Below are 144,179 nucleotides of genomic sequence, written 5' to 3' on the forward strand. Positions count from 1 at the left end.
GCGCTACCCTGTACCAAGATGGCGGCGCTATTGACGCATTCCGTCCAATAGACAACAATAGGCCAGGCGACATCTAATTTATATATCTATGATAAACAGCCGTTAAAGTGTTTCCAGGTTCAAAAGGTGCTACCAGATAAATTATTGTCTTGTACTCAGAAATAATAAGTCAAAATTAAATACGTTTTTCCTTTAAACAAGTCACCTAATCTGCCAATGGGGTTAGCAGAATTATGTATATGAATATAACTTTGACTAACTCAAACAAAACAATATTTTCTGCTTGTCTAGAAGAGGCTTCTTGATTTAAGAATTGATAGATATTTGGACTAGAAACAAGACAAAACTCTAAGTAAGAAAAGCATTTTTGGAGTGTAAATGTGGTTCTAACTGAAACTACCATGCTTAACAGTGAACGTGTGTATGATTCTTTCTGTAATACACCCCTCTGGGTCCAGTGATTTTATTTAACATTTACAGTATTTTGAAGAACTAAACTGCAGTCCTGATGCCAAACATTAGATCAGCAGCCTACATACACTGCTCTTCCTCGTGTTCGTCATTATCTTCACTCTCATTTCCAGCAGCATCTCAGATTTTTCTCTTTCCCTGTGAGTGTGAAACAGCTCCCAAAGCTCCTCAGCAGGTACAGAAATCTCTGTAAAATGATGAAATGAGATCATTTACGCCTGTAGCACATGTACAGCAGTGAGAATGGAGTAAAATAGAGTGTGTACATGTCTTGCTCATCTGTCAGGGCGGATTTTGACAAATCTGGATGTGTGAGCTGCCCGAGTGGACTGGTCAACATCTGCACGTCAACGCATCTGAAAGAAATGCTTACTTACATTTTTGTCTTGTTTCTAGTCCAAAATATCTCATATTCCTGCTCTAAATTACTGAGAGCCCCGCCCTAAATATCTGATTTTCCCACCCTAAATTAATGATGGCCCCGCCCTAAATATATGATATTCCCACCCTAAATTAATGATGGCCCCGCCCTAAATATCTGATTTTCCCACCCTAAATTAATGATGGCCCCGCCCTAAATATATGATATTCCCACCCTAAATTAATGATGGCCCCGCCCTAAATATTTGATATTCCCACCCTAAATTAATGATGGCCCCGCCCTAAATATCTGATTTTCCCACCCTAAATTAATGATGGCCCCGCCCTAAATATTTGATATTCCCACCCTAAATTAATGATGGCCCCGCCCTAAATATCTGATTTTCCCACCCTAAATTAATGATGGCCCTGCCCTAAATATTTGATATTCCCACCCTAAATTAATGATGGCCCCGCCCTAAATATCTGATTTTCCCACCCTAAATTAATGATGACCCCGCCCTAAATATCTGATTTTCCCACCCTAAATTAATGATGGCCCCGCCCTAAATATCTGATTTTCCCACCCTAAATTAATGATGGCCCCGCCCTAAATCTATGATATCCCCACCCTAAATTAATGATGGCCCGCCCTAAATCTATGATATCCCCACCCTAAATTAATGATGGCCCCGCCCTAAATATCTGATTTTCCCACCCTAAATTAATGATGGCCCCGCCCTAAATATCTGATTTTCCCACCCTAAATTAATGATGGCCCCGCCCTAAATCTATGATATCCCCACCCTAAATTAATGATGGCCCCGTCCTAAATATCTGATTTTCCCACCCTAAATTAATGATGGCCCCGCCCTAAATCTATGATATCCCCACCCTAAATTAATGATGGCCCGCCCTAAATCTATGATATCCCCACCCTAAATTAATGATGGCCCCGCCCTAAATATCTGATTTTCCCACCCTAAATTAATGATGGCCCCGCCCTAAATATCTGATTTTCCCACCCTAAATTAATGATGGCCCCGCCCTAAATCTATGATATCCCCACCCTAAATTAATGATGGCCCCGCCCTAAATATCTGATTTTCCCACCCTAAATTAATGATGGCCCCGCCCTAAATCTATGATATCCCCACCCTAAATTAATGATGGCCCGCCCTAAATCTATGATATCCCCACCCTAAATTAATGATGGCCCCGCCCTAAATATCTGATTTTCCCACCCTAAATTAATGATGGCCCCGCCCTAAATATCTGATTTTCCCACCCTAACTTAATGATGGCCCCGCCCTAAATCTATGATATCCCCACCCTAAATTAATGATGGCCCCGCCCTAAATATCTGATTTTCCCACCCTAAATTAATGATGGCCCCGCCCTAAATATAAGATATTCCCATTCTAAATTAATGATGGCCACGCCCTAAATATATGATATTCCCACCCTAAATAACTGATAGCCCCGCCCTAAATGTCTGATATTTCCTCCCTAAATCACTAATATTCCCACCCTAAATTACTGATAGTCCCACCGTAAATGTCTGATATTCCCGCTCTAAATCACTGATAGCCCCGCCCTTAATGTCTGATATTCCCGCCCTAAATCACTAATATTCCCACCCTAAACCATACACTGTTCCCTTTGAAGATTTACCCGTGTCCTCGGTATGTTTTCCATATGAAACTGAGGAGGGGGAGACTGCAGCCTTGATCAAACTTGCGAAGTCTGAACTTACAAGAAGAGGATGCAGAACTGAAATGTGTGTAACGTTAGGCTACTAAATATTGAGGAAAAGCCCCAATCAGAGAGGCGAATGTCGGCAGCCCCGCCTCGGTTTTCAGATGTCTGCGTTTTCCCCATCCACACTGAGAAAGAGCAGCAGCTTTTTAGAATGAAAATAGCCTCTTTGGCGATTTCGAAACGCTCCGTTTTCGGCACTCGAAAACTTCGGCGTAGTGTGGATGGATGGCGTAACCGTAGCAAAACTTATGCGTCTTGAAACGAAAACGCATTAGTGTAAACTGGGCCAAACTCAAAGGAGAAGAACCGCCAAAATGTCTATAATGCAACAAAAACCAAACTGTAAAGCATATCCTATTTTTAATGTTATCAGAAAACAAATTTTATCTGGAGAGACTTTTGGTGAAATTTTTTTTAAATGCGAATCCTTTTAAGATTGTAGATTTTTTTTATCAAAAGGAAACCTTAAAAAATTAAGCGAAATTGGCGAAAATTTTTGATTTTCATCTTATATATTATCATTATTATTATTTATGTATTTTACCCTGTGTATTATTTATTGCTGTTAATGACTTTTAATTATTAGGACATTTTAATAACTATAGAAAAGTGGTATTTATAAGATGTGGTAAACTTTTCTTTTTGCCATGACATTACCATAGAAGCTGAAATGGCAATAAAATTAAAACTCTCTCTCTCTCTCTACATTACACATTATTTCATTTTCTGATGAAATCTGCTCAGATGACCATGAAAAGAAAACCTCTTCACGCTGTCTGATTCAGGCCTTTGATTATTTGTCAGTATTTATACATACATGCACACTTATCATGAAAATGTGATCATTAGAGTTAGAACTGCTTGCATATTCATTAACTCACATGGCTCTCTTAATCCATTAGTGCCTTTACTACACTACACTGATGCTTGTACTTAATAAATAGCGCAATCAAGCCCAGCATTGAAGTGATACTGTGTGAGGTTAATTTGTATGTGTGTGTAAAAGCAAATAACACATTATCATAGATGCTGCTAACCTTATATAATCAGAGGTCAGGGTCAAACAGAAGCGTTCATGCAGCTTCCATCCCATAACGGTAAATCCACAAGAGCCTCCAGGCACAAAAGCACCAAGGTCTCCTTTTATACAGGAATACGTGAACACAGAGGTCAAAGCTCAGAAGCAGAGGAACTCGGGAGACCTCGATGCTTGAATTAATGCAAGCCTACCGAATCAAAACCACAGACAACTACACAAACATTATGCCCAAGGTAAAAAAAAGCACTTTATTTAAGTATACTTAGTACACTTTTCAGTAATGTACTAAAAGTGCTCTATTTTCGCACACTAATTTTGTACTTAATGTACTAAAAGATAGTATTAAGTATATGTTAAGATAAACTTAATACCATCTAAGTGCACTCAACTGTGCTCTTTTGAGACACCCTGAAATTGAACTAAAATGTGCTTTTAACATAATATATCTGTATTTTGAAATATATTTAGTTACAACTAGAAATACACTTGAACCCAAATTTTAAACATTCATATATATTTATGACTAATTTAAAGTATAATAGTAATATATTAAAATAATATTCAAATTGTAAAAAAGTGTGCTAAATACTGTATAAAAAGTATTTTGGGAAAATGTACTTCTACTACAATACATTACTAATAGATTTTTAATAAAGTCAATTTAATGTAAACTTAAAATTACCACACTCAAAATCTATTTAAGTGTTAGTGATAATAGTGCATTCACATTAAGTGTACTTAAGTAAAACTATTGGGAAAGTGTACTTCTACTACAATACATTACTAAAAGATTTTTTATATATTAACTTATTTTAAACTTAGGATTAGTATGTAAACAGTGTACTAAAAATCAACTAATGTTTAAAGCACACTTTTGAAAAACACACTAATACAACTGTTTTGGATGTTTTTTTCTGTTGTGTACTTTATTGTAGTTCACAAAAAATTTAATTAAGTATTTCTGGTATTTAGTATAGTTTAGTCAAGTGTACTAAAGTCCTACTGAAGTATAAACATACTTTTAATGAGTATATTTATAGTGTAAAACCATCAAACTTTTATTTAACACAAAAAAAATAACAATGTACTAAAAATGTATTTGCGGGTATTTAAGTGTATTTTAATTGCATCTAATTATATATTTTTTTCACCTGGGGCATATGATGATGTGGACGTATTTACAAATGCGCACGTCATTTGGTCAGCGGCGAGATTGCTCCGTAGCTTTGTTTGCTTCGCTTTTTACAGATAACGCAAAAGCAATATTAGCAACACAAATCATAACATATTTCGATGAGACCAGAAATCAACAGGAGAGAGCATTGCTACTTATCATGAACTTGTCAAGGAGAATGTTTCAACAATATAACCCTTGTGTATTGCTCAGATTGACTCCCCTTTTGTTATGTTGGGGACTGTTTTTGCCCCATTGACTTCCATTATAATCACATTTATTGATTGCAAATATATGACGTAATCATGCTTTCTTTATTGTTGCTGGTTTTCCCTGTTGGGGAGAGTTCTTATAGTTAAGCACTGATCTGGAATGGCAAAGAAAGCATTCATGCAGGACTCCCAGAGTTCAACAAGACTCTCTGTGTTCATCTTCAATGCCTCCACCTTCATCTTACCCCAGACAATAATGCTCAATAATGTTCATGTCTGGTGACTGGGCTGGCCAATCCTGGAGCACCTTGACCTTCTCTGCTTTCAGGAGCTTTAATGTGGAGGCTGAAGTATGAGCAGGAGCGCGATTCTGCTGGAGAATTGTCCCTCTGCTGTGGTTTGTAATGTAATGGGCAGCACAGATGTCTTGATACCTCAGGCTGTTGATGTTGATCATCACCTATGCAGGTCTCTCGCACGCCCCCATACTAAACCATGATTTTTCCTTCACCAAACTTGACTGATTTCTGTGAGAATCTTGCCTCCATGCTGGTTCCAGTAGGTTTTCTGCAGTATTTGTGATGATTGGGATGCAGATCAACCGATGATTCAGCACAAGTCAAGTTATTATTTGTTGCTCTTACAACTGGAATCCACGACAAGTGTTTTGTCGGGTAGTGTATTGTTGAGTTTTTGAAAACTTTCAAATCATTTTCCCAAAATATATCATTTCATTTGCTGAAACACAGGGAAAGCCCAAATTTATTCTCAAAATCCCCTTAAAGTGGATCAAAACAACTAATTTTTAGTAAAAATCTAAAAGTTTTTGGTCCTTATATATTCTAATCACACGAGTCGGGCCAGTGCATACTTTAAAACATTTCATTTCATGTTAAAAAAGGAAGCGCAGTACGGCAATGACATGAGGGTGAATAAATCACAGAATCTTTTATGACATCTGCCTAATTAAAAGTCAAGATGCGCGTCTCTCGTCTCCAGAAGAGGTACTAGCAAAATCACAGAATCAGTGTAGGTGTCTTGACTCATTGGCGTTTTCTGACACCAGTCTGTCTCTCTTCAGCTTAGTTTGCTCCCAGCAGCCCTGCGGTAATGAGATAAACAAAACATGCCGCTTCTGTAGACTGCAGCTTACTAATAACTGCTAGACATTATACGTGTCTCCGGACGCTGGGCAGAAAGCTAACACTATACTCCAGGCATCTGATTACTTTTTTTCGGGAACTCCAAGCTTTGTCAATCACCACAGGACTTATAACACCAAAAATAAAGCAGATTCATCCTTGCGTTAAGATGTGGCTGTTATCCCCACAGTGCTGAGGTGATTAAAGATCATTTAAACACAGTGCCAAATACCCAAATCTGCTATTAGAATAACAAAAGTTAGCATATATCTCAGCTGAGCTGTTATTAGTTTCTTGATAACGACAATGGATCCATTGAATTTGCTAATTTTTTAAGGTAAGTGGTTGCAAATAATTTATACAGGCCCTACTGAAAAAACAGCTCAAACCAGCCTTGGTTGGTTTTAGCTGGTCGACCAGCCTGGTTTTAGAGGGGTTTTGGCCATTTCAGGCTGGTTTCCAGCCATTTCCAGCCTGGTCTTAGCTGGTCAGGCTGGGAAATGACCAGCTAAAACCAGCTTGACCAGCCTAGCCAGGCTGGGAGCGCAGCCAAAACTATGTCCAGCTTAAACCAGGCTGGTCAAGCTGGTTTTACCTGGATATTTTCCAGCCTGACCAGCTAAGACAAGGCTGGAAATGATTGGAAAGCAGCCTGAAATGGCCAAAACCCCTCTAAAACCAGCCTGGTCGACCAGCTCAAGCCAGCCAACCAGCCTAGGCTGGTTTAAGCTGGGTTTTTCAGCCGGGGGTTGAATTTAAACCAACTTTAACACTTTATTTTGATGGTCCACTTAAGTTGTAGTAGACTGTCTGCTTAATATCTGCTGAAACAGACATTTAATAGACATTTAACTGACTAGAAGACACTTTGCAAGTACATGTCAGCTTACAATCTTATAATCTAATGAGAATTAGTTGCAATGTAACTTAAATTCAAGAAACAGACCATCGAAATAAAGTGTGACCAAACAAACAAGTTAATTGTAGTAGTGTTCAACTTAATTTGTCTGCTTAAATCCAGCTCATATAAATAGTTTGCCACCACTTACCTTAAAAACAATTAGTAAATCCAATGAATCATTTCAGCGTGCTGACTCTTGTCCATTTATCACATAATTATGCTGTTTGCTAACAGCTATCCACTGTAAAACACCTACGCACTAGCATTCCAGCATTTCCAAATTATAAATAAAAATAGTCATTCGTTTTCTATCATCTGAAACCTGATCTGCTCATCACGTTCAGCTGTTACCCACATTATGAAATGCATCAATAAAACATTTTATTAATGTGTTTCTTATGCTCACACCTGGACATCCAATTTACCCGCACAGCTGCCGGATCTCACTTCAGACAGGGGATTGAATTACTGCGCAACCCTTGTGTGCGTCATGAGCATTAGCTCTTTCTGCTGGGTGCTAGCATATACAGCTGAAGACAAAATTATTCGCCATCCTGTGAATTTTTCACAGTTATTCCCTAAATGATGTTTAGGAAATTTCTCACAGTATTTCCTCTAATATTTGTTCTTCTGGAGAAGGTCTTGTTTTATTTGGGCTAGATTGATAGCAGATTAAATTATTTTACAGCCATTTTAAGGTCAATATTATTAGCCCCCTTCAGCAATATTAGTTTCGGATTGTCCTCAGAATTAACCACTGATCAACAATGACTTGCCTAATTACCCTAACTATACCCTAATTACCCTAGTATTACATGTCACTTTACGCTGAATACTAGTGTCTTGAAGAATATCTAGTCTATGTGCTGTCATCATGACAAAGATAACCCTGCTGAAAAATCCAGCTTAAACCAGCCTAGGCTGGTTTTAGCTGGTCGACCAGACTGGTTTAAGAGGGGTTTGGGCCATTTCCAGCCTGGTCTTAGCTGGTCAGGCCAGACAAATCCAGCTAAAACCAGCTCGACCAGTCTGGTTTAAGCTGGATATAGCTGGTTTTGGCTGGATTCCCAGCTTGCCTAGGCTAGTTTAAGCTGGATTTTTCAGCAGGAAAAAGAAATCAGTTATTAGAGATGAGTTATTAAAACTATTCTGATTAGAAATGTTGAAAATAATCTTTGTGTTAAACAGAAATTGGGGGAAAATATATATAATTCTGACTTTATCTCAACAGCAGCAGCTCATTAATAGTGTTCAATGATTAAAAAATTAATCTTTAACATGATATCAGTCAGAAATATTGCTTAATGAAATCAAAAAAGAAATATTCTCCTAGAATATTTCTCCTAACTAACCAGCCTCATCTTGACCGCCTGCTGCTATCAGACACAGACGGTGCATTGCTGCTAATCTGATCTCTCTTATTCATGCAATCAATATTTTCTCATTTTCCGTCCTCCGACTATGTTATATTTGCGTTAATATTGCACACATACTGTCTGTGTGCTCATCAAAGCTCAGATCTCATCCACTGACTCCAGAGGGGGTCAAAAACAAACCTTGGATACATTAGAAAAAGGGAAAAACTCCAAGGAAATCAAATCTAAGCTTTGCACTACAGCATGTGCAGTTTATTTCTCTGGGCTGCATCATCACTGGTGAACGATGTATCATAATCAAGGTTTCATGTGCCTGGAAGCCTGAAGCTTGGCTCCAATAATAAAACTCACCTGGAGCTGAGCATTGATGATTAGGGCTTCAGGAGGGCTTCGGGGATGATTAGACACTGCAGGACACAGATGCTGCATACTTTCCGTCCTAAATAGTGTTCAAAAATAGTATTAGTATGTCCCTAAATGTAAGTATGTTGAAAAGTGTATGCTAAAGTTCCTGGATGCTTTACTATTAAGACATGCGAAGCGTCTGTACTCGAACTGCTAATTTGATTAGAACTACAAAATAGGCGGCAAAAGTGTAAACAAACTACAAATATGGCGGACACGCGAGACCAACGTCAACTACAGAGGCTTCGGTAAATATGTTTGGATGACTATTAATGATCATCTAGCCAACTGGAAAATATATAAACCACCCCTGCTGAAAAATCCAGCTTAAACCAGCCTAGGCTGGTTGGCTGGTTTTAGCTGGTTAACCAGGCTGGTTTTAGAGGGGTTTTGGCCACTTCCAGGCTAGTTTCCAGCCATTTCCAGCCTGGTCTTAGCTGGATATAGCTGGTTTTGGCTAGGCTGGTCAAGCTGGTTTTAGCTGGTCATCTCCCAGCCTGACCAGCTAAGACCAGGCTGGAAATCAGTCTGGAAATGGCCAAAACCCTTGTAAAACCAGCCTGGTTGACCAGCTAAAACCAGCCAACCAGCCTAGGCTGGTTTAAACTGTTTTTTTCAGCAGGGCTGATATTAATATTTACTACTCGGCTTCAAGAAATACATGGTTCTTATTGGTCAAACTCTGCAATCAATCTTTTCCCTTAGAGTAGTCATCCATTTGTGTTTCAGACAGAATGTTTGGTCCTGGGCTTAACTTGCCATCAATTCACCAGACACTGTAGATCAGGGCTGTCCAAACTCGGTCCTGGAGGGCCGGTGTCCTGCTGAGTTTAGTTCCAACTTGCTTCAACACACCTGCCAGGAAGCTTTAATATATCTAGTCAGCTTGATTAGCTGGTTCAGGTGTGTTTGATTAGGGTTGGAGCTAAACTCTCCAGGACACCGGCCCTCCAGGACCGAGTTTAGACACCCCTGCTGTAAATCAATTCCCAGTAGCAAAATACAAATTAGGGCCTGAAACTCGATTGTCTTTTAGTTTCATGTTGTAAAGTGGAGCTGATCTGCTGTTGATTCTGAATGGCCTAGTTAATGAGTCCTTATAGTCTGAGGCTCGTCAATATAATCAGAGAGCATTAATGGTTCCTGTTTTCACCTTGCTCGTGTAAATTCTCCCATTGGGCTCATTTAACTGGTGCCAAAAGACTCAATTATACAACAATCACCTATTGTGTCCAGTGCATCCCCTAAAATACCCCCACCCTGTTATTAGAGGTAAAAGTATCTCAAGCAGGAACTAAACCTTCCCCCAACTTTCCCATATGGTTCTCATTGGTTATTTCTTTGGGAACCCAATAAGAACATTCTGGCATTTGGTCTTTGAGTGAAATCTGCAAAGACAGAACATGAGTGATCCAGAACCGTGAAGGCCATGAGAATTGGACAGGAACAAAGCCACAGAGACCTAACAGTACAGCCTTCTTCGGAAAGGCTCATCCTTCCACTTACAGAAACATCCAAACTTCAAGGGGCACTCCAGGGAGGGCAGAGCACCAGGGAGGTGATGCGCAGGCATGTCTAGTGATGTCCAAAACCATAGTGGACAATATGAAGTGCACTCAATAACCAGTGTAGAAACCCCTGCACCCTCGACAGCTAGTAAATATCCCTAATGTACAGTGAGAGTTTGTGTGCCAAATGAAAATCTGCGTCTGACCACAAGAGGACATCTACAGTTGAATCCTATCATTTTAAGTACTAAAATAAAACATTATTTAATTAAAATAGCATTTGTATACATGACAGAAGCCACAATATTGTTTCATTGCTAACAGACAACTTGCTGTGTTTAATAGTGATCAAAGGGTCTGTCCAAGAAGTTATACAGTCATTCATGTAATCTAAAATTGTATCATTCTGAGGGATTTATCAACCAGCAAAAGACAAACAAAACCATATCTCTTCCAGTGCATCGATTGCTCTTACACACTTATTTACATTCACTCCTTCAAGTGGAAGATACTAGTGGACCTATTTAGGGAATAGTGAATAAAGATATAGTAAATACAGCACAAGAGACTCTTGGGTATCTTCAATCAGGATTCTTTATTGAGAACTTGCCATTGGGTTTAATCATCAAGAAGTCTGACTAAAGGACTGGTCAGTGTAGCTGTAGTCTATATACATTATAAAGGGGCAGTGCTTAGAAGTAGAGACAAAGCACTGGCCTGACAACTTTAACAAAGGTTGATAGTAGAAAGTTGTGTAAGGGTCTTACATAAAGAAAGTTTGTTTTAGCCACTGTATGAACAAATCCTGGAAGCTGGTTGCAGAACCATCAGCCTAAACAATCTACAAGTTACAAAGATTTCAGGAGATATTGGAGTTAAACTAACCAATTCAGAAATGTAAAACATCAATTACCCACAGAATCATTTAAGAGTTAGAGATTAATACCTGACTGTGTAGATGTACGTTGCAGCATACTCACACTATGCTATCCGAACCGTGCCCAGGCCTGTTTTCCGGATCGTTTGAGAGGTGTAAGAGCACTGAATTGAGCTCAGGCATGGTCCACTTGGCCGGCCCTGGTGCGGTTGGAAGAGGTATGCCGAAGCGCGGTTCACTTGGGCTTTGGTGCGGGCCGTCGGGGGGGGACGAGAGGGGGGACAAGCCTGCTTTGGTATGATTTAAGGCAACTGTACATAATGTGTCACCACATATCAAAGGACATAACCAAAGAAATCTCCACTGTGCTGAGCGAGAGCGCTTCCGACCAGCGTATCATCGATGACGTAAGCGTGCCCAGGCCCGAATGTAATGTGAGTGCGGGCCGTCAGGAGACACGGAAGGGGGGACCAGCGTGCTTTGGCCCAGTTCAAGGTAGCTGTACAAAACGTGAGTACGCCCTAAGTCTTTCCACACTGCAACTGGGCACAGAATCCCACAGACACTTCTGCACCTTTCCTTTAAATACTCAAATCACTATAAATTCAACACAATAAAAGCTTTACAAAGACCCTTGCCTGGGCACGAGTTGATGTGAAGACCATTTTCCCTGGAATGGAGCATCTGGCAAAGATCTTAATCAGTCAAAACCCAAATTAGGCCACTTTACCAAACACACAGAGACATTTAAAATGACACCAAACAGGAATATAGAGTCACATGATGCACCGTATTAAAAATGTGGACATTCTGTGTGGAGCTGCTCTAGTGGAGAAGGTAAAGTCCAGGGAAAAGAGGGGGGTTCAGGATGCATGATCGAGCCAACCTGAACAACTGGTTTCCTAGCGGATCTACTTCTCAGATTAGAAAGTACGGAAGCGTAGAGCTGCCACCCAGGTAAAAAAAAATCTGAGCTTTATCACGTTTGTACAATATACTTTTCACGTTCTTACAATATAATATCACGTTCTTACAATATAATATCACGTTCTTACAATATAATATCACGTTTGTACAATATACTTTTCACGTTCTTACAATATAATATCACGTTCTTACAATATAATATCACGTTCTTACAATATAATATCACGTTCTTACAATATAATATCACGTTTGTACAATATACTTTTCACGTTCTTACAATATAATATCACGTTCTTACAATATAATATCACGTTCTTACAATATAATATCACGTTTGTACAATATACTTTTCACGTTCTTACAATATATCACGTTTGTACAATATAATTATCACGTTATTTACGTGCGCACAGATGATGATGTGCGCTTGGGACTTTTATTCTCGCGCTGGAAGATCCCCTGTGCACTCGCGAGCTGTAGTTTTCTCACGTGTAGACCTGTAATCTGCTCACGGTTCACTTCTCCTTGCGTGCAAACATCACCGCTGCGCTCGATTAATATTGGCATTGATTGCCGCCATACCACGTCGACTCCTACGACAAACTGAAGCCCTTTGGAATCTGTATAAATAGAGCCATTGATGGGTTTTCGAGAGCTATGATTTGGCTTCATGCCTTTTCAACAAACAGTGATCCCAAAATCATTGCTGGTTATTTCATAGCAGAAGTTGAAAAGAGGCTTGGGACACCTTTCCGGATTCTCTCAAGATCTGGGAACAGAAAATGTCACAATGGCAGACATGCAAAGATTCTTGCGATGGAGTATGGATCATAACGTCACTAACTGTTTTATTACTGGGTCTAGTAATCACAATCAGTAGCTGCAAAATTTCCCCATGTCTCAATCCAAGCATAAAATAGAACTTAATTAATTCTGTAAAACGAGACATTTTCTCACGCTCTGATCGCACCAGGTAAACGTAGCCTAAGCAATAAAGTTTTCACGTAATAACGTGATAATTATATTGTACAAACATGATATTATATTGTAAGAACGTGATATTATATTGTAAGAACGTGAAAAGTATATTGTACAAACGTGATAAAGCTCAGATTTTTTTTTAACCTGGGTGGCAGCTCTACGCTTCCGTAAGAAAGCTTATTGGTTTAGTGCTGGATAATTCTCGTGGTCGTTTCTCATGTGTAATTTCTAAACAGTTCTCAGGGTTTATTATTATGGAGAGACCTACAGTCACTTACAGGAGAATCCTTACAGTTGAAAGGTCTTGTCCAAACTGTGAAGTTTCACCCACCCTGATCTCACCCAATTAACAAAACAATCAGTGCAATCAGCCTGACAGTGTCGGCCAGACTTTCATTGAGACAAAAGGCACAGCTTAGCATTTGCATTACTTTGGGAGCCTGTCCGATGGTCAGGATTTGCATATAGACAATAGGCTGATGTCTCGTACTCTTGGCCTTTCAGACTTGATCTTTCTTGGAATGTCATGAGGTAAAACACATTGAATATAACTTTTCAGCTACATACTTTATTAAGTTGGTAATTTAACTTCATACGTTTGTAATTCCACAACAGCACAATTAACACACAGTTTAGCATTAGGCTGGGTGCAATAGAAGGCCAGGCTAAAATGTGCAGCTTTATCAGACTGCACAATGCCACATTAGTTGCAAGCTTTGAGGGAGCGTGCAATTGACAGGCTGACCAGAGCTGTTGCCCACGAATTTAATGTTACCATAAGCCATCTCCATAGGCGTTTTAGAGTATTTGAAAGAACGTCCAACCAGCCTCGCAACCTCCACATCTGGCATCTTCATCTCCAAGATCTTCTGTGACCAGCCTATGGGACAGCTGCTCAGTTGCTCACAGCCAAATAATTTCTGCACAAAGTTGTCAGAATCCACCTCAGGGAAGCTTATCCGCATTATTGTCCTCCTCATTTGAGGTCTCCATCTGACTGTAGTTTGTCATTGTACCTGACTTGAGCGGACAAATGCTCACATTTAATGGCATCTGGCATTTTGGAGAGGTGGCCAGCATACTCACTGGACAGGTCACTGATCGAGCATGCTTGGGATACTTTAGATCATGCATAGGCAAACTCTGTCCTCCTGTGCCTGCAGAGTTCCCCTCCAACACTAACCAAACAGACCTGAACATGCTAATCAGAGTCTTCGGGATCACTTGAAATCTATAGGCAGGTGTATTTGATTAGGGTTGAAGCTAAACTCTGCTGGACACAAGTCCTCCAGGACTGAGCTTGTCCTTCCATGCTCAATATGTATATGGCATTCCAGTTCCTGCCTACATCCAGCAACTTGCAAAGCCATTGAAGAGTTGTGGACCAACATTCCATAGGCTACAATCAACATCCTGATCGACTCGATGCAAATGTGTTGCACTGTGTGAGGTCACAGCAGATACAGAGTTTCTGAAGCTCCTCCTCCTTCAGTTCAGCTCCTCCTCCTACAATGAAGCTCCTCCTCCTTCAGGTGTAAATACTGGAATATCCCCATCAGCCCAGCAGTGTAGACGAGCATCAGACCTTCAGCGAGGAGTGAAATCCTCAGAGACTGAACATGAGTGATCCAGAACCCTGCAGATTTACACATGAAGATCCTGAAGAGCAAACAGGTTGGTGATTATTCCTAATCCTTCAATAATAAGCCTGATGAACAGTAATGATAACAGCTCATTTGATTTATTGTACTAGGACAAATAATGTATTATATAAAGACATTGAAAAATACACCTTATATTCCCATGGTAAAAATAAGAACTGAAGCTCAGTTTAATAAACATTTAATATGACCAAACTAAATACGATCAGATTTATAGTTCAAGCATGTGCATAAACAATTAAAGTTTGTGTAGCCAGTGTTTTCTAAGGCTTTTCACTTTTAACACTTTTTTTCCCTCTTTATTTCAGACCTAATTGATGAAAACGAGGAGAGTAAAAAGGAAAAACACAATGTCAAAGCTGGGAATATAGCTATGAAAGGAAGAGACCAGAATCGTTTTACCTGCACCCAGTGTGGAAGGAGTTTGGGAAGCAAAAAGAGTCTTAAGACTCACATGATGATCCACACCGGAGAGAAACCGCACACATGTACTCAGTGTGGGAAGAGTTTCAGGTACTTATCATACATTATTCAACACATGAAGATCCACACCGGAGAGAAACCACACAAATGTGAACACTGCAGCAAAACATTTGTGAGTGCTTCACAGCTGAAGGTCCATCTTGCAGTTCATAGAAGCGAGAAGCCTTATTCATGTCCTGTGTGTGAAAAGAGGTTTAATTGGCAGTCAAATTTAAAACATCATCAGAAGATCCACACTGGTGTGAGAGAGTATCTGTGCTTTGAGTGTGAGAAGACTTTTATTTCAGCTGCAGAACTGAAACAGCACGAGAGGATTCACTCTGGAGAGAAACCGTACAAGTGTTCACACTGCGACAAGAGATTCACTAAGTTTGCACATCTGAAATCACATGAAATTATTCACACTGGAGAGAAACCGTATAAGTGTTCACACTGCGACAAGAGATTCAGTCGATCAGAACATCTGAAAAGACATGAGAGGATTCACACTGGAGAGAAGCCGTACACATGTGATCAGTGTCTACAGAGTTTCAGACACTTGTTGCAGCTTAAGAATCACTCAAACATCCACACTGGAGAAAAGCCAACACAATCTCACGGCAATTCGTAACTTTTTCATTTAGTGGCTAATTCGTACGAACTAATTCGTACGTTTTAGTACGATTTGCTCATCCCCCAATGACGGTTGGGTTCAGGGGTGGGGTTAGGTGCCACGCCTCCTTTTTAAAATCATACATTTTCTTACGACTGAACTCGTACAAATTAGCCACTAAACTGCCAAAACGTAAAATACTTGCGTTTTCTCGTGAGATCAGGCTGGAAAAGCTGCACACATGACATCAATGCAGCCACGTGGTCTCTTATGTGTTAGGACAGTTTCATGTTGTCTTGAGAATTTGCTTCTTTTACCAAATAAAGTTTCTTTACTTTGAGCTTCAAGATTCTTTCCAGTTTACTACATTTGCATTGTCAAGTAGAAAACAAACTTGATGTGTATTTGAATGATTTTAGCCAATCGAAGGTAATTAAACAAATAAGTATCAGCACTTGCGTTGCCATTGCCAGAGGGATGAAGCTAGAGAAGTGGAGTCCTGAGATGAAGTTTAGTCAAAAACAGCCCAAAGTGGAGCCAGAGGGATGGAGGAGCCATCACTTTTACAGTGATCTATGAAAATGATGAACACATTTATAAATCAGAAATGTAACTTTTTTTAAATAAAAGCTGAAAAAAGACGGCTTTGGTCACTAAACATACCTGCAACATTAAAATCACCCATATAGTTGGAGAGCAGGGTCAGCAATCTTGGGCTGTTTCTCAATATGCGTTCTTCAGCGGTCTTGCGTCCTCGTGTTCTTGTGCAACGTCATCATCAGCTGCCTAAGTTCAGTTCCAATTCTCAAGACCGCAAGTACGGAGAACGCGTGAAACTTCCCGGATGTGTTCTTGATATCGATGACGCACTGATGCAGACTTGAGCACCGAACTCAACTCACTCTGGAAGTCCCAGAAGTCATTGCGACTGGAGGTGGGAAGCGCAGCATTTTATTTAGATTTGTTTTTAAAGTTCAGAGATATTATTTATTTACCTCAGGAGTTTCTCTAAATGAAACGGTGAAAGTAAACATCACCATGAACATCTTAATAAAGGAATAAACACATTAAGGGTGTTTGTTTGCTGAAATTCGTATTAAAATCTGTTTTATTCATATTGTGCAACATAGATTTATAATGTTTTTATGCAAAATACATATTTTGAAAAGGGGAAAAACAATAAATTGCTGTATGAATGCTATAATGTTTAAATAATTTACCATTTAAAAGACGTGAAGGTCACGTGAGCATCAGGAAGAACGCAGCATCTCAATTCTCAAAGGACGCGTTCTCTGCCCTCGCGGTCTCCTGAGTTCGTTCTTCCGAGGACACCTGGCAAGACCGCTCTCCAGAATAACGCAAGTCCGTTCTCTGCGTACTTGGAATTGAGAAACAGCCTTGGTCCTGGAGGGTCGGTGTCCCTGCAGGGTTTAGCTCCAAATTCCCTCAACACACCTGCCTGGATATTTCAAGTATACCTTGATTAGCTTGTTCAGGTGTGTTTGATTAGCGTTGGAGCTAAAATCTGCAGGAGAGCCACAAGTTTTTTTCTGGAGGTTTCTTGCAAAACTTGGCAAACGCCCCTGTTTTACACACATACTCAAGCAAGCAAACACTATAAATATAGCCCGCAGTACAAATAATAGTTATTCAATAAAAGTTAGTTTGCTTTTATTAAAACGACAGAGATAATTTAAAAAGATAAAATACATCACTTTTAAAATGATATCAATTATTTTATTAGCTTTGAAATAATTGTTGTCCTATATAAAGTAGTTATAAAATAATTTATAGCATTTTAAAAGTGATGTATTTAAATTATTTGCCCCCTTGTTTATTCATTTCCCTAATTTCTGTAATAGTTTTAATTGCTCAATACCAATATAGTAGTTAATATATTAGTAACTAATATAGTAGTTTTAATAACTGATCTCCAATAACTGATTTATTTTCTCTTTGTCATGATGACAGTAAATAATATTAGACTAGATATTCTTCAAGACACTTTTATACAGCTTAAAGTGAAATTTAGAAACTGGACTAGGTTAATTAGGTTAACTAGTAAGGTTAGGGTAAATAGGCAAGTTATTGTATGACGATGGTTTGTTCTGGAGACAATCGGAAACAAAAATAGCCTAAAGGGGCAAATAATTTTGTCCTTAAAAAGGTGTTTAAAAATGTAAAACCTGCTTTTATTCTAGTCGAAATAAAACACTTTCCCCAGAGGAAAAAAAAATATCAGACATACTGTGAACATGTCCTTGATCTGTTGAACATAATTTGGGAACTATTTAAAAAAGCTAAAAATTCTGACTTCAACCGTATATTTATTTATTTATTTATTTATTTATTTGCCCACCTAAAATGTCACTTGGCCCACTCTAAAGTTCCAAGCTGGAGCTGGGATTCAGGACTTGTTTGACAAACATGTCATTTACAGCCAGTGGCGCAACAACACGTTTACTGAGGGGTATGCGAGTTCTGACAAAATGTTATGGGCAAACTTTTTTTGTAACTAAATTGAAATAGTTTTGAGCAAAAAACGTTACCAAAAGACCTGATGTATCATTATGATACATAATAAATGTATAAAAAAATCTATATTGGGAAAAAATAGATATTGATATAAAGATAAATAAACATCTCAGTTCCAAAAAATTTAATATTCTGACTCTTTATTTATGTGTCAGTTTAAACAGAGTTAAGAATCATTATAATCAAGTATATAAAATGTATAAAGGGGAATTTCTAATCTAAATATTATTTTCTATGCTATCTGAAATATTTTGAGGTCTGTACTTGCATAAACATAATTTTTGATCTCTCTTTTGGCAAATTAATTAATCAATAATAAATAATAATAAATAAAGAACAAGTTTATTTGGAAAAAAATAAAAAATCTAAACATTTACATCTACTGTACATGAACACTTTACACTTGGCTGAGTGACTGCATGTTATTGTGTTAAATGATTTTGAATTAAAACGTGTGCGCCAACTAACGCAACTCATAGTAGAAATAAATTAATAAAGTACAATATTATAGTACAAAATGCAAAATAATTTTTTAAACACATTTTTATTAATTGAAACTTTTGATAAGGATAATTTCAAAAATAGTTTTGGCACAATGGCGCCCCCCATGTGTGGCGCCCCTATGCGCTGCATATACTGCACACCCCCTTTTTGCGCCACTGCTTACAGCAACAAACAAGCAAGCAAGCATGACGTAGACCGTAGAACAGTGCAGTGGATTTACCTTATATTTAAAGAAAAGAAAGCTATTTGCCTTTTCAAGTTGTTATAAAATCTGTCATCTTGAAACTAAAGAATTCAGTGAATTATTTAAATAGTTTTGCCTGATATGTTCAAAATAAAAAAGCCCAATTATTTAAAATGTTTCTTAAAATAAAACATGTTGTGTTCAATGGGGAAAAGGTATATATATCCAGACATTTTAAAATAACACATTTTTGAGCAGTAATCACAATACTATGAAAACTTTAAATCATTATATATTTTATCCACCGTCAGAGTTTAAAACCAGCACATGCTTAGTTGACACACAGCATAAAGTGAGCATTCCCATGTTGTGAATGTAGTGCGCTGGCCCTTTAAGGCCCATGGGTGAACTGAGCAAAGTCACGCGAGAGCTCTAAAGGAGCAGCGCGAGGTTTCTCTATGCGGTGTAAACATCTGTTGTGAGACTGAGAAATGCCAGCAAAGTCCGGTAACTTGTGAATTATTGCACAACACAAGCATGCAGTGACTTAAAAAGCCCTTTTTGAGGTGCTTAATGTTCGCATGGCAGTAGATTTGGTTGTTTTTGCCGCGATTTCTAACACTAGCATCGTGAAGGGAAGCTAAGCTAAAGCTAAAGACTCTTTAATTTTGTAATATTAAGTGCGATATTGGTGTTTATCCTAATTTAAAACATGTAATTGAAACGGGATTGTTTTGTTTTATAGTGAGAAGAGAGATGTAAAGGTCCAGTGTGTGACGGGAGGAAAACAGTGTTGTTCAACTTTATTGAATGTAAGTGTTCATGAGAATGTATTTACATATTTCCTTGAAAAGGTAACCTGTTTACAGAGATTTTACTGTATTTGGTTCCTTTATGATTCGTTTTTCTGGAGTTTTCTTGCAAAATACATCCCTCTCTTACACACATACTGAAGCAAAGACAGATAAATATAGCCTGCAGTACAAATAATAGTTCTACAATAAAAGTTAGTTTGCTTTTATTAAAATGACAGAGAACATTTAAAAAGATAAAATACATCACTTTTAAAATCATATAAATTATTTTATTATCTTTTAAAGTAATGATATATATATATATATATATATATATATATATATATATATATATATATATATATATATATATATATATATATGCGCAAATGTCAACCTTGCCATGAAAAAACTAAGCTTCAACCAAAAAAAAGCAAAACTGTTTCTACATTTTTGGTGTAAGCAAGTATTTTGCAGTACAAAAAACTACTCAAGAATGTCTCCTTCAGTGTTTTCTAACTATTATATTTCATTTAGCAAAGTCACACAAGTTCAATATTACATTGGTCACATCTATAATGGAGAGGTGTCACATCCATAACAAAACTTTTACCTCATAAATGCAAAAATATTAAATAAAAGCAATCATGTTTGTTCTACAGAGAGCCGACTCTAAACCTTTTTATTAGCGTTGTTTCTTTTGGCTTGTGCAGTTTAATTCACAGAATTTCTACAAAGTATGTTGTATCCTGTAAACTCGTAGACTTTCTGTCACGTCCATAACACTTGTTTACTTTCCTCATTTAAAATATAAAATAATTTAACGCATTTAAAAAGTGATGATATATAATTTACTTATTTATTTAATTTTTGGCCCACTTGTTTTATTGATTTTATTCTATTTTGTTTCTTTATGATTTTCAGAGGAAAAAAAAGAGTCATTTGCAGTTGTTCACATTGTTAATAGCCTCGTTTACACATACAGACGTTTTGTTCCGGTCTGTATTTGTGAACAGGCCCTTTTAGAAAATACTGGTAAATTAAATCAAGCAATTTTCCAGAAGGAGATGTTGTAACATTACCGGTAATCAGTGTTGGGGAGGTTACTTTAGAAATGTAATAGATTACAGATTACAAATGACCCTATTTAAAATGTAATAATTAGTGTACCTTCTCGATCACTTCATAAAATAATGTAACTGATCACTTTTAAGTTTCTAATGGATATTTTCAACTAAATAATTTTCAAGCATTTATACTAAGCAGGAGTGACCGTACAGTAGGTTTGGAAAAGTCAAGGTTTTAAAACCACCACAGTCTTCTGTAACAGCGTTTCTAAGGCATGTGTACGATTTTTTATTGACTTTTTTATGTAATATGTCCAAAGATGCCGTTTTAAATTGTAAAGAAATGTTTTTGAAACTAATAAAGACAGCCGAAGTCAGTGATTCATTTTCATTATTCAGCCTGACATGTTTAGTGCTCCAAAATATTATCAATCTTTTAAAGGGGAAAAAAGTTTTCGTTTTCATAATCAATCAATCAAGCCTTTATTTGTCACTACACTTTCGTATAGCGAAATTGGACCCCCCTGACTATACACAAAACATCACTCTTTTCAGGGGAGACAGATCATAGGAGGTAGCATTTAGAAACGAAGAAAGATGCATTTGGATAAAAAAACACCCCCTCAGCTCGCCCTTGATTGGGACAAAGGGAGAAAAACAGCCCTATATTAGCATAAGCACACCGGTAAGACACAACTGGGGTGGGAACAGGGGTAATGGAAAACAGTCCGTTGAGTGCGGGCAGCCAACCGGTCCAGCAGCCATTTCAAGGTGCAAGTCACAGCCCCGCCCACGCCCCACGTTGGTAAAAGCACACGAAGGCGTTTGGATGGGGATCGGTGGTGAATGTTTATCTGTAGATATGTTTGTGTGTGTGTGAGCCTGCATAGTCCAGAGTCCTGCAGGTGTCCTTGACAGGGGCACGAATTTCAGAGCGTTCACTTATCTTGCTTATCCCAGGGAGTTGTTTACTTCCAGCCGAGGCCGTCTGGCAGGAGTAAGAGGAGAGCCCAGACTTCCCACACTGGAGGGTTTTTAACCCAGACATTTAATAAGAATATATTTTAGAGCAGTGATTACAATACCGTGATGTTTTTAGTCAATTTTATTATATCATCAGAGTCAGTAGGTTCTGCATTTGAATTTAAATGTACTCGGCCGTTAGAAAAGTGCGTTCTATACAGTATGAACGTGAAAATTATGATTGAAATTTGGACGTACTACATCCGCCGTTTTGTCATGGTCAGGGGATCTACCTGCGTCAGTTGCGTCACTTCACTCCCATTCATGAATTCGCTGGTGGGGCATCATGGGATAGCGCAGCATGCATGGGATACTCACTCCAGAATCTCGCCGGAAGTAGTAAGTCATCCAGGTACTACTTGCCCACTGATTTTCGACTTCTATGAATTCGGATGTACTACTCGGCTCGCATACTGATTTTAGTGTACTATATAGTATGGAAGTATGCAGTTTCGGACGCAGCCAATGTCTTCAAGATCACTAGAAATCTCTAGGCAGGTGTATTTGATTAGGGTTGAAGCTAAACTCTGCTGGACTCCAGCCCTTCAGGACTGAGCTTGTCCATCCATGCTCAATATGTATATGGCATTGTGTTCCAGTTCCTGCCTACATCCAGCAACTTTGCAAAGCCATTGAAGAGTTGTGGACCAACATTCCACAGGCTACAATCAACATCCTGATCAGCTCGATGCAAGCTCCTCCTCTTACAATGAGGCTCCTCCTCCTGCTTCAGGTATAAATACTGCAATATTCCCATCAGCCCACCAGTGAAGATGAGCATCAGACCGTCAGCAAGAAGACAGAACATGAGTGATCCAGAACCCTGCAGATTTACACATAAAGACACTGAACAACAAATGGGTTGGTGTTTATTCCTGATTCTTCAATAATAAGCCCGTAGAACAATAATGATAACAGTTAACTGAAGCCCAGTTTAATACATATTTATTAAGACAAGGCCAAACTAAATATGATTAGATGTCCTTAAAATTAAAGTTTGTAAAGGCAGTGTTTTGACTTACTAAAACTTGCAGACTTTATTTTTTTCCAGACCCAATTGATGGAGATGAGGAGACTGAAGAGGGTAATTATGTTAAAGCTGGGAAAATACCTAATTTGAAGACATGTGGTGTTTTTACTGTGAAAAACAGAGACAAAAATCGTGTCATTTGGACAAGGCGTGGACAGAGTTTGGGAAACAAAAAGAGGATCCACACCGGAGAGAAACCGTTCACATGTACTCAGTGTGGGAAGAGTATCAAATACTCATCATCCTTTAATGAACACATCAGGATACACACCAGAGAGAAACCACACACGTGTACTCAGTGTGGTAAGAGTTTCAGACAATCATCATGCCTTAACACACACATGAGGATCCACACCAGAGAGAAACCGTTCACATGTACTCAGTGTGGGAAGAGTTTCAGCCAATCATCATGCCTTAATCGACACATGAAGATCCACACTGGAGAGAAACCGTTCACATGTACAAAGTGTGGGAAGAGTTTCAGCCGATCATCACACCTTAATAGACACATGAAGATCCACACTAGAGAGAAACTGTTCACATGTACAAAGTGTGGGAAGAGTTTCAGTCACTCATCACACTTTAATAAACACATGAGGATCCACACCAGGGAGAAACCATTCACTTGCACTCAGTGTGGGAAGAATTTCAGCCGATCATCAAACCTTAATCAACACATGAGGATCCACACTGGAGAGAAACCGTTCACATGTACTCAGTGTGGGAAGAGTTTCAGCCAATTATCACACCTTAATAGACACATGAAGATCCACACTGGAGAGAAACCATTCATGTGTACTCAGTGTGGGAAGAGTTTCAGTCGATCATCATCCCTTAATGAACACATGAGGATCCACACTGGAGAGAAACCGTTCACTTGCACTCAGTGTGGGACGAGTTTCAGCCAATTATCACACCTTAATACACACATGAGGATCCACACTGGAGAGAAACCGTTCACATGCACTCAGTGTGGGACGAGTTTCAGCCAATTATCACACCTTAATACACACATGATGATCCACACTGGAGAAAGACCATTCACATGCACTCAGTGTGGGACGAGTTTCAGAGACTCATCATCTCTTAGTAGACACATGTTGATCCACACCGGAAAGAAAACGCACAAATGTGATCAATGCAGCAAGACATTTTTGATGGCTTCACAGCTGAAGGTTCATCTTTCAGTTCATAGAAGCGAGAAGCCTTATTCATGTCCTGTGTGTGAAAAGAGTTTTACATTGGAGTGGATATTAAAAAGGCATCAGAAGATCCACACTGGTGTGAGAGAGCATCTGTGCTTTAAGTGTGTGAAGACCTTCATGTCAGCTGCACAACTGAAACAGCATGAGAGGATTCACACTGGAGAGAAACCGTACAAGTGTTCACACTGCGACAAGAGATTTAGACTGTCAGGAGCCCTGAAATCACATGAGATGATTCACACTGGAGAGAAACCGTTTAGGTGTTCACACTGTAATAAGAATTTCCGTCAATCTAGAAGCCTGAAAACACATGAGATGATTCACTCTGGAGAGAAATCGTAGATGTGATCGGCGTCTACAGAGTTTCAGACAGTCAGAGCAGCTTAAGAAACACATGAACATCCACACTGGAGAAAAGCTGCACACATGACGTCAATGCAGCAAAGTGGTCTCTTGTGTTAAGAGAGTCTCACTCTGAACATCAGAAAATGCTGCTGTGAGAGATTGAGTGTAGAAAGTCTGTCCTTTTGTCTTGAATATTTGCTTATTTTAGGGCGCAGTGGGTAGCACAGTCGCCTCACAGCAAGAAGGTCGCTGGTTCGAGAAAAGATTTTCGTTATTCTTGTAGCCTATAGGCCTACTCAAGTTTTTTTAATCGGCGTAAGTAATAACTATAAATATGTTTTGCATCAATAAAGCATTTTATATCTGTAAAGGTGTCTGCAACTTTTGCCAAGCATCAAATCACCGGCATATTCACTGTCAAAACATGTGCATGACTGCACCATTTTTTGTTGTGGAATATTGTGCATGGACGCGTATGTATCTAAAAAGGTCAAATCAATAAGTTTTCACTTTGAACCAGCAGGTGGCAGTCTTTTATTTCAGAGTGCAGATTGCATAAGTTGAACAATATATATTTTTAAACTTTATATATAGTTAAAATATATATATTTAATATTTTCCCAAGTGTATATAACAGGGCCTGAGTGGGACTCCTTTTCAGCCCTGGTGTTTCAAGGCTCAGACCGGGCCACCTCAGTTCACGACTGACTATATTACAATAAAATCATTTCCAATTCAGTTTCTAATTACAATATCACGTCTTTTTTTTAGAAAACAGCTGCTTTAGAACTTCAAATGTTTAACAACACTAACACTATGATATGCCTTGACAATAAATATTGAAGAAAAAAAAAACATACTAAGACAAGGATCAAACCCAGGTTGGCGACGTCGTAATCTAATGTGCTAACCACTGGACCACAGCAGTTGTATAGTGAGAAGTGACTCATCTGAGTTATATCATCAATAACCTACAGGCTGGTTATATATATAAGCAGAGCTGCGGTAAAATAATGAATAAGAAGACTGTGGTCAAACAAATACATTAATTTAAAAAGTGTGACTGCTGAGAGCAACAGATTCTGGAGCTAGGGACACCGGCCCTCGCGGCCAAAAAACGGACCGGCCCACCAGGAATTCTCCCGGTCCTCCCGATTAGCCAATCCGGGCCTGGTATATAACTACTGTAAGAAAATATCAGCATTCGGTATGTACTTTCAGCATTTGCGTGAATTGACCCGATCTAATCCTGTTTATATAAAATGAACCTGCTCTTACGCAGGTTTGAGCTACCAGAACTGTTGCTATGACAACAATTCTCGAATGAGTTGAGAACGAAACGATCCTGGATCGTGTCAACATCCAAATCCAGCTGATTGAGTAATTCATGTGCGAAGAACGGACCACAGGCCTGCAACGAGGGGTATTGTTTTGTTTATTTACATTTTTTTTTTTATTGTTTTACACACATATCAAGTCTGGGCCCAGTGAAAAGTATTTCTCTTGAATGAACACTGTGTGGTATCCTCCTAGGGCAGGGGTCACCAATCTCGGTCCTGGAGGGCCGGTGTCCCTTCAGGGTTTAGCCCCAACTTGCCTCAACACAGCTGCCTGGGTGTTTAAAGTATACTTAGTAAAGCTGCGGTCACATTAGAGGTTGAGCATGCGATATTCTGTCGTGCGGCGCTACGAAAAGGGGCGTGTTTAAACAAGCTTATTAGACATTTTAAAAAGCGAGCGATTGCTCCATGTTTTAAATTTCTGTCCAGAGAGATCGTGTTTTGATCCTTGATTGGTCTCACGCAGTCAAGTGATGCGATTTCGCAGGTCAGAGTTTACCAAGCTTGAACTTTGCACTGCAGCAACCTGCGAAATTTGACGCATGACTCTGCGTTTCCAGTGTGACGCATTCGCGTGCGTATGAACGGTAGTGTATGGGGAGAAAAGTCAAGTGTGACCGCAGCATTAGACCTTGATTAGCTTGTGGACACCGGCCCTCCAAGAACTAGTTTGGTGACCCCTGTCCTAGGGCTTGAGTGTCCACATATGTGGACAACACATTTTAGCTGTTAAGTGGCTATTTTAAATACTTTGAATGTTTTACATTTTGATCGAGACATACAGTATCATCCTGTAACTGTTTCGCAGCATATAAAATGTCCCAAACACGATTTTGAACTGTCCAAAATGGGGGAAATGTTTGTTTTTACTCCCTGATAGTCAAAGCAAGTAAAAAAAAAAAAGAAGGGATGCACGATATATCGGCGCCCATAACGTTATCGGCCGATAAATGCTATTTTTAAGATTATCGTTATCGATCCGATGTCATAATTAGGCTGATATATTTAAGCCGATAAATTACGTAATTGTACAGACCTGCCTGCCTCGCGCACGCGTGGGCGGAACTTGTTCAGACTTGTCCAGTGCACTATAATGGATCTCTCCTCACACTGATTATTCCCTCAAAGTCCGTCCTTTCTTCGCATGGCTTGCTGTGCGTTAATAACTCAGTAAGTAACCACGTTCTTTATCATTGTAGATGTGTTTGATTGAGTGTCATTGTGTATTTTGCTTTAAATCGCCTTAGAAAAAATATTACATGTGTAAACCTTTCCTGCTCTGTCTCTTTGTTGTGTTAGAGAAAGCAGGGGAGATTCACTTATTACTGCAGGGCCGAATAATGTTAATTTCGGGGTGAACTCTTTTCGTTGCAGCTGGTGAATGAAAGAGGACACATGTAACTTGGTCCAAAATATTTATTACTTTCCATGTGGTACAACAAATTAGTGTCCAAAGAGGGAACATCACAGAAAATGATCTCAATGCTCCCTCTTCCTCTCCCTACGCTTCACTCACACCCCAAACCGCAGCCCAGTCCCGTTAAAATAATAATCTTATTATTTGTTATTGTCAACGCGTTGCTTGTCATGTGTTGTTGATGTAAGATAGTATTCAGTTCGATGGGAATATTCATATTGACTATAACGAGCTCGTGTGAGAGCTGTCACCGCACACACACACACACACACACACACTGTAGCATGGGGGAGAGGTGAGTCAAGTCAAAGGGGCTCTTAACTAGCCGCTCATTCTGTCTTTATATTCTGCTCTGTGTTTGCCATAAAGTCAGCTCAATGCAGGTTTTGAATCAAAATCTGATTCTGATGGCGACTCTGCCTCTACAGTTGAGTAAAACTCTCAGCGGTTTATCATAAACTTTTCATCGATCATTTTCCCGCGATTGACTGCAAGAACGAGCGCAGAAGCGTTGTCTGATTGACAAGCAGCACCTACATGTGACATGTCAAAACGCCAAATAGGATGAATGTGTGCCGCATTTTCTAAACGTACTATCTGTATTTAGCTGTTGGCTTTTACGGTGGCTCTAAACTGTCAAAACACCTCTAAAAAGACTTTTTCGGACATGACATATTTGTACATGTGTACATCCCTGTAACACGTTTTATTTAAGACCATTTGAGCTGGTTTCAGTCCTTAGCTCTTTAATTTTTATCCTATTTAAATATATTTAACTTGCTTGTTAATTAAATATCATTTTGTTATTTAAACGATTATTTTTATGCAACAATCAATGTGCATGTTTGTGACGAGTCTCTTAGACCAACCCACTGATCAGCTGAAGCGGGAAGTACAGAGACTCATCTGCGCAATTGGGAACACCTGATTTCGCCTCTATAAAAAGCCAGCAGTGTTTGCTTGGAGAAGGAGCCGTGCTTTTGCTCCTGTTTGTTTTGTTTTGTTTCTTTTCAGCTTTGGTTAATCTTTGATTTGGCTTACCTAAAATGAGCACTTGATTATTCTTTAATGTTTAAATAAATACTTTTGGTACCAAACCATCTGGTGTATGTACTCCCTTTAATTTTGTCATTGCCTTTGAGCCAGGTCGTGACATGTTAATTTGGTATAAAGAAAAGGAAGTAATTTTTTTACATGCAGATTTATGTGAAATGGTGAATATAGGTCTATAATCACCTTGCAATTTTGAAATCGTAGCTTTTTTGCTTTGAGTATAGACTCTTCAGTTCATAAGAGTAGTTCAATCTTTTATGAAGTTTGCTGTATAAAAATAACAATTTAAAATATTTATAATGATCGGCCTATACATATCGGCCTCCAAGTCTGGAGAATTATCGGTTATCGGTATCGGCCAAACAATCCATATCGGTGCATCCCTTAAAAAAAAGTACATTTGGACTACAAGTCTACATATATGGACATCATTTTTTTCTAAAAGTACATCATATTAAATGATGATACTTAGATTTTTATTCCAATTAGGTTCCAATAAGCCCAAATAGCAAAGAAATAAAAAATGCATGTAAAGAAACACCTTGGGCCTTAAGAGGTTAATGAGTAGAGCAGGGGTGGCCAACCCTGTTCCTGGAGAGTCGCCTTCCTGCAGATTTCAGTTGCAACGCATATCAAACACACCTGCCTGTAATTATCACGTGGTGTTCAGGTCCTAATTCTTATCCAAAACTGAGTGTACTCTTAGCCGTCATTATCAAAACCGGTTAAAAACCGCTATAATCTACATTCAGGCCGTTATAATATCCTTACTTCACAAAAGAAAGAACAGCAAAAAAAAAAAAAAAACTTTGCATTTTTGCAAATCAACAGCAAAACTCGAGAGCCTGCAAATTTAAATGTGAGCACTTGTGATGATAACATTTGTATGTGCAGGTTGAAATGTACACTCACAGCTCTGATATATATATATATATATATATATATATATATATATATATATATATATATATATATATATATATATATTAAAGTTCATGATAGTTAATACTACAGGTTTTAGCTACTGATTTTCTTTCATAGCTGACACAGCATAAAGTGAGCACAATTTTCCCATGTTGTGACTGTAGTGCGCTGGCCCTTTAAGGCCCATGGGTGAACTGAGCAAAGTCACGCGAGAGCTCTAAAGGAGCAGCGCGAGGTTTCTCTATGCGGTGTAAACATCTGTTGTGAGACTGAGAAATGCCAGCAAAGTCCGGTAACTTGTGAATTATTGCACAACGCAAGCATGCAGTTTCTTAAAAAGCCCTTTTTATGGTGATTAATGCTCAAATGTTTGTAGATTTGGTTGTTTTTGCCGCGATTTCCAACACTAGCATCGTGAAGGGAAGCTAAGCTAAAGCTAAAGACTCTTTAATTTTGTAATATTAAGTGCGATATTGGTGTTTATCCTAATTTAAACCATTTAATTGAAACGGGATTGTTTTGTTTTATAGTGAGAAGAGAGATGTAAAGGTCCAGTGTGTGACGGGAGGAAAACACAGTGTTGTTCAACTTTATTGAATGTAAGTGTTCATGAGAATGTATTTACATATTTCCTTGAAAAGGTAACCTGTTTACAGAGATTTTATTGTATTTTATTTCTTTATGATTTGTTTTTCTGGAGTTTTCTTGCAAAATACATCCCTCTCTTACACACATACTGAAGCAAACACAGATAAATGTAGCCTGCAGTACAAATAATAGTTCTACAATAAAAGTTAGTTTGCTTTTATTAACATGACAGAGAACATTTAAAAAGATAAAATACATCACTTTTAAAATGATAAATGATAAATTATTTTATTATCTTTTAAAGTAATGATTATTAATGCAAATGTCAACCTTGCCATGAAAAAAACTAAGCTTCAACCAAAAAAGCAAAACTGTTTCTACATTTTGGTGTAAGCAAGTATTTTACAGTACATAAAAACTACTCAAGAATGTCTCCTTCAGTGTTTTCTAACTATTATATTTCATTTAGCAAAGTCACACAAGTTCAATTTTACATCGGTCACATCTATAATGGAGAGGTGTCACGTCCATAACAAAACTTTTACCTCATAAATGCAAAAATATTAAATAAAATAAAAGCAATCATGTTTGTTCTACAGAGAGCCGACTCTAAACTTTTTAAGGCAAGGTTTTCTGTCACGTCCACACATGTTTAATTTCCTCATTCAAAATATAAAACATGTTTAGATATATATATATATATATATATATATATATATATATATATATATATATATATATATATGTATATATATATATATGTATATGTATATGTATATATATATATATATGTATATATATATATATATATATATATATATATATATATATATATATATATATATATATATATATATATGTGTGTGTGTGTGTATATATATATATGTATATATATATATATATATATGTATGTATTCATTTATAGCATTTAAAAAGTGATGATAAATAATTAACTTTTTTTTTTTTTGGCCCACTTGTTTTGATTTCATTATATTTTGTTTCTTTATGATTTTCAGAGGACAAAAAAAAAAAAAAAAGTCATTTGCAGTTGTTCACATTGTTAATAGCCTCGTTTACACATACAGACGTTTTGTTTTGGTCTGTATTTGTGAACAGGCCCTTTTAGAAAATACCTGTAAATTAAATCAAGCAATTTTCCAGAAGGAGATGTTGTAACATTACCGGTAATCAGTGTTGGGGAGGTTACTTTAGAAATGTAATAGATTACAGATTACAAATGACCCTATTTAAAATGTAATAATTAGTGTACCTTCTAGATCACTTCATAAAATAATGTAACTGATCACTTTTAAGTTTCTAATTGATATTTTCAATTAAATTATTTTCAAGCATTTATACTAAGCAGGAGTGACCGTACAGCAGGTTTGGAAAAGTCAAGGTTTTAAAACCACCACAGTCTTCTGTAACAGCGTTTCTAAGGCATGTGTACGATTTTTTTATTGAATTTTTTATGTAATATGTCCAAAGATGCCGTTTTAAATTGTAAAGAAATGTTTTTGAAATTAATAAAGACAGCGAAGTCAGTGATTCATTTTCATTATTCAGCCTGACATGTTTAGTGCTCCAAAATATTATCAATCTTTCAAAGGGGAAAAAAGTTTTAGTTTTTAACCCAGACATTTAATAAGAATATATTTTAGAGCAGTGATCACAATACCGTGATATCTTTAGTCAAGGTTATGATATCGTCAGAGTCAGTAGGTACTGCATTTTAATTTAAATGTACTACTCGGCCGTTAGACAGGTACGTTCTTTACAGTATGAACGTGAAAAGTATGAATGGAATTTCCATTTTGTCATGGTCAGGGGATCTACCTGCGTCAGTTGCGTCGCTTCACTCCCATTCATGAATTCGCTGGTGGGGCATCATGGGATAGCGCAGCATGCATGGGATACTCACTCCAGAATCTCGCCGGAAGTAGTAAGTCATCCGGGTACTACTTGCCCACTGATTTTCGACTTCTATGAATTCGGATGTACTACTCGGCTCGCGTACTGATTTTAGTGTACTATATAATATGGAAGTATGCAGTTTTGGACGCAGCCAATGTCTTCAAGATCACTAGAAATCTATAGGCAGGTGTATTTGATTAGGGTTGAATCTAAACTCTGCTGAACTCCAGCCCTCCAGGACTGAGCTTGTCCATCCATGCTCAATATGTATATGGCATTGTGTTCCAGTTCCTGCCTACATCCAGCAACTTTGCAAAGCCATTAAAGAGTTGTGGACCAACATTCCACAGGCTACAATCAACATCCTGATCAGCTCTATGCAAATGTGTTGCACCGTGTGAGGCCAATGGTGGTCATACCAGATACTGAATGGGTTTCTGAAGCTCCTCCTCCTTCAATGAGGCTCCTCCTCCTCCTCCTTCAGGTATAAATACTGTAATTTTCCCATCAGCCCACCAGTGAAGACGAGCATCAGACCGTCAGCAAGAAGTGAAATCTGCAAGGACAGAACATGAGTGATCCAGAACCCTGCAGAATTAAAGATGAAGATACTGAAGAGTCAGTAGGTTGGTGTTTATTCTTGATTCTTTAATAATAAGCCCATAGAACAAGGGTCACCAACATGGTAGCCAGGTAGCCCGTCAGGTTCACATGAGTTGCCTGCAGGCCTGTTCTAAAGATAGCTCACCATAGCACCACATATGAGTAAGCTGCATCTAATATTTTAATGGGTATTCTTTTTAAATCACTCTTGCATTGGTGTAAAATTGAAAATTACTTTAAATTATTAAAAAAAAAACTTTAAAAACTATTTCAGACAAATGTAGTGTTGCATTTTGATAGACTTCTTAAATCATTGTTGACAACTACTGTGAGAAATCATTAACATGATCAGTGTCTTCACTTAGATAAATTATTATTAATAACATATAATGAAAAGTAAATTAGGAAAAATGTGTTATTTAATAACTGGTAGCCCTTCACACTAATCGGTACCCAAGAAGTAGCTCTCAGTTTCCAAAAGGTTGGTGACCCCTGCCGTAGAACAATCCACTTGTTAAGTGGTGACGTGTTTGTGACGTATGTATACTGTTTCTGGGTCCAAGCCGCCATTCACTTGAGTGGAGAAATCATTAGTTTATGATCGCGTTTTATTCCTGTCACATATTAAAGTTAAGTTTATATAAAGTCATAGTGTACACAACAATCTCTGGGCTTGCTGCATAACAAATACCCAAAATTTTACAATTCATAAAAAATTAATCACTTTCTGGCCATCGGATATTAGGCATGGACATATATACTGCCATCGTGATTTTCGAAAGCCTTAAATCGCTTTGTAAACGTTTATTATTACCATTTCATGAGTCTCTCCATTCAGTTGAATAGAGCGCTTGGACCCGGAAGCCGCTTCGCTTGACGTCACACTTAACAAGCGGATAACGATAACAGCTCATCTGATTTATCATTTAAAAATCTTTAAAAATATCCACAGGGTAAAATTAGGGACTGAAGCTGAAGTGGATTTTATACTCTTTAAAGTGTGAAGTTAATCTACATATTCAAATTATACGTGTATAATCTGCTTGTAGACTTGCATACCATTAAAGCAATTAAAGTGTTTTGTAGCGTTAGAAAGGGGAAATGGCCTGAGGAAACAACTAAGGGTCATAAAAAAGGGATGAAAAGAGAGTGGTAAAAAGCCTGAGGTGTCTCAGGAAACAGATGTCAGAGGTAGAATTTGGGGTCAGGGGTTAAACTAGAAGGGATCTTGTGTAACATATGGAGTACAAAGGAAAACAACTGTTGAAAAAGACTATTTAAATAAGGCCAGAACATGAGTGAGACAGAATTTTTCAGACAGAGATGCTACTGGGGGTCTCCTGAAAGTTCTCCTTTATTGTCGACAATAAAGTATATTCGTCTGATATTCATAACCTCCTGACTGAGTTTGATTTAGTAAGAGGAAAACCAAGAAAACCACTACGAATCCCAGTTTATTACATATTTACTCAGACAAGACCAAACTAAATACGATTAGATGTGCATCCAAATTAAAGTTTGTAAAGCCAGTGTTTTAAATGACTTACCTTAAACTTTTGCTCAGAGACTTTCTAAAACTTGCAGACTTAACTTTATTATTATTTTTTTCAGACCCAATTGATGGAAATGGGGAGACTGAAGAGGGTAATGATGTTAAAGCTGGGAAAATAGCTCCTTTAAAGACATGTGGTGTTTTTACTGTGAAAAACGGAGACAAAAATCCTTTCACTTGCACAAGGTGTGCACAGATTTTGGGAAACAAAAAGAGTCTAGAGATTCACATGAGGATACACACTGGGGAGATACCGTTCACGTGTACTCGGTGTGGGAGGGGTTTCTACCAATTATCAAACCTTAACAAACACATGACGATCCACACTGGAGAGAAACCGTACACATGCACTCATTGTGGGAGGGGTTTCTACCAACCATCACTCCTTAATAGACACATGAGGGTCCACACCGGAGAGAAACCGTTCACATGTACTCAGTGTGGGAAGAGTTTCAACCAAGCCACACAGCTTAAACAACACATGATGAACCACACCGGAGAGAAACCGTTCACATGCACTCAGTGTGGGACGAGTTTCACCCAATCATCAGCCCTTAATAAACACATGAGGATCCACACTGGAGAGAAACCGTACACATGCACTCAGTGTGGGACTAGTTTCGGAGCCTCATCATCTCTTAGTAGACACATGTTGATCCACACCGGAGAGAAAACGCACAAATGTGATCACTGCAGCAAGACATTTCTGAGTGCTTCACATCTGAAGGTTCATCTTGCAGTTCATAGAAGCGAGAAGCCTTATTCATGTCCTGTGTGTGAAAAGAGTTTTACATTGAAGTGCATATTAAAAAGGCATCAGAAGATCCACACTGGTGTGAGAGAGCATCTGTGCTTTAAGTGTGTGAAGACCTTCATGTCAGCTGCAGAACTGAAACAGCACGAGAGGATTCACACTGGAGAGAAACCTTTCAAGTGTTCACACTGCGACAAGAGATTTAGGCAGTCAGGATCCCTGAAAACACATGAGAGGATTCACACTGGAGAGAAACCGTACAAGTGTTCACACTGCGACAAAAGATTCAGTCAATCTGAAAGTCTGAAAAGACATGAGCGGATTCACACTGGAGAGAAATCGTACACGTGATCGGTGTCTACAGAGTTTCAGACAGTCAGAGCAGCGTCCACACTGGAGAAACGCTGCACACATGACATCAATGCAGCAAAGTGGTCTCTTGTGTTAAGAGAGTCTCACTCTGAACATCAGAAAATGCTGCTGTGAGAGATTGAGTGTAGAAAGTGTCCATTGAGTCTTGAATATTTGCTTTTATTAGGGCGCACTGGGTAGCAAGGTTATAATAGTTTGGGATTTTTCATTAGTTTCAGTTTCTATTTTGTTTTGACTTTTTGTTTTCAAATTCGGTCAGTTTTAGAGGCAGATTTCTTAGTTTTTATTAGTTTCTATATTTTAAAATGTCTTGGTTTTAGTTTAGTTTTTATTAGTTTCAGTTTTCAGTTTCTAAATGAGGATATTTTTTAGGTACAACATCTAAAATCAACAGGATAAATATTGTATGATTAAAAACTCAGTCATACATTTTTTGAAACTTGTATTCAGAGGACACATGAACACTGTCATCTACCACAACCATCTACCCATCCTCAAACTCAAATACAGCAGCCCACAACAAAGCAGCCCTATATACAATATGACTGTAAGGCTGCTTGTGAGGTTAGACGTAGTGATGGGCAGGGACGGATTAATCAATGGGCACATATGCACGTATTCTCCATCACGAGGAAGACAAGTTGGAATAATTAATAAATGTGTGTATTATGGAGGATATATATATATATATATATATACACACACACACACAGTTATTTTCCACCCTGCAAAGGAAAGAGAAATAAATACAACAGAATAAAAATATAAAACAAACTGTGCTTTAAGCATCTTCACCCTAAGAAAAACACTTTAGCTTCAAAAATCCTTCAGTCAGGAGCAGTCAGGGATGTTCTCGTCGTTTGATTAATGATAAAACAGGCGGCAGCATTTCACACTGTCACTTTAATGGATTCTCTTTCACGCGTCTTTTGATTCTCAACTCATTTGTTTATTACGCAATTGAGGGTTAATATGAATAATCACTGATCACCGCAATTTGACACCTATTTGACCATTAAAGCGCTCACGTTAAGGTTACTTTAGATGTCTGCGCTCCTCTGCTTGTCTCAGTGTGCGAATGAGACCGAATGCCGACCGCGTGCTTATGGGTGTACGCGTGTTGCACACACACATAAGCACGCGGTCTTTCGCGCTTTTGGTATATGATGCAACAATCGTTTATCTCGATTAATGGTTTTTCATAATCGTTAGAAGCCATAATCGAAATCGGATTTTCGCTTAATTGCACAGCCCTAATTTACACTAGTAACTCACGCTGTCCCATCCATCAAAACCGTGCTTCTACCCTCGGGCTCTGTGTGAAAGCACTCAAAGTCACTTGAATACGCCCCTCCCACTGATTAGCATAGGCTTTGCATACAGGTTGAAGTTCAAAATGAAATCTAAAACTGAAATAAAAAAGTGTCAATAAAAGGAAAGCTTAAATTCACATTTTAATTTGAATTGGTGTTTGCATTTTATTTTTCAGTTTTTATTTGAATACTGGCAGTTTTGACGCGGAAATGCAGTGAAAATTAAATGTTTAATCGGCAACTTCATTTGAATGATCAATTTGACAGGGACGATGTGTGGTCAAAGTGAAAATAAAAATTAAATAATTTCATTTCGTTATCAATTTTGGCAGATATTTTGCGAACAGTGTTTTAAAATGACATTGTTCATCTGATTTTCATCTTAATTTCCAATGTTTATTTGATTTATTTAAAATCGGCAGGATTCACCTTCCATAATTCTGTGAGTCTTAAAAGACAGACATGAAACGCACATGGCTTTGGTTATGGAAGTGACCTGCAGATGTCAGAACGTTAAAAGGATTTCTGCCTTTAATGTTTGATTTTGATGTGTCATGAAGGTCTGTCAGCGCAGAACGTGTCATTCATTCTGCTGCGGCGAGACTGAAACAGGTGTGTGTGGAGCACTGCAGGTGTTTCCATCCACAAGCACAGGCTGAAGATACACACAGTCAGTGTAAAATAATGTATTATAAGTTCCAATGCTGCTGAAAAAAACAGCTTAAGCCAACCTAGGCTGGTTGGCTGGTTTTAGCTGGTCGACCAGGCTGGTTTTAGAGGGGTTTTGGCCACTTCCAGGCTGGTTTCCAGCCAATTCCAACCTGGTCTTAGCTGGTCAGGCTGGGAGATGACCAGCTAAAACCAGCTTAGCCAGGATGGGAGCCCAGCCAAAACCAGCTATGTCCAGCTTAAACCAGGCTGGTCAAACAGCTAAAACCAGCCAACCAGCCTAGGCTGGTTAAGGCTGGATTTTTCAGCAGGGAACAGATGCTCATTCTGAACATGTTGTTAGCATGGTATTAGAACATATTAAAAAGTAAGGCATGCTAGCAACCCACATTTCCATAATGGCGTCAGTTTTACAGTTCGTCAGCTTCCAAAAAATATATTTTAAACCCATGCAGTAAAACATGCTAAAAACATGTTAAACATTAGCAATATGTTAAACCTGAAAGAATGAGTTACATTAGCACAATAATGTAAAGGTTATGTTAGCAGTGTGCTAAATGCAACATGTTAATTAACACGTCAAACAGACTAGACAACATGTTAGCAATGTGTCAATCAGGCTGGGAGCAAAATATAAACATGCTAGCATAGTGTTAAACAGGATTAGCAAAACATTATGTTAGCAATTATAATGGTAGTGAAGAGTGTATAATAGTGTAGAACAGTGGTCACCAAACTTGTTCCAGGAGGGCCGGTGCCCTGCAGATTTTAGCTCCAACCCTAATCAAACACACCTGAACAAGCTAATCAAAGTGTTACTAGGTATACTTGAAACGTCCAGGCAGGTGTGTTGAGGCAAGTTGGAGCTAAACCCTGCAGGGACACCGGCCCTCCAGGACCAGGATTGGTGACCCCTGGTGTAGAATGACATGCAGATGTCAACATAAGCTCATTGTAAAAGCATACCCCTATATACGTTTCTGGAGGTCGTGAATTGTGTAGCCAGAGCTTCGTATGGCTGCATTTCGTCTTTAAACGGAACGCTGCGGGGCGACGCCGTTACTTTTCTTGCTAACCAGCCGACCACTTACCTGCATAAGGACAGCTTTTCCGCTGTTACCAGTTTGCCCAGTAGCTTGACACGTACGTCAGAGTACTTGAGATGCAAAGAGGAGTTGACCGCATCGATGGGGTTCGAGTCCGATGAAGAACAGTTCCAGAAATCAGGTAAGACAAAAACAATCCAAAAAATAAACAGGTAAATAACAGGGTGATGTTCATTCATTCATTCATTTCTGCCGCTTTTGCGGAGGCAGCAGTCTTAGGAGAGAACCCCAGACTTCCCTCTCCCCAGACACTTCCTCCAGCTCCTCCGGGGGGATCCCAAGGCGTTCCTAGTCCAGTCGAGAGACATAGTCCCTCCAGCGTGTCCTGGGTCTTCCCCGAGGCCTCCTTCTGGTGGGACATGACTGGACCACCTTCCAAGGTAGGCGTCCAGGAGGCGTCCGAAACAGATGCCAGAGCCACCTCAGCTGACTTCTCTCGATGTGGAGGAGCAGCGACTCTACTCCGAGCTCCTCCCGGGTGTCAGAGCTCCTCACCCTGTCCATAAGAGTGCGCCCTGCCACCCTGTGAAGGAAACTCATTTCGGCCGCTCGTATCCGAGATTGTGTGTATGTTTGGTGTGTGTTTGATTTGTGTGTGCCTGTTTGTATGTGTTTGATGTTTGTATGTGTTTGATGTTAGTGTCTGTTTGATTTGAGTGTGTGTTTGATGTTTGTGTGTGTTTGATGTTTGTGTATGTGTGTTTTATGTTTGTTTGTCTGTGTTTGATGTGTTCGTTTACGTCTGTGTCTGCATTTGATGTGTGTGTTTTTAATGTTTGTGTCTGCTTTTGATGTTTGTCTCTGTGTGTATGTGTGTGTTTGTGTCTGTCTCTGTTTGATGTGTGTGTTTTTTGATATGTGTGTGTGTGTGTTTGTTTGGTGTGTGTTTGATTTGTGTGTGCCTGTTTGTATGTGTTTGATGTTTGTGTCTGATTTGAGTGTTTGTTTGATGTTTGTGTGTGGTGTGTGTTTTTGATGTTTGTGTTTGTGTGTTTTATGTTTGTTTGTCTGTGTTTGATGTGTTCGTTTACGTCTGTGTCTGCATTTGATGTGTGTGTTTTTAATGTTTGTGTCTGCTTTTGATGTTTGTCTCTGTGTGTATGTGTGTGTTTGTGTCTGTCTCTGTTTGATGTGTGTGTTTTTTGATATGTGTGTGTTTGTTTGGTGTGTGTTTGATTTGTGTGTGCCTGTTTGTATGTGTTTGATGTTTGTGTGTGTGGTGTGTGTTTTTGATGTTTGTGTATGTGTGTTTTATGTTTGTTTGTCTGTGTTTGATGTGTTCGTTTACGTCTGTGTCTGCATTTGATGTGTGTGTTTTTAATGTTTGTGTCTGCTTTTGATGTTTGTCTCTGTGTGTATGTGTGTGTTTGTGTCTGTCTCTGTTTGATGTGTGTGTTTTTTGATATGTGTGTGTGTGTTTGTTTGGTGTGTGTTTGATTTGTGTGTGCCTGTTTGTATGTGTTTGATGTTTGTGTCTGATTTGAGTGTTTGTTTGATGTTTGTGTGTGGTGTGTGTTTTATGTTTGTTTGTCTGTGTTTGATGTGTTCGTTTACGTCTGTGTCTGCATTTGATGTGTGTGTTTTTAATGTTTGTGTCTGCTTTTGATGTTTGTCTCTGTGTCTGTTTGATGTGTGTGTTTTTTGATATGTGTGTGTTTGTTTGGTGTGTGTTTGATTTGTGTGTGCCTGTTTGTATGTGTTTGATGTTTGTGTGTGTGGTGTGTGTTTTTGATGTTTGTGTATGTGTGTTTTATGTTTGTTTGTCTGTGTTTGATGTGTTCGTTTACGTCTGTGTCTGCATTTGATGTGTGTGTTTTTAATGTTTGTGTCTGCTTTTGATGTTTGTCTCTGTGTGTATGTGTGTGTTTGTGTCTGTCTCTGTTTGATGTGTGTGTTTTTTGATATGTGTGTGTGTGTTTGTTTGGTGTGTGTTTGATTTGTGTGTGCCTGTTTGTATGTGTTTGATGTTTGTGTCTGTTTGATTTGAGTGTTTGTTTGATGTTTGTGTGTGTGGTGTGTGTTTTTGATGTTTGTGTATGTGTGTTTTATGTTTGTCTGTGTTTGATGTGTTCGTTTACGTCTGTGTCTGCATTTGATGTGTGTGTTTTTAATGTTTGTGTCTGCTTTTGATGTTTGTCTCTGTGTGTATGTTTGTGTCTGTCTCTGTTTGATGTGTGTGTTTTTGATATGTGTGTCTGTGTGTGTTTGTTTGATGTGTGTTTGATTTGTGTGTGCCTGTTTGTATGTGTTTGATGTTTGTGTCTGTTTGATTTGAGTGTTTGTTTGATGTTTGTGTGTGTGGTGTGTGTTTTATGTTTGTATGTCTGTGTTTAAAGTGTCCGTTTACGTCTGTGTCTGCATTTGATGTGTGTGTTTTTAATGTTTGTGTCTGCTTTTGATGTTTGTGTCTGTGTGTATGTGTGTGTTTGATGCTTGTGTCTGTGTGAGTGTGTGCTCGTGTGTTTATGTCTGTGTGTGTGTGTGTGTGTATTGTATTGCGAGTGTTTCCTGGGACTCCGGCTCTCCGCAGAGACTCCTGCAACTCGAGCAGCAGAAACACAAGAGCAGATGAGATCACAGTTCTGCGCTCTGATTGGCTGATTCTCCTGATTCCGGATCTACACACACTCTGCCATCAAGGATTGAGCGGAGCATTAATGCTTTGTGTCTGGATAGAGTTTCGGAGGCATGAAGCTGGAGAAGAAGCCTCACCTGAAATGAAGAATGGATTTCCTTTGACCATCTGTTGTGCCGGAGGATTGCTCCGGAAGATTCTCAAGACACAGCCTGAGCTTCTGTGCTCACATGTGATTTTCACTGACAACTTCAGCCTTCAAACCTGAATGAACAAACCACAGCTGCAGTGACCTTGGAAGTGCATGTTGCGGTTTCTGACACGCTGATCAGTCATCCGACACCGAGCGGCTGATCAATGAGTGTCAGAGGAAAACAGCAGCCGTCACTGACCTCTCCTGAAGAGCACATGGCACCATCAATCCTGGACAAACACACTCATAACACTACTGACACAGTTTCCCTTTTGATCAGAAGCACAGAGAGTCTCACTGAAACTGATGCAAAGAGCTGCAATCTGCTTTCATATACTGGCGAACTCTGAAAACACACACAGACCAAAATCTGAGGTTCAAAACAGCATCTGGAGATAAATATGACTGGAGGACTTTGAGCATGGAGGTACGGTGGCTCAGTGGTTAGCACTGTGGCATCACAGCAAGAAGGTTGCTGGTTTGAATCCCAACTGGGTCAGTTGGCATTTCCATGTGGAGTTTGCATGTTCTCCCCATGTTAACATGGGTTTCCTCCGGGTGCTCCGGTTTCCCCCACAAGTCCAAACACATGCACTATTGGGGAATCGATCAACTAAATTGTCCATATTGTGCGAGTGTGTGTTTAAATAAGTGTGTATTGTTATTTGCCAGTACTAGGTTGCAGCTGGAAGGGCATATGCCGGAAGAGTTTGCAGTTCATACCTCTGTAGCTAAATAAGGAGCTTAGCCAAAGGAAAGTTAATGGATGAATGAATAATTTCCAATTGCATGCTTAGATATATATGTACATACATGAAAGTTATTCATGGTTTATCTTATTTAAGCCTTTAAAACATAAACATGTCAAAAATGATCTGACACATGCATGAGCACCAGAAGCAAAAAAGAAAAGTATGAAAAAAGTTGGCAAATTCAATATTTAATGCTGTTTTGACATATTTAAATACATGGAAATGTCACATATTTCAATATATGTGACTTCAGTATGGCGGGAATTAGCTGATAAAGTTAGTAACCTCTTATATTCTCAAAAGCCAAACATCAAACTACATAAAGACACTGATGTTTCTTCAAAAAAGAAGGTTTACCAACACAAAAGGCCTTTTTTCACAGCTTATTTCTTAACCAGCCGCATATCATCAGTGTTCCTCAGTTCTGCACCTGGAGGTCCACTGTACTCCAACATTACCATCACATACTGGAATAAAAGACTGGATCCCAGTAACCAACACCAGCACAGCAGTTTATACTCTTATAAAACCCACCCACAGTGAGGGAAATAAGTATTGAACACATTATGCTTTTTCCTAGGAATAATGTTTCTAAAGGAGCTGCTGACATGGAGTTGAAGCAGATCATGGAAGAAACCCAAACATCACTAAAACAATCAAAAATAAGTGTAAAATTAGTTAATTATTAGTATACTATGGGTAACAATGGCACGACACTAGGAGAAAGTTGCTTAGGTGTGGGTTTCTCACAGGCAGTGTCAACATTTTGATGGTTCTGGGGGTCTTGTCTATCAAAGCTGAGCTTTATTGTGTATTTTCTATTGCAGGCATGTCAAACTCAGTTCCTCGAGGGCCACAGCTGTGCACACTTTAGTTCCAACCCTGCTTCAACACACTTACCTCCAGATTTCAAACAAGCTCGAAGGACTCAGTTTGATCAGGTGTGTTTAATTAGAGTTGGAACTAAACTCTGCAGAGCTTTAGGAACTGAGTTTGACACCTGTGTTCTATTGGGTTCAGGTCAGGTGATTGGCTGGGCCATTCTACAGCTTGATTGTCTGAGAGTCTCCTTGGCTGTGTTTTGGATCATCGTCTTGCTGAAATGTCCACCCTGGATTCATCTACATCGTCCTGCTAATGCAGATGTCGGACTGAAGCAGCTGATGTTCATTTGCACTGAGGAAGGGCTGAGGCTTGCTTGAGAGAGATTTCAGCTGCTGTCTGGGCGTTCCCTGCATTTCTACACCTTCCTTTCTTCATGTGTTCAACACGTTTTTCCTTTGTCATTTTATTACACTTAACTTCCTTTATGAACTAATTAGATTTGTTTCCTTTGCATATATGGCTTTCTTTAGTTGTTACCAACATCCCGTAAAGAAATCAAGTCAGCAGCACCTTTAGAGAAAAGTTTTCTGAGGAAACGGGTGATGTGTTCAGTGCTTAATTCCACCTCTCTGTAGTTGTGTTGGATGTGGCATATGGATTGTCTTCTGAGAGGCTGGGCTTTTGATCGTCAACACTATATGAAATGTCGACCTTCAGCTGGTGGACTCGTGGAGAGGCGGCAGGTGTCGAATGCGGAGAGCAGAAAAAAAGGCTGAAATAGTTTCCTCTTAACTCGTATAACGCAGGTATATTCAGGTTACTAATGCTCATTAGGCAAATGTGACTGAAGAGAGTGTGTGTGTGGACCTGTAGACATTGATATTCATCTCTGCACACACTGAAAGTCACCTTCAGCAGGCTTTTCTTTCTGTTACTGTAGTAACGACAGCAGAGAGTGTTAAATATTTACTATGTCTGAGCTTTACTCGCTCAATTCAAATTCATTTGTTGCGAACAATACACAAGGCTTTGTTTTGGGTTCAGCCTGAGGCCAGAGCGCGCTGATGATGTTGACTTTCATTCATTTTATTATGCGTTTGTCGAGTCAGTAAGCATTAAGAGTGGATTTTAGAGTACACATCTCGTTTCTCTGATCAATAGGAGCTGAAATTATTAGAGGATTTTATAGAGCTGCTTTTTCAATAGATTTACAAGCCAAGTGACTGTTAAAGGGGACCTATTATGCAATAAGGGGTTTAAACACAGTTGTGTGTCAGCAGTGTGTGAATATCTCCAGCTTCTAATGGTAAAAATGTATTGTTTCATTCGTCATAATCAGACTTGATGAAAGCAGTCTGCAGAAACACTTTGATAGACATTCTCCCTGTGTATGATGTCATCAGAGGGGAAAGCTCCGCCCACTTGTTTCCATCTCTCCCTCATTCATTAGCATAGGACGATAGTCTTGTTTTTTTTAAATATTGTAGCATTTGTAGCTCCGCCCTTTTCTGAAAAGAGCGCAATCTCATTTGCATTTAAAGTGACAGTCACCAAAGCGCCACAATTAGGATCAAAGCCTAAAGGGGTCAGTTTCAGAGCGTTAGAGAACATTATTAGTGTGCTATTTTGAGCTGAAAGTTCACACTTGGGCCATCAGACTTATTGTAGATCTTGAAAAAAGGGGCATAATAGGTTCCCTTAAACCACTGAAGCCTTCATTCATTATTATTTGTTATTAATTTTAACTTTGACGTTTAAATGCGTACTACTCTACTACAGAGTATTGAATCATGGGAAAACAAACAACTGAACCATGCTAGAAACTGGCACGATTATCACCTGGAGGGCCCACTAGAGGGCAGTCCAGCTATCCATACACTCCATCAGCCAACTGAACTACAGCTCCCACAATGCTCTGCATTCATTAAGCTCACACACCTGCTCTGACCATAAGGCAAAGTTGCACCAAATTGCACTAAAATCTAGGCTTATGCTATTTTTGTTGATGAAAACCAGCTTATGTGACGCGGTGGCGCAGTAGGTAGTGCTGTCGCCTCAGAGCAAGAAGGTCACTGGTTTGAGCCTCGACTGGGTCAGTTGGCGTTTCTGTGTGGAGTTTGCATGTTCTCCCCTTGTTGGCGTGGGTTTCCTCCGGGTGCTCCAGTTTCCCCCACAGTCTAAAGACATGCGCTATAGGGGAACTGGGTAAGCTAAAATTGTCCATTGTGTATGTGTATGTGTGTGTGTGTGTGTGTGTGTGTGTGTGTGTGAATGAATGTATATGGTTGTTTTCCAGTGATGGGTTGCAGCTGGAAGGGCATCCACTGTGTAAAAACATATGCTGGATAAGTTGGTGGTTCATTCCGCTGTGGCGATCCCAGATTAATAAAGGTACTGGTTTCTTTTTATCACCCAGCAAGGTTTTCTCAAGTCAACATACATTAGTGAATGCGCTTGACGTGGCTTGAAGAGAGAGTAATAGTTTACCTGCTTTGGGCAGCGCATTTATTTGACTGTGCCGTCAGCACCGCTGACAGTGTGACTCTGACAAGCTTATTTTAAAGCAGATCACATTCGTAAGAGGAGCTTTGACAGCGCTGACATTCACAACGAACACTTCTGCAGCGAACGGCTTTTGCGTCTGTGACGAGAGTTTGGTTTAATGTCAGACCAATGAGGGTTTAAACACGTGGAGGTCAAAGGCCGAGTCCTCATGGAGATCAGTAATCCAGCTAATGTCCCGGAGCGGTTCTGATTAGTTCTCATCTGGGAAACCACACAGATTCCACATCCGGAAATCGGGATTAACGTCAGCCGTAATATCACAACGATACTTTTATCTGCGTGCTATTTGTGGTCTCGAGGCACGAGTCACGACAGCAGTGATTATATGGGTGTTTGGGTTGCGGCTGGCATCCGCCGCACAAAACTTAGGACTGAATAAATTGGCGGTGCATTCCACTGTGGTAACGTCTAATAAATCAGGGACTAAACGGAAAGAAAATGAATGAATGAATAATATAATTGGGTAAGACTTTGTGAATGTAATGGTTAAGACTAGAGCAATTTGCTGGCGTTTGCCTTGCTTTAATGCACTCCTGCTTAGAGAAACTGTCAATCACAACTGTCAATCACGATGACACGCCCCGTTTCCATAGCATTAAAATACTGGCTAAAAACATACTGTTTACAAAATATGAAGATCTGAATCGATATCAGCTGATAACCAACTTTCGGGACATTTATTGCAAGTGTAATGATTTTTTTGGGCTCAAGTGTCAGTGATTAACACGGAGGAGGCGGGCTTTATGACTTGTACTGCAGCCCAGCCCCCAGGGGGCGATCTAACAACCGGGACCTTCACTTAAAAGCAGGCGTGTGGCACTCCTGTTTTAAATCTGTTTAAAGTGAACTCATAAGATTAATCTGATTAAGAATATAAGGCAACCAGGATAATATACAGTGTATATTTAATTATCATGCAAAATCCTCCAGAACATCTCAGTAGCTCTGAAAACAGGCTTCATTAGGTTAGTTTTTCCATGCACATCATTCGCTTATGTAAAAGCTGACCTGCTCCCGTGTTCGTGATACCTGAGCTGTTACATATGTGATCTAAATCTAAACTGCGCTGACCCGATATTTGTTCTGAGGGTGAATTAAACATGAAACAGAATGGTAAGCGCGCGGGCTGTTTTTAAACACCTAGGGTAAGCAACACGCTTCAGAATACATCAATTATGTAACGGCAGAAAATAAAAAGCCGAGTCGACGTGTGTTTTTGTTGCTAGTTAGTGAAGAAAGGATGAAGATGAGGGAGGATGTGGCATTCAGGTTTGCTGATTTAATGAGTGCTGCAGAGCTGAAAGGGGTTTTCGGGAGTAGTTTCTCAGGGAAGACAAGTGCGGAGAACAGGTCAGTCTGCTTTCTCCACATGCTCTCGGATTGTAATGATACAGGAACACATGTTAGCTGGACCCAGCTTCACTTGCAGATCGTTGTCTGAGGGCACAACTTATGGATTGCCCTTTTCCTAATGGATGAAGAATCTGTGTGTTCATTTCAGGCGGGGCAATCAGTCATTTAGGGTGCGACTATCAGTCATTTAGGGCGGGATTATCAGTGCTTTAGGGCGGGGAAATCAATAATTTATGAAGGGACTATCAGTATTTAAGGGCGGGGGGTACGCTATCAGTCTTTTAAGGGTGGGGCAATCAGTCATTTAAGGCGGGGCTATTAGTCATTTAGGGCGGGGCAATCAGTCATTTAAGGCAGAGCTATTAGTAATTTAGAACGGAATTATCAGTGTTTTAGGGCGGGGCTATCAGTCATTTAGGGCGGTGGTATTAGTCATTTAGGGCGGGGCAATCAGTCATTTAAGGCAGAGCTATTAGTAATTTAGAACGGAATTATCAGTGTTTTAGGCCGGGGCTATCAGTCATTTAGGGTGCGACTATCAGTAATTTAGGGCGGGATTATCAGTGCTTTAGGGCGGGGAAATCAATCATTTATGAAGGGACTATCAGTATTTAAGGGGGGGGGGGGTACGCTATCAGTCTTTTAAGGGTGGGGCAATCAGTCATTTAAGGCGGGGCTATTAGTCATTTAGGGCGGGGCAATCAGTCATTTAAGGCAGAGCTATTAGTAATTTAGAACGGAATTATCAGTGTTTTAGGGCGGGGCTATCAGTCATTTAGGGCAGGGGTATTAGTCATTTAGGGTGGGGCAATTAGTCATTTAAGGCAGAGCTATCAGTAATTTAGGACAAAATTATCAGTGTTTTAGGGCGGGGCTATCAGTCATTTAGGATACAACTATCAGTAATTTAGAGCGGGACTATAAGTGTTTTAGGGTGGGAATATCGTTTATTTAGGGCAGGACAATCAGTCATTTAAGGCTGAACTATCAGTCCTTTAGGGTGGGACTATCAGTAATTTAGGGCGGTTATATCAGTCATTTAGGACAGGGCTAACAGTCATTTAGGGCAGGATTATCAGTCATTTAGGGTGGGTCTATCAATGTTTAAGGGTGGGACTATCAGTAATTTAGGGCGGGATTATCAGTGTTTTAGGGCGGGGCTATCAGTCATTTAGGGTGGGATTATCAGTAATTAGGACGGGATTATCAGTGTTTTAGGGCGGGGCTATCAGTCATTTAGGGTGGGATTATCAGTAATTAGGGTGGGATTATCAGAGTTTTAGGGTGCGGTTATCAGTAATTTAGGGTGGAACTATCAGCTATTTAGGGCAGGATTATCAGTCATTTAGGGTGGGGTTATTAGTTATTTAGGGCGAGATAATCAGTCATTTAAGGCGGAGCTATCTATAAATTAGAGTGGGACTATCAGTCATTTAGGGCGGGACACAAAGTCATTTAAGGCGGGGTTATCAGTTCTTTGGGGTGGGACTATCAGTAATTTAGGGTAGATTATCAGTGTTTTAGGGCGGGGATATTAATCATTTATGGTGGGACTATTAGTATCGGGGGGGTGGGCTATCAGTCATTTAAGGCAGAGCTATCAGTAATTTAGGATGGAATAATCAGTGTTTTAGGGCAGGGCTATGAGTCATTTAAAGTGGGGCTATCAGACAATTAGGCTTGAACTATCAGTGTTTTAACAATCAGTCATTTAGGGTGGGTCAATTAGTAATTAAGGGCAGGACTATCAGCCTTTCAGGGCGGGGCTATCAGTAATTTAGGGCAGGACTATCAGTAATGGGATTATCAGTGTTTTAGGGCGGGGCTATCAGCCAGGAAATAAAAAGCCGAGTCGACGTGTGTTTTTGTTGCTAGTTAGTGAAGAAAGGATGAAGATGAGGGAGGATGTGGCATTCAGGTTTGCTGATTTAATGAGTGCTGCAGAGCTGAAAGGGGTTTTCGGGAGTAGTTTCTCAGGGAAGACAAGTGCGGAGAACAGGTCAGTCTGCTTTCTCCACATGCTCTCGGATTGTAATGATACAGGAACACATGTTAGCTGGACCCAGCTTCACTTGCAGATCGTTGTCTGAGGGCACAGCTAAAGCGCTGGCATTTTAATTTGCCCCGCTGACTGTGAAACTTGCCCTTTTCCTAATGGATGGAGAATCTGCGTGTGTTAATTACAGCTCTTCTCGGTTCCTCCAGCGCAAACACATCCTCTAGGCAACAGAAAGGACTTGTGCTCTACAGGATCTCCAGGGAATACACAATGAAGACGAGTTATAATTAAAACTGCGGACCGTTTTAAGAGAACTTGAACGAAGACAGTTTTTAACATCAGCATATGTGCCTGGTGAAGCGAGGACTTCCTATTTTACTGCATTTATCTTAGCACTGATAAATTATCACTTTTATGTGATGTAAAGTTATTTTAATAGACTTTACTGTAAAACATGACGTTCTTAGAGTTTTACTCTTGTTTACAGTCTAAATATTGAAAAATTCTCTCACCAAGAAACATTTTCAAGTCAAACATAATGTCTAGTTTTCAGAAATAATGAGTTTAAATTAAGTACATTTTTGTCTTAAAATATACAAAAGATTCTTGTTTTCACTTTGAAATTTCGCCACTAATAACAGATCAAATGTGAGCCAAAGTATCATGGTCACAGATGGAAAAATAATAAGCTTCAGTCAAAACGTTTAAAATGATCACTCACAAATGTTTTTTTGTTAATCTTTAATCAAAGTCTGACCATTTGCTTCGTTTCAGGTCTATCTCTGACACCATATTTTTAGCCACGCCCCTCTTCCTATTGGGAATAATGCACAAAAAGAAAGCTCCGCCCATTACTCAATATTCAGTTTCAGTTTGAAGGCAGATTATCAGTAATTTAGGGCGGAGTTATCAGCGCGCTATCAGTGTTTTAGGGCGGGACTATTAGTGTTTTAGGGTGGGGCTATCAGTCATTAAGGGCGGGATCATTAGTCTTTTTAGGGCGGAACTATCAGTCATTTAGGGTGGGATTATCAGAGTTTTAGGGAAAGGATATAAGTCATTTATGGTGGGGATATTAATCACTTAGGGTGGGATTATCAGTGTTTTAAGTTGGGGCTATCAGTAATTTAGGGTGAAACTATCAGTGTTTTAGGGCGGGGCTATCAGTGTTTTAGGATGGAGCTATAAGATATTTCAGTAGGTAATATTAGTGGTGGGGCAGGATTATCAGTGTTTTAGGGCGGGGCTATCGGTCATTAAGGGCAGGACTATCATTTTTTTTTTTGGATTGGGCTATCCGACCTTTAGGGTGGGAATATCAGTCATTTGGGGGGAGGATTATCAGTAGTATTGTGCAGGTATAACATGCTGGTCTTTTAGGATGGTGCTATTAGATCTTTAGGGTGGTGATATCAGTATTTTAGGGCGGGGCTATCAGTGTTTTAGGATGGGCTATCAGATATTTAAGGTGGTAATGTCAGTGTTTTAGGGCGGGGCTATCCGTCATTTGGGGAACTATGCTTAATTTAGGGCGGGATTATCAGTTTTTTAGGGCGGGGCTATCAGTCATTTAGGATAGCGCTATCAGATCTTTAGGGTGGGACTATCAGTGTTTTAGGGCAGGGCTTGTTGGTCATTTATGGGTAATATCCCTAATTTAGGGCGGGATTATCAGTGTTTTAGGGAGGGGCTATTAGTCTTAGGACGGGGTTATCAGATCTTTCGGGTGGGAATATCAGTGTTTCAGGATGGGGCTATCAGATATTTAAGGTGGGAATGTTAGTAGTAGGGCAGGACTTTCAGTGTTTTAGGGCGAGGCTATCGGTCGTTTAGGGCAGGACTATCAATTTTTTGGCTGGGACTATCCAACCTTTAGGGTGTGAATATCAATGTTTTAGGGCAGGGCTATCATTCTTTTAGGATAGCGCTATCAGATTTTTAGGGCGGGACTATCAGTGTTTTAGGGCGGGGCTATTAGTCTTTTAGGATGGGTTATCTCCTTTCTGCCCTAAATTTGTCTATTCGTCAGTGTTCCTTCATTTTGTTACTAACATCCGTCTTTCAACAATCCAATCAGTTCTCAAAGAACAAACTCATACACCACCCTACATTTTATTTCTCATTTCAGGAGCGTTTCAAAAAGAGACAATCGTTTCATGGCGACTTTAAGTTGCATGGGTATATTCAGCCCGATCTCACAGGAAAACGTAAGTATTTTACCTTTTGCCAGTTTAGTGGCTAATTCGTACGAGTTCAGTCGTACGAAATTGTACGATTTTAAAAAGGAGGCGTGGCACCCAACCCCACCCCTAAACCCAACCGTCATTGGGGGATAAGAAAGTTGTACTAAATTGTATGAATTAGATCGTATGAATTCATACGAATTAGCCACAAAATCAAAAAGTTACGAATTGCCGCGAGATTGCGTTGGTATATTAGTAGCAATAGCCAAAATTACACTGTCAAAATGACAGATTTTTATGTCAATAATCATTCGATTATTAAGTAAAGACCAGGTTCTATGAAGATGTTTACTGTAAATTAATAAATGACGTAATTTTTAATTAGTAACAGGCATTGTTAGGAACTTTAAAGATGATTTTCTCAATATTTAGATTTTTGGTAACACTACAATAAGACTGTATTAGTTAATGTTAGTTACTGCATTTACTAACAAGACCAATACATGCATTACAGAATTTGTTTATGTTAGTTAAAATGAATGAATGGCAATGCAGTCGTTCATGTTAGCTCATGTCAACTCACGGTGCATAACTAATCTTACCAAACATGAATTTGGATTTTAATAATACACGAGTTAATCTGTGTTTAATAAATGCTGTAATAAAGTCTTGTTCTTACTTAGTTCATGTTAGTAAACACAATAACTAAAGAGACCTTATTGTAAAATGTGGCCTTGTTGAACCCTCAGATTTTGACTAGTTTTATCTGAACCAACTATTCTATCCTGACAAACCATCCATCTATGGCAGGCTTATTTATTCAGTTTTCATGTGATGTACAAATCTCAGTTTCCACAAATGTGCACTCATGACTGGTTTTGTGGTGGAGGATCCTCCCCCCGTCAGCTGTTTTCTATATTGGATGTGTAATTCCAGCAATTACACCGTGAGGCTTCAGCACAAGCGAAGGAAACCCATGAATTAACACCAGTGAGAGTGCAAATTAAAACAGAGAGCCACCGGAGAAGCACGACCTACATCTCCGTGCTCATAATCCGTCTGATTTTTTCATTTCCACCTGGCTGACTGCCAGAACGTGGGATTTTGCAGCTGTTGGAAGCGATTTGATCCAAAACAGAGAACCGGAAAGAGAAAACAACAACGACAACCTGCCATTTATTGTCTATTCAGGGTTGGTGTGAAAGCAGACAAACACAGCACAGCTTCTCGCTTTCGTGACGAGGAGGAAATCAGTTCATGGGATGCGTCAGGTAGTCTAGACGTGTCCAGAGTAAAGACACCTACACGCTCCATAAGACAATTTCATTACGGCTTGTTCCTGGAATAATTCTGCAAAGCCCTGTCTAAAGGACAACAGAGGTGTACATCAGCTTAGTAGTGTATGAGTGTGTGTGTGAATGTGAGAGTGTATGGGTGTTTCCCAGTACTGGGTTGCGGCTGGAAGGGCATCCTATGCGTGAATATTTGCCGGTTAATTATTACCTCTGAAATGGAGACGAAGACGGAGGCAAATGAATGTTTTTTATCGAATCATACTATTATTCGTGTTTTATTTAGTAGTAGTATACAGACTACAGTATTGCATGTTGTTTTACAGCTGCCTCTAGCTTCTGTCATGTGTTTTTTATGTTGTAGTCGTACATGTGGATGTAGATTAGTGATGGGAAGTTCGGATCATGGTGAGGCAGTGGCGCAGTAGGTAGTGCTGTCACTTTACAGCAAGAAGGTCGTATTGTGTTCTGTGTTGGAGTTTCTGTGTGGAGTTTGCATGTTCTCCCTGCCTTCGCGTGGGTTTCCTCCAGTGCTCTGGTTTCCCCCACAGTCCAAACACATGCGGTACAGGTGAATTGGGTAGGCTAAATTGTCTGTAGTGTGTGTGTGAATGTGTGTGTGGATGTTTCCCAGAGATGGGTTGCGGCTGGAAGGGCATCCACTGCGTAAAAATGTGCTGGATAAGTTGGCGGTTCATTCCGCTGTGGCGACCCCGGATTAATAAAGGGACTAAGCCGACAAGAAAATGATGAAGAAGTTCGGATCATTTTACTGATTCGGATCTTTGAGTCACGTTCATCGTGATGAACGAATCTTTTTTCGAATCTTTTCGTTCATTTGGTTCAATTTGCCGAAATATTATTAAAATGTTACGAATTGCTTCCAAATACATCTACAGCTAGCCCGAAAGGTTGATCACACGACAAATAAGTCATAAATCGAATACTATAAGAAGGAGAAAATAATAATTCAATGTTGACCTGCTCTTTTGTCTATGAAGGTATTGTTGTCTCTGCTTAGCTCATCTCTTCATGTCTTCAGATGTCAGTGGTTTGTCCATGTTAGTGGGAAGATACACTGTTTAGAGGTTTAATAAGGATATAATGTTGATAATGCATAAAAGATTGATCATTCTCAAGTTATTCAATTGACAGAGTGATGCGATACAGAACTCTTGATTATCCTCACGACACACAAGAGGGCGAATAACAGATTGAAATATTCCCCGAACTCTGATGTGTGGTTTTCAGAAATCATTTATTTGGGTGAAGAAGGACATTCAACCGATCCTCCATGCTGAACAACACACACTCCGTTGCTCTGAATACGAGGAAAGAGAGAGAGATTTCACATTAAAGCCATTTTTCCTGCTCTCACCATTTCACACTCTTATACATTAGAGGCTGAATCCTTGGAAAACCCAGAAAGCACAATCGGTGCTCAGAAAAGGCCATTCATTATGGACAAAAACACCATCGTGTTACATTCTGAAAAACAAAACCCCATCTGATCATGAACGAGTCGTCATTTTGGCCCAATGCTGCCTTCAAGTCCTTTCCTACACATGCTTCTCTCTGTGTCTATATGAGAGTCACGTGCAGGGCCAGACGGAATCTGCGGACGTTTTTTGCTTTCTCTGCAGAGAATTTTGGTTAAAATCTGTGGATTTCTGCGAAATTATTTCGGGAGTATCATAGCTAAAACCTTAGTCAGTGAAATAAAAAGTAACACCTTTATAACTTTTATTTAATGTTTAAATTGCAAATCTAATTAGATTCACTTTATTTGGTAAATAAAGCAAGTTTCTCATATAATATATCTAGTAAAAGACAGAAAATATTACTTTACAAACTGCATTGTACATAAATCAGATGAACATTTTCATATTAGTCAATAATATCACTGTAAATAATAAAAAAAACTAAATAAATTTAGATTTACACACATTTACTCAAGTAAATAAACAGAATTAATGATGGGCTAAAAATCTGCAGGATTCTGCGCGTGCAGAATCCGGGTGGGCCTAGTCATGTGTCTGTTATATTTGTCCTTTGTTTTAGCTGGTGTATATGTGTGTTCAGCACTTTGGTAAGCACTTGTTGTTTTTAAAAAGCAAATGACAAAAAAACAAACAATCAATCAAACAAACAAATAAAGGAAGAGCAAATGAAAAAAAAAACAATCAAATAAATAAATCAACGAATGAACAAAAAAAACAATCAATCAATCAATCAATCAAATAAATAAACAAAAATAAAAAAATAAACAAACAAATGAAAAAAAAGTCAATCAGATAAACAAACAAACAAAATCATGAACAAAACAAACAAAACAAACAATCAGTCAAACAAATAAACAAATAAATAAATGAACAAACAAGAATGACAAAAACAATCAAACAAACAAACGAATGAATAAAAAAGCAAATAAATAAACAAACGAATGAATGAATAAACAAATGAACATAGAATAATCAAATAAACAAAAAGATAAATAACTAAATAAATGAACAAACAAATGACAAAACAAATCAACAATCAATCACATAAACAAACAAATTAACAAAACAAACAAAAAACAAATCAATCATTCAAACAAATAAATGAATGTTGTCTATAAATAAACTGACTTGGCTAAATTAGATGACATTCAGCTCATCGTGGTTACTGGTGACAGTCAGCGCTTGATGGGAATTCTATTAACAATCTAATTTAACTGAAACGTGCAACAAAACACACCTGGAGAAACGTATTTTACGTATTTCCAATGAGCCTGGAGTGGAATAAATATTGACGCACATCTCACATCTTGTGAAATTCGCCATCCAAACGCCTCAATACTTCCCATTACGTATTCTAACACAGTTCAATAATGCACACTCTAAGAAAACTCCCATAGGTCATCAGGACATTGTGTTATTTCCCATATCAAAAGGACCTGAAGGCAGCATGACAGAGCAAAATGCACATTTTTGTTCCTCTATAGGTACATTTCTGACACAGAATAGCAGTAGAATACATTCAAACGAAAGAAAGGTGTGTTAGACATTGTTCCAGTGCATTTCATCAGTAGAGCAGAGAAGCTCTTGTAGCCCAGATACAAACACGTGTCGACAAGGGAAACGCACTAATGCATTATTAGTGTGTGTATTGTGAAAGAGCACCGCACCACAGTGAATTCACACACTTTGATCTGGCCTTTTGTGCACAACAAGCTGAAAGATGAAATGAAAACATCCGTGTAACACAGCGAGAGGTGCATTTAAACCGTGACCACACGGAGAGACGATGCCGACGGGCACATTTACATAAAGTGTCCTGTATATATATTGCACTGCTCTACTTTAACACAAATATACGGTTTTGAAGAAGTCGTCGTCTAAATAGATCAAGCACAAATAAAAGCAGTGAAGGTGAATCTCATGAAAACGTCTCCAGATCAAAGGAGATTTTATTTATGCTTTGTGACATTATTTTATGATTATAAGCCTATTTCTCATCTGCAGTGTTTTGCTGTAATACTGTTTTAAACAGAAGAGAATCACTGTGAAATTATTTTAACCTTTGTGTGTCCTTGTGTGATTGTTGTCTTTAAAGTTTGTTTTGTTTGCACAAACAGTACACATTTAGACAAAAAAGTTAAGAATATTTCACTATATTTTCATCATTTTCTTTCAGAGGTCTGCTTTACACTGCGTACAAAAATAGTCACATCTAAAACCCATTAAACCATAATATTCATTCATTCATTCATTCATTCATTTTCTTGTCGGCTTAGTCCCTTTATTAATCCAGGGTCACCACAGCGGAGTGAACCGCCAACTTATGCAGCAAGTTTTTATGCAGTGGATGCCCTTCCAGCTGCAACCCATCTCTGGGAAACATCCACACACACATTCTCACACTACGGACAATTTAGCCTACTCAATTCACCTGTACCGCATGTGTTTGGACTGTGGGGGAAACCGGAGTACCCAGAGGAAACCCACGCGAACGCAGGGAGAACATGCAAACTCCACACAGAAATGCCAACTGAGCCGAGGCTCGAAACAGCGACCTTCTTGCTGTGAGGCGACAGCACTACCTACTGCGCCACTGCTTCGCCCCATAATATTTATGCCCAATAATAATTGATTAAAGAAACAAATTAACAAACAAATGAACAAGCAAGCAAACAAATAAGCAACCAAATAAACAAAGGAATGAACAAAATAAAACACAATCAATCAATAAAATAAACAAATGAACAAAACAAACAAAACAAAACAATCAAACAAACAAACAAATTAACAACTGACAAAAAACAAACAAACAAATAAATAAGTGAACAATTCAACAAAACAATTAATCAAACAAATAAATATAAATTAACAACAAATGACAAAAAACAATAAAACAAATGAATGAACGAAAGTACAAAACAATCAATCAAACAAATAAATGAACAAATAAATAAACAAACAAATGACAAAAACAAACAAACAATCAATCAAACAAACAAACAAATAAATGAACAAATAAATAAATGAACAAACAAATGACAAAAAAAGAACAAATAAATGCAGAGCAAATGACAAAAAACAATCAAACAAATAAATAAATGAACGAATGAACAAAAAACAATCAAATAAATAAACAAAAATAAATAAATAAACAAACAAATGAAAAAAAATCAATCACATAAACAAACAAACAAAATAATGAACAAAACAAACAAAAACAAAACAATCAATCAGTCAAACAAATAAATGAACAAACAAATAAATGAACAAACAAAAATGACAAAAACAATCAAACAAATAAACGAATGAATACAACAAATGAATAAATGAACAAACAAATAAATGAATGAACAAATGACAAAACAAGCAAACAAATAAACAAACCAATGAATGAATGAACAAATGAACATAAAAACAATCAAATAAATAAGCAAATAAATAAATAAATAAATGAACAAACAAATGACAAAAACAAATTAACAATCAATCACATAAACAAACAAACAAAAAACAAAACAATCAATCAATCAGTCAAACAAATAAATGAACAAACAAAAATGACAAAAACAATCAAACAAATAAATAAATAAGTGAATGAATAAAACAAACACCAAATCAATCAACCAAACAAATAAATAAATAAGTGAATGAATAAAACAAACACCAAATCAATCAACCAAACAAATAAATAAATAAGTGAATGAATAAAACAAACACCAAATCAATCAACCAAACAAATAAATAAATAAATGAACAAACAAATGAAAAAAACAATGAATCAAACAAACAAAAAAATCAATTAATAAGTAAACACTGTTGATAGAAGTTCACTCTTTGGCGAGTCTTTATTTCTCACTTAAAAAATGTGCCTTTATTTTAAAATACAAATCACCGGGATCATAATTACTAAAAATGCAGAACGAATGGATTTTTAATAATTATCATCAGAAATTATGAAAACTGTGCAGAAAAATAAAAACACCAGTGGAACCTTCAAACGGATTTGTAAGGAATATAAAAAAGCAGCAAAGGCACAAATAAATACTAACCTTAACGCTTCACAATAAAAATTAAATATATATGAAGTTCTGCAATATGCTAATGAGAAGCAAAAGCAAATCTGCTTATAATAAGAGTCATGAAAATAATGTTACAATGCAAATAACAGGGCCTCATTTCAAAAGCTGATTCAATTTCTTCACTTTGTTTTCGAGGGGGAATATGACCTGCGCATGTTTTTGACAACTTTCATGAGATTCACCCTGTTTGTAGCATCAAACTGTCAGATAAATCAAACACTCCTGACGCTGCGCTTTAAACAAGCACACGCGCTGTCATCCTCATTAGCGGCCATCAATATTTCCGTTTCATCTCCAGCAAAAAATAGTCCCATTTTATTCCAGCGCTTTGTGCAAGGGTTGATTTAAAACCCCATGACACACACACACACACATGCACACACACGCATATTTTAATAAAACGTTATGACACACATTCCCCGTCAAGTTAATCTCATAACGCCGTGTCAAATCATTTCAAACACACCTCTCAAAATCTGACATTCATAAAGTGAATGAAATCAAATGAGGTGAAGCGTCCCGTGAGGATTTCTGAGAGCTCAGTCCTTGGCCGCTTTGCTACGTTAAGTTTTCCGGACGTCCGCTCACGAATAACCACAATACAGAAGGTTTAAAAATCCGACAATCACAGACAAAAGCGATGATGTCTCTCATGTTTTTGCTCCTTTAATTTTGTGCATTTTCATTTTCTTTTCTCCTCGGCGGTTTGAAGGGCATCGGCCTGTACACGACATGACAAAAGCGAGAACAGCAGAAAAAATAAATCAATACAAATCTTTTACAGCAGTTCTTAAAATACCCACGAGCTCGTGAAGTTTGTGAAGGACGCGGCACAGAGAGAAGCGTATATAACATCGAAAATAAGAAAGTTTCACTTCAGACGGAGTCACAGACGCTCTGACCTTGACTTTCCTTTATTTCATTAATTAATCGCAGTCCTTTTAGTTTCCACTCAGGCTGGAGTCTCTGCAAACGAACGTAAGAAGATCAAAATAAGCCATTGTGTGTGTGTGTGAGTGTTTGTGCGTGAGAGGAATCATGTAAACGTGTTTGTTTCGGTTTTCCCGGATCAGACCCCAGGACGTGGGTTACCTCAGATAATGCGAGCTCTTCAAAACGTGTCCTTTAGGAATCAAAGAGCCGTTCTTCGCAAATCTCCAGCGCTGCTTTTGTGGCGCCGCCGAACACCTCGACGTTGGCGTCGACCCACGGCACCACGTTGCCAGGCATGTAGGCGGAGCAGTTGGCCATAGCGGAGATGTCTATGGGACGCAGGACTCGGTCCCACATGTTGAAGTGGCTTAACTCTCCTACGAAAGCTTGAGTGGCATCAAACCTGCCGCCTACGATGTCCTGTGGAGAAACGACAGCACGCGTCACTGAAATAATACGCCATCCAGTTTCTCAACCACGTTCCTGGAGGACCACCAACTCTGCACATTTACCATGTCTCTCTAACTAAACACACTCAGATTCATTAGCAGAGACTGAAAAAGCTGTAATGGGGGACAGACACTGGAGACATCTGAAACATGCAGTGCTGGTGCTCCTCCAGGAACTAGTATCTAGTACACAATCGAGTAGATTACCCAGCAGGCACTGGATGTCAACATGACGTCAGATTGACGACCCCAGCATTGTGGGACGTTGCATTTTGTTTGTAAATGAAAATCAGGTTGACATCAGAACCCAGATTAGGTGACCTATTCAGAAAGTTTGAAGTAGTTTCAAAGTTTAAATAATTAAAGTAGTTTAAAGAAGTTTGAATCAGTTGCTAGGTGCTTGCTAAGATGTTGCTAGGTGGTTACTAAGATGTTTATAGGTGGTTGCTAGGATGTTCTGAGTGGTTGCTAGGTGGTTGCTATGGTTTTCTGAGTTGTTGCTAAGGCGTTGCTAGGCGGTTGCTAAGATGTTGCTAGGGTGTATTTAGTGGTTGCTAAGGTGTTGATAGGTGGTTGCTATGGTGTTCTGAGTGGTTCTTGGGTGTTGTTAGGGTGTTTTAGGTGGTTGCTAAGGTGTTCTGAGTGGTTGCTAAGGCATTGCTAGGTGGTTGCTAAGGTGTTCTGATTGGTTGATAAATGTTTGTTAAGGTGTTGCCAGGCGTTTGCTAAGGTGTTCTAGATTCTTGCTAAGGTGTTGTTGGTGGTTGCTAGGGTGTTCTAAGTGGTTGTTAGGGTGTTTTCTAGGCAGTTGCTAACATAAATTGCCATGTTTTTAGCATAAATTAACATGTTGTTAGCATGGTTCTACTGTGAAGTAGCATGTCGCTAACATGTTTCTAGAATAATATAGCATGTTGTTAGCATGAATTTAGTATAAATTAGCATGATGCTAGCATGTTTATAGTATGATTTAGCATGCTGTTAGTATATTTATAGTATGAATTAGTATGTTGTTAGTATGTTTATAGTATAAATTAGTATGTTGCTAACATGTTTATAGTATGAATTAGCATGTTGCTAGCATGTTTATAGTATGAATTACCATTTTTCTAGAATGTTTATAGTATGAATTAACATGTTGCTAGCATATTTATAGCATGAATTAACATGTTGCTAGCATGTTTATAGTATAAATTAGTATGTTGCTAGCATGTTTATAGTATAAATTAGCATGCTGCTAGTATGTTTATAGTACGAATTAGCATGTTGCTAGTATGTTTATAGTATGAATTAGCTGGTTGCTAGTTTGTTTATAGTATAAATTAGTATGTTGCTAGCATGTTTATAGTATGAATTAGCATGTTGCTAGCATGTTTATAGTATGAATTACCATTTTTCTAGAATGTTTATAGTATGAATTAACATGTTGCTAGCATATTTATAGCATGAATTAGCATGTTGCTACCATGTTTATAGTATAAATTAGCATGCTGCTAGTATGTTTATAGTATGAATTAGCATGTTGCTAGCATGTTTATAGTATAAATTAGCATGCTGCTAGTATATTTATAGTATGAATTAGCATGTTGCTAGTATGTTTATAGTATGAATTAGCATGTTGCTAATATGTTAACATTATGAATTAGCATGTTGCTAGTATGATTAGTATGTTTGTCACGATGTTTCTAGTATGGATTGGTATGTTGATAGTTTGTCCAATGTAAAGTCAATGTCAGATTTTTATAATGGAAGTCAACAGGACAGTTGCTCGGGTGCCATAAGTGGTTGCTAGGGTGTGGCTAGTAAGTTGAAAGGTCATCAGTGATTGGCAGATTGGTACTCTGAGTTAAATGTGCCCAACTCTAAGTCTGTAGGACAGTCTGGCGCAAAGTTGTGAAGTCATAAAGTTCGGTCCAATGTTAAGTCAATGGGACTTCTCCGAATTTTTCCAGTCAGTTTTCGGAAAACCACAAGTCGAGATCAGCTGGAAAAGATATAGCAACCCGAATCAGAGCAGTTTGAAGGTTTGGAGTTAGGTTGGTGGTTATAGTATGAATGGTCTAGGAGGAGATGCGTATAGAAATTAGTCTCAGAAGAAGAAGAAGAAGACAGAAGAAGAATAAGTGGTCACACTTTACAATAAGGTTCATTAGGTAATGTTAATTAATGCATTTACTAACATGAACAAACAATGAACAGCACATTTACTCTTGTATTTGTTCATGTTAGTTAACGTTAGTTAATGAAAATACAGTAGTTCATTGTTAGTTCATGTTAACTCATGGTGCATTAACTAATATCAACAAGCATGGACTTAATTATGCATTAGTAAATGTTGAACTATGATTAATAAATGCTGTACATGTGCTGTTCATGATTAGTTCATGTTAGTAAATGCATTAACTAATGAACCTTATTGTAAAGTGTTACAGAATAAGTTTATGTAGTATAACAGCATGTTGGCTTTCTCAAGCCACCTTAATAATAAATCCCTCATCACACATCACGCTTATCAGTCAATTCATTCACTGGTGGATATATGTATAGCATTGCACGTTTTGCCCGTGAGTGTTTCGTAAATCTGTGATCCAGACCACGGCGAACTGTTCCTCTAATGCAAACTGAAGGAAACCCACAGGAGACCAGACTCAAATCCCCTTCATGGAAATGAAGCTGAACGAAGATAAACTGCAGGCTGCTGAATAATAGCACATTGAGTGCAATGATACAGACATTTAAAGAAAGCTCGCAGTTTTTATTAATTACTATCCATTTAAAGACAATGCCTTCACTGACTGATCATGCACTCTAAAAAAAACCCAAGTGTTACTCTAAAACCAAACGCAGGGTTAAAACTATTGGAAAAGCAATTGGATTTGACCTAAATTGGGACGATTACGATTACTAAACTGTAACCCGAGCATTCAGGGTGTCAGAAATGAGAGCATAGAGCAAGTTCAGAGCCTTTTCAGACTGTTTTTTGGTGCTATTGACATGAAAATGTGTTTCAGATAACGATACAGACATTCGAATTAAACTCAGTCTTTGTTAATTTCCATTTAAAGCCAATTCCTTTACTGACAGATCCTGCTCTCTCTAAAAAAAACAAAATAAATATCACTCTAAAACCAAACGCTATTGAAAAGTAATTAAATTTGACCTAATTTGGGACGATTGTGATTATTAATCTTTAACCTTACCATTTAGGGTGTCGTGAATAAGAGCATAAAGCAAGTTTAGAGCCTTTCCGGACTGATTTTGTGTGCTATTGACATGAATATCTGTTTAAATCAATGATGCAGACATTCGAAGGAAACTCTCAGTATTTATTAATATCCATTTAAAGCCAATTCCTTCACTGACTGATCCTGGACTCTAAAAAAAACCCAAATATCACTCTTAACGCTATTGGAAAAGCAAATGGATTTGACCTAATTTGGAACGATTGTGATTATTAATCTCTAACCTTACCATTTAGGGTTATAAATACAGTCGTGAATGAGAGCATTAAGCAAGTTTAGAGCCTTTTCAGACTGTTTTTGTGACACTATTGACGTGAATATGTGTTTGAGATATAAAAAATAAGAAAACTAAGCGAGGTTTTAAACCGCCTGCAGTGTGAAACACCTTTTTTTTTTTTAAACTGGAGGATTTATTTTTTATTTTCTTCAGTAGTGACGGTGACAGATGATAAAAAAAACCTGAATTCCATTTGCAAGGAGAGATTAAAAAATGCCTTTAATGCATGGAGTAAATCCTGTCAATTTGCTTTAATACACAGTCTGCTGCTGTTATTTGGGTGTATATTTGCCTGTAGCTTTGGCAATAGTGTGACTATTTTCATTATCGCAGAGGAAAAGAATTTATTCAAAATAGCTGCTTTTTTTTTGAGTGTGTAGTTTAACTGGTGGAGTACGAGAGCGGTTTGCCAAGGACGCGAGCTCAATCCTTAGGGATCTGATTAAAATGCATACCTTGTTTGCGCTGCCAAAAGCAGTAAAAGAATAACTACTGAGTTTGATTAATTCTGTGATGTTGTGCGGCGTAGGTTTGCTGAGTTCGCTCTGTTGATTATCATACGCAAGTTTACTGAACTAAAACTAAACTGAAATTCATAGCAGAACAATAATAATCATAATTAAAAAACTAAATGATTAGAAAATGCCAAACTATAATATCATTGCTAACAATATTCCTCCAAATAAGACCGCAGGCTGTTATACTTTGTTAGAAAATATTAATACTAGCAACATTTTAGTCAAAGAATTGTGTAAATATTGCTCCACTTAAGTTTAGTTATTTTAATAGAGTTCAGCTTAAAGTGCAATTTGAGGTTAGTTTGATTGGGTTAATCAGGCAATCATTGGACAACAGTAGTTTGTTCTGTAGCTATTATTCAATTTAAAATATATTTAATATATAAAATTAAGAAGGCTAATAATCTTGACCCTAGCATAAAAACGCCTTTATTTCAGCCAAACTAAAAGAAAAAAGGTAAAGATATAATAGGAAATACCATGAAAAAGTGTCCTTGCACATTGAACATCACTTCGGAAACAACTGAAAAATAATTAAGGCTCCACAGTATGGCTACCAATTTTCTCTTTAAATGTATATACTCAGCGTCAAAAGAAAATCAAAATAGGCCTGGCTGGTACACGCCATCATAAGATGTTAATACTAGATTAGATTTAGGTCGTGATTACAGGTGACCAAAATTCAAAATCTAGCCAGCGTCTAAGGGCAACGTTATTTTAACATTCAATAACAATGTCAAACGACGTTTATTTTAATGTTATTTTAACGTTCAATAACAATGTCAAATGACGCTCAATTTTAACGTTATTTTAACATTAACTTTTACCGTTATTTTAACGTTCAATGACAATGTCAAATGACGTTCAATTTTAACATTATTTTAACGTTCAATAACTATGTCAAATGACATTCAATTTTAACGTTATTTTAACATTTAATAACAATGTCAAATGATGTTCAATTTTAACGTTATTTTAACGTTGAATAACAGTGTCAAATGACGTTCAATTTTAACATTATTTTAACGTTCAATAACTATGTCAAATGACATTCAATTTTAACGTTATTTTAACATTCAATAACAATGTCAAATGATGTTCAATTTTAACGTTATTTTAACGTTGAATAACAGTGTCAAATGACGTTCAATATTAACGTTATTTTAACATTCAATAACAATGTCAAATGATGTTCAATTTTAACGTTATTTTAACATTTAATAACAACATCAAATGACATTTAATATTAACGTTATTTTGATGTTCAATAACAACGTCGAATGACGTTGATTTTCGGTTGTGTTGGAAAGTGACCAAAATCCAACGTCGAGCCAACATCTTAAACCAATGTAATATTGACGTCAGATATTGACATTTATTCATCACGTATGGCAACCAAAGTCCAACGTCTGATAGACGTCATAGTGGTAACGTCCACACAACATCAAGCTGTATTGTCCTTAGACGTTGATATTTGACTGTTTTTAGGTTGCGTTAAAAGGTGACAAAATCCATTGTCAACCCAGTTTTTACTTTCACCCAAAATGCAAAGTCCCCTGACATTAGAGTACTACGTCAATCTGACGTCATGTTGACATCCTGTGCACCAACCTGATTTCACCAAGTAGGACATATTCCTGAATTAACATCTGTGTTAATACTGGAACAACATTCCAATCAGCCAATCAGAATTGAGGGATACGTTTATGTTAAGTTAAGGCTTACATTTAGATTGTTTTCCAGCTAATATTTGCGAATATTTTTAAATTATGGTTGGGTTTAGGGGTAGGGAATAGATATGGATGTCCAACAAAAATGATGTTCCAAGATCAACATAGATGTTAATCCAGGATCGCAATGTACTTGGCAAAACCATGACGCCCTGTCCTGTGCCTGCTGGAGGACCATCAAAATCCAGCAAAACCTCCTGTCAATTAACCTGAAGCTTCTTCAAATCAATCAATATAATGCAAAGCCCTGCATAAATAAAGGTAAATAAAACCTGACCCAGACAAGAGCTATTATTCTATCACTTTGTGTTATTTAGGTCACAGATTGTGCCGGTGAGCACAGTGAATGCACTCTATTGTTAAACTCCACAGCGTGGGCGAGTCAGTGGAATTTAATAGCACAATCTGTCAGAGAATGTGCATCTTTTAAGTCATTTACGTCTAATTTGAAGAAATGTCTTCTCAATATTAAACATTGTGAACACTAGGCTTTTTGATTTTATATTCCAGCATATGTTTTACGCAGCAGATGCCCTTCCAGCCGCAACCCAGTACTGGGAAACACCCATACACACAAAATCATACACTGCGGCCAATTTAGCTCATCGATTCCCCTATAGCCCATGTGTTTGGACTTGTGGGGGCAACCGGAGCACCCGGAGAAAACTCACGCCAACACGGGGAGAACATGCAAACTCCACACGGAAATGCCAACTGACTCAGTTGGGACTCGAACCAGTGACCCTCTTGCTGTGAGGCCACAGTGTTAACCACTAAGCCAACCCATTCGTCTTCAACATGAGTATAAACTTCGTGAATGTGTGCCTCTTTGTCGATGGTGTGTGCTCGATTGTACATTGTGCCTGACTCTCACAGGGAATGCAATAAAAAAAGAAGTCTGTGAGCTGCTGAGAGGTGACGTCTTCTCATCATCGCGTGTGAAGGCTTATTATCATCTGTGCACTTTGCCTTCCCCTTGAGGGATCCGCTATTTCACGTCTCGTGCGCTCACCTGCTCTTGGCCCAGGATAATGACTCCGCCAGGTTTAATTGGGTGCCAGGGGGCCAGGTTTTCTCCGGTGCCCAGCCGCTCTCCGTCCTGATAAGCCTCCCAGAAGCCGTCTCTGGTGGTCCAGGTGATGCAGATGTGATGCCAGCGGCCGTCACTCACCGAGAGAGGAAGCTGAGCCACCTGTGGCACACAAAAGGAAAGCGCTGGAGGTTACGACTGTGGAAACTGTATTTCAAGAGCAATTGCAGCGTTATAGACGTGACATTTGCAGTAATAACTCAAACATAAATTCATATAGGAGGTGTATGTTAGCATTATATTGAAGCATCTGTAAACATATTTATATTTTAAATGAGGCAAGTGAACATGCTTTATGCATGTGACCAGTCTGTGAGTTTACAGTACATACTTTGTAGACATTCTGTTAAATAAACTGCAGAACCCTTAAGAAACGATGCTCATCTAGAGGATAAGAGTTGGCTCACTAATCAGGGCTCGAAACTGCGAGCATTTTGGTCGCATATGCGCCCGAAATTTTACCTATGCGACCTCAAAATATATTTGAAAGCATTTGTGCGAGTGCAAAAAATTGTTGTGTGCGACCAGTTTTTACTGCAAAACGTTCACCACATGCACGGATTTGGGAGACATTCACGCACAATGCATCTCTGCACTTGAAGCGCAAAACGCAGCGCTCAGGAATGGTTTAAAACTGTTGTCATGTCAACTTGCTGCAGTAAACAAAGCCAAGTCTGTAATGCTTGCCCCGCCTTCGAGTTCTTCTTATCCGCTTGTTAAGTGGTGACGTGTTTGTGACGTATGTGAAACTGTTTCCGGGTCCAAGCCGCCATTCATTTGAGTGGAGAAATCATTCGTTTATGATCACGTTTTATTCCTATCACACATTAAAGTTAATTTTACATAAAGTCACAGTGTACACAACAATCTCTGGGCTTGCTGCATAACAAATACCAAACAAAAATTTTACAATTTATAAAAAATTAATCACTTTCTGGCCATCGGATATTAGGCTGGATATATATACTGCCATCTTGATTTTCGAAAGTATTCAATCGATTTGTAAGCGTTTATTTTTACCATTTCATGAGTCTCCCCATTCTTATGAATAGAGCGCTTGGACCCGGAAGCCGCTTCGCGTGACGTCACACTTAACAAGCGGATTGGCCCACTGCTCTAGCACTGACATATCAGCTGTCAATCACTCAGTCAATGCCTTCTTGCTTGGGATGACAGGGAGAGCTACTACCGTGAAAAACTGTAAAGCGCTGAAGATGAGAATGAAGATAAAACTGACAGATTTTGTTTTAGAAACCATGACATCTAAAGTTACAAATAATAGCCCCTTTCACACATACAGACCTTTCCGGAAAATTGCCGGCAATTTTCCGGAAAGGTCTGTATGTGTGAACAGGCTCTTTTTGAAAATACCGGTAAATTCGTTCTGGCTATTTTCCGGAAAGAGAAGTTGTAACATTACCGGTAATTTGCCGGAATGCTGCGCTGTGTGAATGCAGAAGGAAGATTGCCGTAATAAGCGCGTCCACGTCTAGAACGTGCTGACGTGAGACGCCTGCTTTAGCCAATCAGAACAGTCAGACGCATTCACGTGGGCGCGGTTTATGAGAATAAAAGCCTTTGAATATTTTTCCAGACACCTTTGGCTGCTAGATGTTAGTCAGATAACGTTTCTATGTTCCTTCTTAATGCTGTGTAAATAATTATCGATAAAATGTTTATGATAATCCGTTGTTTGTTTACCTACAAGCTTTGCGTGTGCCCGTAAGCGCCCATAGCGCCAGCACACACACATATCATGAACATCTCGACATGCGAAAGTGTTTCTCTATGTTTTCATTAGAGTTGTACTCAATACTGATCCATCCGAAGAGTTTGTAATGTAGTCAAATGTTTACAAACACAAGCGCAGGCGTTTAGAGCACATTTCTGGTTAATGATGTCATAATTTACCAGCATTTTGCGATGGATGTGTGAATGCTCTTTTCGGGAAAAATTCTGTAACGTCCTCGCCTGTGTGAACAGCGCTTTTTTGAATATACTGGATATTTACCTGTATCACTGTGTGAAAGGGACAAATGACACATCTTACTAGTGATCATGTGATGAATGTTAATTAACCATCTCATCGCGCCAAGGAGAGGTTTGGGAACAAATGAATCGCTGAACTAATCATATTAGAGTCGCTGGGATAATTGGGTAAAAATAAATGCATATTATAAGACAATGACAGTGTTTTTTGACCTTCACGCAAATCAGCATGTTGTTAGAGACCCCTAAAACCAAAATATGACCTTTTATAATGCAAAATAGTGGCTCTTTAAGTCGACATTCTTCAAAACATTGTCTTTTTTGTTCAACGAAACTCAAACCGGTTTGGAACAAGTGGAGGGAAAGTAATTGACAAAATGTCTGTGATGGGATGTAGATATGCAGGATGGAGAGTGTCTCTATGAATCATCATAACATAAACTCTCCTCTATAAAGTTGTATCTGACGCTTAAAATATTTAATCCCCAAGTCAGACACACATTGAGTTTGACAGCTACCGCATCTTGAGTCTGGGCCAGGATATTAATGTGACCGCACCTTTAACCATCAATATGAATAGTGAGGTAAGGGATTTACTAAAACTGACAAGCATAAGGCTCAAATTATACTTGGGTTTGAACGCCTACACAAGCACACACATCAACAAATGCACAACAAATGCTCAGTTTGGTCGTGTGTGTGTGTGTTTAATGAATATTGATCAGTACCTGAGGTGATCATCATCATGGCAGCTGTACTTCTGCCACGATGTCGCAGAAACATAGATATGTATTTTTCTATTTTTTCTACTTTACATGTTTAAGATCCTTTTTAGGTGGTTCATGGTTAGGACAAAAACTTTGCATTCAACATGAAAAATATTAATTTTATCAAGTCGCAGTGTCACATGTAGGATATGGTATAAGCAGTGCTTAATTTGTGAATTGCGAGTTCCCGGAACAGATCGGGGTAATGGATCCGGCATGTTACCCGAGGATGGAGAGGTGTCGCACATAAAATTGGGGTGGTGGGGGCGGTTGGTGCGGTTGATGGCAAAGGGGTGTCGCGGACGAAAGTGAGCTGGGCGGGGGGTGTCCATACCTGTCAACCCTCCCGTTTTTCCCGGGATTCTCCCGTATTTTACCGTTCTATCCCGCTATCATCCCGTAAAGGTATTTTCCCGTATTTCTCCCGTATTTTGTTCTCTGAACAGCCGAGCCTCCCTATACGCAACCCATACCGCCGAACCACCAGGGGTCGCCCCTTGCTCTAAAACGTGAGACTCCTGTGCTTTCGCTTTTTTTAGGAATGAAAACACTTATAAACAAATATTAAAAACGGCACGATTTTATTTCCTTCACAGGTGCCGTCGCCCATCCTATACAATCCTCAAAACAGTGATATAATGGTGCGTGACTGTCAGCTGACGCTCCATAGTGATAAACAGACGCTGTTTCCCAAACAGATTCTGTACACGCGATTTGAAGCGGAGAGAAAGTCTGGCTTTTGGGTGTGTGTTTAAACAGACATACACACATAATTAATAATAATAACATATAAGGATGTCGATCTTGGTGAGTTTTTTTCCCAAACACAACTAATTTAGTCTTAAATGAGCATAAAAAGTATTATAATGTTAGATGAGTGCATTTTTAAAGTGACACGTCTTATTTAATGTAGTAAAAAAAAAATCTTAATAAATGAGAGGCTCATTCGTTGCTCTTTAACAGGGGTCACCAATCACGGTTCTGGAGGGCCGGTGTCCCTGCAGGGTTTAGCTCCAACTTGCCTCAACACACCTGCCTGGGTGTTTCAAGTATACCTAGTAAGAGCTTGATTGGCTTGTTCAGGTGTGTTTGATTAGGGTTGGAGTTAAAATCTGCAGGACACCGGCCCTCCAGGAACAAGTTTGGTGACCACTGCTCTTTAAATAACACAATAACAATAATTTTAAAACATAATACTGACCATTTAATTGTTTATTTACAATAAAACAGCTCCAAATGAACACATTTAGTAATTTGAGGATATTTTTTTAAGGGGGGGATCCCCTATTATGTTCCCAATGTTGACAGGTATGGGGGTGTCGCGGACGAAAGTGTGCTGGGTGGGGGGTGTTGCGGACGAAAGTGAAGAGGGTTGGGGAGTCGCAGAAAAAAGTGAAAGTGAAAAGTGAACAGGGAAGGAGGGCGGTTGAGGAGGGGGATCGGTAAAATGAGGATCAGATTTCAGAGGTGCTGGATCTGGAATGTTCCGGCACAAATTAAGCCCTGGGTATAACGCCCCATTCACACGGGGCTTCAGCGTCAACGCTTGACTGAAGGCGTGTCTGAAGTTGGGGCTGAAACGATCGTCATAGAAGCGTCAGCCAATGAAATTCAGTCAGCATTAGGCCACTGTCTAGCTGGTGTATTTGCATACAGCGATCTGATTGGCTGACGCTTTCGTCGGCGCTTGAAAAGTTGAGCTAGTCCTTCTGCAACGAGCAACGCCTCTGAAGCGGCGCCGACGGATCCACAATGCAGTTCGGCAACGGCTGACGTCACCCATTCAAAGTGAATGGGAAGCGTTAACGCTGACGCCCCGTTTGAATGGGGCGTAAGAATGAAAAATCTCCTTGATCATATTTCACCATGTAATAATATGATGCAGATTTACCTTGATGACCAACAAAAACCTGCTCTGTTTGAACTGGGCTTGAACTTTAACTTGATTTGCTGCACAAACGGTTTTGCCTGCTAGATGTTGCTGAAATTTTGCAGAAAGTTTCAGATTAAAAATAGGAAGATGGTCAAAATGGCAGCATGGTGGCGCAGTGGATATTGGAAGGGCATCCGCCGCGTAAAAAAAACATATGCTGGATATGTTGGCGGTTGATTCCGCTGTGGCGACCCCAGATTAATAAAGGGACTAAGCTAAAAAGAAAATGAATGAATGAATGAAGGTCAAAATGGCAGCTCGGTGGCGCAGTGGGTAGAACAATCGCTTTGCAGCAAGAAGGTCGCTGGTTCGAGAACGTTCCGCTGTGGCGACCCCAGATTAATAAAGGAACTAAGCCGAAAAGAAAATGAATAAATGAATAAAAATGCCGTGTGCAATTTCAACATGAATCTCCTTTTATGAGGGTGATAAACCTCCCAAATATTTATGATATATTTATTAATTTCACAAATATTTGGCTGATTTCACTATGCTCGTCGACAGAAAGCTGCTCGGTTTGAAAGAATGTCTCAAGGAATCATCACAACACGAACTCCTCTCTATAAAGTCGTTTCCGGCGCTTCAAATATTTATATATTTAATCTCTAAGCCGAGACTTACATTGAGTTTGACAGCTACTGCACCTCGAGACCAGGCTGTTAATGCATTTAAGTGGAGCGGTATGCAAAAAGTACAAAAACACGCAACATTCAGACACAAGTAATGAAGCACTGGGGTATGAGATGAGATTTAGTGGAGTGAGAAAAAAGCACTGAAGACACTCTTGACAGGTAATCAGATTCAGCATGGCAGCATCTCTTACTCTCCTGTTCTTTCCGGCTTGACGTCTAGACACACACACACACACACACATGTGTATGCGCACACAAACACTGTACATGTATAATGCATGTGGTGCAGTCCTGGCAGACAAGATGCCTCTCTCAATAAGCAAGATGCCAAACTGACACTTCCTGAGTGAGGTATCATGGGATTTTTTTGCAAGGCAGATTCACTTTCTGGCTCTCTCAAGACCCTCAGGTTACACACACACACACACACGGCGATACCTCCACAATGATCCAGAGATATACGCCATATCCATGGTTACCGAGACATGCTAACCTCATTTACGGACGAAATATTGGAAGCTAATTTTCCCCAAAGAAAAGCAGCTCGGTTTCATAGTCTTGATTTAGAACCACGGAGGACATATTTAATTCATTTATGTGTGCTTTAATGCTAGACTTTGATATCATCAAGGGTCTTGTGCAACAACAGCCTCTGAAAGCTAATCATCTTATATTCGTTTTTATTAAAAGTGCATGTGAAAACCTTTTCATGTTTCTCTTGTGTGTTGCTCTATGGCCGGGAAAGCACTCGGAGATGTTGAGGGAGAGAAATGAGTTTGTCGCAAGTCCTACAAAACAATCTAATTGCGAGAGTCTCATTTCAAAGAGCCTCATGCATCTGGGAAATGCTTTACAATGTTAACTGTAACAGAGTGATCTGGTTTGTTTTAGCCTTGGGGTTTCTGCATTGTGCATCTTTACACGATAACTCGATTTTTTATGATGTATGGGTTAAAAAGTGCGGACTGTGTGTAGAAATGACTTAATTTACATATTTTGTGAAGAAAAGGTGAGCAGTAGGTAAGGACAGACAGACAGACCGGACAGACAGACCGGACAGACAGACAGACAGACAGATAGATAGATAGATAGATAGATAGATAGATAGATAGATAGATAGATAGATAGATAGATAGATAGATAGATAGATAGATAGATAGATAGACAGACAGACAGAACGATAGACAGAAAGATAGATAGATAGATAGATAGATAGATTTATAGATAGATAGATAGATAGACAGACAGACAGACAGACAGACAGACAGACAGACAGACAGAACGATAGACAGAAAGATAGATAGATAGATAGATAGATAGATAGATAGATAGATAGATAGATAGATAGATAGATAGATAGATAGATAGATAGATAGATAGACAGACAGACAGACAGAACGATAGATAGATAGATAGATAGATAGATAGATAGATAGATAGATAGATAGATAGATAGATAGATAGATAGATAGATAGATAGATAGATAGATAGATAGATAGATAGATAGATAGATAGATAGATAGATAGAGAGACAGACAGACAGACAGACAGAACGATAGACAGAAAGATAGATAGATAGATAGATAGATAGATAGATAGATAGACAGACAGACAGACAGACAGACAGACAGACAGACAGACAGACAGACAGACAGACAGACAGAACGATAGACAGAAAGATAGATAGATAGATAGATAGATAGATAGATAGACAGACAGACAGACAGACAGACAGACAGACAGACAGACAGACAGACAGAACGATAGACAGAAAGATAGATAGATAGATGATAGATAGATAGATAGATAGATAGATAGATAGATAGATAGATAGATAGATAGATAGACAGACAGACAGAACGATAGATAGATAGATAGATAGATAGATAGATAGATAGATAGATAGATAGACAGACAGACAGACAGACAGACAGACAGACAGACAGACAGACAGAGAGACAGACAGACAGACAGACAGAACGATAGATAGATAGATAGATAGATAGGTAGATAGATAGATAGATAGATAGATAGATAGATAGATAGATAGATAGATAGATAGATAGATAGATAACATATTGTAATGTAGTCATATGTGTACAAATACAAGCGCAGCCGTTTAGAGGTCATCTCTGGTTCATGATGTCAGAATTTACCGGTATTTTGGAATGGATGTGTGAATGGTCCTTTCAGGAAAAAATCCGTAACGCCCTCGCCTGTGTGAACAGCGCTTTTATAAATCTACTAGTAAATTCGTTCTGGAAATTTTCCCGGATAGTTATATATATTTTAAAATTATTTTTATATTTTAGATTATTTTATATTTATTTAATATTCAATATTTAATACTTATTTTTAAAATATTCATTATTTTATATTTATTTAATATTCATTATTTTGCATTATTATTATGTTTCAGATTGTATTATATTTATTTTATATCATTTTTTATTGAATATTCATTATTTAATATGTATTATTATATTTATATTTTAGATAATTATATATTTATTGTTTTATATTTATTTCATATTTATTCTTATTTATTTTTAGCAATAGCTTGTATAAATTAAAATGAATTCTCTGTCAAATCCTGAAACTAAACTAAATAAGAAACAGAAGAAAAGACCACAGTCTGCAAATTTCTATATGCAAATTAATATGTAGGGGAAATATAAAACAAGCACACACAAAGCACCACACACTGGTTAATTGACAATCCAAAACTAATATTGCTTAAGGGGGCTATTAATATTGACCTTAAAATGGCTTTAAAATATTAAAAACTGCTTTTATTCTAGCCAAAATCTTCTGTCAGCTACCATTAAAAGTGCTTTGCTGGTTAGAAACATGATTGATATATTTTTAATTAAAATATAAACTGACATTTAATATAATTATGATTACAGAGAAGATTCTAGTTTTGGATATGTGAAATGGCGTAGCCCTGGGCACATATTTTGCTGTTCTCAAAGATGTAGCCCTGGGCACATATCTCCAATGTCCAGCAAACGGAATCAATCTCAGCTCACCTTATCATTGACAAGGAGCTCCATTGGACTGTTTCCCCACTCGATCAGCACAATCTCATTGGCTTGTCCGGGCACGCCGTATGAGAACGGGGTCCCGATTCCAGGACTGGCGCTGGACTTAAGCCACATGCAGACAGTGAAGGCGTACATCTCCGGCAGACTCTTCTTGATGCGTCCGTACAGGTAGTTGGTGCGCAGAGGCAGAGCCACTTTAAAGTCCTCTGGAGACTTGAACGCGCTGTTACCTTTAAAACAGAGAACGATTTGCATTGAAGGGCAGGAAGATGCAGAAAATGCTGACCTGAGATGGCGCTAATTTGATGTGATTCAGCTAATTGACTTGGGGTTTTGCTTTCGGGTTGGGTAATGAAATGAGCGATCTGTACCGACTGGTGTAATTGCGCTGATATGGAGTGACATGCAGGGGCTGTGTAAGGTGAAATAATGATGTGGGTGCTGATGATGCATGGGCGGTTATCATTCGTTAATCGTTCGCAAACGTGGCCTGAAATCTGAATTCAGCAGGACGATGTGTCCGTCCAATGCTAACAGATGGGGCCTGCGTAAATCCCACATCTAAAAAGGCCAAAAGGAGCGATGAAGGCAAACAAATGATTGCAAATAGCAAGTTCGTTTACATGCAGACGTTCTCCTACTAGCTGGAATTGCCACAGTGGATGAAATCTGCCTCAAAAACAGCCCTATAGTGAACTCTAGGCAGTGAAGCATAACGCATTTTCCCCTGGTGCCTTGTTCAGCACTGGCCATGTGCTCAAGGTCTCAGTGATGACCTTGTAGAAAGTGTAGTCAATGATTTGTGTGTTTTTAAAATTTATTTTAACTTTTTATTAGGGATGCTATTTTATTTTATTAGGGATGATCAAATGTGTTTCTGTTCTGCTTAACAGCAATATAACGAGAGAGATTGTTTGAGAAATTGTTATAACTCTTCTTGAAGGTCAAGTTTACACACAATAAGATTATTCTGCCTCTGAAAAAGCTCAGATGATGATGTCAAGGTTTTGGAAGTTTCTGATTGGCTAATTGACAACATTTAGGTTAATGTGAGGCACAACTGTAGAATAGTGTTGAAGGAAAAGCTCAAACACACTGCTTCCTTCTGTGACAACATGGGAAATAAACAAGCCAGAATCAACAACAAAGCCAGATTACCATTAGCTGAATGACACTGGGGAAAGACTAATGTTTGGAGACATGTCCTGTGCTCTGATGGAGCTAAGATTGAACTGTTTGGCCATAATGAGCGGTGTTACATTTGGAGGACAAAGGGGAAAGAGCACAAGCCTAGAACACCATCCCAACTGTGCAGTATGGGGGCGGCAGCATCATGTTGTGGGGCTGTTTTGCTGCAGGAGGGACTGGTCCACTTCACAGCATAGATGGCATCATAAGCAAAGAACACTATGGAGAAATACTGAAGCAACATCTCATGACATCAGCCAGGAAATTAAAACTTGGCCACAAATGGGTCTTGCAAACAGACCACAACCCTAAGCATACTGCCAAATGAGTTTAAATGTGCTTTAAGGACAGCAGAGTGAATGTTTTGGAGTGGCCATCACGAAGCCCTGATGTCAATCCTATAGAAAATGTGTGGGCAAAGTTGAAAAAGCTTGTGCGAGCAAGACAGCCTACAAATCTGACTCAGTTACAGCAATTCTGTCAGGAGGAATGGGCCAATATTCTTGCAAACTATTGAGAAGCTTGTGAAAGGAGACCCAAAACATTTGACCAAAGTTATACAGTTTAAAAGCAAAGCTTAAAAAATACCAAGGAAATGTGTGTAAACTTCTGACTGTCTAGAAATTCTCAAAACAAAATCTCTCATTATTCTGGCATTTAGCAAATGTAAATCATTTAGGTAATCCTAACAGACCTAAAATAGTAAACGTTTAGTGTAATTTACCACCAGACAATTTTTTTAATGGTTCTGTTCCTTTTTTTAGAGTGTATGTACACTTCTGCTTTCAATTGTAGGTGTGAACATGTCATGGCAAGAAGCAGCTTAACAGAAAACTAGACATTAAAAGTTTGAGGACAAACTTTATGGTGGCTTGAGAAAGTCTGTTGGAAGTAGTTTATTTAGTTTGTAAAAGTTGGCTAAAATAATAATTAAAATCCCTGCAGTCACCAGTAAAGGCTTTAAAGTTTGTCCCTGTGTCTGTGGTTTGTTTATAGCATGAGTCTAGCATGAATTCCCTGCTGAAAAATCCAGCCTAAACCAGCCTAGGCTGGTTGGCTTGTTTTAGCTGGTCGACCAGGCTGGTTTTTGGGAGTCTAGCCAAAACCAGCTATATCCAGCTTAAACCAGGCTGGTCAAGCTGGTTTTAGCTGGATTTGGCTGGTCATTTTCCAGCCTGACCAGCTAAGACCAGGCTGGAAATGGCTGGAAACCAGCCTGGAAATGGCCAAAACCCCTCTAAACCAGGTTGGTCAACCAGCTAAATCTAGCCAACCAGCCTAGGCTGGTTTAAGCTGGATTTTTCAGCTGGGTTAGAATGTTGTTAGCATGATTCTAGCACGAATAAGCAGAAATTAGCATGTGCTAGCATGGCACTAGCAGGATTAGCATGTCAGTAGGATGTTAATAGCATGTTTTAGAACATTCTATGGGACAGTCGCTAGGGTGCTGGAATGGGTTGCTAGGGAGTGGCTCGGAATTTTAAAGGTCTTCAGTGGTTAGCTGCTGGCTAGTTAAATGTTAAATGAGTTCATTCCTAAGTCTGTAATGACAGTATGAGCCCATAAAGTTTGTCCCAATGTTAAGTCAATGGGACTTTTCGTTATAATGACCTTATAACGTTAAAGTATGTATAAAAATACAAGCTTCGCAAAAAGCTTTACTGAAAATTAATTCTATTCACTGTATTTTCAATCGAATAAATGCAGGTGTGGTAAGCATTTGTTGGTTTCTCATCCTTTGTTACATTTTTTTTCCCTCAAGGACTGCTTTTTTTTTCTTTGTGGCTTGTGGAAACAATACACATGTCTCTTCTCCTCATCTTAAGCTGAAATACATCTTCCCACATTTTTCCACAGTGAATGTGCGCATGCTTTTTCTCTTCGCCCTTCAGTGGTGCCTCTGCAACAGTTTTCATGTGGAGTTCAAAGCGGTTTGTGGCGGGAGCGAAAAGCCTTTGACTAGTCTACCTATCCCATACCGCAGACCAGCAGGTGAAAAAAAAGAAATGTTTTGAACTGGCAGGGCAGCACACATCAGTACGAAAACAAAAAGTGATAGACTGGGTCTTATTTTGACAGGAGCGAGTGAATAATTGATGCCTACTTTTCTCCAGCTCGGTGATCCTCTCCAGCAGGGAGTTGAGGGTGTTTTCGGTGCGCTGGCGGTGCGCTGCAGTCTCGTTGTAGAGTTGGCTTTTCTCTTCCTCCAGTTCGGCGACTCTGGTCAGCAGCTGGCCCTCCAGATCACTCAGACGCCGCTTCAGCAGGTCTCTCAGCTCACTGGGGAACGCTCCATTGGATGTGTTGGTGCGCAGCTGCTGCTGAATGACCAGAGAAACAACACTGTTTGTCTGCCTCAAAACTAACAGGTCACTCAGGATCATAAGGATCAAGTACATCAAAAAACTACAAGATTTCTGTCAAAGTAGGTCCACATAGCAAAATTTCCAACCCAAGCTCATTCTGAAAACGTAGCCCCGCGGACATTTCTGGAGACTACGATTTACGAGGTACATATGGCTGCATTTTGTTTTTTCAAGCGAACGCTACCAGACGGTGTGACGCCGCTCCTCATTGCGCTCGCTGGCTGACGGCTCTCCTCCGTGTGGAGGGCTTTCCCGCTGTAACTAGTTTGTCCGGTTAGCTCGTCAAGTTACGCCGCTGTAACTTGAAAGAGCGGTTCCAGAATTCAGGTAAGACATAAAAACGAATCCAAAAGATAAAGCGAACGATTTCATAACGGGCGAGAATACGGTGAAATCAGAAAACGCGGTCAAAATCTAACGAGGGTGTTTCTTTTTCTGGACAGCTTTTGTAAATCATCGCTTGGCTTTAGGGAAGAAGGAGAAGGAGGAAGGTGGCTCCTCATTCGTTCAGTCGGACAGACGGTCGCTCGACAGCGGCCTCTGGCGGCTTTTTACGCTAGAACACATTGGCGAGAACAAAAACTGCACAAATACGTACCTCCGGCAACGTAAATCGTGGTCTCCAAAAATGTCTGTGGGGCTACATTTCCAGAATGAGCTTAGGTTCAAATTTCTCTGGCCCAGCTCTGGCCCACACAATCAGCATTTGCTTGGTTCACATGCCGCAGTGTTACGATACATGACTGGACCAAGTCTGACTTCCAGACAAGGGCCAAACATGGACCATATCTTGACCAAGGCTCAGTGAAGTTAATAACCCTGAACTGGTTCATATATATATATATATATATATATATATATATATATATATATATATATATATATATATATATATATATATATATATATACACACAGTTGAAGTCAGAATTATTAGCCCACTTTGAATTGTCTTCTTCTTTTTTAAATATTTTACAAATGATGTTTTAAAAGGGCAAGGAAATTTTCACAGTATGTCTGATAATATTTTTTCTTTTAGAGAAAGTCTTATTTGTTTTTATTTTGGCTAGAATAAAAGCAGTTTTTAATTTTTTAAACACCATTTTTGGGACAAAATTATTAGCCCCTTTAAACTATATTTTTTCTCGATAATCAACAGAACAAACCATCGTCATACAATAACTTGCCTAATTACCCTAACCTGCCTAGTTAACTTAATTACCCTAGTGAAGCCTTTAAATGTCACTTTAAGCTGTATAGAAGTGTCTTGAAAAACAAGTCAAATATTATTTACTGTCATCATGACAAAGAGAAAATAAATCAGTTATTAGAGATGAGTTATTAACACTATTATGATTAGAAATGTGTTGAAAAAAATCTGCTCTCCGTTAAACAGAAATTGGGGAAAAAATAAACAAGCGGTCAAATAATTCAGGGGGGGCTTATAATTCTGACTTCAACTATATATATATATATATAATTATTATTATTATTATTTTCTTCCGCTAGAAGTTGTTGAGATTGAAAATGAGATGTTTCATCTTAAGGGTTATCTATTAAATAAATTAAAAATGAAATCGACCGTTACTCTTTTCCCCATTCACGACTATACAAGTGAAACGTCCTGTTGTGTATTCTACAGTCTTTGGCTCCTAGTGCAGCGGTGTCAAACTCAAGGCCTGCAGGCCGAATACAGCCCACAATATCATTTTATGTGACCCGAGAGCATATGACTCACGGCAATTACGAATTTAAGTGTTTATGCGAGCAACACTAGGCAGCACAAATGAGCACCTTTGCATTTGGTGTGAAGTGTGAACCCAGCATTATTATAAAAGTCCACGCTGCTTTATATTGTATATTGATTATAAACTACACCTTTCCTCATGCATGCTTGTTCTGAGACCCAGCTCAAGATGATTTGTTGTGAGTTGTGTGTCTCTGAAGATATTTGTCTTTGTTTTTTTACTTTTAAACTTCTTAATCGGTTAAAAAAATCTATGTTATAATAACCCAAAAGACGTAATATCTACTTTGCATTCATGCAAACACATGTATTTAAGTGTTAAATTAATATGTTACGATAAAATAAAGAGACAATTATTGAACAATATGTTAAAGAGTAGAAACATTTACAATTATAACAGGTCTTTTGAGCACAGCCAAAACGCTGAAGTGGCCCTCAGTGGAAATGAGTTAGTGGCTCATTCTGCTGTAGAATAACACACTGCTGGGCAGATGCTGCAATAACAGTGAGGCTTTTAAAGGAGTGAACACTGACTGATGCAGGTATACATGAATCAAAACATTACCAGTTTTACCAGGCCTTTATTTTTAGTGTCTTTGATTGATATGCATTTAGATCTGCATAAATAGATTAAGATTTAAGCATTGCAATACACTTATGTTGCTATTGAGGTGGGATATTGGCAGATTTTGAGTTGGTTAAAATTAGCAAAAGGTTTAGCAACTAAAAATGCTGGGTTATCTTATCTCAAAATTGGGTAAAATATGAAAAATTGTGCACGTTGGGCTATCAATTGGATTCAATAATTTAACCCAGTGGTTGGTTTTGTGCATTTAAATAACCCAGATTTAGTCTCCTTTCCTTTTAAATGTCTTTGATAACTATACACTTAGATTTTAAATGATACATGAAGATGAGTGCTCAGCATGATTGAGTACACCCCATTTTGAAAATGAATATTTTCATCCATTTCTCAGTAAATATAGGTCATATATTTAACCCTGCCGGTCCTAAGCCACCCATCCTGCTCCGAGCTGGTATTGAACCAGCGACCTTCCGCATGGGAGTTGGTTGCTCTACCAAGGAGGCTAAAGATCATGGCCTATAGCATCTGTCAGAGGTCAGAGATCTGTTAGAGGTCAGAGGGGTGAGGTTTCCCTGCACGGCACTTACTAGCTGGCCTACGTTACATATATAATGGTGGATTTGAACAAAACAAATTTATTAAACAGATATATTTATCAAAATTATATTTTAGTTACAGAACATCTTTAGAAATTTAAAGATAACCCATTTAAATTCATGCAAAATGTTGCAATTATTATTTTTTTTTTTTTACAAATTACAACATTTCAACAGTTATATATATATATATATATATATATATATATATATATATATATATATATATRTATATATATATATATATATATATATATATATATATATATATATATATATATGTATATATATATATATATATATATATATATATATATATATGTATATATATATATATATATATATATATATATATGTTTCTCTTGGTTTTTGCTATTTTTGAAAATTATATTTAATATTTTTCCCTAACATATGCATTTGGGCTAATCATTTTCATTTTTAAACCATTATTGGAGTTTTTTTTTTGTTGGATTAGCTCCAGATTTGGCTTCAGTATTGACTAATCTAATATATATGCACAAATATAATATTATATAGCTTCCTATAGAAAACATTAATTTAAATATGAGATTTGTGAGGAGTGAACACATATATGCTGAGCACTTTATGTTGATATTGAGGTGAGATGTTGGAAGGTTTAAGGATTGGTTAAAATTAGCAATGTGGTACACTATAAAAATGCTGGGTTGTTTCAACTCAACATTGGGTGAAACCAAACCACTGGGTGTAATTTAAATTGCAATTTAAATTAGGTTGAAAAATTCACCAAATGTTAGGTTGTCCATATTTGACGCTACTTTGGATTCAAACAACTTAGTCATTTTTTAGATTGTAAAAAAGGTTTAGGGATGTGTTAAGGTTAGGGACAGGTTACATGAAATGAGTATGAATGGGGATTGGTCAATATCAGGGATAGTGTCAGAGGTGTATGGCTACACCCTAAACCTGGTTTCTCTAAACGTTTTTTTTTTTTCCTTCACTTTGGTCAATTGGTGAAGTTTGTTCCTCCTCTGTGGCCACTGGCTTGCTTAGTTTGGGACTTGTGGAGCTGCGCATTGATTGATTTACTCTTCAGTGTTTGGACTTTCAGCAGTAAAATTTAAACTTCACTGAACTGAACTCTGAAAACTGGACTGACACGGTTTCAGTTTACTAGGACTTCTGTGTTCAGCTGCTTTGACACAATCTACATTGTAAAAATGCTATAGAAATAAAGATGAATTGAATTGAGTTTTTCTAAAAAATGACGGGTTGTTGTAATCCAATGTTGGATCAAATATGAACAAACCCAACATTGGGTTAATTTTTCAATTAAATTTTGATTTTCCATATTTTACCCAATACTGGGTTACAACAACACAGGTTTGTCATTGAAATGTCAATAAAATTACCATATGGTTCCTTGCAGCCTGATCTCATGAGGAAACGTAAGTATTTTACATTTTGATAGTTTAGTGGCTAATTCGTACGAGTTCAGTCATACGAAACGATTTTAAAAAGGAGGCGTGGCACCCAACCCCACCCCTAACCCCAACCGTTATTGGGTGATGAGCAAATCGTACTAAATTGAACAAATTAGATCGTACAAATTCATACGAATTAGCCACTAAATCAAAAAGTTACGAATTGCCGTGAGATTGTGTTGGTTCCATAACCTGTTAAAGGTTGGTAAAAACTAGCTGCAGGTTTAGTGATATCGGTAGTTTTAAGGATTGCTTAAGGGATCAACAGTAAAATAAGAGATGTAATTTAAAAATGACCATACGTTTAAATGCATGCTATTTTAAACATCACGCAATTTAAAGGATATACTGTATTCACAATATAAGGCTTTGGATCAAATGAATAGCAGTTATCAAGTTAAAGATTTATAAAATGTGTTTTTTATTTAAACTATTTTCCCTGTTTTCTCCAAAACTAGAGTTGTGTTTTTCCTTAGAATCCTTAGTTTAGCTTACTGAGAGGGAAAGTCTGACTTGTGACAGAGAGACTTGCAAGTGAAGAGAACAATATACTCTAAAAATGCTGGGTTGTCATAACCCAATGTTGGGTCAAATACAGTATGGACAACGCCAACGTTGGATTAATTATTCATTCATTTTCTTTTCGGCTTAGACCCTTTATTAATCTGGGGTCGCCACAGCGGAATGAACTGCCAACTTATCCAGCACGTTTTTACACAGCGGATGCCCTTCCAGCCGCAACCGATTTCTGGGAAACCTTCACACACACTCATACACTATGGAAAATTTAGCCTACCCAATTCACCTGTACCACATGTGTTTGGACTGTGGACATCCCACGCAAACGCAGGCAGAACATGCAAACTCCACACAGAAACACAAACTGACCCAGCCGAGGCTCGAACCAGTGACTTTCTTGCTGTGAGGCGACAGCACTACCTACTGCGCCACTGTGTTTCCCTGGATTGATTCATTTTTATTCGATTTAAAATTATATTTTATAATCCAACAGTTGGGTTAGTCCATATTTGACCCAAGGTTGGGTTACAACAATATTATTTAGTGAATGAAAATCGAAACCGTGAGATAAAAAGTTTGAACAAAAATTACATTTTTAAATGATTTTGTGTAAGAAACAAGCTTCCCTTTTATATATTTTTGATTTGATGTCAGTAAACAATTATAGAGTAAATAATTACAGGTTCAACTGTTTACTGGTATAATTAAATATGAATAAAGTATTAGATGAAAGAGCGTTATATCAAATGATTCTACAACAAATCAAACAAACTGTTCTGTTGATTTCACCAATAGTCATGTTTGTAACTCAATTTATTACTAATCTAGTTATATATGATAAAAATAAAATGTTTAGAGCTAATTAGGAGTCAAGAAACCAGTGTTCCTTATCAACAATTCATTGTTATGTATGATTAATTAATAATTAACTAACATGTATTAAATTCTAGTGATTTTGAATAGAGACCAGTGTTGTTCGGGCTGATAAATAATTCATATCTACTTGACTCTTTACTTTCCCAGCAGCTGTGTATTGGTGCATTTAATTTCAGTAATTCAATGCATCATTTGATTTTATTGTATTTTTCATGTGACTATCTGAGTGTTTAAAACCCCATACTGGTCAACCGGTTGCAAGAGCATGATATAACAGATGAGCCTCTATCAGATTACCACATTGAGGAAAAAGGGGGTCGTGGGAATCCCTTATTATGGTGGGCATATGCCTTATTTTCACATACCAATGTTGACAGGTATGACCCTATGTTCCTGAGAAAATTCAGCAAGTTTGCTATTTACAAGCATGAACTCTTGCCCCCATTGACCTCTGTAGTATTTGTGTTTTCTGCTATAGAAGTCAATGGTTACAGGTTTTAAGCTTTCTTCAAAATACGGATTGATGGAGAGTAAAATGGTCAGTAAATTTACATTTTTGGGCAAACAATCCCTTAAAGCAGTGATGTCTAAACTCGGTTCTGGAGGGCCGGTTTCCTGCTGAGTTTAGCTCCAACTTGCTTCAACACAACTGGTGGTTTTCAGTTTATCTAGAAAGAGCTTGATTAGCCGGTTCAGGTGTGTTTGATTAGGGTTGGAGCAAAACTCTCCAGGACACCGGCCCCCCAGGACCAAGTTTGGACACCCCTGCCTTAAAGTGTCCTTTATTTGGTAATGCAGACTAACCATGCTGGTGCATTTTACTACTTGCGTTTTAATACTTAGAGGTTCTAGACGTGTAATCTTCCCACCAATGAAGTCAATACACAATTTAAGCTTTCTTCAAAATGTCTGCATCAGTGCTAACAGAATAAAGAAACTCGCCACTTAAGATCTGTTTAAGTATCATTATTTAATAAGTGTCACTTGAACTCTCACCTCAAGGCTCTCTAGTCTGTCTTTCAGGCTCTGCATGGTCTTCCCCAGCTGCTCCACGCTCTCGGTGGGGTCCCGCGGCAGATCGCCCATCGTGTTCTTACTGTAATCCTTCCTGCGCGCGCTGCCCCGGGACCTGACGTCCGCCTCGCAGCGCGCGAGTTTGGAGTTGAGCTCTTTGATGGTGCCCTGCTGGCTGACGATAGTTTCCTTCTGCTGCAGGATGGTCTCTCGGAGCTGGATGATCGTATTCCGCAACTCTTCCTCCTGCGGGCTTGTGCTCTGCACACGGTTGGTGGTTTCCACCGGGCAGCTGAGGTCGGTGCCCGCGGGCACAGCCGTACACACGAAGCGGTTTCCTTTCGCGCCATTCGCGCCAGCCACTTTCCCGCTCCCTGACGCGTAAACAAGCAGCAGTGCCACAAATAAAGCTCTCATTACGACTGATTCGTTCGTCAAACCACATAAAAGGTGAGTCAGTTCAGTAAGTTTGACTAAATAAGTCGTTCAGAGTAAAATAAACGAAATCCGTTGACTCGTTGACATTCGAAAATACATTTGACGGTTAAAACAAAGCAAAAACACCACCTTGGAAACAAAAAATCGACGATAGCTTGATGATAACGCTAACAATAATCACTTAAAATCGCACAAAAGGCAGAAATACCTAATATTATCTGCAAGTTTCCTTTGAGGAAAAATGTCCTCACTCAACAAACTGTTGAAGTCTCCCTCGCAGACGGGTAAAACGCGCAGAACTCCGTCTCTCTAGTGGAAATCACACAGAAACAAGCTGCTGTCCGAATGTGTAGACTTTTCTGCAGTCAAGGCTCTTCTCTCAGTCGGTAGTGCTGAACAGACAGCTGCGCTTTAAAGCAGCATCAGTACCCCAAAGAAAGCTCTCACGACTTATTCGTTCTTCCAAACGAAAAAAGGTGAGTCAGTTCAGTAAGTTTGACCGAAGTAAGTCGTTCAGAGTAAAATAACGGAAATTCGTTGAGACGTTGATATTCGAAAATACAAATGACGGTTAAAACAAATAAAAAAACCGTTGGAGAAATAAAATCCGACGAGAGCTCGACGATAACGCTAATAATAATCACTTATAAGCAAATACAAGACAGAAACCAGAAATATTAGCCGCTACTGGCTTTAAAACACGACGCTTTCTTTATGCAGGGGCAATTTCCCTCACTCAAACTGCCCAACAAACTGTTGAAGTCCTCGTCACAGACGTGTAAAACGCGCAGAACTCCCTCTCTCTAGTGGAAATCACTCATAAACAAGCAGCTGTCCGAATGTGTAGACTTTTCTGCCGTTTGTAACGCGCGTGAACCCTCTTCTCACAGTCGCTGGTGCTGAACGGACAGCGGCGCTTCAACGGATTAAAACCGAATACTCCAGCGCGCGGATTGACTGAGCGTCATCTATATACGTCACTTACGCGCGCTTGAGTCACACGCGTGTAAATGATATTGGCTTGTTCTGCCCTTCTGTTAATGTCGTGCTGAATAAACTGAGATGCGGAGATCTTTAATAACCCGCCATCACAGCCAATAACTGCTCCTCCGTCTGTTTGACCCTTGTGTTCTGTTCTGTTCGGGCTCCGAAAATCACTATGACAGCAGTTGGTTAAAACATGCTGTAAAAAAGTAGGTTTTGTGACAATATTGGCCTCAGTCTTAGTTAATCCAGATTTCTGATTATTCCTGTTCAATTTTTGCTGAAAAAACCAAAGCATAAGAACTCTGCGCCCCAAATGATGCAGTATTTATTCATTACTGTATGTATACATACAGTTGCCATCAGAATTATTAGACGGCCAGAACGGAGAGCAGATTTTTTCAACACATTTCTAATCATAATAGTTTTAATAAGTCATTACTAATAACTAGGTTAATTAGGTTACCTAGGCAGGTTAGGGTAATTATGCAAGTTATTGTATGATGATGGTTTGTTCTGTAGACTATCGTAACATAAAGGGACTAATAATTCTGACCTTAAAATGGTGTTTAAAAAATTTAAAACTGCTTTTATTCTAGCCGCAATAAAACAAATAAGACTTTTTCCAGAAGAAAAAATATTATCAGACATACTGTGAACATTTCCTTGCTCTGTTAAACATCTTTTGGGTAATATTTAAAAAACAATTCTTTAGTAATAATTCTGGTTGCAACTATATATATATATATATATATATATATATATATATATATATATATATATATATATATATATATACATACATACACACACACACACAAAATTAATATAATAATATTATAATTACTGAATAATATGTTTAAAAGAGTTGTATAAACGAACAATGTATAAAAGTGTGCACATAAATAAATAATATCTGATTTATAAATAAAAATGAAGAATAAAGAAATGTTAAAAAATTAAGTTGTGGAAAGAAACAGAACTTTTGACCCAATTATAATATTAATATTAATATCAAATTACATTATAAACACTTTTTTATGTTAAAAACACAAGAAAAATCTGGAAAGCATGCAGTCTAATAATAAAATAATTACTTAAATATGTTTAAAAGAAATAAATAATTGATCTAATAATATAAAAAGTACATGAGCAATTTATATCTGTTTTAAATAAAAATGAACAATAAAGACATGTTTTTTTTATAAAAGTTAAGTTGTGGGAAGAAACTGTTTTAAAAAATAATCATTTTGATCCATTTTGACCCATTAATTCACACTATAAATGGGCTTTATATAAATATATAGTAAATAAATACACGTCAGTTGTGTTTTATGATGGGGTCCCTCAGAAATGTGGGTTATTTTTCAAGTAGTATGTATGAATTCAAAGTAAAAGACAAATAAATGTAAAGAATTCCATGAATAATCCATAAATTGCCAAGTATTTGCATATTTGTATTTGCATGTATGTTTATTATATATTTAATATACACGCACACCTTACCTTATTGGTAACAGGTTAGACGCCCTTTTACTTTCAGATCTGCCTTAATCCTTCATGGTATAGACTCAACAAGCTACTGGAAATATTCCTCAGAGATTTTGCTCCATATTGACATGATAGCATCACACAGTTGCTGCAGATTTGTCGGCTGTACATCCATGATGCCAATCTCCCGTTCCACCACATCCCAAAGCAGCTCTATTGGATTGAGCTCTGGTGACTGTGGAGGCCATTTGTGTACAGTGAACTCATCGTCATGCTCAGCAGTCTGAGATGATTGAGCTTTATGACATGCTGCGTTATCCTGCTGGAAGTAACAAACATCTGGACACATGTACCTAATAAAGTGGCCGGTGAGTATATATAACATCATGTCATACTGTGGTGCAAACTGTTCTTATAATTGTCACGTTTTTGATGGGGAGGGATTTGGGAGGGGGAACTGTGTCGATCCTTTGTAAACGTCTTCTGTTCTTGTTTTCTTCATCCTCTGAGCTGATATGTGGCCTGTGTCTCTCTCTCTCCTCTGTATCTTCAGTGTTAGAGAGTTAATGGTCTGCTGCTGGCAGTAATAGTGCGCGGGCCGGTGTGGGTCACAGGATTGGTGACAGTTTCTGTGTTGGTTTAGACACACGCAGCGGGGGGCTGCCACCTCTCCCGACTCCACCCAAATTGGAAAACACATTCGATTTTCTCTCTGCTGTTTTTCCTTTCTGATCCAGGTGGCCGGCCGTGAGCTTTGTATTCAACGCAGCTTATTCTCCAAAGCCTAAAAAGGACACAAAGTCTTTTAGCCTGTGCCAAAAACAGCTTTATTGACAGAGACTGGTAAACGTGTACACACTGCAGGAACAATTCATTGTAATTCATGTGTAATACAATAAGAATAAGCCCCAATGGCGCAGATTACCATAAATATAATATATTTTACACACACACACACACACACACACACACACACACACACACACACACTTCTGTTTCATTTTCTGTTCCGCACTGCGAGGATTAACGGTTCAAATTAAAACTTTAGGGATGCGGTTTACATTTTTAAATGATCGAATTATTCAGAATTGACTCAAGTTTTGTTTTTGTGTCTGGTTTAGTCACACATTTGCTATAATAAATGTTCTGGGTGATGCAGAAAGAGTGATTCAGTGCTATGTGTTTCCTTTCCTTCCTTCCTTTTCTCTCTCTACCCTTTTCTTTCTTTCTTTCTTTCCTTCTTTCTTTCTTACATTTTTCTATCTATCTATCTATCTATCTATCTATCTATCTATCTATCTATCTATCTATCTATCTATCTATCTATCTATCTATCTATCTATCTATCTATCTATCTATCTATCTATCTATCTATCTATCTTTCCTACATTTTCCTTCCCTTCTATCTATCTATCTATCTATCTATCTATCTATCTATCTATCTATCTATCTATCTATCTATCTATCTATCTATCTGTCTGTCTGTCTGTCTGTCTGTCTGTCTGTCTGTCTGTCTGTCTGTCTGTCTGTCTGTCTGTCTGTCTATCTATCTATCTATCTATCTATCTATCTATCCTACATTTTCCTTCCCTTCTATCTATCTATCTATCTATCTATCTATCTATCTATCTATCTATCTATCTATCTATCTATCTATCTATCTATCTATCTATCTATCTATCTATCTATCTATCTATCTATCTATCTATCTATCTATCCTACATTTTCCTTACCTTCTATCTATCTATCTATCTATCTATCTATCTATCTATCTATCTATCTATCTATCTATCTATCTATCTATCTATCTATCTATCTATCCTACATTTTCCTTACCTTCTATCTATCTATCTATCTATCTATCTATCTATCTATCTATCTATCTATCTATCTATCTATCTATCTATCTATCTATCTATCTATCTATCTATCTATCTATCTATCTATCTTTCCTACATTTTCCTTCCCTTCTATCTATCTATCTATCTATCTATCTATCTATCTATCTATCTATCTATCTATCTATCTATCTATCTATCTATCTATCTATCTATCTATCTATCTATCTATCTATCTATCTTTCCTACATTTTCCTTCCCTTCTATCTATCTATCTATCTATCTATCTATCTATCTATCTATCTATCTGTCTGTCTGTCTGTCTGTCTGTCTGTCTGTCTGTCTGTCTGTCTGTCTGTCTGTCTGTCTATCTATCTATCTATCTATCTATCTATCTATCTATCTATCTATCTATCTATCTATCTATCCTACATTTTCCTTCCCTTCTATCTATCTATCTATCTATCTATCTATCTATCTATCTATCTATCTATCTATCTATCTATCTATCTATCTATCTATCTATCTATCTATCTATCCTACATTTTCCTTACCTTCTATCTATCTATCTATCTATCTATCTATCTATCTATCTATCTATCTATCTATCTATCTATCTATCTATCTATCTATCTATCTATCTATCTATCTATCTATCTATCTATCTATCTATCTATCTATCTATCCTACATTTTCCTTACCTTCTATCTATCTATCTATCTATCTATCTATCTATCTATCTATCTATCTATCTATCTATCTATCTATCTATCTATCTTTTACATTTTTCTTCCTATCTATCTATCTATCTATCTATCTATCTATCTATCTATCTATCTATCTATCTATCTATCTATCTATCTATCTATCTATCTATCTATCTATCTTTTACATTTTTCTTCCTATCTATCTATCTATCTATCTATCTATCTATCTATCTATCTATCTATCTATCTATCTATCTATCTATCTATCTATCTATCTATCTATCTATCTATCTATCTATCTATCTATCCTTCCATCCATCCATCCATCCATCCATCCATCATCTATCTATCTATCTATCTATCTATCTATCTATCTATCTATCTATCTATCTATCTATCTATCTATCTATCTATCTATCCATCCATCCATCCATCCATCCATCCATCCATCCATCCATCCATCCATCTATCTATCTTTCTATCTATCTATCTATCTATCTATCTATCTATCTATCTATCTATCTATCTATCTATCTATCTATCTATCTATCTATCTATCTCTCTTTCTCTCTTTCTTTCTTTCTTTCTTTCTTTCTTTCTTTCCTAAATTTTCCTTCCCTTCTATCTATCTATCTATCTATCTATCTATCTATCTATCTATCTATCTATCTATCTATCTATCTATCTATCTATCTTTCTTTCTTTCTTTCTCTCTTTCTTTCTTTCTTTCTTTCCTAAATTTTCCTTCCCTTCCATCTATCTATCTATCTATCTATCTATCTATCTATCTATCTATCTATCTATCTATCTATCTATCTATCTATCTATCTATCCTATATTTTCCTTCCCTTCTATCTATCTATCTATCTATCTATCTATCTATCTATCTATCTATCTATCTATCTATCTATCTATCTATCTATCTATCTATCTATCTTTCTTTCTTTCTCTCTTTCTTTCTTTCCTAAATTTTCCTTCCCTTCTATCTATCTATCTATCTATCTATCTATCTATCTATCTATCTATCTATCTATCTATCTATCTATCTATCTATCTATCTATCTATCTAGTTTCTTTCTTTCTCGCTACATTTTTCCTTCTCTCTTTTTCATTTCTCTCTTTTCCTCTCTTTTTTCTCTCTACACTCTCTACCCTTTCTTTCTTTCTTTCTTTCTTTCTTTCTTTCAGTGCAGTTCACTATACAGAAGAGCACTATAACAGAGCTTTGGATTGCTAAATAAATAAACATTAAACAGCATTTCAGATTTCTGAAGGATCATGTGACACCGTCTGAAGGCGGGAATAATGACGATTAATGAATAATAATAAAGCTTTACTGTATTTTTGATCAAACAGCCTGAATACCGTTGGCTACTTCTGGTCAGCAGAGAGCAGATAAAGTGAAGAGAGGGATATTTATAGAGAGATGGAGTAAATTGATTTTTCCTCCGCAGCTGTAATGACGGGTTCATGTCATCCCGACTTTAGCTCTTTCTACATGCTCTGTGATATTTGGCCTGGGTTGTGAAATGGATTATGGTCTGCGCAACTCTAACCACCCTCTGCCTTTAAAGACACTCTCTAAGCTCTCGATGACGAGGGTTTGCTCAGCATTCACACACAGCCATCTGAAAAATGCCGTTTGCTGAATGTTTTATCAGTGTACGAGCCTGAGATCTTTCCTTTAGGGAAAAACAAACACACATATACAGCTGAAGTCAGAATTATTTGCCCTCCTGTGCATTTGTTTTTCAAATATTTCCAAAATTATGTTTAGTAGATTTAGAAATTTTTCACTGTATTCCTCAATATTATTTCTTCTGGATAAAGTCTTATTTGTTTTATTTTGGCTAGAATAAAATTAGTTTTTAATTGTGTTAAAGCCATTTTAATGTCAATATTATTAGCCCCCTTAAGCAATGTGCAACGTTTTCTTCTTTTAGGTAAGTTGGGATGATCACATGTGTTTCTGTTCTGGTTAACAGCAGAATAATGAGAGAGATATTGTTTGAGAAATTGTTATAACTCTTCTTGAAAGTCAAGTTTACACACAATAAGATTATTCTGCCTCTAATAAAGCTCAGATGATGATGTTAAGGTTTTGGAAGTTTCTGATTGGCTGATTGACAACATCTGAGTTAATGTGAGGCACAACTGTAGAATAGTGTTGAAGGAAAAGCTCAAACACACTGCTTCCTTGTGTGACAACATGGGAAAAACAACAAGCCAGAATCAACAACAAAGCCAGATTACCATTAGCTGAATGACACTGGGAAAAGACTAATGTGTGGAGACATGTCCTGTGCTCTGATGGAGCTGAGATTGAACTGTTTGGCCATAATGAGCAGTGTTACATTTGGAGGACAAAGGGGAAAGCGCACAAGCCTAGAAACACCATCCCAACTGTGAAGTATGGGGGCGGCAGCATCATGTTGTGGGGCTGTTTTGCTGCAGGAGGGACTGGTCCACTTCACAGCATAGATGGCATCATGAAGACAGAACATTATGGAGAAATACTGAAGCAACATCTCAAGACATCAGCCAGGAAATTAAAACTTGGCCACAAATGGGTTTTCCAAAAAAACCATGACCCTAAGCATACTGCCAAATGAGTTCAAATGTGCTTTAAGGACAGCAGAGTGAATGTTTTGGAGTGGCCATCACAAAGCCCTGATGTCAATCCTATAGGAAATGTGTGGGCAGAGTTGAAAAAGCTTGTGCGAGCAAGACAGCCTACAAATCTGACTCAGTTACACCAATTCTGTCTGGAGGAATGGGCCAAAATTCCTTCAAACTATTCAACTTACTATATAAGTTGGGACTTGCTCAACTTTTTTAGCGCTGATGAAAGCGTCAGCCAATCAGATTGCTGTATCCAAATACACCAGCCCAGACAGTGGCCTACTGCTGACTAATTTCATTGGCTGATCCTGCTAAGACGATTGCATCAGCCCCAACTTCAGACACGCCCTCTGTCAAGTGTTGACGCTGAAGCCCCGTGTGAATGGGGCGTTAAAGGGTCAGTTTCAGAGAGTTAGAAAACATTATTTGTGTGCTATTTTTGAGCTGAAATTTCACTACACACACTCTAGGCACATCAGAGCTTATTTTATATCTCATAAAAAAGAGGTATAATCGGTCCCGTTTAAGTCTTGAAATGTTTCCACATTATAAATGTAACATTCCCCATGGAGAAATTTAATAGGATCTTACCTCAGGATTCCTGCTGTTAAACCCTGTTATTTGTGCGAGTGTGAAAGTCTCATAATCAGACAAAATGCAGAATTGTGAATGAAGTGTGCCGCTCTCTCTTTCCCTCTTAAAAAAAATAGGAAAGAAAGCCATACAGGTTCAGACGACAGAATGCTGAATAAATAATGACAGAAGTGACATTTTGGGGGAGCTAACCCTTCACAGTGTCCTAATGTTGTCAGAATATTGGCCAACAAAGCAACCCAGAAATTTGGCATAAATATTTAATGAAGCACCGGGTGCCAACGGAGTCGTGTTGAGATTTTTTCTTTGCTGTGAAATCAGAGTATTGTGCACAGTAAACCACTGAAGGGAAATAAGTAGAAAGGCATTGCAGAAATATATAGGTCTTATTCAGGGGCGCAACTACACATTTACTGAGGGGTATGCGGGTTCAAATTTTGTGTGATCCCTCTTATTTTATATTAATTAATTAATAATAAATGAAGACAAATTTTCAGATTAATCTTATAACTTTTGACATTATGTATGATTTGACAGTTTATTTTGATAAAAACAAAAGCAAATCTAAACAGTTACATCAACATGAACACTTTCGGCTGTGGGACTGCATGCTATTGTGTTAAATGATTTTGAATTAAACAATAACAATATTATATTCGTTTAAAATGCAAAATAATGTTTTTTAACAAAACATATTTATTTATTTTTATTATTTGAAACTTTTAATAAGGATAATTTTAAAAATAGTTTTGGCACAACGGCGCCCCCCCATGTGTGGCGCCCCTATGCGCCGCATATACTGCATACTCCCTTGTTGCGCCACTGGTCTTATTAGAAACTACTGGAGTTCTCCATAGCAATATTGGCCACACTTTATAATAACTGCACACTATTAATCATTTATTAAATATGCGGCATGTTAGTTTGACACCCAGTGGTTGAACTAGGTATTGCATTCCTGGTTCAAAACACACACAAGCGCAGGTTGCCAGATTGTTGACACCAACAGAAGTGTGCTTGACTGAGGAAACTAAAGGCTGATTTAAGTTGTGTTTTAAACTAAAGCATCGGCACACGATAGAGGGAATATTCTCCATATTATAAGGAGTTCTTGTCCTAACAAATACCTGAAAATTATATATTTTAGAAACGGCTTCTATTTCTCACAGCCGAACAACAGAAAACCTAAGGATCAGCTCAGGTGCAGCTCACGTGCTTTATTCAGTGTTAAATGCTAATGATGTGAGTGTGAATGCCATCTGACATCACATTTATTGCCATACAACTGAAAGCAGCAGCAAATATTTGAGCTCAGATCTGGAAAATAAAATAAACCGTCTGAGACTGAGCTTCAGAACTGAGACTCAGTGCAAACCAGCACATATCAGTGATTCAGCATCTACATTTAATCATGGTAAAGAGGTTTAATATGTGTTAATCCCGAGCACCCGGAGGAAACTCACGCCAACACAGTGAGAACATGCAAACTCCACACAGAAATGCCAACTGGACCAGTCGGGACTCGAACCAGCGACTTTCTTGCTGTGAGGCCACAGTGCTAACCACTGAGCCACCGTGCCACCCCATTGTTAAATTATAATATGGAAATTATAATATGGATGCATTTAATGGTCATCCTCATCTTAAAAAGTGTTTAATATCTTTATTTTATTTTTAAAATGTAAATTTATAAAGCTATGCTTCGAATTATATCATATTTGCATCAAAATTGCAAAAATGAATTAATGAATTATTTTGTGAGGTGTTTGTAATGCAGCATGTTTGGGGCAGAAAAGTACATTTGTTTTAGTTTCATATAAAATTTTTTACATTTTTGGGGGGGGGGGGTTGTGAATACACTTAATTTTCTTTTAATATTATTTCAGCAAACAGGAATGCAATCAAATGTTTTATTTATTGCTTTATTGGTCATCAGCTTCTTAAATCCTCAAACATTTAAAAAAAAAATTCTGTTTTATTTATAACAAATGTACGTACATTTGTAAATAACCCAGGCTAATTATTGATATGTACCCCTGTATACATTTCTGGAGAGCGGCAAATATGAGAAGGAGCTACAATTTTTATTTTTTTTGCAGTTTTTGTAAATCCCCTAGAGGCCGCTGTGTTAGCTTTTCAGATCTCATATTTCTATAGTGCCATTCGCACCTGCTGTTCTTGCATAAATCCACCAGAGGCCGCAGTCGACTGACTGACTGACTGACCGACCGACTGACCCACCCTACTCCTTCCCTAAACCCAAAACAGCCTTTGCCTGGTTTTTACCACATTTTCAGATTTTCACCCTGTTTTTGTTTATTTTATTTTTGTCTTTTGTTTTTTTTTCTGGAACCATTCTTCGCCGGAGTCAAACCCTGTTCTTGTGGTCAACGTACGCAGCACGTCACTAAGCAAACTGGTAGCAGCAGGAAAGCCGTCCACACGGAGGTAAGTGGTCGTTGCAGCCATACGTACTTCTGGCTAAATAATTTGCGATCTCCAGAAATGTATACAGGGGCTACGTATTTAGAATGAGCTTGTGTTGTTTATAAAGCTACACATAGTTTTAAATCACCTTTGCATCACATTACAAAATCTAATCACTGCTTATGTGAGGTGTTTGTAAATGCAGTGTGTGGAGGCGGGACAGTACATTTATAGTTATTATTATTAATATTATAGTCTCTCTATTTCATTTTCTTTTTTTGAAAGTCGTGAAAACACGTATCCACTACTGTTTTTCCATTATTATCCGAGCAAATTTGAATATAAAAAATTATCCGCGCTTCACTGCGCTGTAAGTTTATGGCCATTTCTGCTGCTGAGAAACCCGCACATGTGGAATAAGTCTATTGTTGTTGGCTTATCTAATGGTATGTTGTATTTTGGCACTCAGCACTGTTTAAACTGTATTATTTTATCGCAGATAGAGCTTAAAGAGTTTTGATATCGGTTTCATCTGCTAAACGGAGCAGATTCAGACGTGACAACAGTGCTTGTGCATCGAGCACACATCTCCTGTTTGTGTCATAAATTTATAATCACGGTCCATCTGCGAATCCGGTTTCCCATTCCTGAGATAGAAATCAGTGCTGGGATGAAATCACAATGACATTCAGTGCATTCTGATGTGAAGCAGAGCTGTGCAATATGACAATGACAAATGACAGTCCAAAGACATGCGGTACAGCTGAATTGGGTAGGCTAAATTGTCCGTAGTGTATGAGTGTGTGTGGATGTTTCCCAGAGATGGGTTGCGGCTGGAAGGGAATCCGCTGTGTAAAAACGTGCTAATAAGTTGGCGGTTCATTCCGCTGTGGCGACCCTGGATTAATAAAGGGACTAAGCCAACTGAAAAATGAATGAATGTTTGAGAGAGGCTGTTTGTCTTGGATTGCACTGCATTTCTACCAGTGTTGTTAGCAATATTGTCTGAATAGGGTTTAATCATTATGCCAATCCTTCTAAAAAGGACTTCAGTGGTAATAAATTGTCATTTACATCATGATAATGATCCGCTAACTTCATTGAAATTCTATTTGGAGAAAGAAAACAGCCGATGAAACACAGACAGCCATGGAATGGCCTCCACAGTGTCCAGATTTGAATATTATAAAGTCTGTCTGAGATCGCCTGGGAAGAAAAAGAAAGATAAGACTCTCTATACCTAAAGAAGAACTCTGGAAAGTGCTAAATGAAGCTTGATGTTACACAAAGGACATTTTTTTTTAGAAAATGTCAGGACAATTAGAACAAAACAGTTCAAGGGACGCCGTGTTATAAACATACATGTTTGCTTGAAGAGGAATTCGTACGAGTTCAGTCGTAAGAAAATGTACGATTTTAAAAAGGAGGCGTGGCACCTAACCCCACCCCTAAACCCAACCGTCATTGGGGGATAAGCAAATCGTACTAAAATGTACGAATTAGATCGTACGAATTTGTATAAATTAGCCACTAAATGAAAAAGTTACGAATTGCCATGAGATTGTGTTGGAACATCAGGCTGTTTGGTCGCTTGCCAAAAAGCAAGTGTGGCATTGATAAAGACACTTTAATATTACCAATTTAGAGTACAAGTCATAAAACGCCTTCATTGAGCCGCAGTGGGCTGAAAGTGTGAAATATCTTGCACACAGGGGCTGCGGATGCTGACATTTATGTCACCGACTCTGTGGTTTACATCAAATATTGATGTCTGCACACCGCGAGCCATGACCTGCAGTCAACCAAACACACTCCTCGGCATAAGCTCCATGTAGTCTTTCTGTAAATCATTTATCAGCAGTGTGACGAAGCCGAGCATGCTCATACTTCAGTTATTTGTGCAAGCAACAACACTGATATGGTGGAAAATGTTTAATTAAAAACACTTTCTTTTAGTTTTTGTCTTGTTTCTAGTCCAAACATCCAAAATAAATGTAATCAAGAAGATTTATTGTCTTATTTTCAGAAATAAGAAGTCAAAATTAATTCAGTTTTCTCTTTAAACAAGCCAAATAATCTGCTAATGGGTTAAGGTGAAGTAATCTTGTTTTTGTTTGAAATAGGAATATTTACCTTACTCTATTGCAGGGGTGTCCAGACTTGGTCCTGGAGGGCCGGTGTCCTGCATACTTTAGTTTCAACCCCAATTAAACACAACTGAACCAGCTAACCATGCTCTTTCTAGGTATACCTGAAACTTCCAGGCAGGTGTGTTGGAGGAAGCTAAACTACGCAGGTGTTTGGACAACTGAATGGATGCAATAAATCTAGTTCATGCAACTTGTTGATTTGTTTACCAAAATTAAGCTACAACTTTGCTTACAACTTGATAAGTCATGATAACAACATGCTATTTCATGCTAATAGCCAGAAACAGCTAAAACATGTGAGAAAATTTGTTAGCAAAATGCTAAAACATTGCAAGCAAACATGCGAATATGCTAACCTAATGTTAAAATGTGCTAATTTGTGCTTTTGTCAGCTTTTTTATACGTTAGTCATCTGCAAAACATGCTAGAAACACTCTACTAACATGCTAATACTATCAACATGTTAAATACTACTAGTAATGCGTTGTGTTGCTATTTTTAAATATTCCTTTTAATGATTGCAGAAAAAGAGGAACTAAATAATAAATCAAATAATTAGTAAATGAACGCTAACTTGTGCTAATAGCCAGAAACAGCTAAAACTTGTGAGAAAATATGTTAGCAAAATGCTAAAACATTACAAGCAAACATGCTAATATGATGCTAAAACAATTCATGCTTGTTTATGTTACTCATATGCAAAACATGCTAAAAATCCATTAGCAACATGCTACTTCATACTAAAAACATGTTAAATGTGTCAAATGTGTTCCTTTTACTTTGATTGCAGAAAAATAATGAATCAGAATAAGAAGTAAATGAGCGTATACTTGATTAGTCATGATAACAACATGCTATTTTATGCTAATAACCAAAAAGGGCTAAAACATGTGGAAAATATGTTAGCAAAATGCTAAAACATTACAAGCAAACATGGTAATATGATGCTAAAACAATTCATGCTTGTTTATGTTACTCATATGCAAAACATGCTAAAAATCCATTAGCAACATGCTACTTCATACTAATAACATGTTAAATGTGTCAAATGTGTTCCTTTTACTTTGATTGCAGAAAAATAATGAATCAAAATAAGAAGTAAATGAGCGTATACTTGATTAGTCATGATAACAACATGCTATTTTATGCTAATAACCAAAAAGGGCTAAAACGTGGAAAATATGTTAGCAAAATGCTAAAACGTTACAAGTAAACATGCTAATATGCTAGCATGGTGATAAAACATGCTAATTCATGCTTTTTGACAGCTTGTTTTATATGTTAGTCATCAAAACACACTAGAAACACGCTACCAACGTGCTAAAGCATACTATCAACATGTTACATGTGTCAACATACTACGAGCAATGTGTTGCTATTTTAAACATTCCTTTTACATTGATTGCAGAAAAAAGGAACAAAATAATGAATCAAAATAATTAGTAAATGAATGTATACTAGATTAGTGAGGATTTCATCATGCTATTTTATGCTAATAGCAAGCAACGACTAAATAATATGAGAAACTTTGTTGGAAAAATGCTACAATATTGCAAGCAAACATGCTAGCATGGTGTTAAAACATGCTAAATCATGCTTTTGACAGCTTATTTTATATTTTAGTCATCTGCAAAACATGCTAGGAACACGCTACCAATATGCTAACATTATCAACATGTTAAATGTGTCAACATATTACTAGCAATGTGTTGTCTTGCTATTTTTAACCCTTCCTTTCATTTTGGTGGCTGGAAAAGACGGAACAAAACAATGAATTAAAATACTAAGTAAATTAATGTACACTAGATTAGTCATGATAACAACATGCTATTTCATGCTAATAGCCCGCAACAGCTAAAACATGTGGAAAAATATGTTAGCAAAATGCTAAAACATTAAAGTAAACATGCTAATATGCTAGCTTGGTGTTAAAACATGCTAATTTATGCTTATTTTGTATGTTACTCAACTATACTATGAACATGTTAAACTTGTCAACATACTATTAGCAATGCGTTGCTCTTTTCAAACATTCCTTTTCCTTTGTTTGTTGAAAAAGAGGAAGAAAATAATGAATTAAAATAATAAATAAATTAATATTTACATTATTTGTGCAGTGACTTAACAGAAGAGTTCAGCAGCCATATGACATTCAGTATGTGCTTTAACTCTTAATGCGTAGATAATCGTTCACATCCTCTGCATCATATGATGTGACATATTAACATTTTAAGACGGCTTAATCTTCAAAAGCTCTGCATATTTAAATACCTTTAAACCACATGAACCACATTGCATATGCATTTCAGCGTGTGTATATGCACACCAATGAATGTGAAAGTGGTGTGTCGAGGTTTTATGGAGATAAAATAATTGCAGCATCTACTGAAAGACTACGGATGGATCGGCACTAAAAACGTCTCTGAAGGAAACAGAGGAAGCAGAGAATGGAGCTTCTGGCAATGATAAACAAAGAGGAATGAAAGGATAAAAGTGTGTATAGAAGTCAGGAAACTTGTGCGACGCTTGTAAAGTTGAAAAAGTGTCTCAGAAATTCCGGTGACCTAGTAGTGGTAGCTTTAAAAACAAGTTGTCAAACTAATGAGATTGCATTGATAAAGGGGGGACTTCTAGTTTCCACTTTGCTCTGCACAGGCCTGGATTAGGAGAGCAAAAGATGAATTTTTTTTTAAGTAAAAGGCAAAATCAGTGAGAGTATATTGCAGTCATGTTTGACTCTGAAGGAGTTTCTTCTATGTTGGAGTGTCAGTGTTCTCTAAGTGTTATTTAGCATTTGGTATTTTAGCTGTTGACCAATAAGAATTGTCTTAAACCAGCTCACAACCAACAAAAACCATTATAAACCAGCTCATGACTAATTAGAACCATCTTAAACCAGCTCATGAACAACAAGAACCATCTAAAACCCACTCATGACCAACAAGAACCATATTAAGCCAACTCATGACAAATTAGAACCATCTTAAACCAACTCAAGACCAGCAAGAGCCATCTCAAACTAGTTCATGACCAAAAAGAACCACCTTAAACCAGGTCATGACCCGCAAGAATAATTTTACACCAGATTATGACCAACAAGAACCATCTTAAACCCGCTTATGACCAACAAGAACCACCTTAAACCAGCTCCTTAACAGCAAGAAAAATCTTAAACCCACTCATGACTAACAAGAGGCATCTCAAACTAGTTTATGACCAATAAGAACCATCTTTAACCAGGTCACGACCAGCAAGTACTATCTTAAACCAGATAATGACCAGCAAGAATAATCTTACACCAGATCATGACCAGCAAGAACCATTTTAAACCAGCTCATGACCAACAAGAACCATCTTAAACCAGCTCATGACCAACAAAAAACAACTTAAACCCACTCATGACCAACAAGAACCATATTAAACAAACTCATGACCAATAATAACCTTCTTAAACCAGCTCATGACCAACAAAAAACAACTTAAACCCACTCATGACCAACAAGAACCATATTAAACAAACTCATGACCAATAATAACCTTCTTAAACCAGCTCATGACCAACAAGAACCATCTTAAAACAACTCATGATCCACAAGAACCACCTTAAACCAGCACAAGACCAACAAGAATCTTCTCAAACTAGCTCATGACCAATAAGAACCCTCTTAAATCAGCTCATGACCAATAAGAACCATCTTAAACTAGCTCATGACCAATAAGAACCATCTTAAACTAGCTCATGACCAATAAGAACCCTCTTAAAACAGCTCATGACCAATAAGAACTCTCTTAAAACAGCTCATGACCAATAAGAACCATCTTAAACTAGCTCATGACCAATAAGAACCATCTTAAAACAGCTCATGACCAATAAGAACCATCTTAAACTAGCTCATGACCAATAAGAACCATCTTAAATCAGCTCATGACCAATAAGAACCATCTTAAACCAGCTCATGACCAATAAGAACCATCTTAAACTAGCTTATGACCAATAAGAACCATCTTAAATCTGCTCATGACCAATAAGAACCATCTTAAACTAGCTCATGACCAATAAGAACCATCTTAAATTAGCTCATGACCAACAAGAACCATCTTAAATTAGCTCATGACCAATAAGAACCATCTTAAACCAGCTCATGACCAACAAGAACCATCTTAAACTAGCTCATGACCAATAAGAACCATCTTAAACCAGCTCATGACCAACAAGAACCATCTTAAACTAGCTCATGACCAACAAGAACCATCTTAAACCAGCTCATGACCAACAAGAACCATTTTAAACCAGGTCATGACTAATAAGAACCATCTTAAACCAGCTCATGACCAATAAGAACCATCTTAAACTACCTCATGATCAACAACAACCATCTTAAAACAACTCATGATCCACAAGAACCACCTTAAACCAGCTCAAGACTAACAAGAACCATCTCAAACTGGCTCATGACCAATAAGAACCATTTTAAACCAGCTAATGACAAGCAAAAACCATCTTAAATGTCTTGAAAATGCTTCTTGATTTCGATATTTGGACTAGAATAAAGGCAAAACCTCACCGTGAGAAAAGCATTCGTGTTTATTTATTTATTTTTTCAGAGTAGTGCAGGCATGCTTTGAGAAGTGTTGCTCAGTTGTGTGGTTCATCATCACATGCGTCTTTCAGCTCTGACAGTGGCCCGAACAGCTTGTTGTTACACAATGTTGTTGGAGAAATCGAGTAGCGTCCCACACAACACATGTCTGGGCGTTTGGAGTTGGCGGCGGTTCAGTTTGGAGGCGAGAGCATGTGGTCATTATGGTGTAATCGAATTCAGCATATCACTATTTAACACTGCTGACTCACTGAACCTGCTTTTCACTTCTGCACATTATAAACAGCCCAAGTCAATATCATTCGCCCTGCTGGGAGTTTTCAAATATTCCCCACATGATGTTGAAGGAATTTCTCACAGTATTTCCTCTAATATTTTTTCTTCTGGAGAAAGTCTTATTTGTTTTATTTTGGCTAGAATAAAAGCAGTTTTTAGTATTTTAAAGCCATTTTAAGGTCAATATTATTAGCCCCCTTAAGCAATATTAGTTTTATATTGTCAATTAATTACAGTGTGTGCTGCTTTGTGTGTGCTTGTTTTATATTTCCTGTTTATTTTTATTTTTTGTAATATTTTCCCCTACATATTAGTTTGCATATACAAATTTGTGGACTGTGGTCTTTTTTCTGTTTCTTTTTTAGTTTAGTTTTAGTTTAGCTTTTTAAAATTTATACAAGCTATTGCAAAAAAATAAATGAGAATAAATATGAAATGAATATAAAATAATAAATATAAAACAAAGTAAAATACAAATGTAATAATAAATATTAAATATTGAATATAAAATAAAAAAGAATAAAAAATAAATATAAGCGATTTAAAATATAATATTAATAAATGAATATTGAATTAATAAACATAATGCATATTGAATAATAAATATTAAATAACGAAAATTAAATAAATATAAAATATAAATATAATATTAAGCATTAAATAATGAATATTAAATAAATATAAAATAATAAAAATATAAATATAATATTAAATATTAAATAATGAATATAAAATATTAAATAATCTAAAACATAAATATAATAATACAAATTAAATGACTATTAAATAAATGTAAAATAATCAAAAATATAAACATAAAAATACATGTTAAATATTAAACATTAAATAAATATAAAATAATCTGAAACATAAATATAATAATAAATGTTAAATAATAAAAAATATTAAATAAAGAATATTAAATAAATATAAACTAATCTGAAACATAAATATAATAATAAAAAATATTAAATAATGAATATTAAATAAATATAAAATTATCTGAAACATAAATATAATAAATGTTAAATAATGAATATTGGATAAATATTAATAATGAATATTAAATAAATATAAAATAATCTAAAATAGAAATATATTAAATAATGAATGTTAAATAAATAAAAAGTAATGAATATTCAATAAAAAATATAAATATTTTAATTACAAAAATATAAAATAATATAATAATTATGATAATAAATAAATATTATGAATATGAAATAAATATAAAATTATTTAAAATATAAATATAATATTAAAAACTAAATAATTAATATCAAATAAAAATATGAATATTAAATAAATTAAATGAATATATAATAAAAAAGTATAACATATAAAAATATTTAATATAAAATTATATTAAATAAATAAAATAATGAATATTAAATACATATAAGTAATATGAAATATAAATATAATTATAAATATGGAATGGTTATTAAATAAATAAAAAATTATGAACATGAAATTAATATAATAACAAATTCTACTAAATTTGAGATTTTTTAATTTTCCTGTTATTATGACAATAATAATAAGAACAACATCAGCAATATTAATAATAATAATATTAATAATAATAATAACAACAACAATAAGGTTCTTTAATATTTTCACCAACATATCAAATAAATAATTGCCAAAAAATTCAATAAAAATAAATATAAAATAAATATGAAATAATAAAAAATATAAATAACAATAATAAAAATGAATATTTAATAAATAAATAAAAAATATTAAAATTGTATTTAATATTTTGCCCTGACACATTAATTTGGGAGTACTTATTTTTGGACTGTGATCTTTAGTTATTTAGTTAGATCAGTTCATCAGTTTTGTCTTCAGTACTGACTAATCTAATGTACATGCACAAATATAACACTGTAAAGCATCATGTAGAACGTAATAATGTAAAAGTGAGATCTGTGAGGGCTGAACTCATTTATAACACTGTACTATACGTTGAATGTGAGATTATAATGCCACCCGCAGTCCGCTGACCTACTCATGAATTCAATATATGCTTTTAATGAGCTCTTGCGGCACAGGATCATTTTTAATGCTCTCTTTTCAAATGAGCTGGAAATAAAACAGCCACTGCTTGAATATCATCTGGAATAATTATGTTATGTCATCGACCATATGAATAAATGTGTGTCTCAGGCTTTGTGTTGTGGATAAGATTAAGCTGTCGGTGCATTTAGATTATTTAAATATGACGTTATTATATGATCACTGAATGTTCACTAAGGCATATTGGAGCAGTTTTATACCCGTTACTACATGGAAATGACATATGTATGACATACAAGTTCATATTTAGATTTTACATATATAAATTATGCAACATATAGTGCAAAAATGGTATATTATAATAAACAGCTTCCATATTTTGAGTCTTTTCAGTTTATTTAGGATTACTTTTTACAAATTATATTAAAAAATTAACAATAAATTAATAAAAATAATGCAAATTAAATAATACATATTTAATAAGGAATATTATATAAATATAAAATGTAAAGATAATATTAAATATTAAACAATTAATATTAAAATATAATTAAATAATATAAAATATAAATATAATAATAAATATTAAATAATGAATGTTAAATAAATATTAAATAATCTAAAACATAAATATAAACATAAATATTAAATGACTATTAAATAAATATAAAATGATCTAAAATATAAATATAAAAATATACATTAAATAATCTAAAACATAAATATAATATTAAATAATAAATGACTATTAAATAAATATAAAATAATCAAAAATATTAATATAAAAATACACATTAAATAATGAATATTAAATGAATATAAAATAATCTGAAACAAATATAATAATAAAAGTTAAATAATGAATATTAAATAAATATTAAATCATAAATATTAAATAAATATTTAATAATCTGATATAAATATAATAATAACTATTAAATAATTAATATTAAATAAATAATAATAATAAGTAATGAATATTCAATAAAATTATAAATATTTTATTTTATAAATATAAAGTAATCTAATATATATATATATATATATATATATATATATATATATATATATATATATATATATATATAAAACATGGATATTAAATAATTATTAAAAATATAAATATAATATTAAATAATAAACAATGAATATCAAATAAAATATGATTATTAAATAAGCAAAATAATATAACATATAAATATAATAAATATAAAAAAAATTATATAAAATAAATAAAAATAATAAATATTAATTGCATATAAAATATTATGAAATATAAATATAATAATAAATATTAAATAAAAAATGAATATGAAATATATATATATATATATATATATATATATATATATATATATATATATATATATATATATATATATATATATATATATATATCTATATCAGATTTCTAATGATGCTGTTAGTGAAATGAACCGTGTTGGACGCTTTACACATTGAAGTGGCCAATTCTTGGACAAAATAAACAGGAAAGCTGTCCAGAATTTATGTTGATATGCTTTTATGTTGCAGATGCTCATATTTTCAATCCCCTGAGTGTTTATATGCAAATGAAATACTATTGGATGGCGCACACATATTTATTTACATCCTGAGAACAACCTGGTGATTTGATATATGAAGCATGAACGCAGTCATGTTTTATTGATGCTATTCATATTTTACAGAAGGTAAACAGCGGATTAATGTAACTCCATTATGGAGCAGCACACGCTGCGGTTGATTGCAAACAGCATACATTATTAAACGTGCCGTTCAAGTCTGAATTATTCGCCCTCCTGAATATTTCCCCCCAAATTCTGTTGAACGGAAATTTGATTTTGTTCAACACATTTCTAAACATGATAGTTCAAATAGCTCATTTCTAATCACGATGACGGCAGATAATATTAGACTAGATCTTCTTCAAGACACTAGTGTTCAGCTTAAAGTGGCATGTAAAGGCTTCACTAGGGTAATTAGGGTAAAGTTAGGGTAATTAGGCAAGTCATTGTATAACAGTGGTTTGTTCTGGAGACAATCCAACACTAATATTGCTGAAGGGGCCAATAATATTGACCTTAAAATAGCTTTAAAACAATTAAAAACTGCTTTTCTTCTAGCCGAAATAAAACAAATAAGACTTTCTCCAGAAGAACAACTATTAGAGGAAACACTGAGAAATGTCTTGCTCCGTTAAAAACCATTTTGGGAACATTTAAAAAAAAAAATTCACAGCTGGGCAAATAATATTGACTTCAACTGTACATAAACGAAGACATCTCCCCCCTCCCCCCATTAGCTGATACTCACGACAGAATATGAATACGCCGAGATCTGACAAAAGCCTGAATTAGAGCCGCCGTTATTCAGAGTGGAGCCTCGTGCCTGAGGAATATATTGACAAATCTTATTTGATCAAGGTAAATGGAAGTGTTGTTTCCACTGAAGTGTCTCCTCATATTCACCAGTAATGTCACCGGTTGAGACAAATAGGCCGAGTCGCTGTTTCGCTCGATTGTGGTGAAAGTATGCCGTGATTTATGGCTTTATGAGAGACCTCCAGCAGATTGTGTGGCTCTGCAGATCACACCTCTGTCATGTTTTCTTAGTACACAAATATGGAAGAAGTCAAATGTATCTTAAACACACACACACACACACACACACACACACACACACACACACACACACACACACACACAACACCACATCTGTAAATTAGAAGTTTTCCATGTTTTGTGAGTCATGTTTTTATTTATTGCATTATGGGATTTCGATTTTGATCAACAACCTTTAAGCTTCAACAATTGGAAACAGGGACTTTTATTGTCATTTGTAATAGTTTGCGATGCTATAATGTCTGTGTTGGTGTTGTATATTACGCTAAAAACACCTTGTAATAAACTGCAGCACATTTACTGCTATTTTACACTCTTATTTCTCTAGATATGATTTCTTATATCATAGGGATGTAACGGTATCAGAATTTCACGGTACGGTAATACCTCGGTATGAATGTCACGTTACGGTATTTATTGAATCATTTACAGGAAAAACAAAACTTATGAAAATACTCCAAAAAAGTGCCAAAAGTGTCAATGACATACAAATTAGCCATCTATCTGTAAGCTTTGAAACAGGAACTTCAATTTTAATAACACTAAAATATTAAACCATGTAAAAAAAATAAAGTTTCAATTTAGTATTGTTGAAAACTCATCACATTCAACATTTAATCACTCACTCACTTAGATAGAGATGGGTTTAAAGGAAAATGATCATATAAATATAATCTGGTAAAAGCTGGTATCTCTGGGTATTTCCAATGTCCCCTGCAACAGAAAAACCCCTCTCATTTGGGACTGAGGTTTCTGAGACAAGAGAGATATGACTTGGCCCAGGTTGACAGCAGTGGGTAACGTTGTGCATTGTCTTTCCCCCACTTGAGAGGACAAACCATGAGTAAGATAGAGATCTCATGTCTGCATCAATCTGAACAGTGTGCTGACAACACCGCTATTCAGTACGCGCGCGACAACACAGCTGATAAGAACTCGCGCGACAACACCGCTATTCAGTACGCGCGCGACAACACAGCTGATAAGAACTCGCGCGACAACACCGCTATTCAGTACGCGCGCGACAACACAGCTGATAAGAACTCGTGCGACAACACCGCTATTCAGTATGCGCGCGACAACACAGCTGATAAGAACTCGCGCGACAACACCGCTATTCAGTATGCGCGCGACAACACAGCTGATAAGAACTCGCGCGACAACACAGCTGATAAGAACTCGCGCGACAACACCGCTATTCAGTACGCCCGCGACAACACAGCTGATAAGAACTCGCGCGACAACACCGCTATTCAGTATGCGCGCGACAACACAGCTGATAAGAACTCGCGCGACAACACCGCTATTCAGTACGCGCGCGACAACACAGCTGATAAGAACTCGCGCGACAACACCGCTATTCAGTACGCGCGCGACAACACAGCTGATAAGAACTCGCGCGACAACACCGCTATTCAGTACGCGGCGCGCGACAACACAGCTGATAAGAACTCGCGCGACAACACCGCTATTCAGTACGCGCGCGACAACACAGCTAATAAGAACTCGTGCGACAACACCTCTATTCAGTACACGCGCGACAACACAGCTAATAAGAACTCGCGCGACAACACCGCTATTCAGTACGCGCGCGACAACACAGCTGATAAGAACTCGCGCGACAACACCGCTATTCAGTACGCGCGCGACAACACAGCTGATAAGAACTCGTGCGACAACACCGCTATTCAGTATGCGCGCGACAACACAGCTGATAAGAACTCGCGCGACAACACCGCTATTCAGTACGCGCGCGACAACACAGCTGATGAGAACTCGCGCGACAACACCGCTATTCAGTACTCGCGCGACAACACAGCTGATAAGAACTCGCGCGACAACACCGCTATTCAGTACGCGCGCGACAACACAGCTGATAAGAACTCGCGCGACAACACCGCTATTCAGTACGCGCGCGACAACACAGCTGATAAGAACTCGCGCGACAACACCGCTATTCAGTACGCGCGCGACAACACAGCTGATAAGAACTCGCGCGACAACACCGCTATTCAGTACGCTATTACAATACCGTTACATCCCTAATATATCATAATCAACCCAAGCTCATTCTGAAAACGTAGTACCGCGGACGTTTCTGGAGACAGCGGAATACATCCCGGGGGGTACGTAAGGCCGCGTTCATTTTTTTCAAGCAAACGCTGCGGGGCGGTGTGACGCTGTTCCCTTTCGCGTTTGCCATACCTCCTTGTGGAGGGCTTCCCCGATGCAACCCGTTTGTCCACTCAGCGTGTACGTTGGCAGGCTCGAGATGCGGAGAGGGGTCGACCACGGCGACCGGTTTCGAGTCCGGGGAAGAGCAGCTCCAACAATCAGGTAAGACAAAAACAGAATCCCAAAAATTAAGTGAACGAGTTTCGTGACAGGGTGAGAACGCGGCAAAATCCGAAAACGCGGTGGAATAAAAAAAATCAGGGCTTTTATTTTTTGGGCCGCTTTTGTGAACCGTTACTCGAGTTTAGGGAATCGAGCGGGCGGGCGGGTCGATTGGTAAAATTGGTTAGGTTCAGGGAAGGAGGAGGGCGAGTCGGCCGATTGGCCGGTCGCGCAGTCAATCATCCGGTCAGTCGGACAGCAGCCTCCGGCGGGTTCACGCGAGAACAGCGCAGGCGCGAGACCCGACCAGATTTCTGCAGACCTCTACTACACTTCTTTTTTAATCTATACTTTCAGAGCTCTGTAATTCACAACCGATGTAATGAGCTCATCAGCATAATGAACACAACTATAAACGAGGACGCTTCAATCACACAACAGAAGTCCTGCTTTGTGGACGGTAAATCAGCTTTATTGTGTACAGCATCTGAGCTATAATGACCTCCATACAGCAGCAGATTTACATGTTTGGTGGTTATCCTGTCATATTTACCGCGAGTAGATGAGTAAACACAGCACAACCTGTTAAACTCGCAACTCTTACTGTGGTCTTTGTGACCGTGAGTCTGCTTCATCGAATTTCTGTCAAGTTTCTGTGTTTATCCTGATATCTGATGCTGAGTATGCTTCTCTAAATAGAAATATCCTAAAAGTGGGCGGGGACAACCTGATTTAAGTGGGCGGGGAGAACCAGCTAATTTGCATTTAAAGACACGGGCACCAAAGCATTGACATTGAATTAAATCATCTGATGTATTTTGAGCTGAAACTTCACACACATTTTGGAAACCCCAAAGACTTATTTTACATCTTGTAAGCCTGATAACTGATGCTGATTATCTAAATAGAAATGTCCTAAATGTGGGCGGGTATAACTAGCTCATTTGCATTTAAAGACACAGGCGCCAAAACAGCTGCAGTTCTCTCTCACCCAAAAATGCACATTTTCTGCAGGATATTAAAAATGATGTGATGGGTATTTTGAGCTGAAACCCCAAAAAGAGACCCCAAAAGACTTAATTTACATCTTGTAAAAAGGGCAAATTTGGACCTTTAAGAATAACTAGCAAAATATACATTATACATTTTGATTTCACTCAGACGTTAACAGTTTAACGCAGTACATACTACACCAGAGTCTGTAATCTGTTTTAACAATTCATATCTAGCATTTGTAATATCTTTATAAACTATTCTCAGAGTTTAAGTTTCTCTGTTATTGCAGTTTTAATAAGGATGTACTTTTTAAAGTATGAAAGTTCACATTCAGTCTAATTAAGCCCACGTCTTTTTCACAAGAGCGCTGGATTTAGCAGGTTTCGCTTGAATAACTTCACATCAGCGTAGTTCCACACACCGTATTGTCGGGTGCTTTATGACTCAGTACTGTGCTTAAAGTAGTTACGCAACAATAAAGCATCCGACTGAGTTCTCTGAAAAGCCCAAAAAGTTAGATTTTAGACGTTTGGCAACTCTTATTTATGAGGCAACTCTCAGTTCACTGTTATCATTTCTCTCTCTCTCTCTCTCTGATCTGTTGAGCAACGGATCAAACATGCTAAATCACCTGCCGTGCCTTTCAACATCACGACAAACTCCTCTATTAGGCTTTAGCAGGCCTTTATCTGAATCACGCAACAGAGGATGGTCATGTCAGAACGTTTCAAACTTACCTAAATGGACGGTTCACCCAAAAATGAACGTGTTGTCATCATTTACTGACTGGTTTCAAACCTTTGTGAGTTTCTTTCCTCAGTTGAACACAGAGGGAGAGAGCTGTGACTTCATTTTCCTTCAGCTCCATTTCAGAGGTCGCCACAGCGGAATGAGCCGTCAACTATTCCAGCATATGTTTCACACAGCAGATGCCCTTCCAGCTGAAATCCAGTACTGGAAAACACCCATACACAATTACAATACAAATACACACACACACACACACACACACACACACACACACACACACACTCAACAAAAAACATTGAGCTATTTATTTAACACAATGGTTGAGTTAAAAATAATTGGTGCTTTATTAGGTTATTTATTAATAACTCAATCAGTTGGGTTAAATATTAGGTGCTTTGTTGGGTTATTTTTAACCTTTATTAGGTCATTTATTAATAACTCAATCAGTTGGGTTAAATATTTGGTGCTTTGTTGGGTTATTGTTAACCTTTATTAGGTCATTTATTAATAACTCAATCAGTTGGGTTAAATATTTGGTGCTTTGTGGGGTTATTTTTTAACCTTTATTAGATTATTTATTAATAACTCAATCAGTTGGGTTAAATATTTGGTGCTTTGTTGGGTTATTTTTTAACCTTTATTAGATTATTTATTAATAACTCAATCAGTTGGGTTAAATATTTGGTGCTGTGTTGGGTTATTTTTTACCTTTATTAGGTTATTTATTAATAACTCAATCAGTTGGGTTAAATATTTGGTGCTGTGTTGGGTTATTTTTTACCTTTATTAGGTTATTTATTAATAACTCAATCAGTTGGGTTAAATATTTGGTGCTTTGTGGGGTTATTTTTTTACCTTTATTAGATTATTTATTAATAACTCAATCAGTTGGGTTAAATATTTGGTGCTTTGTTGGGTTATTGTTAACCTTTATTAGATTATTTATTAATAACTCAATCAGTTGGGTTAAATATTTGGTGCTTTGTGGGGTTATTGTTAACCTTTATTAGATTATTTATTAATAACTCAATCAGTTGGGTTAAATATTTGGTGCTTTGTGGGGTTATTGTTAACCTTTATTAGATTATTTATTAATAACTCAATCAGTTGGGTTAAATATTTGGTGCTGTGTTGGGTTATTTTGAACCTTTATTAGATTATTTATTAATAACTCAATCAGTTGGGTTAAATATTTGGTGCTGTGTTGGGTTATTTTTTACCCTTATTAGATTATTTATTAATAACTCAATCAGTTGAGTTAAATATTTGGTGCTTTGTTGGGTTATTTTTAACCTTTATTAGATTATTTATTAATAACTCAATCAGTTGGGTTAAATATTTGGTGCTGTGTTGGGTTATTTTTTTACCCTTATTAGATTATTTATTAATAACTCAATCAGTTGAGTTAAATATTTGGTGCTTTGTTGGGTTATTGTTAACCTTTATTAGATTATTTATTAATAACTCAATCAGTTGGGTTAAATATTTGGTGCTGTGTTGGGTTATTTTTTTACCCTTATTAGATTATTTATTAATAACTCAATCAGTTGAGTTAAATATTTGGTGCTTTGTTGGGTTATTGTTAACCTTTATTAGATTATTTATTAATAACTCAATCAGTTGGGTTAAATATTTGGTGCTGTGTTGGGTTATTTTTTTACCCTTATTAGATTATTTATTAATAACTCAATCAGTTGGGTTAAATATTTGGTGCTTTGTTGGGTTATTTTTTTACCCTTATTAGATTATTTATTAATAACTCAATCAGTTGGGTTAAATATTTGGTGCTTTGTTGGGTTATTTTTAATATTGATTGGGTTATTTATTTAATAATTACTCAACCAGTGGGGTTAAAAATGTTGAATTTCAACAGTCGACTGATTTAACTGACACAGAACAGCTGTATTAATATACGTGCACAATGTTTTTGCATTATAACGTTTATTTAAGCTTAAGCTCAAGTTAATTTTTTTTTTAAATCAAATTCAAACTCGCAATCCTAATTATTGATGATACAATTGTGCGCTTCCTAGCCGATCTATATTAAATGGATTAAAACGCTCTGCCTGGCACTTAAAATGTAGTGGAAATAAAGCATTTTTACTATTTTTGAAAACTGCATGTTATTTATTTACACAGCCATATTTATAAAATTAATAGTAATAGTAGCAATAGTAATACCAGAATGGAAAAACAATAACATTTAATCAAAATAACCCATTGGGAAGGTGCTATAATAATACAGTTGGTTTATATGTTGGGGTATTTTAACTCAACAATTTTAACTGAGCACACTCATACACCATGGATGATTTAGTTGATCAGTTCTCATATAGGAAACCCACGCCAACACGGGGAGAACATGCAAACTCTTAAGAACATGCGTCTTGATTAAAGAACTATTAGATATTTGGACTAGAAACAAGAGAAAAACTCCAAGTATAGAGATGAATTGTGTTGCAGTGCATGGCTTATATGCAGAAACTCATTTGAGTTGGCAAAAATACCTTCATGTGGGCCGCCCTGCCTCGTCATCAGCCTAGATCTCACAGATTAAGGCTTTTGGCAAGGATGACATAATGCACTCATGTACACAAACATAAACAAGAGTATTATTGTATGTTTAAATATGTGTAATAAACCTAGACACACTGCAAACTGCTTTTCATACTTACATATTTTGCCTTGTTTCTAGTCCAAATATCTAAAAAGTCTTAAATCAAGAAGCATTTTCCATACAAACATGAAATATTGTGTTGCTTTCAACTATTTTGCCATGGTATATTAAGAAATAAAATGGCAAAGTTAAGTGAGTTTTTTCCCTTAAAACAAGCAAAATAATCTTATGTCAAAACAAAAAACAAGATCAATCTTCTTACCCCAGATTATTTACCTTGTTTTAGGTAAAACTCACTTAACTTTTAACGGATTTGTCATCTGAAACTGCAGCAAAACACACCATAAGTAAAGTATTTCAGATTCGCAAATAAGTAAACGACGTCCTCTAGTGGATTTGTCATCTGAAACATGCAACAACACACCTTATGCAATGTATTTCAGCTTTATAACAATGTAGACAGCGGCCTCTAGTGGAATTGCCATCTGAAACGCACAACAAAACACATCCTAAGTAACGTATTTCAGATTCGCAAATATGTAAACAGCGCCCTCTAGTGGATTTGTCATCTGAAACATGCCACAACACACCTTAAGTAATGTATTTTAGCATTACAAAAATGTAGACGATGCCCTCCAGTGGCTTTATCATCAGAAATGCTCAACAAAACACAGCCTAGGTGACGTATGACAGATTTGTTAAAACATGGACAGCGTCCTTAATATACACAAATATAAACAGGAGAATTATTGTATGTTTAAATATGTGTAATAAACCTAGATACACTGCAAACTGCTTTTTATACTTAGATATTTTGCCTTGTTTCTAGTCCAAATATCTTAAAAGTCTTAAATCAAGAAGCATTTTCGAGACAAACATGAAATATTGTGTTGCTTTAAGAAATAATATGGAGTTTTTCCCCTTAAAACAAGCAAAATAATCTTATGTCAAAACGAAAAACAAGATCAATCTTCTTACCCCAGATTATTTAGCTTGTTTTAAGGTAAAACTCACTTAACTTTTAACGGATTTGTCATCTGAAACGTGCAGCAAAACACACCCTAAGAAAGGCATTTTTAAACAAATATGTAAACAGCACCATCTAGTGGAGTTGTCACCTGAAACTTGCAACAAAACACACCCTAAGTAAAGTATTTTAGATTCGCAAATATGTAAACAGCGCCCTCTAGTGGATTTGCCATCTGAAACGCACAACAAAGCACACCTAAGTAACGTATTTCAGCTTCACAAAAAACATTGACAGCGCCCTCTAGTGGAATTGCCATCTAAAACGCACAACAAAACACATCCTAAGTAACGTATTTCAGAATCGCAAATATGTAAACAGCGCCCTCTAGTGGATTTGTCATGTGAAACATGCATCAACACACCTTAAGTAATGTATTTCAGCTTTACAAAAATGTAGACGATGCCCTCCAGTGGCTTTGTCATCAGAAATCCTCAACAAAACACAGCCTAGGTAACGTTTGTCAGATTCGCTAAAACATGGAGAGCGTCCTTAATATACACAAATATAAACAGGAGTATTATTGTATGTTTAAATATGTGTAATAAACCTAGATACACTGCAAACTGCTTTTCATACTTAGATATTTTGTCTTGTTTCTAGTCCAAATATCTAAAAAGTCTTAAATCGAGAAGCATTTTCAAGACAAACATGAAATATTGTGTCGCTTTAAGAAATAATATGGAGTTTTTCCCCTTAAAACAAGCAAAATAATCTTATGTCAAAACGAAAAACATGATCAATCTTCTTACCCCAGATTATTTAGCTTGTTTTAAGGTAAAACCCACTTAAATTTTAACGGATTTGTCATCTGAAACGTGCAGCAAAACACACCCTAAGAAATGCTTTTTTAAACAAATATGTAAACAGCGCCATCTAGTGGAGTTGTCACCTGAAACGGACAACAAAACACATCCTAAGTAACATGTTTCAGAATCGCAAATATGTAAACAGCGCCCTCTAGTGGATTTGCCATCTGAAACGCACAACAAAACACACCCTAAGTAAAGTATTTCAGAATCGCAAATATGTAAACAGCGCCCTCTAGTGGATTTTTCATCTGAAACATGCGTCAACACACCTTATGTAATGTATTTTAGCATTACAAAAATGTAGACGATGCCCTCCAGTGGCTTTATCATCAGAAATGCTCAACAAAACACAGCCTAGGTAACGTATGTCAGATTCGCTAAAACATGGAGAGCGTCCTTAATATACACAAATATAAACAGGAGAATTATTGTATGTTTAAATATCTGTAATAAACCTAGATACACTGCAAACTGCTTTTCATACTTAGATACTTTGTCTTGTTTCTAGTCCAAATATCTAAAAAGTCTTAAATCAAGAAGCATTTTCAAGACAAACATGAAATATTGTGTTGCTTTAAGAAATAATATGGAGATTTTCCCCTTAAAACAAGCAAAATAATCTTATGTCAAAACGAAAACCATGATCTTCTTACCCCAGATTATTTAGCTTGTTTTAAGGTAAAACCCACTTAAATTTTAACGGATTTGTCATCTGAAACGTGCAGCAAAACACACCCTAAGAAAGGCATTTTTAAACAAATATGTAAACAGCGCCATCTAGTGGAGTTGTCACCTGAAACTTGCAACAAAACACATCCTAAGTAAAGTATTTTAGATTCGCAAATATGTAAACAGCGCCCTCTTGTGGATTTGCCATCTGAAACGCACAACAAAACACACCTAAGTAACGTATTTCAGCTTCACAAAAAACATTGACAGCGCCCTCTAGTGGAATTGCCATCTAAAACGCACAATAAAACAGCCTAAGTAACATATTTCAGAATTGCAAATATGTAAACAGCGCCCTCTAGTGGATTTGTCATCTGAAACATGCATCAACACACCTTATGTAATGTATTTCAGCTTTACAAAAATGTAGACGATGCCCTCCAGTGGCTTTATCATCAGAAATGCTCAACAAAACACAGCCTAGGTGACGTATGTCAGATTCGCTAAAACATGGAGAGCGTCCTTAATATACACAAATATAAACAGGAGTATTATTGTATGTTTAAATATCTGTAATAAACCTAGATACACTGCAAACTGCTTTTCATACTTAGATATTTTGTCTTGTTTCTAGTCCAAATATCTAAAAAGTCTTAAATCGAGAAGCATTTTCAAGACAAACATGAAATATTGTGTCGCTTTAAGAAATAAAATGGAGTTTTCCCCCTTAAAACAAGCAAAATAATCGTATGTCAAAACGAAAAACATGATCAATCTTCTTACCCCAGATTATTTAGCTTGTTTTAAGGTAAAACCCACTTAAATTTTAACAAATTTGTCATCTGAAACGTGCAGCCAAACTCACCTTACGAAATGCATTTTTAAACCAATATATAAACAGCGCCATCTAGTGGAGTTGTTACCTGAAACTTGCAACAACACACCTTATAGATACTTTGTCTTGTTTCTAGTCCAAATATCTAAAAAGTCTTATATCGAGAAGCATTTTCAGGACAAACATGAAATATTGTGTTGCTTTAAGAAATAATATGGAGATTTTCCCCTTAAAACAAGCAAAATAATCTTATGTCAAAACGAAAAACATGATCAATCTTCTTACCCCAGATTATTTAGCTTGTTTTAAGGTAAAACTCACTTAACTTTGACTAATTATTTCTGAAAACAAGACTATATATTTCTTGCTTGTCTAGAAAAGGCTTCTTGATTTGGGAGTTTTCAGATATTTAGATTAGAAACACCAAAAAAAAAGTGTATAACATTACATCTTAACAAAAATAAATCATGATTCTCAAAAAGCATTAAATCCACAATAATAAAGGGCCTTTTATATGTTCAACATCACAATAGATGAGTCTATTATGTAAGCTTTGGTAATGGCATTGTAACGGTCACATAACTCTCGAGCTTTCATCTGCCTCACATCACTCCTAAAATAACCAATATGCATGAATAAAATGAGGAGCAATAATGATAAATAATAATAATACTGAATACAAATGAGGGCGACACGGTGGCTCTGTGATTAGCACTGTTGCCTCACATCATGGTTCGAGTCCTGGCTGGGTCAGTTGGCATTTCTGTGTGGAGTTTGCATGTTCTCCCCTTGTTGGCGTGGGTTTCCTCCGGGTGCTCCGGTTTCCTCCACAGTCCAAACACATGTGCTATAGGAGAATTGGCCATTTAGTGTATGATCGCATGTGTAAATGTGAGTGTGTATGGGTGTTTCTCAATACTGGGCTGCAGCTGGAAGTGCATCCGCTGTATTAGTTGGCGGTTCATTCCGCTGTGGCGACCCCTGATAGATAAGGGACTAAGCTGAAGGGAATTGAATGAGTGACGCATCCCTCTGCATTTATTTATTTCCACGTCATGAGTTCTTTTGTGGACACTGCTGAGTAAATGTAGGACAGAACTAATGCGAGGTTAATCTAACCTGGCAGGCTGGTTTGCTAATTTAACCCAGCGGCTTGTTTTTACATTTAATCCTGAGAGCGTATCATCTCAACCGGATTTCTGGGTTTAATTTTACCTCATAAAAAGGTTATTAGTTTTGTTTGTCTCATGGCAAATCTCACAGATTACAACCAGCTTCAAATCATGCTGATAGATACTACTTGCTTTATATATATATATATATATATATATATATATATATATATATATATATATATATATTTACACGCACACATTTATTTACTATTTATTTATTTACACACACACATTTATATATATATATATATATATATATATATATATATATATATATATATATATATATATATATAATTTTTTTGTTTAATATTGCTTGAAATAATATTGCATTTTTTTGTTATTATCTTTAGCATTTTAGCTGGCTTTAAGTATAATTTCTACTGTTTTATTAATAGTTTTTCATGCCTTCAAGTTTTGTGAAGCAATTTGAGCTAAATTTCTTGTTTAAAAATGCTATATAAATTAATATTAATTTGAATAATTATTATAACTTGTTTTCTTTTGTGCAAAAAAAAAATATAAATACATATAGGTGGAAATATTTCTAGGCATCATTTGCTAAAATTCTAACATTTTGAGGGCCGTCATTCATTTTCTTCAGCTTAGTCCCTTATTTTTTAGGGGTTACCACAGCGGAATGAACCACCAATTATTCCAGCATATGTTTCATGCCTGTTTCACATCGCAAGCACAAGCAGAGCGTGAGCAGCGTGTGAGCAGCGAGTACGGAGAGCAGAAGCAGCACACAGGCTTTTACCTTTCACACCGACTGCGTCTCCAGCGCACATCATCTCTCTCTCTTTGTCTCTCTCTCTCTCTCTCTCTCTCTCTCTCTCTCTCTCTATATATATATATATATTTAAATTATTCTGACTTCAACTGTATAAATAATAATATATATATATATATATATATATATATATATATATATATATATATATATATATATTATTTGCCATCTAGAGGATTTGTTACCTAAAACTTGCAACAAAACACACCCTAAGTAAAGTATTTTAGCTTCACAAAAATATTGAAAGCGCCCTCTAGTGGATTTGCCATCTGAAACGCACAACAAAACACATCCTAAATAACGTTTTTCAGATTCACAAAAATGTAAACAGCGCCCTCTAGTGGATTTGTCATCTGAAGCATGCCACAACACACCTTATGTAATGTATTGCAGCTTTACAAAAATGTAGATGATGCCCGCCAGTGGCTTTATCATCAGATATGTGCAACAAAACACAGCCTAGGTAAATGTATTTCAGATTCGCTAAAACATGGACAGCGCCCTCTAGTGGTTTTTTCATCTGGATTGTTCAACAAAACATACCCTAAGGAATGTATTTCAGCTTCACAACAATGTAGACAGCGCCCTCTAGTGGATTTGTCATCTGAAACGTATAACAAAACACACCCTAAGAAATGCATTAAATTCGCCAATATGTAGACAGCGCCCTCTAGTGGATTTGTTACCTGAAACGTGCAACAAAACACACCCTTCAGCTTCACAAAAATGCCATCTAAAATGTGCAATGAAACAGACCAGGAGCAACACATTTTTGCAATAAACTTCTAGCTTGATGCATGCATTTCCAAACAAACAGTGTCATGTACAGATGCGTAGTGTTTCTATTCTAACTGACATCACCAACTTCTGACCTGCCATGCATGATACAGCATTTTTAGTCACCTTTAAAAACATGACATTCATTTCTTTGCATTCATCTGTAGTGTATTATATCCAAGTAATAATAACAACTATGCTAAAGTGCACTTCCTTTTCCACCGAGTATCAGATAGCGGGTGCGGTATCCGCATTTAAGTGCTGTCATTATGTGTGGAAAACGTATAAAGGGGATTGTGGAGCCGCCTGGGAGGAAAGCGGGGCAGGGAAACGAGCGTTCTCCGCTGCTCGCGTCCCGATCTGCAGATTCAGGATGACAGATTGGCCGCCCCCTGAAACCATGACTATAAAGCAGTTTTGGGTTTGATGTGGCGCTCGCAGCTACATGTAAACAGCACCTGCCAGGCTGAGCTCTGTGAAAGAAGGCGGGCTGATTATGTAATCCGGTCATTTGTTTAACAGAAACACCAGAGCTGATTCTGCGGTGGTCAAAAGCTTGCTCCATGCGGAGTCACACATGGGACGGGCACCTGTGCTACCCCACATCTGCCACACTGGCAAATCCACCGGCGCATTAACAGATCTTGTAATGCTCCGCGCTGCTGCATTTGTCTGCAAACTCACCAGGAGTTAAGCTTCTTTGGGATGTAAGGTGCACACTAACATGATGAATGAATTTCATTAGAATTGCATAAGAATGAGAAGAGCAGTGGAAAATATAAGGCAAATCAGGTGATGGCAAACTAAGCTCTGTGTATTTATAGACAGGCATGTACTCGGTGTGTTTATGGATGCAAATGTGATTAATATGACCTGCCGAAGTTCAAACTGAACATCAGAATGGGAAATAAAGGTGATTTAAGGGAATTTGAATGAGGTATTTGATTATAAACTGATGACCATTTGTAGGGTCAGCCAAGGCTCATTGGAAATGCATGAGTCTACATTTTTGTGTAATGTAAAATGCGTTTCTACAGGTGTGTTTTGTTGCACGTTTCTGATTGCAAATCCACTAGAGGGCACTGTTTACACCTTTGCAAATCTGATATACGTTACTTAGGGTGTGTTTTATTGCACATGTAAGATTACAAATCCACTAGAGGGCGCTGTTTACATTTTTGCCAATCCTTGGGTGTGTTTTGTTGCACGTTTCTGATGACAAATCCACTAGAGGGCGCTGCATACACCTTTGCAAATCTGATATATATTTCTTAGGGTGTGTTTTGTTGCACATGTAAGATTACAAATCCACTAGAGGGCGCTGTTTACATTTTTGCGAATCCTTGGGTGTGTTTTGTTGCACGTTTCTGATGTCAAATCCACTAGAGGGCGCTGTTTACACCTTTGCAAATCTGATATACATTTCTTAGGGTGTGTTTTGTTGCACATGTAAGATTACAAATCCACTAGAGGGCGCTGTTTACATTTTTGTGAATTCTTGGGTGTGTTTTGTTGCACGTTTCTGATGACAAATCCTCTAGAAGGCGCTGCATACACCTTTGCAAATCTGATATACGTTACTTAGGGTGTGTTTTGTTGTACATTTGAGATGACAAATCCACTAGAGGGCGCTGCATAGTTATTTATGAATCAGAAATACGTTACTTAGGGTGTGTTTTGTTGTACATATAAGATTACAATTCCACTAGAGGGCGCTGTTTACGTTTTTGCGAATCCTTGGGTGTGTTTTGTTGCACTTTCTGATGGCAAATCCACAAGAGGGCGCTGTTTACACCTTTGCAAATCTGATATACGTTTCTTAGGGTGTGTTTTGTTGCACATGTAAGATTACAAATCCACTAGAGGGCGCTGTTTACATTTTTGCCAATCCTTGGGTGTGTTTTGTTGCACGTTTCTGATGAAAAATCTACTAGAGGGCGCTGTTTACATTTTTGCGAATCCCTGGGTGTGTTTTGTTGCATGTTTCTGATGACAAATCCTCTAGAGGGCGCTGCATACACATTGGCAAATCTGATATACGTTACTTAGGGTGTGTTTTGTTGCATATTTAAGATTACAAATCCACTAGAGGGCGCTGTTTACATTTTTGCGAATCCTTGGGTGTGTTTTGTTGCACGTTTCTGATGACAAATCCACTAGAGGGCGCTGTTTACATTTTTGCCAATCCTTGGGTGTGTTTTGTTGCACGTTTCTGATGACAAATCCACTAGAGGGCGCTGTTTACACCTTTGCAAATCTGATATACATTTCTTAGGGTGTGTTTTGTTGCACATGTAAGATTACAAATCCACTAGAGGGCACTGTTTACATTTTTGTGAATTCTTGGGTGTGTTTTGTTGCACGTTTCTGATGACAAATCCTCTAGAAGGCGCTGCATACACCTTTGCAAATCTGATATACGTTACTTAGGGTGTGTTTTGTTGTACATTTGAGATGACAAATCCACTAGAGGGCGCTGCATAGTTATTTATGAATCAGAAATACGTTACTTAGGGTGTGTTTTGTTGTACATATAAGATTACAATTCCACTAGAGGGCGCTGTTTACGTTTTTGCGAATCCTTGGGTGTGTTTTGTTGCACTTTCTGATGGCAAATCCACAAGAGGGCGCTGTTTACACCTTTGCAAATCTGATATACGTTTCTTAGGGTGTGTTTTGTTGCACATGTAAGATTACAAATCCACTAGAGGGCGCTGTTTACATTTTTGCCAATCCTTGGGTGTGTTTTGTTGCACGTTTCTGATGAAAAATCTACTAGAGGGCGCTGTTTACATTTTTGCGAATCCCTGGGTGTGTTTTGTTGCATGTTTCTGATGACAAATCCTCTAGAGGGCGCTGCATACACATTGGCAAATCTGATATACGTTACTTAGGGTGTGTTTTGTTGCATATTTAAGATTACAAATCCACTAGAGGGCGCTGTTTACATTTTTGCGAATCCTTGGGTGTGTTTTGTTGCACGTTTCTGATGACAAATCCACTAGAGGGCGCTGTTTACATTTTTGCCAATCCTTGGGTGTGTTTTGTTGCACGTTTCTGATGACAAATCCACTAGAGGGCGCTGTTTACACCTTTGCAAATCTGATATACATTTCTTAGGGTGTGTTTTGTTGCACATGTAAGATTACAAATCCACAAGAGGGCACTGTTTACATTTTTGTGAATTCTTGGGTGTGTTTTGTTGCACGTTTCTGATGACAAATCCTCTAGAAGGCGCTGCATACACCTTTGCAAATCTGATATACGTTACTTAGGGTGTGTTTTGTTGTACATTTGAGATGACAAATCCACTAGAGGGCGCTGCATAGTTATTTATGAATCAGAAATACGTTACTTAGGGTGTGTTTTGTTGTACATATAAGATTACAATTCCACTAGAGGGCGCTGTTTACGTTTTTGCGAATCCTTGGGTGTGTTTTGTTGCACGTTTCTGATGGCAAATCCACAAGAGGGCGCTGTTTACACCTTTGCAAATCTGATATACGTTTCTTAGGGTGTGTTTTGTTGCACATGTAAGATTACAAATCCACTAGAGGGCACTGTTTACATTTTTGTGAATTCTTGGGTGTGTTTTGTTGCACGTTTCTGATGACAAATCCTCTAGAAGGCGCTGCATACACCTTTGCAAATCTGATATACGTTACTTAGGGTGTGTTTTGTTGTACATTTGAGATGACAAATCCACTAGAGGGCGCTGCATAGTTATTTATGAATCAGAAATACGTTACTTAGGGTGTGTTTTGTTGTACATATAAGATTACAATTCCACTAGAGGGCGCTGTTTACGTTTTTGCGAATCCTTGGGTGTGTTTTGTTGCACGTTTCTGATGGCAAATCCACAAGAGGGCGCTGTTTACACCTTTGCAAATCTGATATACGTTTCTTAGGGTGTGTTTTGTTGCACATGTAAGATTACAAATCCACTAGAGGGCGCTGTTTACATTTTTGCCAATCCTTGGGTGTGTTTTGTTGCACGTTTCTGATGACAAATCTACTAGAGGGCGCTGTTTACATTTTTGCGAATCCCTGGGTGTGTTTTGTTGCATGTTTCTGATGACAAATCCTCTAGAGGGCGCTGTTTACACCTTTGCAAATCTGATATACGTTACTTAGGGTGTGTTTTGTTGCACATGTAAGATTACAAATCCACTAGAGGGCGCTGTTTACATTTTTGCGAATCCTTGGGTGTGTTTTGTTGCACGTTTCTGATGACAAATCCACTAGAGGGCGCTGTTTACATTTTTGCCAATCCTTGGGTGTGTTTTGTTGCACGTTTCTGATGACAAATCCACTAGAGGGCGCTGTTTACATTTTTGCCAATCCTTGGGTGTGTTTTGTTGCACGTTTCTGATGACAAATCCACTAGAGGACGCTGTTTACAACTTTGCAAATCTGATATACATTACTTAGGGTGTGTTTTGTTGCACATGTAAGATGACAAATCCACTAGAGGGCGCTGTCTATATTTTGGAGAATCTGAAATACATTACTAAAGACAGGCGTAGACAAATTCTGATTGTCAAAAGATCATAAGTAAATTTATGTGCAAATTGTTTGGACAGTGACATACGGCAAGATTCTATGACCCTGCTAATTCTGAAGCAATCGCATGAAATTCCACGCCCCATCTTTTGCAATCTCAAAAGTCTGCACATTCACAGAGTTAGTGATGAAGCTGAGCTTGATTCCTCATGCAAAAAAAAGATTTTTCACTTTTGACCCGAAGGGTGTATACAGAATTACAGACAACAGGAGGGTTAAATCCTGCATACGAGGAGTCTAAGTACATCAATCAGCCATAATAAAGGAGTGAAGGATGGGATGTGCAGACAGCCCCGAATGCTCCTTCCAGCAGAGATTCTCACCAGCCCTAATTAAACACACATGAATTGTGCTAATCATTGTCTCCAGGATCATCAGAAACACAACCTGCATCCTGATGTGCGCAAAACCACTCTCATGTAGTGTGTGAGATTAGAATAAGTGTGTCCCAAAGCACAGTATGTTTAAAAATAATAAGCCAAAAGTCCCAGTGCAATATTAAAGAGTAATATTGCCCACAACCCTCTGTGCTTTGGAGGAGGATTTCGTTCAAAACCAGCACTAATAAACGAATTACAAACAAAGCAGACGAGCATGAGACTGATGGAAGAGAAGGGGGTTTGAGCTATCAATAATCAATATCTTGCCTGGCGATATCTATTTATTTAATGTTATCAATGTAAACTGCAACGACACTAGGAACTTCTGTAAAGACACAAACTGCAATAAGTTGGCTATCGGCCTGCAGAATGCTTGATTCTGATTGGCTGATGGATGTTCGGAGGTGTGCGGGTCTTTTCAGTATAATCAGACAGTTCTGGATTACATTTCCTTTTGACTACACTGAATGATTTCAGTTATTGCAGATAAACACAATAAGCAAATCCCACAAACACAACACACAAGCATTGTAAGATCAAACATTTAAAATGTGCAATAAATCATAAGCAAACAATTTAATTTACACTTAGTAACACCCTTAAAAAGAAACAGCAATGATGAAGGCTACATTTGTAATCTGCAAGGTATTAAGTAGAATAATTTTTATAGTGTAATGTAATGTGTCCTAACTACATGCGACAAGGTACCGTTCGATATAAGAGAAAAAAAAAATTTCCATGCTAACTTTCTGTTCTAACCATCTGCGACAGTGATGTACTTTGTGTTCCTGTAGCATCACAGCAAAACAACAGCGTAAACTACTATGACAATGATCACCCTCAGGTACTGATTATGAGCTTAATAACAACAGCGTAAACTACTATGACAATGATCACCCTCAGGTACTGATTATGAGCTTAATAACAACAGCGTAAACTACTATGACAATGATCACCCTCAGGTACTGATTATGGGCTTTATAACAACAGCATAAACTACTATGACAATGATCATCCTCAGGTACTGATTATGGGCTTAATAACAACAGCATAAACTACTATGACAATGATCACCCTCAGGTATTGATTATGGGCTTTAACAACAGCGTAAACTACTATGACAATGATCATCCTCAGGTATTGATTATGGGCTTTAACAACAGCGTAAACTACTATGACAACGATCACCCTCAGGTACTGATTATGGGCTTAATAACAACAGCATAAACTACTATGACAATGATCACCCTCAGGTACTGATTATGGGCTTTATAACAACAGCGTAAACTACTATGACAATGATCACCCTCAGGTACTGATTATGGGCTTTAACAACAGCGTAAACTACTATGACAATGATCACCCTCAGGTACTGATTATGGGCTTTATAACAACAGCGTAAACTACTATGACAATGATCACCCTCAGGTATTGATTATGGGCTTAATAACAACAGCGTAAACTACTATGACAATGATCACCCTCAGGTATTGATTATGGGCTTTATAACAACAGCGTAAACTACTATGACAATGATCACCCTCAGGTACTGATTATGGGCTTTATAACAACAGCGTAAACTACTATGACAATGATCACCCTCAGGTATTGATTATGGGCTTTATAACAACAGCGTAAACTACTATGACAATGATCACCCTCAGGTACTGATTATGGGCTTTATAACAACATTTTGATTATGCTACGTCATTTTGGTACAGTAGCTGCTCACAAAATTTGAAGGAGAAATTGCAAAAGGCACAAAATAAATTAGTACGAATAATTTTAAAAATGCATCCTAGAGCACATTTGCACAAAGAGTCTTTTAATAAATTAGGTATGTTAACTGTTAGTAATAGAGTGTGTTTTTTAAAACTGGGAAAGGTACGTAAAATGTTTAATAATGTGGTTTCTAGCTATTTGATGAACTATTTTCAAATGGTGAGGCAACAGCATTCATACAGTACTAGGAGTTGGGATTTTAATATTTGTTTATATAAATTTAGAAGTTTAGTGGGGAAAAATATGTTTTTATATACAAGTGCAATCATGTGGAACAAACTACCAAAAGCAATCAAGGAAATAAAAGATTTAAGGTTGTTCAAAAAGCTATTAAAAGATGGTTGTTTGATGAGGATAATTAGTTTTTGCATGGTGGATGAGGATCTTTTAAATTATGTTACTTGAGTGTGAATAGGTTGGCGGCTGGAGGGACATTGTGCTGGATAGGTTGGCTGTTCGTACCGCTGTGGCGACTGTTTGTTTTATTCTTCATTAGTATTTTGAAGCCATACATTGTTTTTATTTAACAGAGGACCACAATGGAAATAAGCCCAGGGCTTTATTGTGTTTTTATCCTCGACAGTTTTTTTTAACAAAGTGTATGGAATACTTTTTGTACAGTTTGTCTAAAATCTGTCAAATAAAATTCAAATTCAAATTTAAATTCAAAAATTCAAACAGCGTAAACTACTATGACAATGATCACCCTCAGGTACTGATAATGGGCTTTATAACAACAGCGTAAACTACTATGACAATGATCACCCTCAGGTACTGATTATGAGCTTTATAACAACAGCGTAAACTACTATGACAATGATCACCCTCAGGTACTGATTATGGGCTTTATAACAACAGCGTAAACTACTATGACAACGATCACCCTCAGGTACTGATTATGAGCTGTATAACAACAGTGTAAACTACTATGACAATGATCACCCTCAGGTACTGATTATGAGCTTTATAACAACAGCGTAAACTACTATGACAACGATCACCCTCAGGTACTGATTATGGGCTTTATAACAACAGCGTAAACTACTATGACAATGATCACCCTCAGGTACTGATTATGGGCTTTATAACAACAGTATAAACTACTATGACAATGATCACCCTCAGGTACTGATTATGGGCTTTATTCAGTGTTAAATGCTCCCAATGTGAGTTTAAACACCATTTTACATGACAATTAGGGGGGTTGGTGAGTAGGTGTCAGTGGTGAGGTGTCTGAATAACACAGCTAACTAACTGTACTATGCACCGAGTTTCAGGCAAATGCTGCGATTGGATACTATACCAAAGTTGGTGATCCAGGGGTTTTACAGTCTATATCTTATAGATAAAACTTATAACTTTTTCGTTTCAGACTAAAAGATGCCCTTAAAAATTGCCAAAGACATCAACGTCTCCACTATGGCTTACATGAACAAGCACCAATTTGTCTCCAATTTCGAGCTTATTTCACAAAACCAGTCGGCGAGTGAAAATTAGTGCTAAAATTGTGCAGTGTGAATTCGACAGTACCCCTACTTTGAGTAGTGTTTACTACAGGTACTTTTACTCAACTTGCACTACATTTTTTGGTCAAGTAATGACACCTTTTTATTCAGTGTGATGTTTCAGAACCACTGGTAAAGTCAGAAATTTGAGGTTAGGCTACTTTTGGTGAGTTTGGGTTTTGTGTTAAAACCAGTGCTGGAAAGAGGACTGAAAAATCATACTCTAGTAAAAGTACCATTACTTGCCTAAAAATGTAGTGCGAGTAGAGTAAAAGTATCTGTTGTAAATTTTACTCCAAGTAGGAGTAAAAAGTAGCCCTTTTAAAAGTACTCATGAGTAGTGAGTATTACGCTGTGAAAAGCTGATGCGTTAACATGTAATTGGTGGATGTGTGTAAACGTAACATTCTGTAGTGCATGTAGTTATTGCCCAGCAGGCACATAACGTCATAGGACGTTAATATTAGGTCAGATTTAGGTTGTGATGTCTTTTGACCAAAATTCAGGCTGGGTCCGAAACCGCATACTACCATACTATATAGTACGCTAAAATCAGTATGCGAGCCGAGTAGTACGTCAGAATTCATAGAATTCGAAAATCAGTAGGCGAGAAGTACCCGGATGACTTACTACTTCCGGCGAGATTCTGAAGTGCGCATCCCATGCACGCTGAGCTATCCCATAATGCCCTGTAAGAGAATTCATGAATAGAAGTGAGGCGACGCAACTGACGCAGGTAGGTCACATGACCATGACAAAATGGCGGATGTAGTACGTCCGAATTCCATTCATACTTTTCACATTCATACTGTATAGAACGCACTTTTCTAACGGCCGAGTAGTACGTTTAAATTCAAATGCAGCACCTACTGAGTAGTAGGTGGTTTCGGACGCTAAGATAACGTTATTTTGATGTCAAATAACAAAATTAAATGACGTTGATATTTGGTTGATATTAGGTTGTGTTAGAAAGTGACCAAAATCCAATGTCGAGCAAACATCTTAAACCAACATCCTATTGATGTCAAATACTGATATTGATTTTGGACGTCTTCTTGGACACTTCTTATGCTTCCAAACAGTTTGCTGCATTTATAAATCACCCATGTCCTGAGGTAGTTCATTATGAGGCGATTTACCTTCTATGCGTGATTTGATTGGACGGGAATTTTAGGACTGATGTTTCTAATCCAAGTAGAAAAAAAAAGTAGTGGAGTAAAAGTACAGATACACATTTTTAAAACTACTCACTAAATTACAATTCCTGAGAAACAGTCATTAATTACAGTAATTTGAGTATTTGTGATGGTTAGTTTACACCACTGGTTAAAACGTGGCACTGTGAAATGAATTTGCTTCTAAAGTTAATCACATTTAAGACCAAATGCAGTGTCAAACTCTGTTCTTTCTGGTGCAGACTAAAAGATGACCCAAAAAATGGCCAAAGGCATCAACGCCTCCACTGTGTCTTACATGAGCAAGCACTGAGTTGTCTCTGATTTCGAGCTTTTGTCTCCGATTTTACAAAACCTTTCGGCTTCAATCAGAGCAAACATCGTTCAGTATGAACTCAGCATTACTCATTCATGAGTAGTGTTTACAACTGGTACTTTTGCACTAAGTGCACTACATTTTTTGTTGCCAAATGGTCTTAAACGATTACTAAATGCACTACAGAATGTTACGTTTTCAAACACACACCAAAACTGCATGCATTTTGGCCCCTGGGTTACACAGATTTCACTTGGATGTTACTCGCTAGTCTTGAATCCTTTTAAAAGGGCTTTTTATTCATTCACTTAACTTGCACTGGATCTTTTTGTCAAATAATGGTGCTTTTTATTTGCTTATGGTTTTCCAGTACCACTGGTAAAGTCAGAAACTTCATTTTTTTGTTTGGGACTTTGCAGCACGCTGAAAAGTGCAACAACTGTTAAGTGAATTTGCTCCTAAGTTTCATCACATCTGAGACCAAAAGAAGTGTCAAATTCTGCTCTGTCTGGTTCAGACCAAAAGACGCCCCCTGAAAAATGGCCAAAGGCATCAACGCCTCCACTGTGGCTTACATGAGCAAGCACTGAGTTGTCTCTAATTTCGAGCTTTTGTCTCCGATTTTACAAAACCTTTTGGCTTCAATCAGAGCAAACATCGTTCAGTATGAACTCAGCATTACTCATTCATGGGTAGTGTTTACAACTGGTACTTTTGCACTAAGTGCACTACATTTTTTGTTGCCAAATGGCCTTAAACGATTACTAAATGCACTACAGAATGTTACGTTTTCAAACACACACCAAATCTGCATGCATTTTGGCCCCTGGGTTACACAGATTTCACTCGTGATGTTACTCGCTAGTCTTGAATCCTTTTAAAAGGGCTTTTTATTCATTCACTCTACTTGCACTGGATCTTTTTGTCCAATAATGGTGCTTTTTATTTGCTTATGATTTTCCAGTACCACTGGTAAAGTCAGAAACTTCATTTTTTTTTGTTTGGGACTTTGCAGCACGCTGAAAAGTGCAACAACTGTTAAGTGAATTTGCTCCTAAGTTTCATCACATCTGAGACCAAAAGAAGTGTCAAACTCTGCTCTGTCTGGTTCAGACCAAAAGACGCCCCCTGAAAAATGGCCAAAGGCATCAACGCCTCCACTGTGGGTCAGGGAGCCTGTGAAGATCAGCCCATCGGCCCAGCCTGTGTGCCCAGAAGCCAGAGTTTCGTGCTGTCCTCATTGGTTGCTGTTTTTCCAGTCATGCTGTGGTGTTGTCGGCGCTCTGTAAATCCACTCATCTGCTTTCATCAGCCGGGCCCGGAGCCGCAGAGTGCCTGCAGCGCTTTGCCTTGCAGACGGGGCTTCAGACGGGCTGTATTTTTTATTTTTTTTTCTGCAGGATGTGTCAGTCACAGGAATACAGATCCAGAGCTGAGGGAGTCTGACGGCAGGATCAATGAGAGCAGGAGTCTTTCTCTACCGGCTCCAGCATATCCAACATATTCTCACTGAGCCTGAAACGCACTCACAGGGAATCTGTAATGCCAATACTTTTAAGCTGTTGGATAAACAACGATGCTGAAGGCATGCTGGGGTAAAAGATGCATTTGATTTGATTTCATTTAACGGCCACTTTATTAGGCATGTTAACGTAAATGTCTAATCAGCCAATCACATGGCAGCAACCAAATGCATTTAGGCATACATGGTCAAGAGGATCTGCTGCAGTTCAAAGCGAGCATCAGAATGGGGAAAAAAGGGGATTTAGAGGACTGAACGTTGCCATGCTGCCACATGGGCGGCTCTGAGTATTTCAGAAACTGCTGATCTACTGGGATTTTCACGCACAACCATCTCTAGGCTTTACAGAGAATGCTCCGACAAAGAAGAAATATCCAGTGAGCGGCAGTTCTGTGCGCGCAAATGCCTTGCTGATGAGACCAGAGGTCAGAGGAGAATGGCCAGACTGGCTCCAGCTGATAGAAAGGCAACAGTAACTCAAATAAGCACTCGTTACAACCGAAGATCTTAGAATCAACAAGAGGCGACACTCAGTGATTGCAGTGATTCTGCCATTCTGGAATAAAAGCGATCGGCCGTCCATGGATTCAATCAATTATTGTTGTTGCGATGGCGAGCAGCTGCTTTGTTTTTTATTTACTCATTTAAAAAGCTGAAATACAACCTGAAAGACGACAATACAACACTAACAATCATAGACTGGCGATCATCAGCACTTTTAATAGTTTATTTTACAGACATAACGTTGAACTTATTAACCATACTTGTTTTTTCGAAACTCTTACTTTTAGGTGAAATTACTTTAAATGACTTTAATTTAATAGTTTACGCACGGGCACAATACATATTAATACTGACAATTATTAAATAAACTTTCAAAATGGGATGTTGATAACAGATTAACAGAACTTTTTGTTGGAGTATTATATTATAATAGCACATAGTATTTTTTCCAGTGTTGTCTTTTAAAAAAGACTAACAAATTTTTTATTTAAAAAGCTATTTTCTCCTGTTACCACGACTGGGGTGGAGGGACAGGAGACCACAGGAGGTAAGATCCAATATGCAGTTTTTTCAAAAGTCAGGCAAGCAATGGTCATCAGGTGCAAACAGGTATATAAAGGCAGTCCAGAATCGTAAATGTTTAAACAGGCAAATGGTCAAAAGGCAGGCGGCTAAACAGGATAACTGGGATACGAGGCTAGGGTCTAAACACAGAGAAACAAGACAGGGAAACGCGTTGTAATGTACACAGGGAAACAAGACTCGGCCAACTGGTAGTTGTGAGAGAGTGGCTTATGAATGGGAAGTAATCAGTCTGTGAACAAGGCTCAGCTGGTGATGCAATCAGGAAGGATGAACTAACAGACGTGCGTGTTTGGGAGCAGTGCATGTATGAATGTGTAGTCCTGGGGAATGCGGAAATGTAGTCCTCAGTTCGTGTGAGAACCAGCGATCCTCTGGGGAGCGATCGCTGGTTGTGACATCTCCAAATTTATTTAATTTATATATATATAAATTATATATATATATATATATATATATATATATATATATATATATAAATTATATATATATATATATATATATATATATATATATATATATAAAATTATATATAATATATAAAATTAAAATTATATATATAATATTTATATATATATATATATATATATATATATATATATATATATATATATTATTATTATTATTATATATATAATATATATACTTTTATTCATGATTTTAATAATAGGCCACACAAGCTACCAGATATTTGCTTAACCGTGATTCGAGTAAACAAAAAAATTATAATTAAGTTATTTTGTTAACCTTATGTTATATTTGAATTAGATATTTTAGAGATCAGATCTATTGAATTTATTAAACTTAGTCTTGTCAACGTTTTGGAAATTGTCCGTTTGTATTAAAATGTTACTTTTCGAAGGGGAAGTCCTCATTTTACTCGTATTTAACTCAATATTTTAATTAATTCTGTCTGTTAGTTATCTGTGCTGTTTACCTAATGGAACTTTCATTCCAAAACGGCCGCCGAATGACACTGGCGGCATCTAGTGGCAGTTTCCCAAATAGCAACAGAGTGTCGCCTCTTGGTGATTCTATGCTCTTTGTTACAACCGAGCTCTGCAGAAGAGCATCTCTGAACACACAACACGTCCAACCTTGAGGCGGATGGGCTACAGCAGCAGAAGAGCACACCGGGTGCCGCTCCTGTCAGCTAAGAACAGGAAACTGAGGCTACAATTCACACAGACTCACCAAAACTGGACAATAGAAGATTGGAGAAACGTTGCTGCTCTGATGAGTCTCCATTTCTGCTCACACATTCGGATGCTCGGCTCACAATTTGGCCTCAACAACATGAAAGCATGGATCCATCCTGCCTTGTATCAGCGGTTCAGGCTGCTGGTGGTGGTGTAATGGTGTGGGGGAGATTTTCTTTGGGTCCATTAGTACCAATTGAGCATCAACGCCACAGCCTACCTGAGTATTGCTGCTGACCATGTCCATCCCTTTATGAGCACAGTGTCTCCATCTTCTGATGCTACTTCCAGCAGGATAACACACCATAAAGCTCAATCATCTCAGACTAAACATGACAATGAGTTCACTGTACTCAAATGGCCTCCACAGTCATCCGATTTCAATCCAATAGAGCAGCTTTGGGGAGATTCACATCATGGATGTGCAGCCGACAAATCTGCAGCAGCTGCATGATGCCACCAAGTCAACATGGAGCAAAATCTCTGAGGAATATTTCCAGTAGCTTGTTAACTCTCTGCCACAAAGGATGAAGGCAGTTTTGAAGGCATGAGCAGGTCCAGGCATGGTAGTAAGGTGTACCTAATAAAGTGGCCGCTGAGTGTATCTGTAAATATCAGCTCTACACTGTGTGTTGACTTTTGGCTGCCAACATATTGCAATGCCAACAACCACTCAGACCTGAAGAATAAGATCAACAGCATGGTTCAGAATCACTGTTCACTATGCATTGCTGCAGTATATTTTCCATACGGGAAAGGTGTGTGATGACCAGCCCACATCTGTGCTTGCTTTATTCATGGATGGAGTTCCCCAGTTTCAGATTCATATGGAGATAAACTCAAGGTTCAGTGCAAAGTTCGAAGGCTCAGTCTGGATCGGGGGGAAATTTATAATGCATGATTTTAGGATGGCCTTTCTGTGGTGTGCCGTACGCAGTGACTGACAATGCAGCGGGACTGGCAGAACTGGAGCGAGTGTTTAGAGGCCAGGACTGAATGTGGATGCTGAACCCTTCAAAGGCCTTGAGGCCCAGCTGCCATAATATCTCATTCCTTTTGTCCTCTCTCGCTCTCTCTCTCTCTCGCTGGCTCCCGCTCCGCACACAGATGACGCTCTTTCCAAGTACTCTCAAAAGCACACAACAAAAGACGGCATCGTGAGGCCTTGCTCTCCCCGAGCATTCAGTACACACACAGCAGACGCATTCGTACGCAAGTCTATTTGTTTTTTGTTCTCCTTTTTTCCCGATGATGTGTCCGTATCTATTTTCTCTTCGCTCTTTTCAAGGCTATTTTTGGTCTCCTCTCCGACTGAGGGGGAGTGCTTGCAGAAATGGTGGGCTGCCCATTGTGAGGGAGACTGAAGTGATGTCCAGAAGGAGATTGGATTGATGCGCTGTCGACATTCAAATCAGCGAAGTCTTTCTGAGGAGCGCACGCCACGTCTGCAGCGCAGATCAAATTGGGTGACGGTCTTTCCATACAAGCTTTGTTTCTTCTGCATTATTTCACTTTAAATTGCCTCGCTTCTTGAGTTTTACTTTGCGATCTCAATGCATGAAGACGTGTTAGAAGAACTTGCGTCTGAGAGCCCCTTGAGAGCGTCTGCATTGCTTGTGAAGAGCGTTTCGTCTTCATATATAAACCAGGCAGTGTTTTGGTTTGGCTTGCAGCGGTTCTCGCAGGCTTCGTGTGAAATATGAAAAAGCTGCAGTACTTAGCTGCCAAATAGGATGCGTCTGCTTGATATTCCTGTCAAAGAAACTTTATCCTAGCTACATCCTTAAACCAAGCCATATCCGCATATAAATCAGGCAAATAACTCTTAATTCTTAGACTTAGAGGCCATTCGCAGAATGCACTTTTCCTTTCCAATGCACTACTTTTCTACTCTTTTTTTTTTTTCAACGCCAATTAGATTGTTTAGTCACATTTTTTGAAGCACTGTGCATTGAGCATTGTACTTTAGACACTGTCAAAGTCTTCAACTTTCACATATGCATGTGTAACCCCGCCGGTCCTACACCACCCAACCTGTTCCGAGCTGGTATCAAAACAGAGATCTTCCGCAAGTCGGTTGCTCTAACAAGGAAGCTAAAGACCATGACCACTAGCATCTGTTGCTAGAACACCTTTAAAGGTCAGAGGAGTGAGGTTTACCTGCACAGAACTTACTACCTGCCCTTCGTTACACTCACCCCCCTAAACCTCACTCCCTTCCGGGTCACGGCACCAATGTAACCCGGCCGGACCTATGCCACCCAACCCGCTCCGAGCTGGTATCGAACCGGCGACCTTCCGCATGGGTGTCGGTTGCTCTAACAAGGAGGCTAAAGACCATGACCACTAGCATCTGTCGCTAGAGCACCTTTAGAGGTCAGAGGAGTGAGGTTTACCTCCATAGAACTTACTACCTGCCCTTCGTTACACTCACCCCCCTAAACCTCACTCCCATCCGGGTCACGGCACCAATGTAACCCTGCTGATCCTACACCACCAAACCCGCTCCGAGCTGGTATCCAACCGGCAACCTTCCACATGGGAGTCGGTTGCTCTAACAAGGAGGCTAAAGACCATGACCTCTAGCATCTGTCGCTAGAGCACCTTTAGACGTCAGAGGAGTGAGGTTTACCTGCACAGCACTTACTAGCTGGCCTCTGTTACACTCACCCCCTTAAACCTCACTCCCATCCGGGTCACGGCATCAATGTAACCCTGCTGATCCTACACCACCAAACCCGCTCCAAGCTGGTATCCAACCGGCGACCTTCCACATGGGAGTCGGTTGCTCTAACAAGGAGGCTAAAGACCATGACCTCTAGCGTCTGTCGCTAGAGCACCTTTGGACGCCAGAGGAGTGAGGTTTACCTGCACAGCACTTACTAGCTGCCCTCTGTTACACTCACCCCCTTGAACCTCACTCCCATATGGGTCACGGCACCAATGTAACCCCACCGGTCCTGGGCCACCCAACCCGCTCCGAGCTGGTATCGAACCGGTGACCTTCCGCATGGGTGTCGGTTGCTCTAACAAGGAGGCTAAAGACCATCACCACTAGCGTCTGTGGCTAGAGCACCTTTAGAGGTCAGAGGAGTGAGGTTAACCTCCACAGAACTTACTAAAGCATCGCTACTTTCTGAATTAAATAACGTTTCAGTATCTAAGCTATTATCTTAAACAAGTAGCGCCCATCTAGACCAACCCATCGTGGATCATCAAGTGACGCCACCGCTATTCACAGAGCTGTGAGGCCGGTGTCTGACTGATGAAAGTAAATCCATATTTAGCAGCAAGAATGGAGAATTTCTCATCTTCGTGTCTTACGGTGGTCGAAAACCTTTTGCGGTGGTCAAAAATGTTTTGGTGACTTACTTCCACCTCTCGCTCTGATCGGCGATGTCGCCAGGCAGTCATTGGGCTGACGCGAGAAACTTGCTTGACGGAGAGTTGACTGAGGGATCATTTCTGAAGCAGGACCACACCTGGAAGTGCATGTTTTAAAGGTAATTCTGATGCTGTGCTCTTGTTAGAGTTGAATTGGTTTTAAATTTATTCAATGCTTGTTCCGCAAATGTGCCCAAGTGCATTTAAATGAAAATATATTATAGTAGCTGAATGTAACTACCGTATTTAAAATATTCAAAACACTATAGTGTTTTTGAACAATACTATAGGGAAATTGGATTAATTTGCAGTGTTACTGTGCAATACAACAACTAATATATATATATATATATATATATATATATATATATATATATATATATATATATATATATATATATATATATACATACAGTTGAAGTCAGAATTATTAGCCCCCTTTTGATTTTTTTTTCTTTTTTAAATATTTCCCAAATGATGTTTAACAGAGCAAGGAAATTTTCACAGTATTTCTGTTTTTCAAGTTTTTCTTCTAGAAAAAGTCTTATTTGTTTTATTTCGGCTAGAATAAAAGCAGTTTAGAATTTTTTTTAAACTATTTTTGGGACAAAATTATTAGCCCCTTAAAGTAAATTTTTTTTCCGATAGTCTACAGAGCAAACCATCGCTATAGAATGACTTGCCTAATTACCCTAACCTGCCTAGTTACCCTAATTACCCTAGTGAAGCCTTTAAATGTCACTTTAAGCTGTATAGAAGTGTCTTAAAAATATCAAGTAAAATATTATTTACTGTCATCATGGCAAAGAGAAAATAAATCAGTTATTAGAAATAGGTTTTTAAAACTATTATGATTAAAAATGTGCTGAAACAATCTTCCCTCCATTAAACAGAAATTGGGGAAAAAAATAAATGGGAGCTAACAATTCAGGGGGGCTAATAATTCTGACTTCAACTGCATATATATATATATATATATATATATATATATATATATATATATATATATATATATATATATATATATATATATATTCATAAGGAGCAGTCAAAGTTCAGTTCTAAAACTCAAGACTGCAAGAACAGAGGACCCGTGACAGAGCCCTGATGCATTCCTGACATCGATGATGCAGACTTAAGCGCAGTACTCGCCTTAGAAGTCCCAGAAGTCATTGCGGCTTAATAAAGGAGATGACCCACACTCAGACATGCATTTGTGCTCTGCATTTAACCCATCCTAGTGCACACACACACTGTGAACACACTCTGAGCTAACTAAAAAGCTAACTTTCAAGGATTTGGAGCACAAAAATAAATGATTAAATTAATAAAATAAAAACTAAAGACGGAAATCTGTCATGTCTGCTGCTCTTTCATATCCAAAAGAAACCACAACCACCAAAATGTGTTGCATTTTCAAGGGCAAGTGATTTTTCTTTCACGCTCCAATCTGGCTGTACAACTTCTATGCAAGATCCAGGAATCTGGAGCACAAGGATCATCCGTCAACTGGGAGTTACGAAGAAAAACGACAAATCAAAATTGCTCTCCAAGCCTCATCGCCAAGCTGGTTAGTCCCTTTCTATAACTTAATACTAAATTGCAGACCTACCAGCATCCTAAATGCAGCATGTTCTCTTGATCAGCAATGCTGGCCTTTATGACAGGGTACAATGAGGGCTTGACATTGAATAAAAAATAAATAAATAACCAAATAACAGGGTACAATGAGTGCTTGACATTGAATCGAGTAAAAAAAAACAGAAGAAGTTTGGTTTGAGATTTTTAGAAGCAAGTAAACAAGACATCCTTGAGCACACTGATGTACCCTGTTTTGATCTCAGGGTTATGCTTTATCCTTGAAAATCACTTCAATAATCACATGACCGCAGTCTCTTCCTCCAGTTCCAGCTTCAAGTTTTTGATTCAGATGCACACCCAACGTCATACTGAATGCTGAAGTCAGGGGTTTGGACCAAAGCGAGCCAGCTGACCATTAAAATGAACAGAGAAGATAGGAAAAAAGCTCCATTAAAGCTCGTGTTATGTGTATTCTTGTGGGAGTTTGGAGGAGAGTCGAAGCATTTGAAGTGCGTCTTTCAGTGCTGCGGATTTCTTTGTTTGATGATCTGAAGATCCACTTACTGTATGTTAAAGGAACGCTCTGGAGAGCTGGGAAAACATGCCCAAGGGTTAATCTTTTGTTTTTGATATGAAATATAAAAAGGGAACAGCATCAACCATCTCAAATTACAGTCCATCAGTCTTCATACAATACGTCACAGACACAAGCTCAGAAATGTGTAGCCAGGGCTGCATGATGTTGGAGAAATAGATGAGCTTGTGATATTTTGTTGTTGGGTTATACACAACCCAAGCTCATTCTGGAAACGTAGCCCCGCGGACGTTTCTGGAGACCGCGATTTACGTGGCCGGAGGTACGTATGGGCCGCGTTTAGTTTTCGAGCGAACGTTGCGGGGCGGTGTGGCGCCGCTCCGCCCCTCCTCTTCGCGCTCGCCGGCCGACGGCTCGCCTCTGACTGGAGGGCTTTCCAGTTTGACCGCTTAGCTCACAGCGTTGCGTCGGCGGAGCGGAGGCCCCCGGAGGAGGAGGAGGAGCCGGCCGCGGGGATGACAACCGGGATCGAGTCCGGGGAACGACGGTTCCGGAAATCAGGTAAGACGAAAAACGGAATCCGAAAAATAAGGGCGAGAACGCGGCGGGATCCGAAAACGGTTGAAATCGAAGACGAGGGCTTTTGCTTTTTTTTTTTCCTGGATGGCTTTTGCGAACCGTCGCTCGTGTTTAGGGAAGGAGGAGGAGGAGGAAGAGGAGGGCGGCCGAGTCGGCAGATCTTTTTGCGTGAGAACGGCATGGGCGCGAACGGCGCGCGCTCCGCGAATCCGCGAAAACAAAAAACGCTCGAATATGTACCTCCCGCGGCGTAAATCCCGGTCCGCAGAAACGTCCGCGGGGCTACGTTTCCACAATGAGCCCGGCTTGGTTATACTACACTACCTGACAAAAGTCTTGTGGCGTATCCAAGTTTTAGGAACAGCAAATAATAGCTTGACTTTTCTAGTTGGTGATTTGGTGTCAGAAGTGTCTCTATGAAAGGTGAAGGCCTCTAGATTTTGCTGATTTGAGCTCAATTGAGCTCTGTTAAACATCATTTGTGAAATATTTAAAAAAGAAAAAAATATTCAAAGGGGGGCGAATAATTCTGATGTCAACTGTATGTATATATATATTAGCAATTTTGATCCGCTTTACTACTTGTTGACTCTTGTAGTCTTTATTGTAGAAATAATTCAATACAATCAATCTTTGTCACAAATGTAAAAATTTGTATAATTTTTCGTGCTCAAATTCGCTTGATATAAAAGTCCTTGATAGTCATGGATAAAATCTTTCGCTCTTTTAGTGTTTAACTTAGTGTGTGTTCTGCTCTGTCTTTTCCACTTAATTATTATTACTCAACACTGCAGACGTGTTGTTTTTTTAGACAGACTTTGTTATTGTGTGGGCGGGGCTTCCACCTCTGATGACATCATACAAAGGGAGAATGTCAATCCAAGTGTTTCTGCAGACTGCTTTCATCAAGTCTAATTATATAAACATAGGATTAATACATGTTTATCATTAGAAGCTAGATATATCCGCACACTTTTGCCACACAGCTGTGTTTAAACCCCTTATAAATGTGATTTTTGCATAATAGGTGCCCTTTAAAAGCCAAGATGCAACCTAGCCCAGGCGTCTCCATGTTAGAGTGCATATTGCTTCATTGAGGGCAGGCTTGTAGCAAGAGCCCATTAAAACAAGTATTTAAGCAGCAACACTGTGCATGCTAGTCTTTCTCACACACACACACACACGCTTGCAGCTTTGTTGCATTATTAATCTCCATGGAGATTCAGAGACTTGAAAGTTTCTTCATTTCTCGTTGCGTTCATGCTAGCAATTTAGCAGTGAAATGTTTGCAAGATGGCTGCTCTCTCGGGAGACCTCTGGCATTAAATGCATGCATTTCTACCTGCTGAGCTCGTGTTGCTCGCGATTTAGGCAAACAGTTGTATTTTAGTCACTCATGCTGCAGGGTTGCACTTCTTTTCATCCGCCTCCTGTCTCCCAAGACGAGCTTTAATTAACTCCGAATGAGATGCGATGGACATAAAACAATGTTTTTTCCCCTCCTTCTTCTTCTTCTGCTATTTGAATGCAGTATGGAGGAGTAATAAATAAATCACCGGGTCTCTAATCTCCGTGATATACCCGCTGAGCAGGGCTACGGCACGGCTGATGAAGAAACCGTGTTCGTAAATTTGTCCTGGTGGAAAGGACGAGGGCGAATGTTAATTTAAGATGATGAAAAATGAAAGACGTGACTGAGAACTAGAGTAGTCAACAGAACAGCTGGAGAGGACTGTACTTTTACCTTTGTCCTCACAACACCTCTCGTTCGCCATTGCTTTACGCTGTAAAAAAAGCTTTTATTACTCAGTTTTTGGGTTGTTTTTAGTCCAAAATATAAAATTCCTAAATTAAGAAGCATTTTTTTTAGACAAGAATGAAGTATTTTGATATATTAAAGTAAGTAGAAGAGTGCATTAATGATAGGTGGATCCATACACATTGCTCATTATACACAGAGGGACGCACAGCAGCACCAAACATTGTGTTTTGATTTAAGAAATTACTCAAAATTAAGTGCTTTTCAAGCAAAATAAAACAAGCAAAGTAATTTAGTTTTTGTTTTGAAATAAGTTTATTTCGCTTGCCACATTGGTGGATTATTTTGCTTGTTTTAAGGTAATTTTGACTGATTATCTCTGAAAAACCCACACAATGTTGTTTACCTTTCTAGAAAATGCTCCTTGATTTTAGACTGTTTAGATATTTGGACTAAAAACAAGACAAAAACTCTTATTATTATTTTTTTTTTTGTAGTGCATGCGAGACATAAACGTGTTAAGGTTAATCTCTTTGAAAGACTATGTGATGTTGTAAGCCGCTTCATCTGTGCTTGCTTTCCAAAATCTAAAGATTCCTAAATCAAGAAGCATTTATTTTAGACAAGAATGCAATATTTTGATATATCTATGTTATTAAAAGAGTGCATTAATGATGGGTGGATTCATGCAAATTGCTTATAACACACAGAGGGATGTGCAGCAGCACAGAAATAATGTGTTGTTTCCAGAAATTAGTCAAAAATTAAGTGTTTTTTCCTGAAAACAAGCTAAATAATCTGCTAATTGGGTGAGCAACATAATCTTGTTGTCGCTTTGAAATCAGATTATTCTGCTTTCTCCATTAGTGGATTATTTTGCTTGTTTTAAGGTAAAACTCACTTAAATTTGACTCATTATTTCTTAAAACAACACAATATTTTAATATTGTCTAGAAAATACTTCTTGATTTAAGACTGTTTAGATATTTGGACTAGAAACAAGACAAAAACTCTTTTTTTTTTTGTAGTGTGTGCGATGTTAATAGTCTTTTTGACCATCTCACGCTTGAGGAGACATAAACATGTCAAGGTTAATCTCTTTGAAAGACTATGTGATGCTGTAAGCCGCTTCATCTTTCCTTGCTTTCCAAAATCCTAAATCAAGAAGCATGTTTTAGACAAGAATGAAGTGTTTTGATATATTTATGGTATGAAAAGAGTGCATTAATGATAGGTGGATCCATACACATTGCTTATTACACACAGAGGGATGCACAGCAGCACCGAAACGTTGTCTTAGTTTCAGAAATTAGTCAAAATTAGGTGTTTTTCCAGAAAAAAAAAGCAGAATAGTGCGAAAATAGGGCAGGCAAAATAATATTGTTATCACTTTGAAATCATATTATTCCACTTATTCCATTGGCAGATTATTTTGATTGTTTTTTTAGGTAAAACTCACTTCGTTTTGACTGTTTGTCTATACTTTTTCTCTTAGTTATCACCGCTGCTTTCGATACCATTAATCTTTCAATATTACTGGATCAACCGGCCAAAATTGGAATCGCTGATAATGCAAAGGGCTGGTTTACATCTTACTTAAATGACAGAAAACAGTTTTCCAGCCTGATCTCACAAGGAAACGTAAGTATTTTCAGCCTGATTTCATGAGAAAACATAAGTATTTTACGTTTTGCCAGTTTCGTGGCTAATTTGTACAAATTCGTACGAGTTCAGTCGTACAAAATTGTACGATTTAAAAAAAAAGGCATGGCACCTAACCCAACCGTCATTGGGGGATTAACAAATCATACTGAATGGCACGAATTACGAATTCATACGAATTAGCCACTAAATGAAAAAGTTACGAAATGCTGTGAGATTGTGTTGGTATTTTACGTTTTGTCAGTTTAGTGGCTAATTCGTACTAAGTTCAGTACATATGAAAATGTACGATTTTAAAAAGGAGGCATGGCATCCAACCCCAACCGTCATTGGGTGATGAGCAAATCATACTAAATTGTACAAATTATATCGTACAAACTTATACAAATTAGCCACTAAATCAAAAAGTTACAAATTGCCATGAGATTGCGTTGGTTTGTTCAGTTAAAGCATTCCATTGTTTTTCTTGTGAAATTCCCAATAAGTTTGATGTGTCACATGACCCTCTTCCTATTAAAAAACAAACGTTGGACCCAAAATGGCCGACTTTACAATGGTCACCACCCATCTTGAAAAGTTTGCCCCCTCACATATACTAATGTGCCACCAACAGGGCGTCAATACCACCAACCATTCCCATTTTATTAAGGTGTATCGATATAAGTGGCCCACCCTGATACCCGTGCTAGGCTAAAACTAGCAAAAAAAAAAAAAAAAAAACACACACATTGCACTAAATACTTCAGAATTCACTACTTCATTAATAAAATACTTCAGACATCCTACATAAAGTTTCCAATGCCAAATCAAGCACTAAGATGCCTGCCTCTGAAATTTCTTTTCACTGAGAACAAGCTTGTATAATAAATCCATTAAAGCGAGCAAGCATTTAAACAGCGTCATTATTCAAGCCAGCCTTTCTTACTTTCCATCTCCCATTTATTTAGTGCATGCAAATACCTCAGACGTCCAAGATAAAGTTCTGATGACAAATCATGCAGTGAGGTTGTTAAAACAGTCACTGGTTTTCAAGTACAGCATCATGCCTGCCTTCCAGTCAGTCATGTTAATTAAAAGCCGTGCAAAAGTGAGGTAAAAACTGCAGTATATTTTTATCACCAAATATATAGTTGGTGCCACAATATGGGTT

The 144,179-nt window shown here is 37.7% G+C and overlaps 2 protein-coding genes, 1 long non-coding RNA gene and 1 pseudogene across 15 annotated transcripts; 3 read left to right on the plus strand and 1 right to left on the minus strand.

Annotated features, from left to right (window-relative positions):
• The first annotated feature begins 14,742 nt into the window (after positions 1-14,742).
• Positions 14,743-24,927, plus strand: LOC108182861 (uncharacterized; annotated as a pseudogene).
• A 4,583-nt stretch (positions 24,928-29,510) lies between these two features.
• Positions 29,511-35,539, plus strand: zgc:113295. Of its 7 annotated transcripts, none has more exons than XM_068216884.2 (5): positions 29,511-29,583; positions 29,822-29,890; positions 31,707-31,821; positions 32,082-32,419; positions 34,008-35,539. In XM_068216884.2, exons 4-5 carry the CDS (start codon positions 32,365-32,367, stop codon positions 35,051-35,053), a joined length of 1,101 nt encoding a protein of 366 aa, XP_068072985.1. In that variant the 5' UTR covers positions 29,511-29,583; positions 29,822-29,890; positions 31,707-31,821; positions 32,082-32,364; the 3' UTR covers positions 35,054-35,539.
• A 5,168-nt stretch (positions 35,540-40,707) lies between these two features.
• On the plus strand, positions 40,708-43,567 carry LOC141381332 (uncharacterized). The gene is made up of 3 exons (XR_012401329.1): positions 40,708-41,425; positions 42,510-42,623; positions 42,703-43,567. It is a non-coding gene; the product is annotated as an uncharacterized lncRNA (long non-coding RNA).
• Positions 43,568-53,138: 9,571 nt separating this feature from the next.
• Positions 53,139-85,823, minus strand: nptx2a (neuronal pentraxin 2a). Of its 7 annotated transcripts, none has more exons than XM_073940722.1 (6): positions 84,425-85,823; positions 77,381-77,594; positions 74,074-74,318; positions 65,642-65,821; positions 58,573-58,833; positions 53,139-53,220 (listed from the first exon to the last, which is right to left on the minus strand). In XM_073940722.1, the coding sequence occupies exons 1-5, from the start codon at positions 84,857-84,859 to the stop codon at positions 58,606-58,608; spliced, it is 1,302 nt and encodes a 433-aa protein (XP_073796823.1). In that variant the 5' UTR covers positions 84,860-85,823; the 3' UTR covers positions 53,139-53,220; positions 58,573-58,605.
• Positions 85,824-144,179: the final 58,356 nt, after the last annotated feature.

The sequence above is a fragment of the Danio rerio genome, chromosome 3 (assembly GCF_049306965.1).
Source record: "Danio rerio strain Tuebingen ecotype United States chromosome 3, GRCz12tu, whole genome shotgun sequence".
Classification (NCBI taxonomy): Eukaryota; Metazoa; Chordata; class Actinopteri; order Cypriniformes; family Danionidae; genus Danio; species Danio rerio.

Coding starts and splice junctions, on each gene's coding strand:
- zgc:113295 (XM_021470569.3), top strand. CDS start 32,365: ATGAGTGATCCAGAACCCTGCAGAATTAAAGATGAAGATACTGAAGAG. Junction 32,420..34,007: donor AGATACTGAAGAGTCAGTAG/GTTGGTGTTTAT, acceptor TATTTTTTTCAG/ACCCAATTGATGGAAATGGG.
- nptx2a (XM_073940707.1), bottom strand. CDS start 84,859: ATGAGAGCTTTATTTGTGGCACTGCTGCTTGTTTACGCGTCAGGGAGC. Junction 77,598..84,424: donor ACAGACTAGAGAGCCTTGAG/GTGAGAGTTCAA, acceptor CTGGTCATTCAG/CAGCAGCTGCGCACCAACAC. Junction 74,319..77,380: donor GATCACCGAGCTGGAGAAAA/GTAGGCATCAAT, acceptor TCTGTTTTAAAG/GTAACAGCGCGTTCAAGTCT.